The 144,179-nt window shown below is 35.5% G+C and overlaps 1 protein-coding gene across 1 annotated transcript; it reads right to left on the reverse strand.

Moving 5' to 3' along the window:
- Positions 1–2,997: 2,997 nt before the first annotated feature.
- Positions 2,998–104,712, reverse strand: SNX7 (sorting nexin 7). Its single transcript, XM_037826566.1, has 9 exons — positions 104,366–104,712; positions 85,774–85,956; positions 72,082–72,192; positions 71,571–71,735; positions 68,653–68,851; positions 64,450–64,649; positions 61,267–61,353; positions 29,978–30,130; positions 2,998–3,403 (listed from the first exon to the last, which is right to left on the reverse strand). Exons 1-9 carry the CDS (start codon positions 104,603–104,605, stop codon positions 3,326–3,328), a joined length of 1,416 nt encoding a protein of 471 aa, XP_037682494.1. The 5' UTR covers positions 104,606–104,712; the 3' UTR covers positions 2,998–3,325.
- Between the last annotated feature and the right edge of the window lie 39,467 nt (positions 104,713–144,179).

Below are 144,179 nucleotides of genomic sequence, written 5' to 3' on the forward strand. Positions count from 1 at the left end.
CTTTCTCTACCTGATAAAGGCCATCTATGAAAAAGCCACAGTTAACATCACACTAAGTGGTAAAAATCTGAATGCTAGATATAAAATAAATACATAAAAATCCATAGCTTTTCTCTATAATAGAAATTGGCAGGTAAAAATGAGAAAAACATTTCATTTCTAATAATAATAAAATATAAAATATTTAGGGATGAATTTTATAAGAAACAAGAACACTATGAAAAACATTAAAAACCTGCATGAAAATATAAAATCTTATCTGAAAAAAATGAAAGACACACCATGGTCTTGCATGGTAAGACTTAATGTAAACATGTAAATGAATTTTTTTTTTAAATGTGTTGCATTCCAGTTAGAAACCTAACAGAATATTTTGGGGAAAGTATTGGATAAAATGTCTAAAATTCTTATGGAAAAATAAGTACCTAAGAATAACTGAAAATTTTGAAAAAAAAATGGAATTGCAAAGTTGTCAGATGATGCAATAAACATACCATAAGCACACTGATTAGCAGTGTTCAAAGTATTAGACAAGCAAATTAATGGAACAGAATAGACACAGAAATAATTCTCAGTATTTATGAGGATATATTATATATAGCCATGTTATTAAAAAAAAAGGTGAGTAGGAAACAGATTCCATAACAAATAGGGCTTTTGCAGCTAGCTACTATTTGTAAGAAAATAAAGTTGGGCTTCATTTTAAATCACAAACAAAATTAACCACTGATGGTTTAAATTTTTAATTGTAAAACAAAAAACAAACAAACAAAAACCACAGAAGATATTCCAGGTGCCACCTGATGTCTGTAAATCAAAGATAGACATTTTTCCCTATATTTAAATTTAAAACTTTGTAATGGCAAAGATTTAATACACAAATGACACATTAGAAAAAATAGTTGCAAAGCAGATAACAAGGGTCAATATCCACAATAGCTAACCAATCTATTTTTTTTTTAAATTTAGATCTATTACCAAGTTTTCACATTCCCTCTACCCCTTATTGCCATATCCTGAGAATCTATCTCATAGAGAAAAAGCAACATTTTTTACACCTATAGGTATAAATGTATTTATTGCAGCAAGTTAGTAGTGCAAAATCATAACAAAAATTGGAAGCAAAATGAATAGCTATCAATTTAAAAATGGCTGAATAAATCACTTACAGTCCAGAACATGGGATACTGTACAGTCATTTAAAAAATGTATGAGTTATTTTTTAACTTTGAAAGATTTCCAGAAGATATTGTTGAGTGCGGAAAAGGAGAGGCAAAACAACATGTATAATATGACCTTATTTTAATAAAACAAAGACAAGTACACCTATGAGTGTATAGGTCTGTAGAGAATACTATGATTCTGTGGAAATGTAAGAATACATACTAGTTAACATGAGTTACTCATGTGGGTGTTGGTGGCATGTGTGTGGAATGGTAGCCACGTGACTGCGCATGAAGAGAAGAGAGGGGAAGGAAGGCATGCAAAGCCAAAAAGGAAAAAAGAAACTGCACTTAAAAATAAAATATGTTTGATACAATCCCCATTCAAGCATTTAATGATTTTGTGTGCCCCTTCTCTGCCAGACGCTCTAAATTTATATTATTTGACAAACAAGTTAGAGATTATTATTTCCATTTGACAAATGAGTTAGAGATTATTATTTCCATTTGGGGCAGAGATTATCATCTCCAGATGGGGAAACTGAAGTTCAGAATGATTCAATAGTTTGTAAAGTGTCCTTCAAAGGCAGAACTCAGATCTATAATACTGCTGTAGTCACCCTTCAAAAACAGGATGAACCCTCCCACCCAAAATTAGCTTTTTCAAAATTTGGACATCAAAATTTGCCACATGCACACCAAGAAGGTAATGAAAAGGTTTATTAGTTACATGAGGCTTTCTGGGGAGAGTAAGGCAATCCTCCCAGACAGGTCTGAAAATGACAAAGTAGGGCAATGAGACTGATTGGGTTTGTAAGGTGGTTAGGAAGTAGGGCCCTCACTCCCTCACACTGGCGTGAGGGTTCCTGCATGTGGGATGAGGTTGGCATGGTTTAGAGTTTGAACTTCCTACTGGTACCAGAAGTGGAAGGGAATACCTGGACTTTTTTTTATCAGCTTGCCCAGATGAGAGGCAGAAGAGGAAACAAGTGGAGGTGGGGGTTGGGGGGTGTGGAAGTGAGGCTTAAAGGTTTTCAGCAAACATACAAAAATGGAGTCAGACTCTTAATCACAAATGCTTTAAAAATTATACTTGTCAATATTTTAGGAAAATGTTCAGCTTTTTATTTACATGACTGTATATGTGTATGTCTTTTAGTTAGAACAATTTAAATGTCTAGTTTTTTATGATACTTAAGTGCTAATACTACAAACTATATACAAAGTCATATATGCAATGTATCATGCATGATCAAATATTCAAACTTACTCAAAGCTTTGGGAAATATCTATTTCCAAAAATAAGCAAAAATTAAAGAACCAACACAGTCAGATAGCTTCTATATAATCAATATTGCTAGAATGTAAGCTCCAAAAATGGAGTGTCTCCTTTTTTTCACTATGGACTGAAAGCACCCAAAACTATGATAAACATTGCATACCCTATGAAAATAAAAGCTTGATCTAAATTGTTAAGAGAATGTATAAAAATGCCAAAATATGAATAAATTTACTAGCAGGGAAATGATTCTGTAAGGATTTCTAACTAATAATTCAAATACCTATTAAATCTGTAATGGTAATTTTTTTTACTACAGAAAACAATTTAACTTTTAATAAACCAATTTTCAGTTATCATTAATGTTGCAGGTTACCTGTGCATATTTACATCAAATTTCTATCAAAGTGAATAATAGTTGAGTAAATTTTGATGACATAAAAGTGAGCACATGGTATAGTTGTTAACACATGTGAAATTCATATTAGAATATGCTTCAGTGGCTTGAGATACTGGTAGAAAAAGAACACACTACAGTCTGTTACTTCATATTAAACTTTTTATTAAAATTGAGTCTTTACAACATTTTTAAAATGTCATGTCCCACAGACATATATTTAAGAAAAAAAAATTCCATATGCAATTATTGGCACGCAAACTTAACATAATGAAAACTAAGCTATATATATATATATATATATATATATATATATATTTCCAAATTTACGTTATTGACCTGGAATACCTGAGTTATCAAGTTGTTGGTTTTCCAGATAGTCTGAAACATTTTTAATCCATTCTATAGAGGACACAGCCCATCCAGAAAAAATAACTTTGGTTGACAGATGCTCTCTCTCAAACATCACTCAAATCCTCAGCAGGATTAAGATTTATCTTCAGAGGCTTCTTCAAAGTGGAGGTCAGTCTGTGATGTAAGGAAGGACTCCCATGTAGCAAGGCACTGAAAAATGGAAATGCACCATGATGAAATAACAAGGACTAATAAATACTGACATCTGTTCCTATAGCAGTCAGCCCTACTCCTCTCTTCCATCAGTATGCAAAAATCCTTGTCATTTTCTATACATTTTAATTCTTAATGAGGGGTATTATTGCTAAGTGAGAGGAAAACATATTAACTGCTAAAAGATCAGCATGGATTAGTTTGCTGAAATAATCTATTAACCCACTATCAGGAGAGAAGACAGAGGTCTAAGCTATAGAGAAAAAGACGGATGTTTGATTTGAGATAGCTGGCATCAAGCATCTAGACAGATGAGTAGTGATACAAGTACAACCTCAACCAGATTTGAACCGCTCTCCATCAAGTGTGAGCCATGTGAATTTGTCCAAGTGGTATAACTGTTTTTTTTTTTTAATTACATCACAATTCTTTCGACTTATTTTTTTTAACGCAATTTTATTGACATATGTTCACACAATACAATTAATCCAAAGAATACAATCAGTGGCTCATGGTATCACACAGTGGTGCATTCATCACCACAATCAATTTTAGAACATTTTCATTACTCCAAAAAACAAACCAGAAACCAGAAACCAAAACACCCAAAATATCCCAAACCCTTTATTCCCCCCCCATTACTGACCCCTAGCATTGATGTGGTACATTTGTTACTGCTGATGAAAGAATATTAAAGTATTATGTTTACTATAGTCTGTATTTTTCAAAAGGTGTATTTCTCCCCACAGACAACTCTAATATTGCCTCCTTGTAACTGACATATTTATTCGAAGTCATGAAAGAACTTTTTAATATTTGTACTGTTAATCACAGTCATCACCCACCACAAGGTTCACTGTGTTATACAGTCCCATGTTTTAACGAGTAGCTTTCCTTCTAGTGACATGCATGACTCTAAACTTCCCCTTTCAAACACAATCACATGCATAATTCAGTGCTGTTAATTACACTCACCATAATGTGCTACCATCACCTCTATTCATTTCCAAACATTTAAATTAAATCTAGTTAAACATTCTGCACATATCAAGCATCCACTCCTCATTCTCTAGCTTCATTCTGTCTCCTAGTAACCTATATTCTAGATTTTATATCTAGGAGTTTACATATTTTAATTAGTTCACATTAATGAGATCATACAGTATCCTTTTGTGTCTGACATTTCACTCAAATAATGTCCTCAAGGTTCATCCATGTTGCCATGCACTTCAGGACTTCATTCCTTCTTACTATTGAATAATTCTCCATTGTATGTATATAACACATTTTGCTTATCCATTCATTAGTTGATGGACACCTGGGTTTCTATCTTTTGGCAATTGTGACTAATGCCTCTATGAACATGGGTGTGCAAATGTCTGTCCACATCCGTTTTCAAATATTCTGGGTACATCCCCAGTGGTGGGAATGCCAGATTATATGGCAGCTCTATACTTAGCTTTCTGAAAAACCATCAAACTGTCTTCCACAGCAGCTGTACCATTTTACATTCCCACCAGCAGTAAATAAGTGTTCCTATTTCTCCACATCCTCTCCAACACTTGTAGTTTCCTATTTGTTTAATAGTGGCCATTTTAGTAGAAGTGAAATGATATCTCACTGTGGATTTCATTGGCACTTCCCCAATTGCTGGTGAAGATGAACATATTTTCATGTGCTTTTTAACCATGTGTATTTCCTTTTTGGAAAAAAAGGTCTATTCATGTCTTTTGCCCATTTTTTAATTGGGTTGTTTATCTTTTTATTGAGTTGTAGGATTTCTTTATATATTCTGGACATCAAACCCTCATTAGAAATGTGGTTTCCAAATATTTTCTCCCATTCAGTTGGCTGCCAATTCACCATTCTGCCAAAGTCCTTTGAAGAACAGAAGTATTCAATTTTGTTTTAAATTCAATTTTATTAAGATATACTCACAAACCATACAGTCATCCACGGTGTACAATCAGTTGTTCACAGTACCATTATATAGTGGTGCATTCATCACCAGAATCAATTTTTGAACATTTTCATTACCACATACACAAAAAGAGTAAGAATAAAATTTAAAGTAAAAAAGAAGACTCAAAATATCCCATACTCCCCATCCCTCCCTATTATTCATTTACTTTTTGTCCTCATTTTTCTATTCATCTGTCCATACACTGTATAAAGGGAGTGGGAGCCATAACATGGTCACATAGTGTAAGCTATATTATTATACAATCATCTTCAAGAATAAAGGCTGCTGGGGTTGCAGCTCAACAGTTTCAGGTATTTCCTTCTAGCTATTCCAATACACTAAAAACTAAAAAGGGTTATCAATACAATGCATAAGAATAACCTCCAGAATGATCTCTCAATGCTACTTGAAATTTCTCAGTCACTGAAACTGTGTTTCATTTCTCTTCCCCCTTTTGGTCCAAGAAGGCTTTCTCAATCCCATGATACCAGGGCCAAGCTCATCCCCATGACTCATGTCCCACCTTGCCGGGGAGATTTACACCCCTGGGAGTAATGTCCCACACGTAGCGGGGAGGGCAGTGAGTTTACCTGCAGAGTTAGCTTAGAGAGAGAGGCCATATCTGAGAAACAAAAGAGGTTCTCTGGGGGTGACTCTTAGGAACAATTTTAAGAAGGCTTAGCCTCTCCTTTGCAGTATCACATTTCATAAGGGCAAGCCCCAAGATCAAGGGCTCAGCCTTCTAAACTGGTAGCCCCCAAATGCTTGAGAGAATATCATTAATTCCCCAGATGGGGAAATTTAATATTTCCACATTTCTCTCCAGTCCCTCAAGCTGGCTTTGCAAATACATTTTTATTCTCTGCCCAAATTACTCTGGGATATATCAGGGCTTCACACTAACCTGTACAAACCAACCAGATTTTACTCCCTATTCAAAGTTCCATGTAATTACGTTAAGTAAACTGACCATACAAGTTAAATTATATAGTGTTACAAAATATATAGATTTTGCACCTAATAAGCATCCCTTCCTTTGGTCTCACACAGAAGTTGGAGTTTTAAAAACGCTGTCAGTATTGTCCTTTACCCCTTAGTCTGATTTACCTTAGTCCTAACCAAGTCCATTTCATTCATATCTCTAATTGAAGTCTTATCTCTTTTTTCAGACTCCTTAACATTTGCTGTATGGGGTAATGCTGACATTCATAGCTGCCAGAGTCTGGCTCTGAGTCTCAAGTGTCACACAGACACCCAAAGGTCCAGGGACCAACCAGGTTATACATGAACAGCTCAGTATCTCAGAATTTAGAAATAACCATTACAACTCAGGAATAGATGTAACTGCTGTAATAGCTTACAATCAAGGAACTTTTACTACAAGCTTTCCCCTGACAACCTATGCTCTCAGACTCAATTCTCAGAGTTTGCGCATTATAGTTAGTCCATATTAGTGAGGCATTATAATGTTTTTCTTTTCATTTCTGGATTATTTCACTCAACATCCTGTCCTCAATGCTCAATGTCCATTCACCTCACAACTTCACTCCTTGTAGCAGCTCAGTATTCCACTGTATGTATACACCACAGTTTGCCATTCTGTTCATTCATCAATGTACGCTTAGGCCACCTCCATCCACTGCAAATCATGAATACTGACACCATAAACCACCCTACTGTGCAAATGTCCATTTGTGTCCCTCTTTTCAATTCTTCAAAGAATATACCCAGTAACCAAGTTGCAGGACTATATGGCAACCCCATGCTTAGCTTCCTGTGGAACCACCACACTGCCCTCCAGATGGGCTGCCATATCTACTTCCTCACCAATGGTGATTAGGTACATTCCTTCCTCCATGTTTTCTCCAGCACTTGTATCCCTCTCTTTATTTTTCAGACAGTTTTATTCACATACCATATATTCCATCCTAGGTAAACTATCAATGGTTCCCTGTGTAATCAATGGTTACGCATTTACCACCAGTCTATACAAGGACATATCCATTACTTCCACAAGGAAAGAGGAAGAGGCGAAAAAAGTAAAAAGAAAAAAGAAAAAGAAAAAGAAGGCAACTAAAAGCAATGGAAGAAAAAATAAAATTAAAATAGCATACAATAAAAAAGTGAGACAACACCACCAATGCCAACAATCCCATAACACTCCCTTATATCCCCCTTTTATAGACAATTAGCTTTGGTATATTGCCCTTGTTACAAGTAATGGAAGCATATTACAATGTTAGAGAATGTTAATTACAGTCTCTAGTTCGCATTGATTGTATTTTTTCCCCACTACCACTCCATTTTTAACACCTTGCAAAATTGACATTCATTTGTTCTCCCTCATGTAAAACATATTGGTACAGTAATCACAATCATTGACCGCTCTAGGTTTCACTGTTATACAGTCCCAATCTTAATCTTCTGTCTTTCCTTGTGGTGTCCTACATGCCCCTAACCTTCCTCTTTCAACCATACTCACAGTCATCTTTGTTTAGAGTACTTACATTACTGGGTTTCCATCACTGAATATTGTACTGCAAACCTCTCACTCCTGTCTTTTCCTATCTGTCTGTAGTGCCCCCTTTAGTATTTCCCGTAAAGCAGGTATCTTCTTCACAAACTCTCTCAGTGTCTGTTTTTCCGAGAATATTTTAAACTCCCCCTCATTTTTGAAGGACAGTTTTGCCAGACACAGAGTTCTTGGTTAGCAGCTTTTTTCTTTCAGTATTTTAAATATATCATACAACTGCCTTTTCACTTCCATGGTTTTCACTGAGAAATCCACACATAGTTTTATCAAGCTTCCCTTGTATGTGATGGATCACTTTTCTCTTGCTGCTTTCAGAATTCTCTCTTTGTCTTTGACATTTGATAATCTGATTATTAAGTGTCTTGACATAGGTCTATTAGGATCTACTCTGTTTGGGGAATGCTGCACTTCTTGGATCTGTAATTTTATGTACTTTATAAGAATTCAGAAATTTTCAGTGACTATTTCCTCATTGTTTCTACCACTTTTCTCTTCTCTTTTCCTTCTGGGACACCCATGACACATATATTCATGTGCTTGTATGTTGTCATTCAATTCCCTAAGATGCTGTTCATATTTTTTCATTTTTTTCCCTATCTGTTCTTTTGTGTGTAGGATTTCAGATGTCCTGTCCTCCAGTTCAGGAATCTTTATAACAATTTATACAAAGAATTATACATCATTACCAAATGGAGTTTATGCCAGAAAAGCAAGATTGGATTAACATTCAAATATCAATAAATGTAATTCACTATATTAAACAAAAAAAGGATAACTATATAGTCATCTTGATGGAAAAAGCATTTCTCATATTCCAGTATCCATTACTGATAAAAATTCTCAGCAAACTGGAAGAGAACTTCCATAATCTGAGCAAGAACATCTACCAAAAAACCTACAGCTAACATCATACTTAATGATTAAAGACTGAACCATCAGGAACAAGACAAGGATGTCCACTCCCAAAACTTCTATTAAATATTGTACTGGAGGTTCTAGCCAGAGCAATAAGGCAAGTAAAAAGAAATTAAAGGCATCCAGTTCAGAAAGGAAGAAGTAAAACTGTCTCTATGCACAGAAAACATGATTGTCTAAAATCTGAAGGAATCTATAAAAAAAACTTTTAGAACTATAATAAGTGCATTCAGTAAGTTTGCAGGATGTAAGATCAATATAAAAAATTTGTTGTTTTTATATACTAGCAACAAACAGTTGGAAACTGAAATTGAAGACATTATCACTCACGATAGCATCAGGAATATTAAATATTTAGGACAAATCTGTCAAAGGGTGTGTGATGTACACTGAAACTATAAAACACTGCTGAGAGATTAAAGAAGACCTAAATAAAGAGAGAGAGATCCTTTCACTGGTTGGAAGACTCAATACTGTTAAAACATTGTACTGTTACTCCCTAAAGTAACCTGTAGATTCAACATAATTCCTATCAAAATTCCAACAGGCTGTTTTTATATAATTTGACAAGCTATTTCTAAAATTCACATGGAAACACAAAGGACCTAGAATAGCTGAAATGACTGAAAAGAAGAGCAAAGTTGGAGGTTTAACACTGCCCAATTTCAATTATTATTACAAGCTACAGTAATCAAGATAGCATGGAATAGGAGAGTCAGAAATAAACCCACACATATATGGGCAACTGATTTTTGCTAAAAGTGCAAAGACAATTCAGTGGAGAAAGGATCATCTTTCCCCTTTTGTATATGATATCCGTATAGAAAAAAAAAAAAAGGAATTTCAATCCATAATTCACAAAATATACAACATTAACCCAAAATAGATCACAGATTTAAATGTAAAACCTAAAATAATATTTCTAGAAGAGAATATAGGAAAAACTCTCTGGCATTTAGGTTAAGCAAAGATGTTTTATTAGCTATGACATCCAAAGTATGATTTAGAAAAGAAAAAAACAATCAACACACTGAACAGCATCCAAATTAAAAAAAAAAGAAATCATCCCTCAAAAGACACTTTAAAAAGAATAAGACAAACCATAAATTAGGAGAAAATATTTGTAAAGTTTATATCTGATAAAGCAATTGTATCCTGACTATAAAAAAAAAACTTTCCAAGCTCAACAGTAAGAAAAAAAAGGACAAAAGATTTAAAGAGCCACTTTACCAAAATAGATATATGGAAGGCAAATAAGTATATGGAAAGATGCTTAACAGTAATAGTCATCAAGTGAATGCAAATATAAATGCCAATGAATAACATTACATACCTCCTAAGAAGGCTCAAGTTAGAAAGACTGACCAAATACCTGTCAAAGAGGTTGAGGAACTGGAACTCTCATACACTGCTGCTAGGAGTATAAACTGATATAACCACTTTTGAAAACAATCTGGCAGTATCTCTAAAAGTTAAAGCCCCACCATATGATATAACCATTCTACTACATACAAAGATTGTACACAAATGTTCATAGCAACTTTATTTGTAATAGCTAAAAACTGAATAACCCACCAAAAATTGACTAGATAAATAAATTGTGGTATATCCACAAAATGGAATACTAGTCAGCCATATAGAGAATGGATTTTTGATATACTCAACTGCCTGGATAAATCTTAGTGAAAGAAGACAGACCAAAAAAAGTACATACCGTATGAGTCCATTTATTCAAAACTCTAGAAAATGCCAACTAACACCTAGTGACAGAAAGCAGAACAGTGGCTGTCTGGGGGTGGGAGATAGAGTAGTTGGAAGCATTTACAGAAGGTGTCAAGAAAACTTTTGGAGGTGATGGATGTGTTCTCTTGATTGTGGTTATGGTCTTACGAGTGTAGACATATATCAAATCTTATCATATTGTACCTTAAATATATGCAATTTTTTATATGGCAATGATACCTCAATAAAAAAGTTGTTTCTAAAAATCAATTCTTCAGAAAGAACAGAGGCTCAAATTCCAGTTTCTTCCATAATAGTTATGGGACCAAGAGAGATTATTTAACCCCTCTGAACTAGGGTTCCCATAAGAAAATGGAACTAATAATATTTCCCATTGTTTTGGTTTGCTAAAGCTTCTCTGAGGAAAGGTCAGTGGCATCCAGGGTTCCTCTGCCACATGGGAAGGTGCATAGCTGACTCTGCTGATCCTTTTCTCCTGGGTTTAGCTTCTGGTTTCAGTGGCTTTCTCCAAAATGTCTCTGGGCTTCTGTCTTAGCTTCGCTGGGCTCTCTCCAAAATGTCTCTTCCTTTTATCCTCTCATAGAGGACTCCAGCAAGGGGATTAAGACCCACCTTGAATGGGTGGGGTCACATCTCCATGGAAACAACCTAATCTAAGGATCCCACCCACAATAGGTCTGCCCCCACAAGATTGGATTAAAAGAACATAGGCTTTTCTGGGGTACATGACAGATCCAAACCAGCAGACACATATATAGAATTATAAAGAGTTTATCATGTGCCAACAATTTAGTAAGCAGGCATGCAATAAATATTAGCCATTATTTAAATATTTTATTGGTTTTCAATGCCAAAAGAGAAAAGGAAAAGATATTAAAACCACTTTAAAAATACTCAAAATCTCTTTCAACAAATTTGAATATAAAAAGAAAATATAAAAATATCAAAATATAAATAACTTTAAAAACACTATCCACAGTACTTATAAAACAAAGAAAACTACTAATTGGGTTGAAAGGGCTGATAGCCAGGGAGCAGAACCATACTTTCTATTTGGAGAGAGACCTCTGTTTCCCTTGCAAACCTTGTTTCTACTAGAGTTCTCCAGCCTCTTCTCTGCAAATCCTCATACAGTTACTATGTGTTAACCCTGTAGAGCAGCCCAAAGCAATTACTTCTTTGCAGAAATATCATTCTTTTTGATAACTCTGCTGAACCATCATTTAAAGAAATTTCTGAATGCCCTCAAAGTAAAATTCAAAATGAAATTCCTGGCAATGTGCTCTATTTAGAATTCCAATCAAATAAGTGATACAAATTGCACCAAAGATGGCATTAGTCCTCAAGTGAACAAACTTCTATTATTGTCATATTCTGCTTCAACTATCCTAGTTTAAAATGTCTAAGTAGGAATTTAATAGCTATCCATGTTGATTAATATTAATTAAAATTTTCATTTCTAAAATAAGTCCTAATAAGGACAGTGAAACGTGGTAAAAGAGATAAATTCATTTGTAAAATATTTCCTTACCATCTTCCATGCTAGAAGCAGAAAAAATATTTATGTATTGTGAGATACAGAACATTATACATTATGAAATGTAGAACATTAAAATTCAATAACACTAGAAATAATAACAACTGCCATATATTGAATACTTGGAAAGGCATTATATTGGTTGCTTTGTATATAATCTTCTTTAAACTTCACAATGACTTTCATGAATCTCATTTTACAGATGAAAAAGCTGAGGCTCAAAGAATTTAAGTACATTTTTGATATTACAAATCTAGTAAGTGGTATAGCCAGAATTTATTCAGCAAGAAATGGAGAATAACTAATCTCTTGAAAGAGCAGTAGAGAACATTTAATATGTTTTCCTGGGTTATCAGGATGAGATGCTGTGGTGGTTTGAAGCTATATGTACCCCAGAAAAACACGTTCTTAAATCTAATCCATCTCTGTGGGTGTGAACTCATTGTAAACAGGACCTTCTGATGAGGTAACTTCAGTAAAGGCATGGCCCAGGATGGGTCTTAATCCTCTTACTAGAGTCCTTTATAAGCAGAATGAATTCAAATTTGAGGGAGAGAAAGCCATGGAAGCAAGAGGTTGAAATCAGTGAAACCTGGAAGAAAAGGGAGAGACCAGCAGATGCCTTGCCATGTGGCAAGGAGCCAAGGATCCTCAGCAGCCAGTCTTCAGAAAGAAAGCATCATCTTGATGATGCCTTGATTTGGACATTTTTCCAGCTTCAAAACTGTGAGTGAATAAATTCCCATTGTTTAAGTCAACCCATTTCATGGTATTTGCTTTGAACAGCCTAGGAAATGAAAACAGATGCCTTTCTTTTACACCATTTAAGGCCAATTTTGGAAGATGAGGTAGGTAAGTATCAGGCTGATCAAAATTTAGGAAAAAGAATGTATGCAATTGAGTGTCTGGAAATTAATTCCCTACACATCTTTTAAAAATTCTTTATGTACTTCCAGAAGCACATATACCCTTTGAAGATGGATGAGTTAACAAATGCCTGGCATATGGGAATTGCTCAATAAATGCAGATGGCTATAGAGAAAGAATGTACTGAAATACTGATTCAAATATGCTGGTTATCATAAAAACTGTGTTTTTCAATCTGAATTCTAATAAACTGACATACTGGTTTCTATTACTGTCCAAACTTTGTTAATGTTAAGTTTTTCTCTAAAAGCCTGATTCCCACTCAGGTTTCTCACCAATCAGGTGTCTGGGCATGCAAAGCTGAGGACTGGAACTTGATTTTCACCTAGCAGACCTCTTCTGGAATTCCACAGCACACTTCTTACTAAATAAACGTTTTAACTGCCCACATTTCTCACTAAATATTTGATATTAACCTGATTTACTTGAGATCTTGCACATATCTCAAGTTAGTGTAGATAAATCTATTTAAAAACAATAAAAAATTATCTCCAAATAACTCTCCTTAATTTCTTCACTGTGTTTTGTTTCCTTTTAAGTAAGAGGAACTAAGTAAAAATTTAAGAAATGGATTGTTTATATCACATAGTTAAACAATTTAGTTCAATGAATACTGTGCCAAGGACTGTGAAAATTGGAAGGATATAAAGAATCATCAAAACAAAACAAAACAAAAATCTCAAAAGCTGTGTGAAACTTGCTTATAATTGTAAATTATACAAAAAAGGTGTTTCTACTTGTTATTTGGCTTCACATTGCTTTATATCAAGCAGTTAGTTTTTTTCCACTTTAAATCCTTACAATTAATGAAGCAAGTTAATATCGGTCAAAATTAGTGTGATGACTAAAAATACCCAGCATCACTGGTGGCCTAACCTTTAATCACACCAATCAGCTCATCCTAGTTTTAGATTCTCATATTGTCATGGGAGAATCAACAACAGGAATTCCACTTTTCATTTGAATAATAGTCATAATTTTCCATAGATATTATCTGAGGAAATCAATTATAATTTAAGAAAACTGTGATTCTTAAGAGTCTAGTACTGTACTTTTTCCAGTACCCCATGTGAAAGATGGTGAAGCCATAAAATGGCTTATTCTCACTGTCATAAAAGATTACCAAAAATTTGGTGTGTAAGCTATGAACCAGGATGTTGGGGAACCAAGAAGCAAGTTTATTACAAATTATCATTAATTAACAATTCAGTGCATGTTTTCCCCAAGGTGGCTTCAAAAAAGGTCAAAAACTGCAGCTTCTCTTTGAAGGACAGAAGTTTGAGAAGGACAGCCATGGTCGTCAGGAAGGTGAGCTAAAGTAGGAGGAAATGGACCCAACAGGAAAACAAAAGTCCTTTTACCGTCCCACCTAAATGCTCAAAACTTCAAATACACAGACACAGAACACTTAGAAAAGGAAGTTTTAATTCCAAAACTAACTCTCTGGTTTGAAAGTATATCTTCTGCTATTTCAGCAAAGGTGGAGACAACACTGGCCAACAGGAAAGATAAATGTCTTTCCAGTTCTTCTGAGTAGGGTAGTAATCCCACAAGCATATGCGACCTAGTTTTCTGAAGTGTAAATAGTGACAAAAATGGCATTTCATAGAAACAATATAGCTCCCAATGGAAGCTTCCAAATTTAAGAATCAATAGTTTCTCGAGCTCATGGGACATGAGGAGGAGGTTCTGTCTCACAGTGTGACTTCAGGCAAATCTCTTCACTTCTCTGGGCCTGTTTACCCATTCACAGAATAGAGGCTTAGACTATACGTGTTCTTTTAAGTTTCATCCCAGAAATAAAATTGAAGGGTTCCAGAGGCTAATCATGGCCAAAAAGAAGTTGCCAAATGAGATCACATACAATTTATAAATATGTCTTATTTTGTTTGGCTTGACACAGTGTGGAAATGCAGTGCATATAAAATTTTACCTCTTTTCCCCTGATATTTTACTTATAATTGTCATTATAAATGATTTCCAAAGATAAAATTAATAAATAAATGAGAAATGTTTCCAACTATTACTACTACTGTTAGTACTAGTAGCCTACGTTTATTGAATGCTTATAGAATAGGCACTGAGTTAAGTGTTTTATATATTTTGTTTTTCTTTTCATTTATCTGAAGGTTGAAATTTATTTTCTATACTGGCAATTTCATGCCCAACTAAATTAAGTAGACGCTTAAGGGATATGCTGATTGAGACCTCCAGAAAGATAGGGGCATGAAAGCTTAAAAAACAATTTGTTTTTAATGACTCACGGGGAATATTAAACTTTGCTTTGAGGACTTCTCGTTCAACTTCATTTATCTCATTATATACAAACACACACATACACACACATACATATTTTAATACTCAAACAGTTCAAGTAGGTACTATTATTTTTAGCACTTAATAGAATTCAGGGCCACAAGTTATGCTTGTCACAAGTTATGCTTGTCAAAAGCCCACGCTCATAGCCACCATGTGATAATGCCAACATAAAACTTGATATCTTCCCAGTTAATGCTACCAACTTGTTCATGGAAATAGGTAAAAATTTATAAAATATCTTTGATGTATCTATGTGGTAAATAAAGTAAAATAACTAGAAGTTTGCCTGGAAGAATAACAGTGATATCTATTATTACAGAATGTGATAAAAGCCAAATCTTATCATTTATTTCTTTTAAAACCAGAAAGGTGCATATTATGCCAAAAACAGGTATGCTCCTACTTTTTCCTCCTAATCTAAAAGTAACTTTTTTAGAGTACCATGATAATCGCATGTCTCTTAAGGTAAAAAAGGGAAACATGATTGGGTGTACTCTAATTATTTTAATTGTATCTCAAATGATCTTGGACACAGACAGTATTATCTACATTTCAGGAAACACTGCAAAATTATTTACAATCTATAAAAATTGTAGGACATGCCTAAAATGAGGGCAATAGGGTGTGTAACAGTTTACTAATTGCTTTCTTATCACCAAAACACCTAAGATTAGAAACACCAATGAAAACTTCTGGGAGCTGCATATTGCATATTGCAAAATGTAATAAATACCAAAAGAAAAGTAAAGTTGACATTACAATGGGAAAGCAACTTCTCAAAAGTTATTCATTAAATTTCATTTTTGGAAAAGTCTAGCTCAGCTTCTGAAAATCATCTGCCAATTTATAATTTTAGAAATGTTAATAACTTTAAAATACCAGGATTTGCATATTACTTTCCCAAAAATTACTTTTGCTTATCTCTCAAGAATGTAAGTTTTGAATTTGTACTTGTAATACTGCAAATACTTAAATGACTGCAGCACAGATAGAGTTAATGCAAAAGGACTCAGCTGCAAACGCCATCTTGTGGTCCATATTTTTATTATTCTTGCAGTTATAAACTCTAACTCAAGATCTGTTAAAGAAAAAAGGAGCTTTAAAGAAAATTTATTCCATTTCTCTCAATTTTACACATGGGAAATTTGGACTTAAAAAGGTTTAATACATTGTAAATCTTTATGGGAGAAGTCAATACAGGGGCCAAAATTTGAATTAATATCCCTTCAATTCATACTTTTTTTTCTATGCCATATTGTCATTGCTTTTAACTTATCATAAGTCAATTACATGAGGTTTGTCCAGCTTAGTACTAGGCATTTCAAACGTCAAGCATCTTGGTTTTTGTTTAAGGATATGTTGCAAGTACAGTAAGCTATAAAGAAGAGGACATTTACCTTTGGATTACTGAAAAATGATCAAAGCACAATTATGATTTTTGAAGAACATTTTTAAAAACCAATTCACATGTTTTCTAATTTAATTCTCTTATGATATCCAACTGTAATTTTTTCATTAGTAAATTAACCTCCTCTCTTCTAGATATCATATCATGCAGTGTGTGTGTAAAAACCTCTTCCTTTTCTTTTCAAGATCTATTATATTGGACCATAGTATATAGTTTGTCATTTACAAAGCAATATAAGTAGAATGTCCTTGGTTCAGAAATTAAATATTTTTTGAAATTATTTTATTGTAATATGTAATTTCCTTCTTTTCAAATTCCTGACTGATTTAACTACAGAAAAATGTATCCAATCTAAAGGATAGTGTGAAGGTTAATTTCATGTGTCATCTTGGCTGGGTTATGATGTCCAATTGTTTGGTTAAAGCAAACACTAGCCTGCATTTTACCATGAGGTATTTTGTAGATGGATTTACATCTATAGTCAGTTAATTATATCTATAGCTAACTGCATCTACAATCAACAAAGGAAATTGCCCTAAGCAATGAAGGGCGCCTTCTCACACAATCATCTGGAAATCTTAAAACTAGAACTGAGGATTTCAGAAGTCAGAACAAAGACTTCTGGCCTCTACTTCAGCCAAGTAGGAGAAGCCAGCTTCTCCAGGGAATTCAACTTCACCTTCATTGGAGTTTCCAATTTGTGGAAAATTGTCCTACAGAGTTTGGACTTACCAATTTCCATGGTCACATGAGGCAATTCCTATTAAAAAACTCCAAAATATATATATATATATATATATATAATTTTCTGTTTCTCTGGAGAACCCTAATACAGATGGGAATAGGCACAGACTGTCTATCCTATGATATTGTCCATTTCACCTCTATGTTCAACTCCATTTGCATAGATAATTGAGAAATACTTATATTATAGAATTGGGGAGAATTTTTTATGGTGGTAAAATATATGACATCAAATTTACCACTTTAATGACTCAAGTGTACAATTCAGAGGTAAAAATTACACTCATGATATTGTGCTACCATTACCACTATCTATTGACAAAATTTTTATCATCATGAACAGAAGAAACTCAGTACCCATTAAGCAGTAACTCTCCATTCCCCTCTTCCCCCAGTCGCTAGTAACCTCCAGTCTACTTTTGTCTCTACAAATTTGTTTATATTAGTTATCTTGTAAGTGGAATCATGGAGAACATTTTTAATAATAGAAGATTTAAGAAAATAAAAAACTACAAAACAACAAAACAACAATAATCGTTCTTTAAGATTTAACTGAGACATAAAAAAATGTCCATAGTTATGTGGAAACATAAGCTGTAGCTATGGCTTTTAAATATTTAATTCAGAATAGAAAGCATTACTTAATTAAGCAAGAGAATAGTAAGTACCCAATATTTCAGAACTGTAAAAATGACAAACACTTCATTTTGTTTCTTTAAAAGTAAATAAAAATCACAACCCACTACACTTAAACTTAATCCTAGCATTGATTGTTTTATATACCTATACAATATTTACATAGTAGATAGATTTTAAGCCTTCAGACAAGTAAGGGCACTATATATGCTGGTGTAAGAGATGAACAGACCCTTAGAAAAAAAGAAGGAATTTTAGAGCAGTGCCTCTTAAACTATCTGTGGCAAAGAACAATTTTTTTTTTCCCTTCAATCTGCTAAGGATCATTAAGTGTCCTACTGAGTATAACTACTTTGAAGTTCATACCAAATGTGAATTACAACAAAAAGTGGACAATACCTGAATTGGGCTGTAACTTATTCCACAAGACAAGTCTACTACTCACCTACTTGGATGTAGTGGCAATGTCTAACTACTATAGAAAATTCTAATTGATTACTTCCAATATCTGAATGTACTTGTGGACCTGTAATAAACAACTTATGAACTGGTTAATGCAAAGTAGAATTACTCAAGTGACCAAAATAATCAAAGTTTCTCAAATTTTGTTCCTTAGAATGTGAATCCCGCAAGATAAAATGCTAAAGAAAAGATGCTCTAGTCAAGTGTGCCGGTTTGAATGTATTGTGTCCCCCAGATGCCATTATCTTTGTGGTCTTGTGGGGCAGATGTTTCGGTGCTGGTTAGATTTGCTTGGAATGTGCCCCACCCACCTGTGGGTGATGATTTTGATGAGATGTTCCCATGGAGGTGTGGCCCCGCCCATTTGGGGTGGGCCTTGATCAGTGGAGCCATATAAATGAGCTGACTCAGAGAGAGGGAACTCAGTGAGTGCAGCTGTGAGTGATGTGTTGAAGAGGAGCAAGCTTGCTAGAGAGGAACGTCCTAGGAGAAAGCCATTTTGAGGCCAGAGCTTTGGAGCAGACGCCAGCTGCCTTCCTAGCCAGCAGAGGTTTTCCGGACGCCATTGGCCATCCTCTGGTGAAGGTACCCGATTGCTGAGGTGTTACCTTGGATGCTTTGTGGCCTTGGGACTGTAACTATGTAGCCAAATAAACCTCCTTTTTATAAAAGCCAATCCATCTCTGGTGTTTTGTATTCTGCAGCACTGGCAAACTAGAACATCAAGGAAATTATGCATATTCTGTCTTTAGATTCACAAACCACAGAAGCACATAAAAGGATCTGAGAACTTCTTTATGAAATAAACCTACTTAGCTTTATTTAATCCAAACTTATTTGGCCACAGAATATTTTTTTTAAAGACTAAAATCCATGAACATTACAAAAAACTACTTTCCTACAGAATGCACTGGGAAACCCTATTTTAGATAGAATTGATTAATATTTTTCAACATTTGATCAAAAATTTCCAATGGCAGGGAATTTGTTTCTTTGCAAGGCAATTTATTATAATTTGGAAAAATTTTAATATATCAGAAATACTTTGTTATGAGTTCAAATCATACAATTTCCTGGAGTTGGTTCTAGAGATGTCCTCTGAAGCAACAATAAAATATGTACTCCTATTCTATGACTGTCTGCCCTCCAAATACCTGAAAAGGTTATCTTCTTTTCTCCAATTCTTTTGATGAAGATGTATTTCAAAGACCATTCTCTATCCTGATAAACCTATTTGACTATATTTTAGTTTGTTCATGTTACTCCCAAAATACATCATCAGGATTGATATTTCAGATTGCCAGTGAAGAAGAGAGATAATAATTTTGTTCCAATTTTTGTTTTATTGAGAAGTGCCTTCTAATATAACAGGACTTTAATATGATTTTTTTAAAATTTAAATTTTAAAAAAAGCAAATTCCAATGTGGCCACTTAAATCAAGACCTACTAAATTAAGTGAGTTGACCTACTAAAAGTTCATTATCAGTCAAACTGCTGAAGATCATCTTAGGCAAAATAACTTTGGTTTGACTATAAAGATTTCCTTAGAAAGAATTTAGTTAAAGGTATATTTATATGAGAGCAGGATCTTGTCATCAACATAGATCTTATGGATCAAACTGTCTTCCCTAAAAAGTCATGTTTAAGTATTAATCCCCATGAATATGAATTTATTTTTAAATAGGAGGTTTGAAGACATTACCAGTTAAAATGGAAAAACAGGGTTAGGGAAGACCCTAATCCAATATGACTGGTGCTCTTGTAAGAGAGGAAATTTGGACACAGAGACAGACGGCCATGTGATGCAGGCAGCGACTGAGTCACACCACAAGCCAAGGCACATTGTGGATGGCCACTGCCAGACTTTAGAGGAAGCACGCTCTTACTGACACCCTGGTTCAGTCCTAGCCTCCAGAATTGTGCCACATTAATTTCTGTTGTTTAAGCCAACTAGTTTGTGGTACTTTATTACAGCAGCCCTGGCAACCTAAGACAATAGAGGACAATTAGGGGAGTATATCACTGAAAAACTGTATCATATCAAGTGTAAATATAAAAGGTAGTTGGCTATAAAACAGAAGTCTTATCAGCTATGTGGAATTGAAATTTACTTTGTCGAGAGCTCATGGCTACTTTCAGGTAGTGTTACAGTAAAGGCTCTAGTGAGTCTTAGAAGGTTTACGTTTCTATCATTTTGCTAAGTATGTTCTAGAGAACATTTCAGATATTTAGTCCATAAATGGCTTCTGTGACCAAATCAATCTGAGACACAAGTGGTTAAACAAGGTTGTGCCGGTTTGAATCTATTATGTACCCCAGAAAAGCCATGTTCTTTTAATCTACTCTTGTGGGGGTAGACCTGTTGTGGGTGGGAGCTTTGATTAGGTTGTCTCCATGGAGAGGTGATCCTGCTCATTCAAGGTGGGTCTTAATCCTTTATTGGAGTTCTTTAAGAGAGCTCACAGAGAGAGAGAGAGAGAGAGCCCAGAGAAGCTGAGAGAGACATTTTGGAGAGAAGCTATGTAATCCAGAGTTTGTCTCCAGGAGAAACAGGGAAGGACCCACAGGAGCTAAGACAGAAGCCCAGAGACATTTTGAAGAAAGCCACAAAAACCAGAAGGTAAACCTGGGAGAGGAATAGGAGACTCCAGCCATGAGCCTTCCCATGTGACAGAGGAACCTTAGATGCCACAGGCCTGTCCTGTTGCTGCCCTAATTGGGACATTTTCATGGCCTCAGAACTAAAATTTTTAATAAACCCCCATTGTACAAGCCAATCCATTTCTAGCAGCTTTAGCAAACTGGAACAAAGGTGAAAAGGTCTCTTTCCTAAAAGAAATTCTTAGAAATTTTAATATGCTAAGATGAAATGGCAACCTTCTTCAACAGAGTGAAACAGTGTAATGCAGATAGATGTCACTTGGCTATCAAGTGCCATACTCAATGATAGTAAAAGTAAAATCAACAGGAAGTAAATGATTGTGAAATCAATTATGTCCCTGAATATACGATTAGACACCTAAAGAACTATGTCCTCTGACATTCACAGTAATCAATTTAAAAAATTAATTATAATTTTTTATAGGTAATAAACTTCCATGCAGATTCACTGAGTTCAGCTTATAATTCTGGCTTCTTTACTTATCCAAGATTCCTGGTGCAATCTGCCAAGAAGGCAGTTCCCTGGCCTCTGGGGTGGATCATCTCCAAAGATGCCCCACCCCACCCCAATCAACCAGTAACAGATAACCACAATAACCTCCCAGAAAAAGTCCAAGCAGGTTTCCACTGATGAATTTGGTCCACAATTTATGGTGAAGCCTCTCAGTAGACAGTGAGAATACAAAGTACAGGAATCATACAAGGTTATTCCATCTCTGTCTCCCTTGCTCTGACCATTGTTATTATAGGCCGTTTATGTTTGATTTGAAGTAGTAAGAAGTTGTACATAAAAAAATGATTTCCATGGTATAGATGACAATAAAGAAGGACACAGTTAATCATTAAATAATCAATAGTGCTGGTCTCTTGATTACAAATACCAGGGGCGAAGTTCCTACATATTCAATGGATTGTCACTTAACAGTATTAAGGAGTTGAAACTCAGTGTTTTCCTATTTGATGAAGATGACTGTATTAGTTTACCAGGGCTGCTATGACAAATACCACAAACTCGTTGGCTTAACCAAATGGAATGTATTATCTTTCACTTTTGGAGGCTAAAAGTCCTACACCAAAGTCTGGACAGGCCACGCTTTCTCCCGGAGTCTAGTGTTCTGCTGCTGTCTTGCCAGGAATCCTTGGGGTTCCCTAGCTTGCATCTCTGCCCCTGACACATGGAGGTCTGCCTAAATTCTCTGGCTTCTCCTAACTTCTGGTTTCTACTTCTATGTCCAATTTCCTTTGCTTGTAGCCATGTGGATTAAGACCCACCTTGATTCAGTTTCACCTCACCTAAATAGGACTTTTAAGATCATATTCACAAATGAGTTCTCCTCTTATAATAATAACAACATCTTCAAAGGTCCTATTTACAAACGGGTTTACATCTAAAGGACTAGGGTTTAGGACTTGAACATGTTTTTATGGGGGACGCAATTCAATCCCCTACAATTACCATCCCTAAATCAATGTAATGATGCATTTAAAAATGGTGCAATGTAGCCTGAAGTTCCTAATCTAGATATTTGGGCTTCTGGTGAGTGCCTACCAGTGAATAAGAAAGTAGATAGTGTAAGCACAGGGATGTAATGCATCAGAAAATTTAACTGGTGTTAAATGGTTAGCCTGAGTAAATTTCTAACCATCTTAAGCCTTCCATACTGGCATGTTTGCTTTGCAGGAAATGTAGCCTAGAAATAATAGCGATCTATTCAATTATAGATCAAATACTATGCCTTTGTCCCAACATTCTTAAAGAAAGCTCGAAAATTAACTGTCATTCTTTAGGTTCAAAATTATATTAAACTCTCACGGTAAATCCTCTACCACTTCCATCCTCTTCTCTTAAGACAGGCTGTTCACAAAGAGTTGAGCAGTATTAGGTGACTGCAAATGGTATCTGAAATTACAGAGATTAACTTTTTTGGAAACACTTATTATTCTTCCAGTATCCTGAAAAACCTTCCCTGGAGCTAATTTTAGTAATCACTTAGAAAAGAAACATGGGCTGCATTTCTCCTGGGTGAGAAGTCTGCCAATGTTCCATACATGAGTCAGTTTAAAATTAAGGGCTTCAACTGGTGGCTATGTAAGTGCTACTTAGGAATTGGTAAGGAAAGGGCTTTTGCATTGCTCATTGGGAAAAAAAAAAGAATACACACAACCTTTCCTTTTTGTCACAAAGTATATTTTATATCTTAAAATATACTGGATTTTAGTTACCTCTTATTTGCATTTGCCTAAACCTTTCAACTTATACTACCATTCTCCTTAATGGAGAAAACTGGTGTGACATAGAAGTGAGGTAGTTCTGTTTTCTTGGTATCCATTGCATGATTTTGATTGGGGATTTATTTTATTATGGCTTATTTATTCCTAACTTTTTTGCTTCCAAAAGAGCTTCTCATACCCACTTGCATTTGACTCTGGTACTATTTGGAAATCATTCACTTTTTTTCTATTCTTTTTTTTATTTCAAAAGACTTACTTCTTGACTTTCTGTCCTTCCTGTTTCTTCTACATTCAGCCTTGGCTATTTCCCTGTCTTTATATACCTTTGCCATGTATAGTCCATTGACCACTGGTGCAAGGATATCTGACTCTTTAGCTTATTCACTCTTTTAACTTTTTAGAATTGATCATTCCTTTCTAGTTATATTCTCTTTTAGAATCTGTGTCCTTGGTATTATATTAAATTCTAGGGAACATGACTGAGAAGGCTCAAAGTTTCTTTCCCTTTCTTTTACCTCCCCGTACTCTCTCCCTAAGTTTCTTTCATGTTACATAACCTAACATCTTCTTTGTTAGTAAGAATTAAATTTATGGAGGCTATACCTCTCTTTTCTCCTTTTACATTCATACAGATGAGCACAATGTCAATAACTTACCTGATTCTCGCCTTTTAAAATAATGAAATTTCTGACATATCTAAATGTCACCCTCAGATTTTCCTTGAGTGGAATTTTTATAATCATTATCAATATAGATTAACCTCTTACAGTCAGAATGTTTGGGAGCTGTCTTAGCTTGGACCAGAGTATTTTCTAGTAAATATTCAAAAAATTTACAAAATGTTCCAAAGTATGCAGCAAAACACTGAATGTAAAGCAAACAATCCTTTCATTAGGATCTATTTTACTTCTTTCCCCAGCATAACAAAGAATAAATTCCAAAATAACTGAAACTACATTTGAAGAATTTACTGGATACTCAATGCTCATCCATTATTTTGTTTGTGGAAATACTACTGTGATATCTTTAAAAAAAAAAATTGTATAGTTTTTAAATGGGCCATAAATAGCTGGATTTGGATTTTAAGAAAGTATTATCTGTGCTGTTCATTTGGCTAGGTGTACTCCCCTGTAAGGTTTTTTTTTCCTCATTTATCTTCCAGAAAATGTCTTTCAGTACAACTGTTTTTCTGCTTACTAGATTTCCATGTAAATACATGTTTTTTGTTATCCAGTGCTGATAGAAGTCTGTTCTATTAAGTGTGTTCATTTTAATTCAAGTAAATAAAACTATTTTAAATACTCTATTTTTTAAATTAATATGTTGTAAAGCTATATTATGTGAAAAGAAAACTATACATATTATTCTCTCCTAATGGACTGTAACTTCGTAATGGCAAGACTTAAGTTTGATTTTGGATCCCCCATAGTGCTTAGCACAGGGGTTTGATGATAATAGAAACTTAAATGAATGAATATTCCATGAGGCAATTGATATTCTTAAGTGAGACAGAACATTTGAAATGCAGTGACCTCTGAACTGGATGTTTCTTACAATTCTTATAAAGAAATTTTTTAAAAAGCTAGTGTTCATAATTATTTTTAGTGTTATTCCTTAAAAGAGAAAATTAACAAATAAAATAAATGCTCAATTATTAGCAATTATCTAAACTAATAAAAGTATATTAACAGGTTGTATTATCAAAAATTATCTCACTATATGGCAATGTATGTAAAACAAATTAAAAATCTGAAACTCAAAATAATATATATTCACTATAATCATGACACAAAATAAATATGTATCCACATATGATTTCATGTTGACACACAGTAAAAGCTGTGCCAAAATTAAATAATTAATATTCTGATCTTAAAATAGTAAGTTATTTTTCTGTAACTGTATTTAAATGTACCACTTTCTAAGGAGTGTTTCTACTGGTATTCTTTACTTCTTCTTTATACATTAGTGTACTTGGTTTTTGTTGTTGTTTTGTTTGTTTTCAGTGAATATGTATTAATTATAGAACCCAAAAATAAGGCTATGAAATAAGAGCTTGCATGCATCTACTAATAATTCTAAAATAAACGATGCAGAGTATTCCTGTAAGTACTATATGCACTTAACTTACATTTCTTTATATTCAATAACTACAAATTGCTTTATTTGGAGAAAATTAAGATTATGAGATTAACATTAAGCTTTTAAAAGAGAATACTCTTTCAATTCATAATACTTACTGCATTAGTTTCTAGGGCAACCCTAACAAAATCCCACAAACTGGTTGGCTTAAAACAATAGAAATGTACTGTCTCATAGCTCTGGAGGTTAGAAGTCTCAAATCCAGGTGTCAGCAGAGCCCTGAAGACTCTACGGAACGATCCTTTCTCATCTCTTCCAGTTTCTGGTGGTGGTTGTCAATTCTTGGTTCTCCTTGGTTTGCAGCTACAGCAATCCAATCTCTGCCTCTGTCATCACATGGCATTCTTCCCCTATATTTGTCTGTCTCTGTGTCCAAATTTCCCTCTTCTTTTAAGGACACCAGTCACATTGGGTTAGAGTCTACCCTAACCCAGTTTGGCTTCATCTTTGAAGACCTGATTTCTAAACAAGGTCACATTCATAGGGCCAGGGGTTAGGACTTGAACATATCTTTTGAATAGCTAAAATGATGTCATTCCCATTTCACGATGGGAGGGCCATCATCCAACCAACAACACCTGCCAAGAATCTTCTTTCTCTCAAGTCTTCCTCACTACCATCATTATCATCATCAACAACAACAATAAAAATAGATAGTGTTTTGTAGCTACTAGGGAATAATTAGAAAACATCTATGTGCTTAATCTGATGTGTAACATTTTATTGTCTTACCTTCCCTTAACATTAGCAAGAAATAATTTCCTTTGGTTAGTTGGGTACCAGTATACTTTGAAATTATTCATCCATGTTCAGTTGAATTTTTGGTTTCATCATTTTTAAAAGAATACTCAACAAATTTATTCTTAATTATTGCTCATGTAGGAAAAAATGGGAATAACATCATTTTAGCTATTCAAAATTTATTTTGAGGCATGAAAACTGTTTTATATGAGGAGTCAACTGTTTCCAAGTAAATTTCATACATCTAAATACAACATTTCAATATAACTATAATCGGAGACTAATACAGACCCATACCTCACTTATAATCTGATTTTCCTCTGTCACTTTGATATTTAAATTTTAAGTTATAAATAGGCTGTGACCATTTCACTTAGAGCAAGTAAATCCAAAGGCCAATGTTTATACCCATTTCATCTATCACACAAAGAACAGACCCCTTTGAGGATTTATCTATGCAAATATTGATGAAAAAAATATTTCCCTATGAATATGATTAAATTAAAAATGGAAGGGAATGACTGGGAAACATTTCAGTTCCCTGTATGTCAGAGATATTCTGAAGTTAATAGATAACAGAAGATGGTTGCTATTTCAGGCCTCACAGCCTGTGTGCTAATTAAGAAGCCTTGATTATTAAGGACTCCAACTTTCTGATTATGCTTTACTGGACTGATACACCAAATCAGTTAAAAGTTATTCACACAGGAAAAAAAAACAATAAATAACTGGAGCTGTAGGGGGTTTTTGAAGTTATAATAAAGAAACCCAATGATTTCTCCAAATTTACACATCCAAGATGCGGTGCATTTGATACATTTTTAGTAACATTTAGAAATATAATTCAATGGGGGAAAGAGTTAAAAACATGACAAATTTTATGCAAATTGCTGTGAAGAACAAAATTTGCAATGAGCAGAGTTCTGTTAATTTAACTTTTTAAGAAAACAGTATTTTTTGTAAACTGAATTCAATCTATGAAAATGACAAAACCCAAACATTTTAGTTAAGAGTTATGGAATTGCTATGAATATTTTCCCTTAAAAAATAAAAGTCTAATTTAAAAAAAAAATTCCCGATCTTGTAATTTAAAGGAAAATATATTAGATGTATTTTTCATGTGAGTTTTATGCCCTACACTTATGTTTTATAATCATATTCACTTATAAGTAATTGCATAATATAATTTTCAAGGCATTTTCTTATAAAATATCTCAGTTGATTGTCACAACAAACCTGTAATAAAAGTGTGGACAGATTTTTGTAAAGGAGAAGTAGTTACCTCTGTGGATTTAAACAAGTAAGTGGTTAACTTGGTTCTATTATCAATGTCTCCTTACTGCCCCACTTTTGTAATGGCTTAAGCAACTGCTATAATAAAGGCTTATGGCCATAAATGTGCCTTACTCAATAGATACATTTTAAATCATTTCAAAATATGTGATTTATGAGAAATTCCTTTTACATACTTGAATTTACTTAAGGCTGTTAATGCAGAATAAAAAATTTAAGGACAGAAATTGTCTTTGCTACTTCCACCCTCTAAAAAAATCACTTGAATCTGCCTACCAGTGAGTCAGTCCACTACCATAAAACCCCTAGGCCAGTCTACATCTCCACTTTTGTTGCTGTAACAGCCTCCTAACTAGTCTGGCCACCTCCAGTTTTGCTCCACTCTAACCCAGGTATAGCCAGAGTGCTCTTTCTGAAAGCCAAGCTTGACATTGTCACTTCCCTGCCTAAAACTCTTCAATGGCTCCCACTTCCCTTAAAATGAAAGACAAAATAATTGACTTATAAGGCCTTCCTCAGCCTCATCTTTCAACTTAACACTACTTTCACCCCTCCATCTTCCCAAATGAACCTCAGTTATTTGACCATGTCATGTTCTCTTTTGCCTCGAGGCTTCTGCATATGTGTTGTCTCTGTGTGGAACTCTCTTTCTCAAATCTTTCTGGCTACCTCCCGTTCACCATTCAGGTCTCAGTTTAAACACATACTCTGTGGAACTTTCTTCATTCCCTCCAGATTAGGTTAGATGCCCCTGCAATGTCTCCCTGTGATGGATCTTATGGTATTTAATTATGATCGTTTGTTTAAATTGGCTGTTTACCTCTCCAGACTGTAACTATGTGCGAAGGTGACTGTGTTTGCCTTGCATACAGAAGTCTCTACAGTACCTGTCACAGTCTTTAGCAGTGATAATAGGGGCTCAATTAACACTTATTGAATGAAAATATCAATATCAATTAGTTTATTTTTCAAAATATACAATATATTAGTTTAAAGTATCTTTAAACTGATAGGCACTTGTAGTGGTTTGGAGCTATGTTCTCCAGAAAAACATGTTCTTAAATTTACTCTATCTCTGTGAGTGTGAACCCATTGTAAACAAAATTTTGATGAGGTTGCTTCCAATCAGGATAGGTCTTAATCCTATTACTGGAGTCCTTTATAAGCAGAGAGAAATTCAGACAGAGAGAGAAAGTCTCAAGAACCAAGAAGGTGAACATCAGTGGAACCCGAGAAACAAGAGAGAGAACAGGAGATACCACCATGTGCCTTGCCATGTTACAAACTAAGGACCAAGGATCACCGCAGCCAGCTAGTTTTTGTCTTCAGGAAAAAAAGGCATCTCCTTGATGATGCCTTGATTTGAACTTTCAGCCTCAGAAACATTAGCAAATAAATTCCCATTGTTTAACCTGACCCATTTCATGGTATTTGCTTGAGCACCCTAGGAAGCTAAAACAGTGCTGTAGTCTATAAAGCAAAAAATCACTTTCTCTATGGACTAATTTCATATATTCATTAATTCAGAAAGAGACATGGTTAAAGATTTATGTTTAAAATATACCTGCTAGAAAAAGTATGGTTAGAAATATGCTGGGTAGAAAAAATGATAAAATATTATAAAATTCATTTTAAAAAGTTAACTTTTTGAGGAATTGTTAGTTGTAAAAAATGAAAAAATAATCATTTGAAAAGCAAAATGATGACCTGGCTCTTTTCTAAACTAAAAAAACATGTTGTCACTCTTTTGCTAATGGAATATCATGCTCCACTGCTGATGAGTTTTTGAATAGTTACAGAAGGCTGGGAGGACAGGGTGCAGGTCAGGAACTGGTTTTCTTCTCATTCAAACCTCTGTTCCTTTCCTCCCTTTGCAAACCTTACCATTAAAATATAAGGGAGAGGAATAAGAAGGAAGATGGGAGAATCATTAGGAAGCATTATAAAGTGCTTGCGAAGAATTAAAAGTACTACAAGAGAATTGCAAAGCCCTCCAAAATAGGAAACCTAACAGGGAAACAAATAAAGCTAAAGAAAACAAAATGGTACCATAATTCTTCCTAACATCAAGCTCGGCTCAAATTAGGCACATGGGGCATGTTGTGTAACAAGGAAAATCCATCATCCTTCCAGAAAAACACATTTGTTTCAGTTGGTGGGTTTAGGATTACTCCTGAGTGAAGGCACTGAGCTGCCAATGAAGCTTTCAAATGTGACACTTAGGTCCTTCATAGACTCATTCAACATAGGAGAGATAGAAAGTAAGAGAGAAAACAACTTTAAAAATGAAACACTATCAAATATCAGTAATTACCTGTTCATAATAGTGGATATTCTCCTCAGCCATATCTGTAAATGCTGATTTGATATCATTTTGCATATTTTGTTTCCATCTTTCCCAATCTGCTTTCAGGGCATTATTAGCACATTCCACTTTATCTTCAAGTTTTCCAATCTCTTCTGTAAGCTGAATTAGGACACAAAGAGAGATGAATTGCTCTATGTATTCTTGTCTCTAGGTAAATTCATAGACTCTAAGCTGAAAAACACAGCAAAACAGTTAATGAATAACTTTTTGTGAAAAGTCAGCTGTGTTAAGCATGTATACTAGTTAAAGTAAAAAGAACACTGGATTCAGTCAGGGATGGATATTGAACAGAGTTCCAAGGTCTGTCCCTGATTAGATCTTGAACTTGGTTAAGTCTCTCAAACCCTGGGTTTCAGTTTCACTATTTATAAAACAAAGAGAACTGAACCACAAGTTATCTCAAAATTCTTTTGCATTAACATTCTCATTTACATTACCATTTATGGTGATAACATTTATGTTGAAAGGTATGGTTTCATTCATCTTGACTTCCCATTCTTGGTCCTCATTTTTCAATTTTTATTCCAGCCTAAAGCTCAATTAACTGACACGTTATAACATCCATATAGATTTTGTAGTCCCACCTGAAGGCCCTGGGGATTAGCGTGCCAAATTTCACTAAGATAGCTGGTAATGGAGGCAGATTCATATCTTAAGGCACCAGAGGCCTCGACCAGGCTCCCTTAGACAAACTTAGTGTGATATTGATACCGCCTCCTCACCTTACCCTCCAACGTTTGAACATGCAATCCACTGATGGATTCTTTTATTCACATATTCAGCAAATATTTATTAAGTGTTTACTCTATACCAGGCCTCTAGGACCTGAAGATTCAGTAGCGAAGAAAACAGACAAAAATCCCTGTCTTTATCAGAACTGATACTATATTGATAAGAGAGACACCAAAAACAAGATTAATAAGTAAAATAAAAAGTATGTCAGTTGGTGTGATGGTTTGAAGCTGTTATGTACTCCCCCAAAAATCATGTTCTTTTATTCCATTGCTGTGGATGTAGACCTATGTGGGTGGGACTTTTAATTAGGTTATTTCAGTTGAGGTATGTGTTTTAATCCTCTTACTGGAGTCCTTTATAAGAGGATAAAAGACAGAGAGAAGACACAGAAAAATCCCCTGGAGAAGCTGAGAGATGACACACAGAAAGCACACAGGAAGCCACTGAAGCCAGAAGCTGGAAGCAACAAAACCCAGCAGAGAAGGGAGAGACCTGCGGACGTCACCGTGTGCCTTGCCATGTGACAGAGAAGCCGAGGATCGCTGGTAGCTGGTCAGCCTTTCAGAAGAGAGCAGTGCTGCTGATGCCTTAAGAATTAGGACATTTTCATAGGCTCAGAACTAAAACTTGTAAGGTAGTAAATTCCCATTGTTAAAAGCCAACCCGTTTCTGGTACACTGCCTTTCGTCAGCTTTAGCAAACTAAAACAGATGGTGATAAGTGCTAAGGAGAAGAATGAAGCAGAACGGTGGGCAGGGAGTGTTAAGATGCTGCAACTTCGGATAAGGTGACTAGGGAGAGCCTAAATGAGAAAGCCTCATTTGAATAATTATTGGGAAGAGACATGAGAGTGAGCCCTGGGATTTTCAATAGGAAAAGCATTTCTGACAGAGGAAACAGCAAGGGCAATGGCCTGGAGGTGGAAGCATGCCTGACTTATACAAATAAGAGCAAGACCAATATGGCTGTGCAGAGTGAAAAGGTGGGTAAATCCTGGGAGCTGAGGTCAGAGAAACAGTGAGTGAACAAATGTTACTGAGCCAAGGAGTCCATGCGTTTTACCGAATGAGAGCTGAAACTAGGAGGATCTGAGCAGAAATGTCACCATCTCTCTCATGTTTAAGAGGGGGCATTTTACATCACCCTTTTGCTTGACTGAAAGTATCTGTAAAACCACATCATTTAAGATTAATTTCTATTTCAGAGACACTGAAGTGTGAAAATATGTGTCTCAGAATCAACAAAATATTGTATTTTGCTTCCAATGTGCATTTGAATTATTACTTTTTTTTTTTTTTTCCTGTGGAATTTCACTTCTCTTTTCTTATTTCACTGTAGCTATATCTGCTTTTATTCCCTGGGAATAGATATTTGGTATTATATAAATCCTCTATTACCTGTGGAGACTTATTTTAGTGGTAAGGTTGACTTTCATGTTTTTTTCCACTACTTTCTTGATTATTTGTTTGATTTTTTTAGGGTAGAAATATCTCAGTGAGGCCATTTATTACTCTGTGGCTATATGCACTCTTTGGGGTAATTATTTTTCTAGGCCTTAGAGAACATGTCTAATGAGACATTACATAAGAACTATTAATGGCAGGCTGTGGATACTAGGGGATGAGCTGAGAGTAAGGTTGTTGAAAGGTCAAACTCAAGCAGGTTCTGGGCCTGCTGGAAAAGCTCAGGGGCCAACCAGAGATTCTCACTTTTCCCTGGGATAGAGTCATTCATTTGCATAGCCGGATGGAGAATATTAGCAAAATGTCTTTCCTGCATCTAGGACCAAGAGGTACATACGCCACTTGAAACCACACTGAGAACAGTGTGCATCTTCTTTTGTCGAGGCTTTAACAGCCTAAAACTTGTATGGACTTGAATGGGATTACTGACAGAGTGGCTCTCCTGAAACTGGTTTTAGGAAATACAGTATCTAAAATGTATGTTCTATCTTACTCACACTCTAGAGGAAGCCTAAATTGGTGTCACTGCCATAAGGAATTTACAAAAAGGCATTTTCCTTTCTCTATTTACAAATCTATTTCACAAAAGTCCTTGGAAGTGGTGATCAGATTGGTTGGTGGTTCTGCCCTGGCCCAAAGCTACTATGTTTCTGGAGAAGAGGTCTTGTGGTATGACCTCTTCTCTGTACTCAACTCTAACCTATAGAAAGGTTTGTAACTTATCAGTCTGGTATTATGATTAAGAAGACTGATATTGGTTTCTTTTTTTTTTCTTTTTCTTTTTCTGACATTATTTTGACTGACCTCAGTTTAAGTCCCACTTCCGTCATTTGCTATTACTATCTCATAGGGTTTTAATGAAAGTTGCATGCATGAGATAATGAACATTAATTGATTTGTACAATGCCTGGTAATTTGCCTTATAAATGTCATCTATTACCATCATCACTTCCACCACCACCACCACCACCACCACCACCACCATCACCATTATCCTAATCACTGTTAATATTATTAGTTGGTAAAATGGAAGCTGAATGGCTATCCCAGTATTTTGTCTTTGGAAATGTGTCATTCTTCTGCCAAGGTCCCTAGGTCTTAGGTTAATTTTAAGGGCTATATCTTAATCTGTTCAAATCATTGTAGAAGATGATACATATGCTTTAAATATGTATGATCAATTCTTGTCATTTTCCGTGGCTATAATGAAGTTGTTTCTTTTTTTTTTTTCCCTGATGATCTCATCAGCATTTTAGTTGGAAAAAGAAGAAAAGAGATATTAAGTATTTTCCTCTACCTGAATCACCTTCTCAGAATTTCAATTCTAAAAATCTCTAACTGTCTTTAAGCGCTAAATACCTAATTCAAATTAAGAATAATATGGACCATATCTCTTCTACTAATTTATAAAAATATAGTTTCATTAGATGTCCTTCTTAGTTGACTTCATGTTTGGGGATTGAACCAGGTCGCCCACAAAAGGCATGCTCAGGTCCCAACCTCTGGTCCTGAACCCATTTGTAAACAGGACCTTTGAAGATATTATTAGTTAAGGCGTGCCCAAACTGAATGAGAGTGGGCCTCAAACTAATCTGGCTGAAGTGCTTATAAGCAAGGAAACTGGACACAGGAAGCAGCCAAAAGCTGGAAGTCAGCAGAACCTGAAAGAGAAAGGAGAAGACAGTACCACATGCATTGTCATGTGACAGAAAAGCCAAGGAACCCCAAAGATTGCTGGCCAGTCAGAGGATACCCACCCTGAGAGGATGCAAGGCTTCTAGCCTCTGAAAGTGAGCCAACAAATTCCTGTTGTTAAACTAAACTATGGCACAGTATTTGTTTTAGCAGCTGGAAAACTAAAACACTTCAATTTTAGGAAAGTTCTTTGCTACAAGGATACGCTAATTTGAATGTATTATGTTCCCCAAAATACCATTATCTTTGATATAATCTTGTGTGGGAAGATATATCAGTGTTAATTAGACTGTAATTATTTGAGCGTTTCTGTGGAGATAAGACCCACCCAACTGTGGGTGATGACTCTGACTCCATAATTTCCATGGAGGTGTTACCCCACCCATTCAGGGTGGGTCTATATTAAATCACTGGAGCCATATAAATTAGCTGACAAACAGAAGGAACTCAGTATAGCTCTGAAGAGGAGCTACAGCCAAAAGGGACACTTTGAAGAACGCACTGGAACTGAGAGAGGAGCTTCAGCTTACAGAGACATTTTTGAGACGACCTTTGAAAGCAGACTTTTGCTTCAGAGAAGCTAAGAGAGGACAAACGCCCTAAGAGCAACTAAGAGTGACATTTTTGAGGAACCTGAAGCCTAGAGAGGAATGTCCTGGGAGAAAGCCATTTTGAAACCAGAACTTGGAGCAGACACCAGCCACGTGCCTTCCCAGCTAACAGAGGTTTTCTGGACGTCATTGGCCATCCTCCAGTGAAGGTACCCGATTGTTGATGACTTACCTTGGACGCTTTATGGCCTTAAGACTGTAACTGTGTAACCAAATAAACCCCCTTTTATAAAAGCCAATCCATTTCTGGTGTTTTGCATTCCAGCAACATTAACAAACTGGAACAAAGGAACTGTGCCTTCTGACCATGTTGTCTAGTCTGTATAGGAACATGTACACTCAACAAAACTTAATTCAAGTGGGAGAATAAGATAAGTTAGAAATGTACCAGGCCAAAGAAGTTCCTGTAGGGCTTTGGTTTCCCCTCCAACACCACATTGCAGGTTTTAATAACTTTAAAGGTAGGAAATTCAATTCATATTCTCTGTTACAAAATAGCATGGAAAGGACCAGCTTTAAAGGGATTTAAAGCTTTAGTGATTTCCCCCACAAATAGAACAGTTTGGCCCCTTGTTGGAGGAAAACTTTTTTGCAAAAAGCAGCAATACCAGAATAAGTAACAAGAGATTTTAAGTTGGTGAAAACAGAGCTTTACATTTAATAGCAAGGCTAAGGGTAATTTCTAGCTTCAGTTGTATTCAGCTAGAAATTAGCCACAAAATTAAATGAAAACCATTAATACTAAGAACTTAGGCAAAGAAAACAATATGCTTCTCCAACAGTGGGTACATATTCTAAGAACAGTAACAGCAGTAATAATGGTGACCATTTACTGCATTCCTACCATGGGCTGCTATATCAAGCAGTATACTTTACATACGTTATTTTATTTAACCTGCATATAAATCTTACAAAGTTGGTATCTTCCTTATACAGCCGGAAAAGATGTGGGAGAAAGAGATTAAGGAGGCCGCACAGCTATTTGTGGCATAGCAGGGATTCAAACCAAGGTCAGAGCACATGTTCTTTCCCTTCTGACTGAACAGCATCAGGCCCTGAGCTTGCTCACTGGTGCCTTTCAAAAGTGTAAGTGATTTGGCTCCTATCTTCAAGGAATTTGCAATCTATTAATATATAGATAAGCAAAAATAAAACAAAAAGCAATGCCTGTAATTCAAAACAGAATATGATATGTGTCATAACAGAGGAAAAAAATAAAGTGGTACAGAAAGGTGCAGAATGGCAGAGTAATTCTGATTGTGGGGTAGGAGTGGATTTGGGATGGACCATTAGTGGTAACTGTTAACTCACTAGGTAGTAATGGAGGCCAGGGAACACCTGCCTGAGGGTGTGGCATAAACAGAGATTCAATACTATAGAGTGTGACAAAAAGAATGGACACTGAGGGCTGTTTGAAGTCTGGAGTGAGAAAGGAGAAACATGGGAAATGCAGCTGGAAGGGCTGAATGAAGACTGTTCAAGGGAGGGTGTAAATGATAATGAGTATGCAATGGAATCTGCAGAAAATGGGGAGCCATTGAAGGTTTTTGACCAGGGCAGTATTGTCCTTTTGATAGATAACAGAGTCAGAGCTATGAAGAAACAGATAAGGGAAGGAGGAGGGGAAAGAAGCAAACCAGTTAACTTGAATTATGACTACCGCGATAATCATCAACAAAAATAAGGAGCACCTGGTTCCTTCACACTCACTCATCCAGCAGCATTCACTCAACATCCATCTAGCCTGTGTCAGGAACTTAAAATGGATAGTGAAGAAACAGACTTTGCCTTTAAGGATTCATGCCTAAGGGGGAAATAGAAAAACAATCAGATAAAGAAGAAAAAGTGAAAGGCATTTCATGTAGAGCAAACACCACCTTGAAAGTCACAGAAGCTTCACTTTGGAGTTTCTGGAGAATTGCAGGTGTTTCTTTATAGTTTGTATCTAGAGTGAGAACAGGGAAGTAGCAAAAGATGAAAATAGAAAGGCAGGTCATTGCCAGGTCCTAAAGGGATCTCCCTTGGTGTCTTTGGATTTACATAGAAGACAAGGTAGAGTCATTGAAGGAATCTAAGGCAGAGGATTTGGGATGAGGGGACAGGAGTTATAATCAGATTCCTGATGCTAGGGGAACTGAAACAAGGAGACCAGAATGCTGGGAGGCAAGAATCAGTAGGGTTTTGCAATTGACTAAGAGGTGGGCATTGGGAGAAAAGCCTATATTGCTGATAAAGTTATCTAGAATAACAGGTAGAGTGAAGTGAGATAGAAGACCATGCCTTGAAGGCAACGGTGATAATACAGATAGCAATTGTCCCAAACAGTCTTGCAGGGTGTGGGTATACTAATATGTGAACATCTGAAATGATTTAGTTACAATTTTTGGAAGCCAACAGGAGTCAAGACTACAGTTAAGTTTTGAAATATCCAGAGACCTCCTACACTTCCAAACATGCTTTTAGGCCTCAAGCTTTTTTCATTTTTATGTTTGTTAGTTTTTGTTTACTAGAGATCAAATTTTACACAACATATTAATTTTTTCTACAATTTGTTGAGCACTTATTATATGCAAAAGTACCCTTGTAGGCACTGTACCGCTATATAAATTGTTTTCCTTTCTCATTCAATTTTTGGCACACATTTTATGGAGGCAAACCTTTACTTAACATCATAAAGGCCCCCAATCCTGATATAGTTTCATGATGAGACCAACATAGAATGCTTTAAGGTGTGTTTTTCAAATTGGGATTTCTATATCCATGTCAATGCTCAACCATAGCCTCAAAGATAGCCAAAATTCATGAATAAACATGCATAATCTTGACATAAATATTTTACAAAGATTAGAGAAAATATTGTGGAATAGTCATAATTCATAAGATATTTAAAAATAGGAGAACTTAAAGAAATTTTGATTTTGCATTGGCCACTGATGGGTTTCTCTCAGACTACTAAGATATATGTTCAACTTTCCTATGCTATAGAAAGTTAACTCTTTGAGTAAAAATGTTTGACATATACACCACATTAAAATATGTCTCAGAAGCAAATCTGCTTAACTACTGAACTTTACATTTAATAACTGATCTATTTTGGCCTGATAATTCTAGGGGAGTTAACTGTTACGATTTGCAACAGTTTAGCCAATATAATTTATAAAAATTATGGACCGAGAAAGTAGCTTCCCTACAGTCTGTTTTTCCAGGAATAACTGCCAGATTATATAAGAAGATATCCAAATTTCCTTCAATCACTGTGAGCTATCATTGCTAGACAGCAGTCTAGGGGGAATCTCACTGGCCTCTCTGACAAAGGCACACCCTAGTTGCCTGTTTAACATTAGGCCTTCATCCATTATCCTTAGTTTTGTAATCTAAAACTAGTGGCAAGTGAGCATCCCCTAACCCCACCCTGTGATTGTCCCTATTTACAAGTATAAAAGCGAGGTCATGTGGGTACCACAATTAAAATGTATAGTCTCTCCAATAACATGACTGAGGCCCTAGCATATAAATAGCATATAAATAGCTAACATAATATTGGAAGGATAATTTCTTCACTAACAAAACACTAAGATTTTAGAAAGACTGAACAAATCTTGACTTACGCATGGTTGATAAATGAAGTGACTGATTATATATTTCATATTTTGATGAAGAATGCAGGAGTAATTTCTAAAAGACCCCTAGAAATACTGAAATAGCACCTTAAATAAAACCTAATTGAAGCCATATATATATCCAAATTCACATCTTTTAAATTATAAAACAATTTCACATAAATTGGATAATAGAGTTGAAGTTTTTGGACTAAACCTGTAGTTTAAATAAATGTAGATTTGGGAAAGGTTTTCGGTTTTTAGTGAGAGGAGTCACATAATCATACTCTGATTCCATTTAGTACTATGTGTAATGTATGGGTAAAACAAGGCCAGGTGTTTATAAATTGTAGAAAAGATAGAGATATAAACCAACAACTGTAATTCCAGGAAGACAGTAAATAAGCATTACAGATGAAGTGCATAGGGTTTTAGATATAACTTAGAGGCCCTTATTTAACCATAACTAAGTAAATAATAAGAATAGCTAATATTTATTTAGTGCCTTCTAGTATGCCCTGTGAGCTTTACATATATCATCACATTTAATCCCAACAACAACCCTTTGAGGGAAGATATTATTTCCATTTTACAGAAGAAAAAGAATAAGACTCAAAGAAGTTGAGAAATCTGTCTAGTTTCTGCTGTTAGAAAGCAGTAGAGCTGACCTATTCTGATCTGCTTTTCACCAATATCTGTTATTCCAATACAAGTTATTTCCATTACTTGTAAACCACAGGGTTTTAAAAAGGAATCAAAGTCATAAATAAGAAAAGTTTTCCAAATGAAGGGAATGTTATGAGAACAACAAATATTGCAGAATCATCAGTACAGCTGGAATATTATCTACATGCAGAACATAATGAGGCCTGAGGCCATAAAACATTTTTTTTTTTTTAATTTTGGTTTTGAGCAATAGGAACCATAGCCAACCCTCAAGATACACAAATCTAAAATTACTAAATAAAATCATTGAAATAAACTTTTTTAATGCATTCAGGATCTGAAAAGAAAATAAAGAATGCTGGTTTCACCTTGAGGACTTCATAAACCCTGATGACTTTAGGTTTTTAAACTCTAAGGTCTTATAGAACACCTTCCCTACAAAGAGCTGGAACCCAAAGGGTTATACATACAGGTAAGGGAGAACTAGAAATAAACTTGCTCCCCTTCCACCCCAAGGCACATCAAGTAAAACTGCCTATTTCTAACTTAGTATATGAAAAAAAAAAAAAAAAAAAAAGATATCTCTCCAGAGTACATAGGAGAAAATGGAATCACAAGCCTGTCCTCATATACCTTTACAATCCATATTCACACTGAAAATCCACAATGGGAGACTTAGAAATATCAAGCAAAGAATTTGTTTTAAACTGTTGCTGGACTGGCAATACTGAAGCCTATATTCCAGCCATGGAGGTCTAATGACTTTTCCCTCAAAGAAAAGACAAATGTGCTCTAGAGAAACAAAATATTCCAGGCCTAATCTAAGAATTCCTACAGATAAACTTCTGAGGAATATGAGTTCACAAATACACAAGGAAACAAGACACTATGAGCAACAGCTGGGATAAGAGACAGCAGAATCAAAAAGACTCCATTATTGGAATTAAGAGAAACCTTAATATAAAACAAATATATTAAATATATTTAAAGAAATAAAAGAAGGTACTAAAATCATGAGTAGGGACAAGAGACTATGAAGAATAACCAAGTACACTGGAGAATAACCAAATAGAACATCTAGAAATAAAATATTTGATGTAGAAGGAATATAATCTCCAAAAGAAAAGTAGATAACAATTGTTCAATAAATATTAAATAAATGAAGATACTGAAATTTAAAACTCAATGGACATATTTAATAGTAAATAAGACAGAACTGAAGACAGAATCAGGTAACTAGAAAATAGATATGAAAATCTTATCAATGTAGCTTAGAAAGAAACAAAGAATACACGAAAAAGAAGTGAAGACACATGAAGCACAGTGAGAACATCTAATAAGCCATATGTCGGAATTCCAGAATGCCAGAAATATTAGGTGACATGCAGAATCTGATGACATGATGACCAGAAATTTTGTAGAACTAATAAAACACATCAGTCCTCAAATTCAAGAAGCTTACTAAATCTCAAACCAGATTACAAAAAGAGAAACTCACATTTAAACATTACAGAGCAAAGATGCAGATATAGAGATCTTAAATGTAACCAGAGAAAAGAAGTTGTCAGACAACTTATATTTTCTGTCTACCATGCAATTTAGCTAGATTCAGTAATAAAACTAGAATCTGTAAAGAAAAAAAAAACACGTATATATAATTTGCAAAAACCCATAGCTTTGGGAAAGTCTAAAATTGCATGATAAAAATATCAAATACATTAAGTAGAAACATAGAGAGAAAGATATCTCTTAAATGCTTTTGTTTTAAAAAGGATGTAAGGTTTAAAATATGACTTAAGAAAGCAAAATAAGAATTTATGAAAAATATTATTGAATAAACCACATACAAAAGAGAAAGGAATTAATAAACAGCGTAAATTAATGAAAGAATTTGAAAGTTCTAATAAAATTGATACACCTCAAGAAGCATAGATCAAATAGAAAAAGAAGACAAAAATAAACAATATTAAGAATGAAAGATCATTATAAATGCATTAGAGAATCTAATGGAGTTTGCCCTGCGGGTTTTAGGAATTGTTTTGGTCCTGTGAACGATGTTTTCCTTTCAGTTTCTCCTTATGGCAATGGGAATGTTTATTCTACGACTGTCCCTCCTTTGTATACTGGAAGCAGATAACTAGTTCTAAGTTTCACAGGTCCACAGGTAGAGGAGAACTTTGCTTTAGGACTAGACCACACCTATAACTGATTTTGATGAGATCTTGTATTTACCTATTGTTACTGAAATGATTTCAGTTTTTGTGATATTGTGGTGGGATGAATGCATTTTGTATATTGAAAGATCATGTCATTCTGGGGTCCAGGGAGTGGAATGTGCTGGTTTGGATGTATTATGTTCCCCAAAATGCCATGTTCTTTGATGCAATCTTGTGGGGGCAGATATATTTAGTCTTGATTAGGTTGCAACTTTTGGATAGGGTAGTTTCCTTGGAGACGTGACTCAATCAACTGTGGGTGAGACCTCTGATTGGATAATTTCCATGGAGGGGTTACCTGTGCCACCCATTCAGGGTGGGTCTGAATTAAATCACTGGAGCCATATAGAGGAGCTGACAAACAGAAAGAACTCAGAGCAGCTGTGAGTGACATTTGGAGAGCAACTGAGAGAGACCTTTTGAAAGCAGCCATTGAAAGCTGACACAGACATTTTGCAGAATGCCATTTTGAAACACAACCTGGGAGCAAGCAGACACCAGCCACATGCCTTCCCTGCTAACAGAGGTGCTCCAGATGCCAATGGCCTTTCTCCAGTGAAGGTACCCTGCTGTTGATGCCTTACCTTGGACACTTTATGGCCTTAAGACTGTAACTCTGTAAACAAATAAACCCCCTTTATAAAAGCCAATTCACTTTTGTTGTTTTGTATAACGGCAGCATTAGCAAACAGGAACAGAGAACAATGACTTCCTATTTCTTTCCCTTGCATTTTTTTCTTCTTAGCCTTTATAATTATCATACATATCACATATTTTATTTTATTTTAATCTTTTTTACTGTACACCTCCCCAATTAGAATATAAGTCCCATGAAGGTATAGGTTTTTGGTTGTTTCATTCAGTGCTGAATCTGCAATGCTTTCAATAATGCTTAGCACATATTGGCACTAAGTAAATATTTGTACTTAGGTTTCAAGAACTTAATGGCAACACATTTGAATAATTAAGATAAAAAATGAGCAAATTCTGAGAAAAATATAACTTTGCACAATTAATTTAACAGGAAGCAGAAGACCTGAATTGTCCTATGTCTGTTAAAGAAATCAAATCATCAGTTACAAAACTTAGTAAAAAAAAAAATGTAGACCCAGATGATGCTACCAAACACTGAAGGTACAAATAATGACAATCTCACACAAATTCATCTACAGTATAGGAAAAGAGGAAATACTTCCTTATTAAAACATGGGGCTAGTATAACCTTGATTAAAAAACTGACATTTCTAGACACACAATGGTAATTACAAATCATTCTTATTCAGAAATGTAGATACAGAAGCCCTAAAAAAAATTCTTAAATCAAATTCAGCAATAGCCAGGTTGGTTTTACTCCAGGGATCTAAGGTTGGTTAAAATTAGAAAAACTGTTAGTGTAAATTACTGCATTAAGAGAATAAAAGAGAAAAATCATACGCTTATCTGAGTAGATATAAAAAAAATTCAGAACTTCAACACAAACTTATTCATCAAACTGTCATCAAATAAGAGTAGATAAGAACTGTCTTAAGCTGATTAAAAGTATATACATATAAACCATAACAAATATCATTACTAATGGAAAAAACTCTTGAAAGCATTTACTTTACAATCAGTAATGATACAAGGATGCTCCATCACCATGAAACATAATGCATTTTTCAGCCAACTGAATAAGAAATGGAAAAAGAAATAAAAGGTATAATAATTGAAAAAATGAGACAAAATTATCATTATGAACTCACGATAGGATTTTCTACATAGAAATCCCCAGAATCTACAAATCAGAAAAACTGAAAATAATTTAGAAGACTATTGGACATAAGATAAATATGAAAAAATGAATTACATTTCTACATTTTAGCAAAAAAAAAGAAAGTAAAAATTTTAAAATATACAATTTATAATAAAAACAAAAAAAGTAAGGTACTTAGGAATAAATTTAACAAAATATGTACAAGACCTTTTTGGAAAAAAAATTAAAAACCTTATTCAGAGATATCAAAGAAAACCTAAATAAATGGTGATATATCTGAAAAATTATTCTCCCTATCTTAAATTTTCCAGCTATTTGTCTTTCTTTTGATTTCAGCTTAAGTATCAATTCCTCAGATATTCCTTCCAAAACAGCATTTACTTAGGAAGTAGGTTCTTCTTTTTTTGCTATCTCAGCCCTATTTCAGCCCCTTGTCCATTTCCTTTTTAACATTATTAGAACAAGCAATTATTTTATTTATTTACCTAAGTACTTTCCTGTTGGAATGTAAGCTCTACCATGAGGAGTCATATTTGTCTTTCAACTATTGCAACCCCAATGCTTACATTGTGTGGGAATATGATAAATATTTGTAGATTGAATGAATGACTTTAGAAAAAAGAAATGTTAGTAAAGGATTATATTTATTTCTCTACAGTTTCCCAAGGACTATTTCTTCACACTTTTAAACACCACAACTTAAAATGTGCCTTACCTAACCCTAAAGGCCAACCTCACAAAATTTTGAGCAAAACAATCCAATCTGAGGTTGATAGCTATTCTTACTTTAAAAATACAGTTTTCTTACTTAAAAATATCATTACTGGTTTGCTTTTCTCTATTACTTCCTTTTATGGGAAAAAAAAAATCAACCATTCAATCAATTTATTCACATGCTAAAAAATTTCTCCTCACAATCAAGAAAGATGGGAAATTATCATTTTGAAAAGTTCTTGAAAATAATATACCTAAATAAAAAGATTAGATTGCCACTCCATCAGAAGACAATAGAAAATTCAAAAATTCAATTCGAATCTGACAGCTACATCTTCTTAACAAGTATTAATTAAATTGCAGGGGAGAGAAAAGAGGCGTTTTAACAATAAAATTATATTATTTTCTGAATTGCCAGAGAGGTAAGATGTGTCGGAAGAAATTAGAGGCTTGATTATACAATGCTGTTTGTGATTACTAAGTAGTACCTTTTTTATATACTTTACAATACATACTTTTCTTAAAAAGTAAAAACATCTTTCCTTGAAACCTATTGCTGATTTTGTTACTGAAATATAACTTATTCAGTAAAACACAATGTATTCGCTAAAAATCACAAATGGACTCATGAGACACCTACGCTTGAAGCCGACACATCATCTTTCAATTCAGCACCTCCAACATCAACTTCCCTGAAATAAAGGAGTAATCATGATTTCCTGTGACACTGTGGGCAACAGAAAGCCAGTTATTTAAAATGTAACTTTTTGGAAATGAGTGACCTCCTTTGAATCTTCTGCACAATAGAAGCACAGTAAATACACACTGGATTGAAAAGGATTCATTTCTTTTTAGGTGCTTCCACAAATCCCATGAAAAGAAAAATGATATGACTCTTTAAAAATAAAAAATAATATTAAGGTCTTTTAACCCTTTAGGTATAACAATTTCCTATATTTATTTCTCAAAAACACAATCTAGAAAAGTAATATACTATGTTACCATTAGGTTTTCTGAAGTTATAAAAATCATTGCAAAGCCAAAATCTCACAGACCTTACCAATTTCACAGACCTTAGCAGTGCATACATTTTTCTGTCATCGCATTATATTCCATTCACTACTTAATCAAATATCCCACATATTATCTCATTTAATTCTCACTATATTCCTATAAGTTAATATTATTTTCCTCAGTTTGTTGATAAGAAAAAATAGGGGTTGTAGAGGTTCAAGTATTTTAAACTCTGTCCAGTACCCAGTTCTTCAACTTGTGATCCAAATTCTACTATACTACAAAAATCCAAAATGGTTCCACAAACTTCAGGGCATATATGAGCCAGCTCACAGGACTGCATGAAAGATGCTCAATTTATATTTAACTTTTATTCGATCTTTTCAATGTCAACTTACATGCATAGCTTAAGATACAGATGAAATATATGAATATAATAGTGCAAGTAAATAATTTGTAAATTAAAAATGTACATTTATTTGGAAATATGCTAAAAAATAATAGGTGACGGAGTATATGATCAAAAAAGTCTAGTGACTACCATGCTATCTTTGCCACAGTACTGCATACATTGTACATTAACCAGGTGAATTTCCTTGATGCTTCTTTCAGACATTCATCTCTTTTTTTTTTGAAAACTCACCAAAGCTAAAACTTCCAGTAGAAATAACCTCTCCTCTCTGACTCAGTCAAGCAAACAACCATACACAAAGCAGCTCTTAAAATTGAAACACACTCTAACACAACAGTGGCAGCAGCAGCAACAACAGCTAATCCTTTTAATCCTTGCTATGTATTTGGCATGATTGTAAGCACTTTGTGTTAACTCATTTAACCCTATGAACTAGGCACTATTTTTAATCTCCTCTCTACATATTAAGAAACTGAGGCACACAGGAGTTAGCTAACTTGCCCAAGACCGCATAGTTAATAAAGAACTATCAAAATTTTATTCCCTCTGGTTCATCAGTTTTACTTCTAGATATTTATTCTACAGATATATACTGATACATTTACAAAATAAATTATGTACAAAGCTATTAACTGAAGCACTGTTTATAGTAGCCACAATTAGAAATAATGAACGTTCATCAGCATGAGCCAGGTAAAATAAATTCTGGTACATCCATACAAAGGCACATCATGTCACTGTAAAAGGGCAATAAATGGAATGTTTTCCAAGACACATTAGTATGTCAAACGAGCAAAGTACAGAAATGTTTATAGCATATTAATATTTTTACAAAAGAAGGAAAATCGGAATGTGAATTCATATTTGTGGTACGTCCATAAAGCAACCTGAAAAGCTAGAAAAACTAATAAAGTACTTACTTATTATATGTGGGTAGTAGGACCTAGGAAGATAGGATATGGTGGTGGAAAAGAGACATCACTGAATGTGTTTTCATAAATTTATGAATTTTGAACCATGTGAATGAATATATTAGCTATTCAAATAATCTCATTTTTTAAAGCAAAGTGCTAATTGGTTATATACTAGAGAACAAGATTATATATCTTATGAGACAAATGAAATGTCAAGGTTCCTAGATTATATATCTTATGGGAAAAACAAAAAGTTCCTAATGTTATATAAATAAGTACTGGTGGTTGTGGATATTTTTAGGGGCATATCACATAAGAATTCAAACAGTGACAGCAAAAGAACCCAGCATTCTGGGAAAAGCAGAATCTCTGGAGTTTTGTACATATTGAACATGCCCCTGTTGATCCTGAACTTTTCCCCTTTCCTTGGTCAACTGCTATTGAGAACCACTGATGTAAATTAAGGGAAGAAATTGTGCCTCCCTAATTCATTTCATGCCCTCTTTTTTACTGAAAGACAAGCAGGGCATGTTGATTTACTCTAAAATAAACACATTAAAACTTCCAGTTCACTATGACAGAATAATTCAAGTCACCAATAATGTTCTGAAACAGGGATGGCAAACAGAATTCATCATATATGCAAATTCCAATGGATTGGTATTAGTTGGCCAAAGGATGCTGGTATGTATTTTTGAGGATCTGGGTGGGCTCAAATATATAGTTTTACAATGGAATGGTGGTGTCTACAATGGGTAAAAGAGCAGAAATATCTTTAAAGTGGTTGCCTATGTTCGAGTACTGGAACATAGTTAATAGTACAGTTTCTGGAGTCCTGCTTAAAAAATTCCTGTAGGTGCAATATTGAGGCAGTAACTTTCTCTTTTCCTCAGTTTTCACATCTGTAAACTGAGCATAATAGTACCTACATCTCATTACTGTGTGTGACTTAAATGAGATAATACATATAGATCACTTAGAACACTACCTGGAACACAGTAAGTGTTTAATAAATGTTAGCTATTATTATCATCAACTAGTTTTAGCATAATTTATCGATCTCATTAAAATAAAATTCTATATAATAATCCCTTGAAAGAAGAAAAAAAGAGAATTTCTATTTTCTATGATCATCCTAACTCTACCTGTTCCAAAGTGTTTTTAAGTTGCATTTCCACTTTACTGTGAAATCTAAATATTATTTTTGGAGGGAAAAATGAAGAAAGCACTAAATTCAAAATTCCTATTTGTCTTGATCTTAGTAGGAGAGAATTGTTATTTGCCTTCACATTTCTCACTCTTTGATATTTCAGATTCACCAAACAGAAAATCAAAGAAACAAACAAAAGGATTAATAAAAGATCAGAGACTACAGTGTATAGGGCAGGGCTTATAGTTCTGGCTCAGCTACTTAACTAGTTGTAAAACTGTGAACAAATCACTTAATTTTTCTTTTCAAAATCTTTATTACTACCAACTTCATTTAATTCAATCACTTCCCTCCTAATTCAAGGGACTCCAAGCAGATCTTTAGGTTTTCCCAACAGGAAACAGAGTGAGCATTAGAAAGTGCCTATCAGCTGTTCCTTTTTCCTTTCCCCTCCTGAGCAATTTAGTCTAAAGCTATTCAGGTAGCTTGAAAAGCAAGCTTGGTGTCCATACTGGTGGAGGAAGGGGGGACAAAGCAAGGTGTCAGAGCATTAGCAAAGAGAAGAGGGAGTCTCTGCAAAAAGTGGTCTAGTGAAGGGAGTAACAGTCTGGGCAGACTGAAAACAGCCCCATGTAGGAAGGGAGCCTGGTCCAGGGATCAGAGCTCTGAAGTGATTGCTCTCACATGTGTGTGGCCCAGTGCAGGGTGTGAAGCCCAAGTGGGTGAGGAGGGCCTCCACGGAGGAGCACAGATGGCATGGCCAAAGTAGGATTGGTCATATACAGGAGGCTTGATAACTAAGTAAATATATAAAGGAGAATGGGAGCCAATCTTTCACTGTTAGAAAGGAGCTACAAATATGGAAAGGAAGAAAACTAGAAGGAACCCTTATAATAATGGATTAGAAATGGAGACACTGGTATGAACTCATTTTAAATATATATAAATGAATAAATATAGGTGTGTGTATGTGTGTGGGGGGGTGATTATAGATATGTACTCTAGCTCTGTCGCTTGGAATAGTGAAATGTCAATTGCAGTGACCACACCTAATGCCAAGATCTTGAATTCTGGATATGTTTTTCCACTAAAAAGAACAAGAGCTCCTTAAGAAATGGCTGATTCCAGGCCTAGGGCAGGGAAAATACAAGGGGAGCCTGGAACTTCTTGTTGTACAAGAAAGCAAAGACATTTAAAAGAATGTTGAGGACATTTCAAAAGGACACAGAAGCCTGCTTCAAGTGTCCAACTGTTCAAAGTCAGGGAAATGTGAGCAGCAAAGTAAAAAATAATAACAATAGACTAAAACCCACCAAATAAAATAGAAAATTACAAGTCTATGCAAATACAACATGCCTACAAACACATGCACACATTCACACATGAGAATAAATAGAAAGTTTGACTAGGAGAGGGAAAATCACTAGATTCAAAGTATCTACCAACAAAATGATTATTAATTACAAAAGGAAAGAGTGCTTTTACAATGGAGAAGTCCAAGTGATCAAAGTAAACGTCATCATTAACGGGAAAAATAAAACCATGTGCCCCTGAGAGGAAGCAATGAAAACTTCCTAAGTAAAGTGATATTCCTGCCAAAAATTCATAAATTAAATCTAATCATAAGAAAGTATCAGATGACTCCAACTGAAGTTATTCTGCAAAATAACTGACCTGTAATCTTCAAAAGTGTAAAAGCCATATATATGAAGGAAAGATCAAGGAATTGTTCCATACAAAAAGAGACAACTAAATGCTGTTGAACATTAAAGAAACAACTGCCAAAACAAGCAACAATTTGATAGACTCTGAGCATTAGATAATAGCAATGTATCAATGTTAATTTCCTGATACTGATGGTTGCATTGTGGTTTTGTAGAAGAATGTCCATGTTTATAAGAAATACACATTTTTCCAGGGATGAATATAAGATTTCCAACTTACTTTCCAACAGCTCAAGAGAAAAAAATGCTCTTTGAGCTGTACCTGCAACTTTTCTGTAAGTTTATCATTTCAAGACAAAAAGAATACCAAATTTAAAAGCACATAGCATATTAAATCATTATTCTTCCTTGCTTAAAACTATTCAGTAGTTCCCTACTGCAACCAGAATAAATCCAAGGCAAACATGTGCCCTTGCTTGCTCTCAGTTCCCATTTCTGTTATGTACTGATATGATATTAATGACCTTAAGTCCTAAAAATATTGTAAACATGTTGCCCACAAATAGAATGTAAAAATATTGAGAAAACATGGTTTTGTAACAAGTGATAACCAGGCATTTGTGTGAGGACAGGATATGAACTGGCTTGATACGTCTCTTGGGGCACTCCCTTGATAAAAATATCAACAACCAGACCTTTGAGGCGTAAAAACCCAGTGCAGATGCTGCTTTGGTGAACGTTAGGTGGCAGCAGGCTGATACCTGGGTGTTGGGACTCCCAGCTCCGATGCCCATGCTGTGCTCGAGGCTCACCGTCACCCCCACCACTGCACTGAGATCAGCGCCTCCAGCCATCCACTTTGGACCCTCCACTGACACCACATCAGACCCGGCTGCTGAGATCTCTCATTAAAGGTACTTCTGTTGGCCCTTGTGCTAATGGACTTTAGAGACGCGTATCTTCCCCCTTCACCTGGTTATTGTGTATTGATTGTATTGGCAGCTTGCAATTAAGCAAATTGCAACATACTTTCAAACTACTGTCCTGTGGAATGTGTGTATTAAGTGCTGAATTTACCATTTTCTTTCTATTTACTTTCTGTTTGTTAGGACAATTACATTTACACAAAAATTTCCCAGCCCTTACCCCTTTCTTCTCGACGTTCTAGTTAGCTACACTGAACAACCTGAGTTCATTCCCATTTCAAAGCTTCTCAAGGTTTCTTCTGCTTCCAAGAGCACTGGGTGCCCAGATCTGTAAACAATTGCCTCTTATTACTGTTTAGCATTCCTTTCAATACCAACTCCTCAGAAAGGTCTTCTCTCACCTCTTTAGCTAAAGTTCAGTTCCCCTACTGGCATTCTCTATCACGTTACCCTTTCTTATTTTCTTCATGGCACTCACCATTATGTAAAATTATCATAGTCACTCTTTTCTGCATTTTCATTTATTTTCATTCTCTTCCACTACACTGTAGCTCCTTAGACAAGGATTTTGTCCATCTTATTCATTGCAGTTTCTCCAATACCTAGTGCTTGGACATTGAAGGAATTAGTAACTATTTATTGATTGAATCTCTAGGCCTCAATTTTCTCATTTTAAAAACATAGGAATAAACTACCTACCTCACAGAATTACTCATTGGACAATATATGCAAATGATTAGCACAGTGCCAGGTATATAATAAGTACTGAACAGATATTAATTATGCTTACAGAAGAAAAACACTAGTATGGGCCTAGAACTTTATTGAAAGTTGAATGTTGATTTGATTGGGGCATTTTGCCCCTAAATTCACTTCCCTATTGAGCTAAGCTACCATGGAGAGAAAAAGCTTACTTGTCAAAACTTAGTCATAAAAATCAAAATATACTTAGTTTAGTGATATCCCACTGTGCTAGAAGAAAAACTATTGGTTCTACTCTTTATAGAAATATAACTTTTTATTTTTAAAACTATTATTTAAACTATTCATACTTCAAATAATATATTTAATGGTACCATTATGTATTCTGTAATATAGCATTCTTTCAGACTTTCTTACTTACCAGAAGTTTTACTGACACAAGTTCCTAACTTGACTTCAAATAGATTTATAAACATTAATTCATCTTCAATAAAAATTCTTCAAAGTAAGCATTATTTCTGCATGTTCATGGATAGAGAATAATGAATGTCTGATTACTGTCACAAGCTAAGTAAAAGTGAATCAAAGCCCTCTCCAGGCTTCTAACTTCCAGTATGTTATTGCACTATGCATAATCAAATATTTATTGATTGCCCAGGCAGGGTCAGGAGTAAAAAAGATATGTAAGGCAGACCCATAAGACATTTCTTATAAACAAGAAGTATAAATTAAAAAGAAATTAAATCTATTTTGAGTTTCTATATGGGACAGCTGTTTAAACTATCATATCTATTGGGGGCAAAACCCCACAAACCAAACCACAAATCCACCAAGACACCGTAAGTAGCATATCTTGATATCCTGAGAAGAAATGACTAGAATTTTAAACAACCCTTTTCACTTATCCATCTCTTACTTTTTCTGTTGCAGTTAAGACACTGGAAAAAAAAAAGCGTCCAGAGAAAGAGCTTACAATATTTCTTTAGAAAATTATCCACAACAATGTTACATTGCCTCTCTTTTCCACAGTCTTTCATTGTCTTTGTTCTTACTACCCCCATCCTCCACACAAAAAACAGAGAACTTATTTATCAAGACTGTAAATTTATGTTCTTTTCTCAAATTAGTAATCATAACATGCAGTAACTTCACTAAGAAAATGTCCCTGGTAAAATTTTTGCAAGTAGTACAATTTTTCTACTTTGTCCTCAAATATCTCCTGCCGAATTTTTCAGGTAATGGTTATGTGAGCCAGTTGGTATTCAGATTTGTGTTTACTACAGACATGCTGATGTTTGTAGATCCCAAAAGAAATAACTGAAACAAATTTTTCAGTTGTAAAAAACAAAAAAGTTACAGATCTTTGAGATGCTTCAGAATACTCTAGTTCTCATTAGTAATTTGTTTCACACTTGTTCCATATTAGATTTAAGATGGCTTACAAAATTATACTCTATGACTAGTTTAAAGATAGTAAGTAGATAAAGATGTCAGAGCAAAGAGAAAACAGAGTAGGGGAAAAAAAAACAAGATAAAGTCAGGGTTAGTATGATACAGAAAAGACACATTTGTCAAATAAAAGTGGATCGGAGCTCTCAGCCAACTAGTAATTAATGCAAAAAATGGGATAAATAATAAGATAGGATCAGATACCAAACCCATGATGTTTATATACTGAAAAGAAGCCAATAACTCAGGAGAAATGAAATGCTATTGCTGGTACTGAGACTTAAACGAAATTTTCTCATAAAGGAAAAAGACTCTACAATATAGTCAGTTCTCTTGATGTTTATCATAAAGAGGTTTTATGGTTCTCCATATTAAAATGTCTCTTATTATAGATCAATGTGCAATACCAAGTGCAGTTTCGTTAAAATAATTCTATGGGAGTCCAACAAGTAACATTTTAATAGTCTGTATAGATCAGATACATTTTAAAATAGCTATTCAATTGCCTAGTTGACTACGTGGAGCAAATGGGGCTGGTCGCTATTCAGCTCAAGCTAACTGCTGTCTCGTTGGGTTTTTTTTGTTTGTTTGTTTGTTTTTTAAAACAATGCAAGGTTCTAACAAGTAGGACTGCAACTAACACTTTGCAACTTTTATCTAGAAGAACTAAATATATACTTCAAAGAAAGTTCTTCTAACATTATTTACAAAAATATTTACAACCTACCACTGGTTAGGCACAGGGCTCGGGGTTTTAATATGGGCTGATTTAACAATACTCTATGGAAGATATTACCCATATTTTTAATAGCTGAGGAAACTAAAGCAAGGAAAATACAAGTAATTTGCCCAAGACTACAAAGGCAGTTAAATAGCTTCTGCCATAAATTCCCAAGGCTGAAATCACATGCAACTCTGCAATTGGGATTAAGACCTTCTATTAAATATTTTTTCACAGACTGTTCTACTTGAAAGTGCCTGAGGTATAAAAATAAATGACAGAGGGAAAAAGACAATATGGTAAAATTCCAAACGCAGATCCAGGCTCCAAAGACTCTTGTTCATAGGGTAGATACACTTTTTTGTTATTTAATCAAACACTGATTTGTATCCTTTACATTTATATAAATAGGATTCAAGTCAACCATGCCCTGAATGAGCGGCCTGCCAGAGTCGCTATGGAGGGCAAAGGAATTCTGGCACTACCTGATACTTTTCTTCTGGCAGGAGGAGGCTGCCGAGGGTCTTCTTGATTACAGCATCACTCATTCACCCATCCCAAATTCCCACCCAAGTGAGTATATGTTACTCCAACATGTTTCTGCACTATGTGTGTGTAGCAGACATTTGCTGGTTGTTTACACAAAATCCATCCCCTACTCACTGCCTAGAAGACAGTGTTTCTTTAGGTATCAGAAGCAGGAAGTATATTGTGACTGGTCTAAGTCAATCCTTATGGTCACTTCACTCCCAGTGACTGGTTTGACCACAATCTTTTCACAGTTCTGGCAAATGAGACACAAGGAGAAGCGTGCTAGAGGCTTTCTAGGACGAACTGTTAAAAGGCAATATAAAAGAAAAAAAAAAACCTTCTTCCACTGGATATTGTCATGTCCTTTACTGCTGTGTGAATGTGTACACGTGTATGTATCTGTATGTGCATGAGAGACACACACACATAGATACAAACAAAAGAAACAGAAGAAAATGGATCATGTTAGAAAATGAGGCATACAGAAAGAAATAAATTTGTAAAAAAGTCAGGGGAGAGGTGAACCAGCAAATTTCTGAGAAAAAGAAAGAGGCTAACAGCACCTCCCACTACAAATATGCTATATCAATATTATCCCTTTTTTAAAAACTTCCTAGAGTTAGAAGGCAATCTTGCTTTACACTATCGAGCATATTTGAAGATTAATAACCACTATTTGAGGATTAGAATAAAGCACTGCCTCAAAAATAGCAAATCATACAGAGCAGAGACCAGCTTGAATAAATCTAGTATCTGTCTGGATCTACTGAATGTGGCTATATGCAAATCCAGACTATAATAATCTTATGAAAATGCTTTTTTTTTTTTTTCCTTTTTGTGCTCACATAAATATACTCTTAAATAGCTATGGCATTATTTCCAGATCCAACTGTCAGAATCTATGCACATGTTGCTAAATGTCAAATGTGTTCATATTCATTTATATTTGAATGCTGCTTTGAGTGGAAAACTATAAATCATTCATTCAAAATAAAAATAAAAATAAAATGGATATGCAGTATTATTTAGCAGCACAGATGAACCTTATTTATCTTACAGTTAAGAGTGAAGCAAATAAGCATTTTCAAAGAGGAACTCTGACTCTGAAAACTTAAAACAAAACTGCAAAAAGTTCCTCCACATGTGTTTTCCTCTTAATCTCGGTTGTTACACATTTATCGCCACAGTCAGAAATTCTCTTACTTTGATACAACAATAAAGAATACTTTCTTTATTATAGCACACAATAATACAATTCTCAATTTCCCTTTAAATATTTTACTATCTAAATTTACCTTATTACTATTTTTTATCAAATTTTTATAAATGCCTCATGAAAGGAGAAGTGATTAAAAAAGTTAAATAACCCTAAATAGATCTGTTTAGGCCATCTTACTGATCCAATTATCTACCACCAGTCAAAGCTACATGAACTTCCTTTCCTTCCCCTCACTAGCCACTTCTCTCATTCCTCCATCCTCCCTACGTCTCAATAAATTCAAGGATCAGTCCTGGGACATATTTCTTCTCTTTTTTTCTCATCCTTTACTGTCCTCTAGAAATCTCATGGCTTTAAATATTATCTATTTGCTAACAATTTCCAAATACGTATCTCCAGCTGATCCCTCCCCTGAACTCTAGATTTTTATCTACCTGCCTAATCAGTGTCTCCACATCTGATAGGCTCATCAACTTTACATGTCTAAATCTGATTTCCTCATCTTCCTCATTAAACCTCTTCTCCCCAAAATCTTCCCCATCTCAGTTAATGCTAACTCATACCTTTCAGTTGCTCAGTCCAAAAACTTCAGTCATCCTTGACTCCTTTTGTTCTCACACAATCCACAGCCAATCCAATAGAAACAGCTCTACCTTCAAAATACACTGAGACTATAACCACTCTACACCACTTCCAACCTTGGCCAAGCTATCATGTGTCACTGGAAATGTATAAGTTAGTCTCCAGCTTTAGCCTTCCCCCATCCCATGCACGTACCACATATACATTATCCTCTGTCCCTCACAATCACAGTAATCATTTAATAACTTAAGTCTCATCAGTTACGCCTTTGTTTAATTGTTCTCTAGTGGCTTCCTCTCTCACTGAGACTGAAAGCTTAGAAGGCCCTATGTGATCTGACCCCTGGTTACCTTTCTGATCTCATTTCCCACAACTCTTCCCCTTGCTCACCCCAAAAGCCTCCTGGCTTTTCCTGGAACATGCAGACATACTTCCACTTTGCACTTAATGTCCCCTAGGCCTGGATTTCTTGTCTCCCAGAAATCTGAATGATTCAAGACCTTACCTTTTTCAGGTTTTACTTAAACATCACTTCTTGGAGGGACCTGTGACCTCTAATTTAAAATTGTTCCCTCCCCCAACACTCTTTCTCCTCAATGCTTATCACCTTATGATAATATATTCTAAATTTTAATTATTTATTTACTTATTCATGTTTGTATCTACCCATAAGGACAGGAACTGTTGCCTGTTTTCTTTACCAGTATTTCCCCAGTGTTTACAATACCATCTGTGATAGGGTAGGTACTCAAAATTTGTTGAAAGGTTTTTCTTGTGTATCTCAACCTAAGGTCATTTTTCATGACATAATTTTGGACCTGTCCAAATTTTCTTCTTCTTTTTCTATTCTATACGTCATTTTATAGAGCCACTATCTATTATCCTCACCAGTTAGAAATATAATCACTACCTTGAAACATTGACTGTCCGTCATCCTTTAAATGCAATAGATTCTATCCACCACCTAAGTTTCTGTCAAATTTACACCCCCTGTAATACCACTGCCAACTCATCAGTTCAGGCTTTCACTGGATTCACACTGCTGAGAGTCCTGTACTCCTCAATCTCACAAATACGGCCCTCTTCTCATCCAAATGCAGCCCACCTTTATAGCCACATCCCTTTAGTTCAGCCCTGTACCCTGCTCCCCATACAACAAGGTTTCCTCAGTTTAGTGTGCTCTTTGAGATTCTACTACTTTTCATATTATCCCCCATACCTGAAATATCCTCCCCATCTTCGATGAATAATTTCTTGGCCATTTTACAGGATATATGTCAAATAGCATTTCTTCTTATAAAGTCATCAAAATAACAACAGCTAAAACTACTGAGTGCTATTACAATCCAAACAATTTACTTACATCATGTCATTGAATCCTGAAAGAGATCTACTAGAAATATATGAACAATTTTCCCAAATTATACATGACAAAACAAAGCTAAAAGAAGTTAGGAAACTTGTTCAGGGTCACAGAGCTAATAAGCAGATGAGCTAGGATTTGATCCTCGGTCTACCTAATTCAAAAGCCTATGTGACAAATCTCTTAATGAAGAGCAGAAATGACCTTCAAATGAGTATTTCAAATGTCTTTACTGAGTTTTGGCCATTGTGAAACCATTAATTTTATTGTTATGAGATAAGAACTAGAAACCACAAATGCTAAGAAGCAGTCACTCTATAACTACCAAAATAATAAATCAAAGAACTCCTTTTTAAAATTTATTTCATAAATACCTGAAACTCTCAAACTATAACCCAATAGCCTTGACTCTTGAAAACAATTGTATAGCAATGCAGCTTATAAGGGGTGACAGTGTGATTGTGAAAGCCTTGTGGATCGCAGTCCCTTTATTCAGTGTATGGATGGATGAGTAGAAAAATGGGGACAAAAAAACTAAATGAAAAATAGGGTGGGAGGGGCGGGATGATTTAGGTTTTCTTTTTTACTTTTAATTTTTATCCTTATTTTCATTTTTTCTGGTATAAGGAAAATGTCCAAAAAATAGATTGGGGTGATGAATGAAGAACTGTATGATGGTACTGCGAACTGACTGTACACTCTGTATGACTGTATGGTATGTGAATATATCTCAATAAAATTTAATTAAAAAAACTTAAAAAATTTATTTCAGTTTGTAGAGAAACACAACTTTTGCAGGCGTATTCATGTGATGAGAAAAAGTAACTATGGTGCCATTATGGCCAATTTACAGCATAAACAAAGTTAGACCCAAGGTAGGAAGACCAGGGTCTTGTATTTGTAACCCACAAAGCCCACATAAGGGTAACCTGATAACGGTCAATGTAACCTCTGGAATGCTATATTACTGCTATACTTCTACCAATAATTATAACTTCCCCAGTCCTAGCCCTTCTTGGTAGAGCTCTATTGCACTGACACTTTGCTGGGTTTGCATATAGCATCTCACCCAAACGTGACTTTGATGGAGCTTCTGACGGCAACCCCATTAGGTCTCCATAGAAATGGCCCCAGGGGTGTTTCCAAAGTGACCCTGCCTGGTTGCCATGGTAAACAAAGGGGTTACACTGCTATATGAAGTTCTCTGTCAGGGTCACAATGGTGATTTCAAAGGACTGCTCCTTAGAAGGACCTCACAAGGGAGTGTTTCCATGGTAACCCTATCATGCCTATTTCTAAGCACTTCCCATCAGTTGTTCTTTGACCAATCATGGTAGGTACATTTTTAGAGTAACCCTGGAAAGTTTCTCCCAAGATACCATCACAACATATAAGGATTGGGAAGTAAGAAGCTCTGTAAACAAAGTAACTGTTGAAAAATACAAATGGTGCCATTCACAAATCATTAAATAAGTCCCTATTTATTTGGTCTCTTTTCATGGGAAGCAAAAAAATAATTATAACGTATCTGCTAAGTGTGTCAGTTTCAAATCTTAATTAATTAAAAGTATCTCACATAATAAAATATAGGTAATTAATTTCAAATTTCTCCCACCTTACAATTTAATGACTAGGTATTAAATACTTTATAGCTGACATGACACATAAAAAACAAAATCATAAATCCAGATTGACCATTAGGCTATAAGGACATATCAAATAAAGTTTTTATAGAGCAAAAGACAAAATATTTGCAAGCCAAATGAAAATTTGTTTTTAGTTGAGTTGGGCAAGTCTAACCATATTTGGTCTCAAGCTATTTCTTTCTGTGATTTTGTCATTGGAACAATATCAGCTAATCTTTCTTTCATTTTAAAATATAAATACAGGCCATTCTGAACAGATGCTTGGTTTGTAAGCCATCTTACTATTCTCCAAACTTTAAAATTCTGTACTATTTCTAGAATTTAGCCATGAGTAAAATTTTATCTAATTTTACCAATGTCAATATATTTAAAAATTAAACAAATAAAAAACAAATTCTAAAGTTCAAAAGATACAAAATATAATTCCTCTACAAGTGTCCACTCATTTTTGTTCCAAAAAAAAAAAACCAAATGTAAGTTCCTTATTGGATGGAAAATGTCAGTCTTGAGTTCACTCTTTTTTCTCATCATTTTGAGGTAAACATACAGGTGATTTTTCCCTCAAGCACTTGTTACACTAATTCTACATCTGTTTTCCTATTATTCTTTTTCATAGATTCCTTTCTCCTACTCTGTCCATAGCAGCCCACCACTCCCCACTCACATTCTATTCAGGAGAAAGAATGGAATTTCTGTTTGAAAAAAATACAGCCAAGAACATGACAAATAAAAACCATACTAATCATTTAATCCATAATCACATTTTAGTGAAGTCTCAGTGTTTTGCACAAAGCTTAATTTTGCAGAGATCTCTTGTTAAAAGACTTCAATGTGTTTTGATAAATCAGTGTTGTCATTGCAATTTTAATTCATTAGTTCATTCATTCACTAAATATTTCCCAGGTGACTGCCATGTACCAGGCACTATTCAAGGAATGCTTCAGTGAACAAATACAACATTTCCGCCCTCAAGGTACTTAAATTCTGGAGTGGAGGAAAGAGAAAGATAATCTAAAGAAAATCAATAAGGTAATCATATATGATATTAGGGGACAATTAAGGCTGTGGAAAAAAATAAAGCAGTATCCTTGGCCAGGTCCATATCGGGGGCTATAACACACTGATTAACAAAGAGCAAGGACTCAACTGATGTAAGTATACTAAATACTGTACTCAATATAAATCCTTAAATTAAAAAAAAATTAAGAGAGTACCTTTCCTAAAGTGTTCAATAGAAGTTAAGTAGAGCAATAACATTTCCACCTCAATACTTGTTCTCTGAGAGTACATTCTGAGGGGAGAAGGAGAAACCATCACCTCAATCCTGCATCTTTCTCTCAATAGCTATAAAAACTACGGCAAGTTACTCAGGCTTCCTCAATTTTAAATGCGTATTCTAATCTGATAAGATTATTGTGCACAATGTGGAAAGACATTAAAAAATACATACAATAACAATGAAAAGAATCAAATATCTAGGAATAAATCTAACCAACAAAGTAAAGGACTTGTACACAGAGAACTACAAAATGTTGCTAAGAGATATTAAAGAAGACCTTAGTAAATGGAAGGATATTCCATGTTCATGAACTGGAAGACTTAGTATCATTAAGATGTCAGTACTACCCAAAGCAAATTACAGATTTAATGCAACATCAATCAAAATTCTACCAACCTTCTTTGCAGAAATGGAAAAGCCAATCATCAAATTTATATGGAAGGGAAAGAGGCCCTGAATAGCTAAAGTTATCTTGAAAAAGAAGAATGAAGTTACAGGACTCACACTTCCTGAACTTAAAACTTACCACAAAGCCACAATAATGAAAACAGCATAGTACTGGACAGATATATAGAAGAAAGGAATCAAACTGAGAGTTCAGAAATCAACCTCACATTTATGGCCAACTGATTTTTAACAAGGGCTAAAGAACACTCAATTGGGAAAGAAAAGTCTCTTCAACAAATGGTGCTATTCGTTTAAAAAAAAAAAAAAAAAAAAAAATGGAGGACACCCTACCTCACACCATATGAAAAAACTCAACTCAAAACTTATCAAAGACCTACATACAAGAGCCAGAACTATCCAACTCCTAGAAGAAAATGTAAGGAGGCAACTTGAGGACCCTGTGTTGGCAATGGTTTCTTAGATTTTACATCCAAGGCAAAAATAACAAAAGAAAAACTAGATGAAGGGACCTCATCAAAATTAAAAACCTCAAAGGACTTCATCATGAAAGTAAAATGACAACCTACATGATGAGAGAAAATATTTGGAAATAACATATCTGATGGGGGTTTAATATCCAGAAAATATTTTTTTTAAATCCTTAAATGCAACAACAAAAAGACAAACAACCCAATTACAAAATCGGTATGGAAATCCTGTATTTTATGCATGATTGTTCTATAAATCCACAAGTTCTTAAATAAACTATACATATAAATACTAAGACATTTGGGGGTAATATAACATAAGTCTGGGATTTCTCTAGAATACTTCAGCAAAATAAATAAATAAATGGGGGAGAGACTGTGGTGGTTTGGAACTGTGTATACCCCCCAAAAAACAATGTCTTAAAGCTAATCCATTCCTGTGGGTGTAAACCTATTTTAAGCAGGACCTTTTGATAAAGTTACTTCAGTTAACGTGTGGCCTAGGGTGGTTCTTAATCATCCTACTGGAATCCTTTATAAATGGGATGAATACACAGAGAGAGGGAGAAAGCCATGGAAGCCAGAGGCTGAAAGCAATGAAACCCAGAAAGCAGAGAAGAGCAGACACCGTCATGTGCTGTGTGGAAGACCCAAGGATGGCCTCAGCCGGTCTTCGGGAAGAAAACATCACCTTGATGATGCCTTGATTTGAACATTCTCATGGCCTCATTCCTAGTGTTTAAAGCCAACCTATTTCATGGTATTTGCTGTGAGCAGCCTAGGAAACTAAAACAAGTACAGATGAAAAAAATTTGGCAAAATATTGATCAGGAGGAAAGTATATGAAAGTTCATTATATTATTAGATTTCTTTTTTGGTGAGTTTGAAAACCCCCATAATAAAGTATTTTAAGGAAGGCAGTAAAACCTGAAAACAAAGAATAACTTCCTTTATAAAGGTTTCAGAATAACTAGAAAAAAGAATATAGGAAAACCATGTTTTGTACAAATATCTTATGAAACTAGAAAAAGGTGGATTTACGTTTTGAGTACCTATTAGTCTTCTTGAACAGTGCTGGGTACTTTCCATGCCTTTTTCTAAGACACTTTGTCCTTCTTGAAAAGTAACTTCACACTTTCCTCAGAGGATGAGATGATATGTCAGAAAGGGAGAAAGACATCATTCAGCTTGCAGGCTCACTCAGTACTTTTTGGAAGAAATTTTAGTGTCATTTGCCGAATGTGCAGAAACAATCATATAATGGAGTTCCAAAAAGCTAATAAAAATTTCAGACAATGAATTCTATATGACAATATTAAGAAACTTAAAAACTTACCAGATCAGTATCTGCCTTTCTATAGTTCAAAGCTTCAACTTTGGAATCCAGTTCTGCTTGTATTTGGTCTCTTCTTTTCATAACACCCTTCATATTAAAATATGAGGATAAAATAGGTTGTACTTAGTTTCATTAAATTTCTCTATAATAACAAAATATACATTTTAGAATATAAATAGCTTCTGCTCCTCAAGTCACCACTAGTCATTTTGGAGTATAAAGCCTTAAAATTTTTTCTTAATTTTTAAAAGCTAAATTAAAAGCAATATTGAGATTTTTTTCATAGATCTTTTATTAGTTATCTCAATCCACAGTTTACCAGTTTAAGCAATATATGTACAATTTTTAACGGAGCACTTTAGACATACACAATTCTTCAAAAAGAGCAAAGAACAATACAAATAATCAAACAAAAAAACAACAGGAACACTAGATATATACTCTATAGTGTAAACTGGATGCAGCTGACAAGTTACCTTGGGATGCTCACCTGAAAATATCCACAATCAGTGGCAGCCCTCTTATCCAACTCCAAAGGGACATTAATCAAAACAGACAATTTTTTTGGGGAATCAGAAAATTCAAGTGTGTAGTCACATCTTCACCATTTTAGCTCAAATATAAATATTCATCAATTAGCCATGCTTCTGATGAGAAATCATGGCCTTTTCTTTGACTGATAGGAGTTCTATCTTGTTTTCTTGAATAAGCATGATTTCATGCTTCAGTGTCTTTAAACTTAAAACATACTCGTGAAGGAATGTGAGTGCAGAATCTATCTATATACTTTATAATTTCCACCCATCTTTTACAATGTCTTTCCCTTGGTGACTTACTTTTCTCTCAAGACCTTCTATTTTTTACTCCATAGACATAAGGACTCATTATATTTGTACTCACATTTCACTGATTTTCACAATATTAAGTAATGAAATTTGAATAACAAATACAAATTGCCAAAACAGGTTAAACAAACATTAAACAAGCAATTCAACTAGTGAAAGTGGAAATACAAGACATACAAGAGAAAAACATTACAAGACACAGGCCTCTTGGGTATTTGACAAAAGAAGGCAAGAGCACAGACACCATGTACATGAGGTCAGATAAGACAGCTCTACAGAATTTGAGTGAGAACTGAGAGACACTGATGATAAAAAGGATCCTGAGGACCACCAAGTCTAGTTTTATGTCTGGTGGAATCACTCTTTTTTTTTTTGTTTTATTTTGGAATCACTTTTTTTTTTTTTTTAATTAGAGAAGTTGTGGGTTTACATGGAATCACTTTTAAAACATTCAGAATAGATTAACACGTCTCCCATTTTCACAGAAAACAACAGAAAAATTCAACACAGTATCACAAATTCCTTTGTATAGTGATTTCAGTATTTAATAGTCATTAACATTAAGAAACCCCTTCCATCTCAATAAAACTGAATTAAAAAAAAAAATGTGACCAGGAGGTTGAAGAATCCACCCTAAGACATTGTTAGAGAATATGCTATCCAATGGGAAGTAAGATGTATCTTAACACAGTTGGAGGCAATGGTTGGAGAAAAATAGAACCATTCCAAGTCTGTATCCACTGAGTTGACAACGTTTAATAAAATGGTAACACAACAAAAAAAAAAAAAAAAAAAAAAAAAGAAACCCCTTCCTTTCTCTAACCCAAATGACTTATACTGTAACTTAGTCTCATTTATTTAAGGTCTGTTTCATAAATATGAACTCTGTTTCATATAGGTAGAAATATTTTTCGAGGTTGCTTTAGTACTAATGAAAAATGACACAAATTTAGTCATTTTGTCAAGGCATATATTTTTCATTCTTTTAGTTCGGCCTGAAGAAAATATTTCAATATAAATAGAACCAGAACACCAAAATATAAATACTACTGATTGTACCCTAGACATCCACAAAATAATGCAATCAAATGAGGACCTACACAATAATTCTTTCTGGTTGCTATTATAATTTTTCCACACTTTTAAAGATGCAGGATTTTAAAGGCTGAGATCAAAATTTCCATTTTGGCATAATAAAGGGCAAAACACCACCTAATTAAGGGGGGAAATCTATACAATTTTTATTAATACAAATCAGATTTTTTTTGAAGACCCTCACAAGGTGGAGATCAATAATGAAGTAAAACCACAGGATGCAGCCAAAGAAATTGATAGAGACAAGGAGGAGATTGCAGCAGTGAAACTTAAGAGGCCTTTGGGAAGCAAGAAAGGTTTGTTTACAGGAAAGTCCTAATAAAGTTAGGTAACAGCAGAAACCTGAAATATCCCACAAAATATTTAATGAATCTGTCAAAGAAGGACCTAAACATATGAGAGGTAGATCTATTATCTCAGCAACAAGTCAAAGGCATGTTAAAAAAAAAAAAAAAAAAAAATCCCTAGAGATCAAGAGTATAGGAAAACAGAAACCAGACATGGCTCTACTTATAAACAGCAGGAAGAGGCCATATCTGAATGTGAGCTGAATCCTTCCCCAACCTCCACCCTAAAACACCAGTGACCAAGGGTGTCAGTTTGACAGTGCAAGGGACTATAAGCAGAGGAGAATATCAGATGATAAATATTAGCTTTGCAGAAAACATTGCTCAATCTCAAGAATCTAGAAACTTGAACCAAAGGAGTTAAAATGAAGAAGTGAAAAGACTTTTCAAATAGTGAGGGGAAAATACTTTAACTTGAAGGATTTTTGGTTTAGAAGCAACTTTCAACAGGACCCAGAGGGCAGAATAAACATCGAGATCCTACTCGAGTACTTTCTACATAATGGTACTCATAAATTGATATACTTACTGGAAAAGAGAAAGCAACTCCTTCTTAAAAAGAAATCCCCAGCACTAAAAGATTTAAAAAGTAAAATTAAAAAAAGTTGAGGAAACTAATAATTTTCCCAAGAAAATTTTCCCTCTTGACTGAGGAGCCTTCAAATCTATGTGTAGTCTTACAAATTATTTTTTTTGCTGTTGAATATTCCAGTCTCATTAATGCATTCTTCCATTCATCTATTCACTCAATGAACAAATATTTAGCATCCGTCTACATGCAAAGCATCCAACTAAGATAGGAAGATAGTGGTGAACAAGACAGAAATAGAAACTGCCTTTATAGAGCTTGTAGGCAGGTAAAGGGCTAAAGGAAATGTATAAGTAGGTGTTCTTACCATTAACATTTCACTATAAAGAACATACTCATGTACAACAGGAAGTAGGGCTTCTGAGACTCCAGACATCTGCTTTTCAGTGGCCTTACAGCATCTGTCAATGCAGCTGGCAACACCTTTTAGGGTATCCACCAGATCCTCTTCTGATGCCGACCACAGAATATGAATTGGGCCATATTCTTTCATTTCATCAAAATATTCTAAAAGAAAAAATTTAATGGCTTCTTAATTTACAGAAACTTTCAAAATTCTTATACGATAGTAAGAAAGGGCCTTATTTCTCTCATTATGCATATGTTCTTGCACGTGAACTTAAGAAATGGGTATCAACTACGATTAAATTTGTCATACTGGTTTGTGTTTGAATGACTGCCATCCAGGTGTCATCAATGATAGTGTCCCTTTTCAAAAGCGTCCTGGTTTGGAAGACAAAATATATGATCACCATATCTATCATGGACTTCCATATGAGCACTACATGGTTTCAAAATTACAAGTCTGATTCCTGCTATGTCTCCAGGCTCAAAATTAATAGGATAAGAACTATGCTTGACCTTATACATAAAAATTTAATGAACATTATTACAGGCTCTCAGGTCAATTTTAAACATATCAGTTTTCTTAACTGAACTAAAAATTGTGAACTGTATTATATTCTTTTTTGTCTTTTTAATGTCAAAGTGTTTGAGCATTAACCAGGTATAGTTTTTTTTGTCTTTTTTATGTCAGCAAAGCATTTGAGAGTTAACCAGGTATTGGCAAACTACAATCCATGGGCCAAATGCTGTCACCACTAGCTTTTGGAAATAATTTTATTAGAACAGAGACATGCCCATTCACTTACTATAATCTATGACTGCTTTCCCAAGACAATGGCAGAGTCAAGCTGAACTATGTGAATGGATAAAGATTTCAGAACTTCTACCTAGATCCTGTTTTCCAAGGATGAAGTCCCAGGTTCCATTTGGATAAATGAGAAACAGAGGCTTGGACAGCTGGCATTTCCTGGCCTGAAAGCTGACAACCCCTTGATAGGCTGTGACCCAAAAGGCTATGTATTCATCTACCACACGCATGCACAACCTTACCAACAATGAAGCCAAAGAACCACACCTCTGTGAATCAGCATGTAGAGACCACTACAATCTCTTGAGCATGCATCTTGTAGTTCCTACTCATAGGGGTCATTTCTTTTTATTCAAGTTCAACTTGTTAAGAATATCTTTAGATTGAACTTCTTGTCCTGATCTGTAGAATCATATATGTAACTGCCTACCACATAACTACACCTGAATGTTCCACGGGCAAAACTTGTCTTCTTTCTCCCGCTTCTCTTCCACATCTGACTTAATGATAATTGTTATCCACCAAACTAAGCAAAAATTCTAGGGGTCATCCTAGACTCATTCCTGCCCAGAGCCAATCTCCAATTCCAGCATTTCAGGATATTAATCTATCTATCTTAATTTCCACTGCCATAAGCATCTCTGACCTGCACTACTGTAAGGGACTCAATTATTTCTCTGAGCTGGATTAGAAAGTCCTTTATGGTCAGCCCCCTACCTATCTCTCTAGATTCAATCACTGAGATTCTCTCCCATATATATTCTGATTCAAGCTAAAATACTTGCTCATTCATGAATATCCCATGATTTTTCATAGCTCAAACATTTGCACATGTCCCTTTGCCTTGCCCTATACCATTTCTATCACCCAACAAATTACTTCTTATTCTTTAAATCCCAGTTCAAATAATCCTGAGTTTGTTCCAAAGAAATCTTAGATGCATTGTCCATGATAAGCCTCCCATAATTTCATACTTCTATTAAAGCACTATCCCATTCTATTACAATTGCTTGCATAACTGACTTACTCCTTAGACCAAAGGGTCCTAAAAACACAGGCTGATCTTATTACTTTTGTATCCCAAAGCCTGATACACAATGTGTTAAGCATTTTCATATCACTGAAAGAATGATTAAATTAACAATTAATGAAAGACTATTCAATGCTTGATAAGGCATTAATTCAAAACTTTGGTATTCATTTTTAAATCCAAATATTTTTACATTTATAATTTGATACTACCAATTTCTAATGGTAGCTTTTTATGGCTACAGAATTTACAGGCAGTGGGCATATTTTATTCAATATTTATTAAAGTATAATGAAATCATCTTTAAACATCTTACTACTCATTATGTTTGACTGAAATCTTTCATATTGCTCTAAATGAAACTACTTTAATTTCAATAGTTTATATGTTCAAATAAACAGAAAAGGTTAAAAAAATAAAATTTAAAAATAGAAATATTAGATATCACCTAATGGAGATATTAGATTTAAAGACCTCTAGAGTCCTTCTGAACTCTACCCTCCTGAGTCTAGGCCTATCATTTATTTTAAATAATGGCACAACAAACTAATATTTCTAGAAAAGAAAATTTTCTGCTTTAGTTCATCTCTCAACCTGTGTATGTCAATGTGTATCATTGTATCAAAGCAATATTTATTTTTACATACAGAGCTTTCCTAAAATTCTAAACTGTACTTACATAGCACTCAGATCATATCTCAATGCAAAGACTGAATGAGCTGTGCCATAATTTATCTGTTAATATATCTGTTAATCCAACTAGACTCTGAGTTTAAGGACAGGTACCATCTTTTCCTCCTTTAATCCCCAGCCCAGAGAATTAATACTTTATCTGGTTAATATACTTTTACTGAATAAACTGGGACTCACAATACAAAATAAACTCAAAGAATAGAAATTATTAGAAAAAAATAAAATCAAAAGAGAAACCGTAGTTACTATCACCACATTCCTTGTTGATTGCATATGAATGAATTGCCCCATATAACTAAGATAGACTGTTCCCCAAAACTACCAAAGAAAATGTCTCATCATTCTGAATGGGATCTTGGCAAGTGGATTTCACATATTAAAGACTAAGAATTCCCTCAAGTTTGGGTCAGTGACATTCACACCCTGAAAATGACAGCTCACATTTATAAAGTCTATCACAAAATCTAGTCTTCCTTCTGAGAAGTTCATAAACATCAGAGTCTTATCAAAGATTTTAAAACTATTTCCTTGCACCAGCAAATATGGAGCATATTGATAATCTATAAATCTCTTAAGTGTCAAGAGTATCCAAATGCTTCTCTGAATTGCTATCCAACCTAACTATGCATCAAGAATCTACTTTAAAAGAATTGAATCACAGTACCAATATATAAACTCACCAAGTGGAAAAGGAAGGTGGAAAAGGTAAACTAGAGCCAGCTATCAATCACAATTCTTTGTACATCTCTTTTAATAACCAACTGGTTCTTAATAAAGCAAATTTTTCTACCAAATCTTGTGTTCATTTGTTTATCTTTTCAATCATTGAATACATTTTTAACTGAGCACTTTCTATGGGTTAGGTGTTATCTATATACTAGAAATAATCCTTTATCCTGCTTGTCCTCATGAACCCTACAGTTTAGTGGGAAAAGTACACAATCAAGTAAGCATCAGTGTGGGATTTTTGTTTGTCTTTAAGTAATTTCTCATCTCTAATGCCAACCAACATGTATTTGGAAATATTTGGTCAACCAGCTATCTATTTTTAATGTAAGTAAAAAATAAGACTTTTAAGGTAAATGCAAAATATATCTCCTTCTAATTAGAAAACATTTTCATCATGGAATAAAGTCTAACTTAAAAACTGGAAAAAAAAAAATAAATGGGAACAGGAAATGGTGATAGAAAATAGGAGAAGAAAACTATTTTCCAAAATATATGCACAGACAAATCTAATACAGAGTACCTGTCCCCCCCAAAAAAAATCCCTAGAAAATCTGGAAACTCTGTTTGAAACATCTCTTCTTTGATTTTTAGATATGGTCCATGTTGAATATGTGGTACCAATTTCATTGATACCAACTACATCCAAAACCTTAATAAGTTCAAGGCTTTTTTTTTTTTTTTACCATTATAATCTATTAATGGAAAGGAGAACATCTTGTGATTGATTAAAGCAATGGACTATCTTCATAATGGTTAAGGGATTAGAAATTTTCATAGCACAGCTTGGCATAAGCCATATTTTGAAGGTTAAATTCTAACTTAATGTTGCCATAATACACCTGTAAATGTGATGATCCATCAGAAACTGAAAAACTTTGAAATCACATTTCAATGATTCTACATACCCCTTTCTTCCTTGTAAATTCTCTGTGATATTTTATCTATCAAATTTATTTTCTGGCTAAATGTTTCAATAAAATTATTCATATCCATGAACTCCTCTGGGCGATTTTTAACTCCTCTCATTGAGGATGCAACAGCTCTGACTGTCTGCCCCATCCGACTTAGCAATCCAGGCCCATGCTTCTTGTGAGAAGAGAGTTCCTAGAAACAAAAAATGAAATTTTTGTGGTGAAGCAAGCAACAACATTACAAGATTCAATAATAAAAAGAACCTAATTAGAAGAATAAAATAAAGATAATAAAAATGTTTCATAGATGTCTTTTTTAATAGCATGGTATATAACAGTTTTAATGTTAGTTTGAAGGAGATGAGTTTATTAGGATATAGAACCTCTTCTAAGTCTCAGTATCCTTGATAACATTCCCTTCCAAAGTACTAGTATAAAACATGTATACAGTCTTTCTTCATAGCATAAATTTTTAAAAGAACAGGGTTTAACAGAGCGAATAGTGCTCAAGGAGATACTAGAGAAGATAAAGGGATGAAATGATACGCAATCTATATTTTACAACAAAATTTAACAGAAAAATGATTGAGATGTTTCTCAGTGCCTGAGTTGCTCCCTGAAAAAGAAAAAAAAGGGAAAAGTTTATTAATTCTTTAGTTATAATAATAGCTAACATATATTGAGAGCCTAATATGTTCTAGGCGTTATACTTGTATATATACCATATATCACAAAAATTCTATGAGGTAGGCTCTATTATTATCCTTATTTTACAGAAGAAAATAGAGGCATAGAAAGGTTAAGTAACTTGCTTAAGGTCTGAGAGGAATTAAGTGGTGGAACAAGGATTTCAAACCCTGGCAGTCTGCCACTAGAGGCTTCGCTGTTAAGCATTAACCCGTATTGCCTCCTTACAGTTACTAGGATAGATTGTAAATAGATACCACATGAGCACAGCTATTCAACCAACTGAAATCAGGTAAATTGTGACACCACTTCCACTGGTTGGCTGGCTGTAGAGAGAGTTTCAATATAATATGTCACTAGCTTCTTTATAGTCAACCTATGAGGTACAGCTAAAAACCTGCAAATAAGACGAAAAGCTATAAAAGGAAACACTGCACAAAAGCATCCCTTCAAAAGGCTGGCAGAGTTTGGGGGAAAAAAAACGATGACAAGGAGTTTGGATGACAGCTACAGCACTTGTAGGACATAAGTTTACGGTCAAATAGAAGTTGAAAATAACAGACAAGAAAAAAATCTATTAAAAACAATGCTAGAACTGGCTGTCAGGATATTAGATCCTGATTTCCTCTGTCCACTTTGAGCTTCACTGGTTGATCACAGCTTTGTACTTACTCAGGATTCCTCATTATCTGTTCTCCCTAGCTCCTGATATAAGAGGATTTTTCTTCAACCCATTTCTCAGTGTCACTTCACCTTTCTAATTTGGCATTTACCTTCTTAGAAAAGATACTAAAATTGAACATGTGATATTGGATTTCCTCTGATAAGGCAAAAATACCAGTAAATTCTCCAAACCATCAGCCAAATTTTTGAGTCAAAATTAAGCTATTATTTTGATAGTATCTCTTTGTCATTATTTGGAAACTTGCTTATATTTGTTCTGGGTGGCTCCATTTCATTTGTCATGATACAGTGAATTTTATCAAAGTCAATAATGCCAATATTAAAAATATCTCAGTGACATAATTAGAAGCAGGAAAGAATAACCCATTTCCTTAAAAATGAGGCCCTTGTTATTTTCTCAGAAGAAAAAAGCCAATAACTGAGTCTCCTGCAGTGGTTTAATAATTTAATGCAATCTAAAAATACATTTTAAAAACTGCAAAAAAAATGCTAACTACTAAATATACAGAGAATATTATGTATTACTAACCCAAATATTAAATAAAATATATTTCATCTTTCATCAGACTTCGTGAAGATAACACAGAAAAATAATATATATATAGTAAACATAACATATATAGTAAACATGTTTATTTCCAAGTCAGTATGATTTTGTGTGAAAATGACAGATGCCATCTTTGACCATACAACTCCTTCTAGGAGTGCTGTGGTACCAGTTGATAGAGTCAACATCATCAGAGACAGCCCAAGTCACAACCGGCAAGGTGTTACTACAACTGTTGACTATAGAGACTGTTTCTAACAGCTTCTAAGGTTCTGAAGTCAGGCCACAAATTTATTTCACATAAGCCACAAAGAGCTTGCAGACAGCAGTACTATCTGTCAAGACTGAGATGAACCACTCTTTAGCTTCTACCACTTTGGCAAAAACCGAGAGCTATATAACTCAATATCAGTCAGTAATTGTTTAATACTGACCCTCTGTCTTATCCATTATCTTTCTTACTGAGCTGTATCTTCATAGGAGAAAAGGGGGGGGGGGGAGGGGAGAAGAAAAGAAACATGTAAGTTTTCTGTATTAGAAATTAGACCCTCCACATTAGGTAGCTGAAGGAAAAGTAAGATTTATTATCTTTCTATTCATTTAATAAAGACAGTTATAACTTGAAAAGCCCTGACCCATTCTTACTCAAAACAGTATCAACAAGAGAACTATATTTGTGTATGTTCAGTATTTGCTATATATACATATACATACATACATATATATATATATACAGGGAGCATACTGACATTAAAAAAAATATTCATCAACCAAGAGAACCATGGGTATTTGCCTGTGGGGAAGATACAAGATTTCTGCAATGTCTACATGTAGAACTGACACAGGGCTATATATGAATGATCTTTCTCTGAAGTTTAAAAAAAAACATAAACCCATTGTAATTGAAAGACAGTTTGGCCTGAAGAGGAAGTATTCAATCAACTATACATATAAATACTAAAGAATGATATGAATATAAATCAAAATTCTTTACCCAAGCTTGTGCAGTAAGAAAAACTTTAAAGTCTTCATTAAATGTCAAAGTTGGATGATCAGCAATTCGGTTCAAAAACTTATGTAATGCTTTCCTACGTGTCTCAATGAAGTCATCATTAAAGCGTTCGACCATTCCTTTCACTATAAACTTTTCTGGCAATGGCTGAGGCAAAAAATAAAAAAAAATAAAAAAACCTGTCAGAATTATGTTCCACAGGTTTGCAAGCAATTCCACATCTGGTTTCCTTTTCGGAAAACTATTTGAACATCTGTTCATTTCTTATGAAAATAATTTTGTAAAAAATCACAGTGCTAGAACCAATCTTATAAATAATAATATATTACAATAGTTTTTTTTTTTAAGTCTGTACATAGATTGAAATGGTTAGAAACAAATGTTACTAAGATAAAGGAATTACACTGAATTGAGATCTGAAATTAGTTTTTAGGCATTCTGAAAATTCACAAGACAAAACGGCAGCTATTCTATGAAAAACTTATAAGCTTACTGGTATAATCAGAGTGGGATGCGCTTCTTCAAGTTTTCCCTTCAACCAAAGGAAATCTTGGTAACGTCTTCTAACTTCAAATTCACTGGAGTCAAATTCCCCACGAGTTGTCTGGAGAAAGCAGGGAAAAATAACAGCACATGCAATATAAGAAAGAAGACATTTGCCTAATGCTATTTTAGACATTCTAAAATAAATGGGTCTCCAAGAAAATTTAATAAACCCTAATTATTCAGTGTTTGTCAGCCTGTACATTTTTTTTACAGTCATCTACTCATGTAGCAGATGAAACAAAGCAAACTTTTCAGTATTTCCAGAAAGAAAGCAAAAAACCTACTCAAATTTAAAATCCAAACTGAAAAGTCTGTCTTACAACAACCATCTGCCTTCCACAAGATTTTAACTTCTATTATCTTTGGCATGACTTTCTCACTAACAAGGAAGTGTGTTCTGAATTTATGTTTCAAATATATTTCTTTTCTCAAGATGATTAGAATTCAGAATTTGAGGAAAGTTCTATTTTTACAATTTGGAAAATAACCTGAATGTAAGTGAGAAAAATATTTTCCTGGAATTTGTTCAAATGAATTGCTTTGCTAGAATTTTATTTTAGTATATGAATATTCCAACATTTTACACAGTGATTTTACCACAGTTTTTAAAATGTTATTAATGGGTATTTGTATGTGAAAAGAAAATCTTCCTATCATTTCTAAAGGAATTTTATTTAGAGTTGTATGCCTAAACTCCTAAAAATTAAGCAAAGACATTAAAATATATGTTCTCAACAAACCAAAAATCTATGCCAACATATATGGCAAAAAGAAAACATAGGGACAATTTCAACCTCACTTCTATTGCCTGAATCTCAAGCCAAATCCAAAAGCATAGATTATCAAATGCATACTAACTTCTCACAAGAAAACATAACTACTACTACCAATATCCTATTGAACTGGACATTTGCAAATTAAAAAATTACATACAATATTATAATGGATGAGATTTTCCTAGAGGAGTAAAAATGGAATACACATTGCATATATATTTCACACTCATCTAAAATAAAAATCATCTACACAGATGAACACAACTGTAAAATTAAGCAGTTCAAGTCATAAGATGCAATCTTTTTTAATGCAATTTTATTGAAAAATAATCACATAGCATACAATCATTCAAAGCATACAATCAGTTGTTCACAGTATCATCATATAGTTGTGCTTTCATCACCATAATCAAACTTTGAACATTTTCATTACTCCAAAAAATAAAATTAAAATTAAAAAGAATATCCAAAACATCCCATTCCCCTCCTCCCCCCATTGTTCATTTATTTTTTTGATACAGTTTAATTGAGATATATTCATACACCCTATAGTCATCCACAGGGTAAAATCAATTATTCACAGCACCATCATACAGTTGTGCGTTCATCACCAGAATCAATTTTTGAACCTTTTCCTTACTCCAAAATAAGAATAAAAGCAAAAAAGAACACCTAAATCTTTCCATTCCCTCCATCCCACTCTATTCTTCATCTAATTTTTGTCCCCAATTTTCCACTCACCTGTCCATATACTGGATAAAGGAGTATGAGCCACAAAGTTTACACAGTCACACAGTCACACTATGCAATCTACATAGTTATACAATCATCTTCAAGAATCAAGGTCACTGAACTGCAGTTTGACAGCTTCAGGTATTTCCCTCTAGCCATTCCAACACACTAAAGGCTAAAAGGTGATATCTATGTAGGGATAGGAATACCCTCCAGAGTGACCGCTCAACTCCATTTGAAATCTCTCAGCCACTGGAACCCTACTTTGCTTCATCTCTGTTCCCCCTTTTGGTTAAGAAGATCCTCTCAATCCCACAGTGCTGGGTCCAGGCTCATCTCCAGAAGTCATTTCCTGCATTGCCAGGGGGATTCACACCCCTGTGAGTCATGTTCCATGTTGGCAGGAGGGTAGTGAGTTCACTTGCCAAGCGGGCTTAGAGAGAGAGGCCAATCTGAGCAACAAAGAGGCTCTCTGGGGGGGACTCCTAGGCACAATTATAAGTGGGCTTAGCCTCTCCCTTGCAGCAACTAGCCTCAGAGGGGAAAGCCCCTAGATCGAGGGCTTGGCCCACTAAATTGGCAGTCCTCAATCTGCAGGAAAATCAGCAACAGCCCAGGTGGGGAAGTCCAACACTTCTGCATTTCTCCCCAGCTTCTGGGGGGGGGGGGGAGGGGGCCCAAATACACTTATACTCTCTGCCCATATCAACTCTGGGATGTGTTGGGATTTCACCCTAGCCTGTACAAAGTCACCAAATCCCACTTCCCATTCACCGCTCCCTGCACCTGTAGTGTTCAAACAAACTGATCGTACAAGTTAGATTATCTAGTGAACTACAGAAAATATAGACCCTGCACCAGATAAACATCTCCTCCCTTGGTCTCACACATAAGTTGTAATTTTAAAACCCAGACAGTATCATCCTTTACCCTTGGGCCTGATTTGCCTTAGTCCTAACCAGATCGTCTTCGTTCACATCTCTATTTAAAGTCTGAATTCTTTTTCAGCATAAGATGCCATATTAATTGTCATGAAATAAGGCTCATGAAAACCATACTTTCCCAAGTTGATTCTTTTATAATGAATGTTTAGAATAACATAAAACATATCTTGGCAAAACGTTTCCTTTTTAGTGGGAAAAAAAATGGGGGGAGAATGACATGCAGAAGTCCAAGAAACTAAAATGTTCACAAAACACTATTATGCAAAATGGTACAAGTTGTAGAAATGGCAAAAATAGGAAAACTAAATCTAGCAGAGACACAGTTTATCAATATTTATAACTAGTTGGTGTATGTGAATATATAAGCAAATACACACATGCATATATACATAGAGATGCACACAAAATATGGTTTTAGAGTCTCTCATTAAAAAATACTTATCAGGCTCCTCCTTGTGTCATGCACATATGTACATGGTTACCACCAATTTCCAAGAAAATAAACTGGCATACTAACAATAAAAGCACACAGAAAGTGGGCAGTTAAAATAAGACTCAGCTGTACATGTTCTCAAGAATTTCCCACCCTTTAAATAAACATTAAAAAATCTGATATATAAATCCCAGAAAGATGGGAGGTATAAAATAAAGTAAAATATTTTGTTGATTCTGTCCTGATCACTTTGTCATTGACTTAAAAGAGTTCTCCAATATACTACGATAAGTACAAGTCTCATGGAGGATGTGCTCTTTCTTCTTACTGTAAGACTATTCTTTCCCAGAAAAGGATAAATAAGAGATACATACATGGGAATATGAAAAGGAGAACAGGTATTATCAGCTAGATTCAGATAATGGCTGATTTCTTTACAGCAAAGACTAGTATCATTCTTCCATCAAAAGTGGCCAAATTTGGTCTTAGGGATAAGTTTCCAAATCAGAGTAATCCTTGGATTTGATGAGGACATCTCTAACTGAGAAAAAACATATGTTCCAAAGTTCATTTGGAATACAAATAATGTTCCTAATACAGAATACAGTTTTCCATGGAAGCAATATTGTAAATGGTTGTTTATTTTTCATGTACAATGATAAATCTTGGGTACCTACAGTTTAGGACTAAGGGACTTATGTGATCTATGCCCCAAAACACATTCATTCAACAAACACAAATTTTTGACCAAGTGCAAGCAGTTATTCTAAGTTCTGAGGATGCAGAAAACTGTTTTTGAGACAAAATGAATCCCAGAAGTCAATTAAGCCAATCAAGAGCATACTTTAATCCCTACTTGCACCGTAGCAGGCACTTACGGATATGCCTTCATGATGAGGATGTGGGAGGAAAGTCACTTGCTAAACCTCTAAGTTCTTGCTTCTATGTGTATTAAGGGAAGGTGCATCTCTACTCTCCAAAAGAGAAAGAACTTCTCTAGAGCAGTCTCCTCAGAAATTCTAACTTGGCAATAAAGGGTAATTTCCCAAAAAGGGAACAGATACCAGGACCATGACTTCCCTGATACAATTATTTATAGCTGGGTCATTCTTAAGTATTCCTGAATAGGAGACTGTCAGTGTACATTTGTGTGTTTGTGTGTATAAATGCATACATATATATATATATATATACATATATATATATATATATACACACATACATATATATATATATATACACACACACACATTTACTCTCATAATCTTGGTGCCCATGGATACAAATATTTATAAAACTAGAGCTTTCTCTGGGAAGCCATATCTGAATATCCGAATGACATGAGGTCCCCCTGCTATAAATGCTCATAGTATCTGTATTTTTCCTTCATAGCATTTATGAATGTAATTAAATAACTAAGCATGTAATTAACTGTGTAATATCCAAACTCCGCCTAGATTGAAGCTCCATGAAGGCAGAAGGTATGTCCATCTCAATCAGTGATGCATTCTCAATATACAAGCATGGTACCTGGGACATGAATGATGCTCAATAAACTTTTTGGAATAAATGATTAAATGAATAAATGATGATAAATGAATAAGAAAAGACTGCATTTTGATAACAATGTTTATCTACTAAATGTTTTTATATTTGTATCTGTAAGGCATATTTCAATATATATTGGTATAGTCTATAGACGAGGATGTAGTAAAAGTAGTTGGAAGTAGAACAAGGGGATTTAGTTTGTAACATTTTAACTGAAATATAGTTTGTTATAATCATATATAGAAAATATAATAGCAAAATTGTCCAGTATGAAAGTAAACTATCTGGGTCTAAATCTCAGCTCAACCAATTACTAGGTTGTGTAACCTTTGGCAAGTTACTGAGTTTCAGTATCCTCATTCATAAAATGGGGAAGGGAGAGGTAACCATAATAACTATCCCATAAGATTGCTGAGCTTAAATGAGGTAATACGCACAAAGGGTTAGAATAGTGCCTGGCTTGCAATAAATGTTAGATAGTTGTATGCATTGTATTATTATTATTACATAATTTAGAGCAGTCCATTTAAAGTATGATGTACATACGAATAACTAAGAATTGTATGTTTATGATCAGAATAAAATCTATTGGGTAGCTTCAAATGAGTATCTTTCTGAAAGAAGCAAATGATGGGAAAATAATTCAGTTTCACAAATTCTTTGCTATGAAGGATGATAATGGAGGATTATAATTATAACAGCAATTAGGACAAAGCAAGCTCTGTTTTTACCTGTATGCCTGTACAAACACTTTCAATTTTCACCAAGACCCTATGAGGGTACTTCTGTTACAAATGAGGAAGCTAAGGCATCGAGAAGTTAATTAAAGTGCCAGGATACATTGCAGAGAAGGGGAAGAATAAAGATTCAATCCCCCGCTGTCTTGTTTTACCACCTTTTGAAATGACTATATTATAAATTCCTACACTGATTTATTCACCAAAACTTAAATTGTTTAGTTACTATATCCTAAGCATTGTGTTTGGAAATATGATTCCAACAATAAGATACAGTTACCTTTCCCAAGAAGCCAACAGACTCACAGGAAGTAAATAAAAATAAACATATAGTTATTTATTCACATTCAGGTAAATGGCGATTACTGAACTCTTACCATGTTCAGTGTACTTTCCTAAGTGCTTTATGTAAGTTACCTGTTCTAAATCAATTCTTCCAGAAAATCTATAGAACTAGGTCTTATTTTCATTTCAGTTTTATACGTGAAAATAACTGCAGCTTAGAGGGATTAAATATATGCTTTCAATTTATTTTCTATACTGACTCCAATGCTTTACATTCTATAAGCGTTTATTTAGAACACTGAGAAAACAGGAAAGAGGACTATTTCAGCTGGGGCCAGGGAACAAGGGCAGAAGTCTTCACAGGGAGCTAACATTTTGCATTATGTCTTGAAAAAATAAACAGAAGTTCTGTTTGAAACGATGAGGAACAAACCAAGAAGAAAGGAAAAGCATGTGCAAAATCATGAGAGCCAGAAATACCCTAGAATATTCAGAGAATTGAAGTAGTATTAAATGTGGGAGGGAACTGAATGTGCACTAGACTAAGGAGCTCTGTATATGTCATACAAAAGAGTCTGCACTTTGTTCAGTAGGAAATGAGTAGCCAAGGAAGAAGTTTAAGCATTTGAATAAAAAGATAAGAAAAAAGAAAAAAATATCTAAAATACAGGATTCCTATATTCCACCCTGCCATCAACACCTTGCACTGGGATCGAACATTTGTTACAATTTATGATAGACTAGCTTTATAATTGTACTATTAATTAAAGTCCATGGTTTAACTTAAGGTTCACTGTTCGTGTGGTGTAGTTCCATGGATTTTTAATTTTTTTTTTATTGTTACCATATATAAAATCTAATATTTCACCTTTACCACCATCCATTACCAAAACATCTCTATCATTCCAAATGAGAACCTTCTACATTTTAAGCTTTAACTTCCCATCCCCTACCCCGAACCTGTCCCCCGGTAACCTATATTCTAGATTCTGATGCTATGAATTTGCTTATTCTAATTGCTTCAAATCAGTGTGATCATACAATATGTGTCCTTTTGTGTCTGGCTTATTTCAGTCAACATGATGTATTCAGGATTCATTCACGTTGTTGTGTATACCAGGACTTCATTCATTTTAACAACTAATATTCCATTTTCTGTATATACCAAACTTCATATATCCTTTCACTGGTTGATGGACATTTGGGTTGCTTCCATCTTTTGGCAATTGTGAATAATGCTGCTATGAACACTGGTGTGCAAATATCTGTTTGAGCCCCTTCTTTCAATTCTTTTGGATACATAGATAGTAGTGGGATTGCTGGGTCAAATGGTAGCTCTACACTTAGCTTGCTGGGGAACCACCAAACTGTCTTCCACAGCAGCTGCACCATTTTACATTGCCATCAGCAATGAATGAGTGTTTCTATTTCTCTGCATCCCCTCCAACACTCATTAATTCCGTTTTTTAATAGCAGCCATTCTAATGGGTACAAAATGGTACCTCATTGTGGTTTTGATTTACATTTCCCTGATGGCTAATGATGTTGACCATCATTTCATGTGCTTTTTGGCCATTTGTATAACTTCTCTGGAGAGATGTCTGTTCAAGTCTCCTGCCAATTTTTAATTTGGATTGTCTTCTTGTTGTAAAGCTGAAAGATTTCTTTTTATATTCTTGATATTAATCCTTTATCAGACACATGATTTTCAAAGATTTTCTCCCATTGTGTAGATTGTCATTTTCCTTTCATGATAAAGTCCTTTGAGGCAAAAAGTTTTTAATTTTGATGAGGTTCCATTTATCTACGTTTTCTTTTGTGGCTTGTGCTTTGGGTAGAAAGTCTAAGAAATCATTGCCTAACATAAGGTACTGAAGATGCTTCCCTACGTTTTATTCTAGGAGCGTGATAGTTCTAGTTGTTATATGTAGGTCTTTGAACTGTTTTGAGTTGTTGAAGAGAATATTCTTTTCCAATTGGGTGGTCTTTGCCCCTTGTCAAAAATAAGTTGGCCAAAAATATGAGGGTTGATTTCTGAGCTCTCAATTTAATTCCATTGGTCTATGTCTGCCCTTGTGCCTGTACAATGCTATTTCGATTACTGTAGGTTTGTAGTAAGTTTTAAAATGGGGATGTGTGAGTACTCCAAATTCATTCTTCTTTTACAAGATGGCTTCACATTTGATATTCTAAACAATATGTGACAAAGCGAATTTTATTCTTGTTTATCCCTTTTGGTGTTCTCTGACCTTCTTGGATGTGAGTATACACATCTTTTGCTAAGTTTGAGATATTCTCCGTTATTCTTTCTTTGACTACTCGTTCTGCCCCTTTCTCTCTTCCTTCTCCTTCTGGGTCTCCCATAATGCATGTAATAATGCACTTGATGGTGTCCCAAAGCTGTCTTAGGCTATTTTCACTTCTAACATTTCTTTCTACTCCTTCGCCTGACTCATTTCAAGTGTCTTGTCTTCAAGTTTGCTGTTTCTTTCTCTGACAGTCTAATTTGCTCTTAAAACTCTCCTGGGCATTCTCCATTTCAGTTGTCATGGTCCTAAGCCCCAGTAGTTGCATTTAGCTCCTTTTTAAAATTTCCATCTCTTTACTTAGACTCTCATATTGCTCATTCATTGTTTTCCTAAAATCTTTTAGTTCTTTCTCTGTACTTTCCTTCATTCCTTGAGAATTTTTAAGAACATTTTTTAAAGGCTTTGTTCGGTATGTCCACATTCTTGCCTTCTTTGTTGTTTTCTTATGTATTTTTATCATTTTCCTTTGAATAGGCCATCATTTCCTGTTTGTTTGCCTTGTATTCTTTTGTTGCACACTATACATTTTAATATTTTAAATGTTAACTCTGAGATTTATTCCCTGGGATGTCTGCTTCCTGGTTTTGTAACCAGCTGGTTATAAGACAGAGATTTTCTTGAGCTTCAGCCATCCTATCAGGAAGGCCTGCTCAGGGCAAACGCACTGTGCAGGGTTTTCCGTGTCTTTCTATACCTCTGCCAGAACTGGGCTTTTGCTTGTTATTTGTTTCAGAATTTCTCTATTTATAAGAGTTTGGTTGTCCCCTCTGTTTCCCAAGAAACAGACCTCCCTCTCCCAGGTATTTGTTGCTTGCAGGACTTTGTCCTCAACAAGGCCTCTACAGCTTTTTAAACTCCTTTCATTGTCTCATGCTGCTTTTGCTTGGAGGGAAAATTCTGGTTGGAGGGTTGCCCTGAAGAGGACTTTCCCAAGTCAGTCTTTCCCAGCCAAAACAGGGCCAAAGACCCACAAAGGGGAAGAGACTGGCTCCAAAGTACCCTACAGAGGGGATCAGGAAGGGTACCAACATCTTCTCCAGTGGCTCCCCAAATCTGAGCTTTCCTGGACTGCACACTAAATCCGGCACTTTTGCTAACTGTTCCCTGCAACCCTGAGGAAGTGCTGCATCTTTAAATCTCCACCATTTCTACCCCTGTCCAGGGAGAGCTGAAACAATGGCTGCCCTCAGAGCCAGGAACAGTGGTCAGAATTTGCTAATCAAAAGCCATGATCAGCATAGCTGTGCCCACCCCTGTTCTTGGGGAAGAGATTTTTACATCCCTTTCTGTCACCAGCAGCTAATGAGGGACTGGATTCCATCATGGCCTGCCGTGAGAGTGGGTAATGGGCTACAGTGGTAACCACACGGAGAGAGCAATGTACAATTCCTTACTTTTTCTGCTGCTCTTCCCTGGATGCTGTACATTGTTCTTCTGGCCTCTGGAGTTTCAAGATAGTTGTTTCTTGTTTAATAGTATTTTCTGGTGAAAGGACTGAGTCCTGGAGCTCCCTAGTCCACCATCTTCCTTGAGACTCCAGCTTAATACATTTTAAGAAACATTACTAGCAAGAGTTTGGAGACTGCATTAGAAAAACTGATTATAGGAAGACAGTCTAGAATCTTTTCAACTACAAGTTAAGTGTACTTTTATATTTATGAACCACACAAAGCTAGGGTGAGGCTTCAAGTACAATTTTAAAAGGCTGCTATTACATAAAGTCTTTTTAAATAAACACAGGTTATACTATTTAGTTGCTTTATTTTGTGGGAGGTAAACTGCCTTTCTGCAGAGCTTTGCCTAGGATTAAGGAGACTTGGGTTCTAAATTTACCTCTGCTCTTAAATCACTAGACAAGTAACAGCATATCATATTTAAGTTAAACTGACCCACTTGCTCCTATCTGAAAAACAAATAAAATTAATTTTTGTAATCTTCATAAGAAATATGAATATAAATATTGTCATATTTAATTAGTTGCATTCCTTATTAACAACCTGAAGCTCTTCTTTTCCAATGGTATTTATTTATAACTTTTTTTATAATAAATTTTATTTTGAAATAAGTTCAATCTTACAGGAACATTTGCAAAAACAGTACAAGCACCATACATAGAACTGCATCATACCCCGACCCTCCTCCCCATCACCTTTAAGATCCTGTCACACCACCATCTCTTTCTTTCCCTCCCTCTCCCTCCCTCCTTCCCTCCCTAACATCCATCATCTATTGCTCTGTCCTCTGAACATATGAGAGCTAGCTGCACATATCTTTGAACAAACAATATAATCCACATATACCTTTCCCATGGACAAGAACATTATTTTATGCAATGTCATTAAGCACAGCTAAGAAGTTCAAGAAATTCAACATTGATATAAAGCTTACATTCTATATTTACTTTTTTTTTTCTTGTGTACCATCTGTGTCCCTTTGAGCCTCCTCTCCTCCAACCTCAGATCCCATCCAGGATCATCCTTGGCATTTAATTGTCATCTATTTAGGCTGTCTTATTTTTTTTTTTTTTTCAATTGTGGAAAGACACATATAGCCTAAATCTTCCTATTCCACCCCTCCTTAGCATTCCATTAGTGGGATTAATCACATTTAGAATGTTGCAATGCTATCACCTTCTGACCATCCATTTCTAGAAGTTTCCCTTCACCCCAAACAAAAACCCTACTCTCATTTCTTAACTCCCCATTGCCCCTTCCCCCACTTCTTGGAACCCCTACTCTACTTTTCATCTCTTTGGTCATATTCTCTGATACTTTCTTTGTATTTACCTTGGGGCTTAAATTTAACATCTTAAATCTATAACAATCTTGTTTTTCTCTGATACCAACTTAACTTCAATAGGACACATAAACTATGTTCCTATACTCCTCCATTCCCCCACCTTTATGTAGTTGTCAAAAATTACATATTTTACATTGAGTCCAAAACCACTGATTCATCCTTACAGTTTATGTATTTTAGATCCTGTAGGAAGTAAATAGTGGAGTTATAAATCAACAATACAGTAGTATTGGTATTTATATTTACCATGTGATCTTTACTGGAAATCTTTATTTCTTTGTGTGGTTTCAGTCAATTGTTTAGCATCCCTTCCTTTCAGCCTGCTTAGGACTGATCTACTGGTGATGAAGTCCCTCAGCTTTTGATTATCCGGGAATGTTTTCATCTCCCCCTCATTTTTATCCTTCAGGTGTTTGTGAATTATCCAAGTCTCTGATGGTTATTGACTTCTATTTGTAGTCCACTGTGGTCAGAGAACGTGCTTTGAACAAATACTTTTTTTTATTTTTTATTTTACTGAGGCTTGTTTCTATGTCCCCGCATACAGTCCATTCTGGAGAAAGATCCGTGATCACTAGTGAAGAACGTGTGTCCCGGTGACCTGGGATGTAATATTCTATATACGTCTGTTAAAATTCTCTGTATCTCTCTCTCCTTTCTTTGTTTCTCTGTCAGTAGGGCTTCTTTAGTATCTGAAGTAGGGCAGGTCTTTTATTAGCAAAATCTCTCAGCATTTGTTTGTCTGTGAAAAATTTAAGCTCTCCCTCAAATTTGAAGGAGAGTTTTGCTGGATAAAGTATTCTTGGTTGGAAATTTTTCTCTCTCAGAATTTTAAATATGTCATGCCACTGCCTTCTCGCCTCCATGGTGGCCGCTGAGTAGTCATTACTTAGTCTTATGTTGTTTCCTTTGTATGTGGTGAATTGCTTTTCTCTTGCTGCTTTCAGAACTTGCTCCTTCTCTTCAGTATTTGACAGTCTGATCAGAATATGTCTTGGAGTGGGTTTATTTGGATTTATTCTATTTGGAGTTTGCTGGGCATTTCTGCTTTGTGTATTTATATTGTGTAGAAGGTTTGGGAAGTTTTCCCCAACAATTTCTTTGAATACTCTTTCTAGACCTTTACCCTTCTCTTACCCTTCTGGGACACCAATGAGTCTTAAATTTGGATGTTTTATTTTATCTATCATATCCTTGAGATCCATTTTGATTTTTTCAATTTTTTCCCCATTCTTTCTTTTGTTCTTTGATTTTCTGTTCTGTGGTCCTTGAGGAGGCTGAGTTGTTGTTCAACTTCCTCTAATCTCGTATTATGAGTATCCAGAGGCTTTTTAATTTGGCCTACAGTTTCTTTAATTTCCATAAGATCTTCTATTTTTTTATTTACTCTTGCAATATCTTCTTTATGCTCTTCTAGGGTCTTCTTTATGTCTTTTATATTCTGTGCCATGCTCTTCTTCATGTCCTTTATATCCCGTGCCATGCTCTCATTGCCTGTCTATAGTTCTTTGATTAATTCAGCCAAGTACTGTGTGTCTTCTGATCTTCTGATTTGAGTGTTTGGGTTCGGGTTCTCCATGTCATCTGGTTTTATTGTATGCTTTAAGATTTTCTGTTGTTTTTGACCTCTTGGCATTTGCTTTACTTGATCTTTAATTTGTCAGAATTGCAGCTTGGTGACATACACTTTCTCTAAACAACCAGCAGATGGCGGCCGTGAGTCACTTATTCCCCTCAAGTCAGTTCTCCCCAACTTTGTGGTGTGTGGGGGTCTGATTCTTGTGGGGTGCAACTGGTGCACTTAATTTAGGTGTGTTGTCGGTGCTGCCCGCCCTGAATGAGGAGCGTGTGCCTGAGTGGTTAGGGAGGAAGGGCAGCTCCAACAATCAAACCTTCCAGGTGTTCCCGGAGATCCAAGGCTGTTCTCTGCCACTGACCCAAAAGTCCTTGGTATTGGCATAGGTTCCCTGGGATTTCCGAGCAGTTCCCCCCTCCCTGCTGTGCTTTTCCAGGACCTCTGTTGAGGGGGGGAGGGCCGTGCCACGTCACAAGTGAGCACCGGCCTCCAGGGAAGCTCTGGGCCGCCGGGCTGTGCAGGGGCGTTCCCAGCCCACTTCAAAGATGGTTGAATGGGACGCGTTAACTTTCCCCTTTCCGCACAGCTCCACCTTCCACACAGCTCCACCCTCCCAGCTCCAGGACAATCAGCCGTGGGTGTATTCAAGGCCACTGTCCACGGCCAATATTGTGGCGTGTGAGCGGTGCTGCGGGAAAGACTCCCTGTCAGGCTGGGTTTCTTGGCTCGGCTCTGTGCTGTGTGTTTGGCTCCGGGCAGGAGTAGCCCCGCCCACTGGGGAGATGGCTGCAAGTCGTGCATTTTTTTTTTTTTTTCTCCTTTCGGCTCCCCTTTGCTCCCCTGGACCTGAGACAATCAGCAGTGGGTGTGGGAAGAGGTATCCTCCACACCAGACACTGAGCCGTTAGTCCAGACCGCTCCTGTCTTATCTGCAGCTGCTCCCGGGCTTCTTTTTTTTTTTTTTAAAGAACTATTCTGTCTCCAAATGCCAACCCACTGTTTCCCCACACTGCAGCATGGCCGAGGGACTCAGCTGACTCACTCACTCGTTTCAGAATGCAGACTCCTCGTTTCACCAAACGCACGTTCCCTATGGCTTTAGCAGACCTTGTGCTACTCTGGAAGTGGTGTTCTGGGTCACCCTCTGATTTCCATCCAGTGTTTTTCACGGAGGTGTTCTTTTGCTCTGTCTCACCTAGCCGCCATCTTAGGTTCTCTCTATTTATAACTTTTTAAAACTAGAAATCTAAATGTTCTTATTCTAAAATGCAGAATTGCTATAAAATGGGTCACTGTTTCCCAAATTAATTTGAATTTCACTGACTGCCTAGAAAACAAGTGAATGACAGATAAGATGCAATGTCGCACACAAAATGGTTGGAAAAATAACGGTCAATTCAGCTAAGATTCTATAATGTTGAGAATTATAATGAGCAAGAAACACTTCTAAAAGTTCAATAGAGCAGCTATATTCAAGAAAATTGTTCATTAAATGTTTACCTTAGTAATAATCCTATAAGTAATGAATGTTTCAATTGTAGTAACATGGCTTTCAGGTTCATCAACTGTAATGAAGAGATCCTTCAAATCTGGCTCATCTTCAAACTTGACTTGGTTTATCATTGATAAAGGGGATGTTGGCATCACAGGGCTGAAAGAATTCATGTCCATCAATGAGGCATCCTAATGAAAAAAAAAGCACAAAAATCAATATCAACAGAAAAACGGTAATAGTCAGGGTTTCCTTAGGCACCACCAATATTAGTGAAATATGCCAAAAATAAAAGAGATAATTGGAATTCTGATTATATATGGTATACTGAACACATATTTTTATCTCTGCTTCCCCTTAATACCTACCCCAAAAATGACAGTAATGAAAGAAACAAACAAATAAAAGGCATAAACCCTCAAAGTTATAAAGAAGAGACGATATAGCAAATGAGGAATGTCTACTTTTTAGAACCTGGAAATCTGATTGTCAAGTGATAACTGAAAGAGCAGTGCAGAGAAAGCTGAAAACTGAACCTACAAGAGAATAGTAAACTAGGAGGAATCAAGCACTTATGATAGAGAATCCCATAGGGGCTTAGGAGTTGGAAGTACTAGGAACCTTTGGACATAGAGGTGCTGGTAAAGCTAAACCAGAAGGATTGGTTGATAATCTAATAATACTATAAAGACTCAGAAATTTAGAGTCCTCACCTGCCTCATGCAATCAGGTGACTTCCCATTCCACATTTGGCAGAAAACTGGGAAATGACTTTCTAAGGGGTTTCTGGATTCAAGGACACCAGATATGATGGGGAGAGGAGCTCTATGAAAATATCAATTGAAAGTCCCACTTACCAGATGGAAAGACATGTGACCACTAAGCCCCAAGAATACTGGCAGCAAGGTGCAAATCCCCACAGTAGTTAGAGGTTCCCTCCTTTACCCAAACAGGCAAAGAGAAAACTGAGAGGAGGACTCTCCTGATGAATTAATAACCAGGTCTCTACATAATCACTCCACAAAGAAGCCCCTACCATGCATGCAGAATGTCTACTCAGCTTTTTCGTATCAGGTGTAGGAAACACCAAACATGAGCGTGGGGACCCAGGGCCCGGGCCGCTTCCCCTCCTTAGTGATTTCCCATAGCTGCCTGCTTGACCAGGACAGATGTTAAAACTCATCAGACCTCCCCCGGGGAGGAAAAAATGTATTGTAAACAAAGCACTGAAACTCCCCTCCCCTGATCACTGTTGATAACAAATCTCTACACCCTTGTGTCACAAGATCCTGCTGAAACTCTGTTGTCACACCCCCCTTGTCCTAACCCTTATAAACCACCGCCTGGCACCTCCTGCTTTTACGGAGCACTAACTTCCATCTTTCCTGGCCTGCCGCCACCGTGGAACCATAACTCCTATAAGTAAGTCCTGTCAAATTCATGTCTAACTCCGTACCTGGCATGTCCTTTGGGTTGGAACAATGAGGAAAACCTCTAAAATAAAAGAAAGGGTCACAAACAAACAAAAATAAGAAAATGAAAGGAAAGAGATGGAATAAACAGAGCAGAATACCAAAAAGTAAACAAAACCAAAACAAAAATCACCAGAGAGATAAGAGAGGATTTAAACCCATGAATGACAATATAGTATTATAAAAAAGAACATTCAGAAAGCATCAGCAACAACAAAAATATGGGATTCCTAGAAATTAAAATATTTTAGCAGGACAAAAAAATTCAACAGAAGTTTTAAAAGATAAAATGCAAGAACTCTCCCACTAAGTTGAACCAAAAGAATAAGAAATGGTAAATGAGAGAGAAAGGATTTTTAAAAATTAAAGGATCTAGGCAGACAGTGCCTGAGTAAAATGAATTCCAGAAAATGGAGAAGAGGGAAATAATTAAAGCAATAATATGGGGAAATGTCCTTGAACTGAATCATTTCCGGATTGACAGAGCTTGTCACTCTCCCAAAAATGAAAGGAACAATGGTGGTGTGGGTAGCACTCCTACAACATCCATCATCAAGTCATTTCAAATAGTAACAATTTAAATAAAAATCCTAAAAGCTTCCAGAGAGAATATAAACAGATAAAATAAAATAAAAATCTTAAGAATCAGAATGACATCACATTTCTCAATAGCAATACAAGAAACTAAATGACAATAAAGTAATACCTTCATAATTTTGAGAGGAAAGTATTTTCCACTTAAAACTCAGTAGCTAGGTTAACTGTTAATCCAAGTTAAACAGGCAGAATAAAGCCATTTCAGGCACACGTAATTTAAAATCTTAACTCCCACGTACCTGTTCTTTAGATACTCCTTTACTTCTCCAAAAGAAGGGCATACACCAAAAAAAGAAGAAGAAATATGATTTAACAACAGAAGATCCAGCAGATGGGAGAAGTAAAGGATATTCACTGGATGACCATAAAAGAAAGTACCAGTTAAAGGCTTTGCAGAAGACCTAAAGAACAACCATACAGACTGTACCAGGGAGACGGAGTCTTCAGGGAGGGAGGGGAATGAAGAGGGAAAAAGAATAAAAAGAGAGAGAAAGAAAGGAAGGAGGGAGGGAGGGAAAGAGAAAGAGCAAGGAAAGTGAGGGAAGGTGGAAAGGAATGAAGAGAGGAAGGAAGGAAGGAAAGAAGGGAGAGAGACAGAAGGAGACAGGAGGGAAACTGATGGACTATCTGATGTTAAACACAATGAGAGAAAGCAAACTTCTATTATACTATGGGGAAGAACTGTAATTGGTACAAAGAAAACAAAGAGGGAAGGAGAAAGCAAGAGAGGGAGAAAGGGAGGGTGGGGAAAGACAGAGAGGGTGAGTGAATGAATGAAGAATTATGAAGTCTTAGGAAAACAAAAGAGAAAAGAAGGGAAGGAAAATAGACATTAAATATCCTGAATTCAGACTGATACCTCCAATTCTAATACGAAACCACGTGGCTTATTCTGGTCTTTCCCCTTTCCATATATGTAACCACTTTCTCCAATAGGGAAAAGGCTGGCTTCCATTATCCTGAAAACATTTGCTGATTTGCTCAGTCCCCCTGTATGTCACCAATCTCCTCACCATTCGAGCTGCCTCCTCAGCCCAGACCACCTCAGCCAATGCAGATTCACCTCTGCTGCTCCACAACCTCTGTCCCAATCCCACCAGCTGCTCCCTTGGCCACAATGGTTGTCTCCTCAGCTACCTTTAATAGATTTTTGTTTTTAAATAAAGGAAAAGGAAGAACGGGAAGGGCCACATGTTATTTTTTTAATAAAAATAAAAAGGAAACAAAAGGATAATATACAATAAATTGCAAGTACAAATAATGTGTCACTCAAATGCAAAGATAAAACTAATAATACCAATAGAACATTTGAGTTATTTCTGCAGTAGTAGTAATGAATTATTCTCCAAATCTAAACTTTCTCTGTATTTCCAAAAATAAGGATAAGGATGTTAGAATCAAAAGTTTTGCCTGTTGTTATGAAAATGACTCAAGTTAACTGACAAGCTTGGAGAGTCAATCTACAACAAAGCCCATCTTAGTTTAGCAAGAGAGTTGGTCATCCCTGTGTAGAAAAATCATTATAAAGGAGATTTAAAAAGTGGGTTCTAGTCCTGTCTCTGCCATTAAGTAAACCGGTAACCTTGAACAATTAATTTAGCCTGTCTAGGTGAAATTAAGAGTTGAATTTGATAGTCTCCAAAGTCTCTCTTAGCTCAAAGGCTAAAATAATACAACTTCCAAATGCATTACTCTAGTAAAAGGATGAAATGATAATATAGACTTGTTTGACCCTCAAAACACATCAATGGAAATGCTTTTAAAACATTAATAACATATAGGCACTACTCTAAAGGCTCTTGCCTCAAAAAAAAATTAGTTTTCTGAACTATAATAAAGCATTTAAGCAGCATTTCAATGCAATAATAGATGAAATACTTTGGTAGTACACAATAATTGACAAGACAAGAACAATGGTTATTTATATTAAGAAATTCCAGGTTATTGTGACCACAAAAAGATTTATGAAAAGAAAAGCTCCATTTAGGTATGATTTGAACCATGGATTAGAAGAAAAATTCCAGTTGGGTTAACCAGACATATGAAAATGCAGAAGCAACAAACGTCTCAAAACAAAAGTTTAGTGAAATAAATTATAGTTTATCCCTCTGTTAGAATGCAATAAGGCTATCCACATGATAAAAAAAAACAAAGTGATTAAAAGTAATGTTTTAGAAAAATGTGTAGTAACTTGGGAAAAGTTTCACTGTATGTTATTAAGAGAAAATAACAGGTATAAATTTTATGTCTAACCCAGATTCCAATGTATAGCTGTATAAAAATACATAGTAACCTGTGAAAAGTTTCATGTTAAGTTATTAAGAGAAAACAGCAGGTACAAATTTTGTATACAACCCAAATTTTAACGTGTGTATGTATGAGAAAGGAAGAGAGAATGAAAGAACTTAGAAACTATACAAGAAAATGTTAACAGACATTTTTCCAGGCATTGGAATTACCATTAAGTGTAATGTATCTAAATGAGTTTCTGTATTTTCCAATATTCTAAATAAACATATTATTTTGTATTCAGAAAAAAACATTAAAATTGATAGTGTCGACAATGTATATGATGTGTTCAGACCATAGTAAGCGACACTGTAATAAGTCAAAAGAGTTGTCAGGCCACACTGATAAAAGATCTTTTTTTTAAAACTCACCAAAGTTGTACAGTTAAATAAGAAATTGAAAAATATGTATGAAATCCCACGAAAATGAGGTTTTCAAAATAAATTATGGACTGCTGACACAATGGAATACTAAACAGATATGAAAAATCAGATTTCAGAGCTTCCAAATAAGTGTGCAATCTGCATCTACAAAAATCTCTCAATAAATACTTCATATTAATAGTTTTCCATATCTGAAAACATATTTAAAATTAACAAATTTTAATTTGATTGGCAAACATACTTTAAATTTGACTGATATTGCATACAACCATGTGCTTTGGGGCTCTTTATATTCACCCTCCTAACTTACCACAGCCCACTTCTTTTACCTACTACATAATTTAGCATTCTATTTCTTCTGCTTAAAATGCATCCTTTTGTAGACTGGGAAAGATCTGCATGAATTTACAAAGGCTTTCAATTCCAACGAGTATAATGTGGTATCATAAAAATATGCTTCAATATCTAGCAAAGGAAGAAAATTACAGGCTGAAATTTAGCAACATACAAGATTTCAGTCAAAGGATTTAAATTACTATGAATCACTCAAAAACATTCTTAAAACCTCAATAAAACTGACTATTCCAAGTGTTTTATATTCACTTCAAAAAAAGGAAAGAGAATATACTGACATTACTTAAAAGATCTATACTTGGACATGAATGACTGAAGAAAATAAGTGTTTGAGAAGATCCAAAAAAGCAATTAACCAAAAAGAACTCCATTTAACCTTGTGTGGTTGATGTGTTTCAGGAAAGGGATCATTAAAACTTGTTCTTTCCAACCAAAGGTCTAGCCTCCACAATAATATACACTCCCTTTCTCTCTCTCTCTTCCTTCCTTCCTTTTTTCTTTCTTTCTCTTCTTTCTTTTCTTTCCTTCTTCCTTTATTCATTGGCATTTAGATACATGCCCAATATCTTATGGTCTTTTAAACACTGAAAATACATCTTTTCATTTTTTTTCTTCAAGAGATTAAAACAGAAGGGAAGTTTTCTTTCTGTATAGCAAATCCCTACTTCTTAAATAACATTTAATACCTTTCTATAGCTTGTAAGTATAGTGAGACACAAACACACAAACAACCAAAAACAAACAAGCAAGCAAAGCCTTAGGAGGGTTTCACCTGAGATCTGAATAAGTGTAACAGAGAAATAAGCCCAGTTTGTGGCTGGAAATCATTGTCTTTTGTCCTTAATACAAACAACCACATCTATTCTAAGGGAATTATTTAATAACTTTACTGAAATAAGCAGACATTAGAACTGAAATTTATTCACCAAGTCACTTGCGAATTAAGAGTAAGCATTCCTTGTAGTTATTCTTGGTTTATTATAAGCAAGAGTACTCTGATAATACTATTATAACCCTTTCTATATTCAACAAAATTTTGTTACTAGTTAACAATCAACTCTAATAATTTCTGGGAAATTTCCATGCCTCCCTCCTTTAAAGCTATTGGATGGCTGCAAAGTTCCACTGTTGAGGTAAATAAAATACATGACTGAAATTTAAACAAGTTGGCCAGTATTTGAGCACTCATGAGATAAACAGCAGGAGAAACAGGTTAAAAGATGGTATATGACCACCCTTTGATGAGTCCTTCCTTAAAGTCCCTCACTAAAATGCTAGTCAGGAATATATCATAAATATAACATGAATTACTGTGATAATAGTAAATAGCAACCACCATCTGCACACAGCTATTTTCTTTTTTACAAGTAGAGGAGAAAAAAAATGAATGTGAGAAGTGTGATAAATCAGAATACTGGCATGAAAAGGCCATGTAAATAAAATTGCTAATGTACAAGACACACACACACCAAGAGACATCTGGTAAAAAAAAGTAACTTAAAGTGGAAGGAGTTTGAGAAACCATGTTGTTAAGAGGGACACTCATCTTGATAAGCCTAAATTTATACATAGCAGCTGTGTTTTCATTTACAAACCCTCCAATCTGCCTGTTTATAATAATAATAAAAAATGAGAAAGGCCTTCTGTGGATCACAGTTGAAAATGGGAGTGTGGGGAGAAAGACATTCTCTGTCGCGTTCTATAGAGGGGCGTACAACATTTAATCTTGTTTGACATAATTTTCTGTCAGAAGAAAAAGTATATATGCAAATGGTATATTAAAAGAAAAAGTCTCTGTAGTCAGGCAGAGCTAAATTTAATCCAAGTTTACACATATACTAGCTGTGTGAACTTGGTCAAGTCACTTGACTTTTCTGAGTTTCAGTTTTCTCACTTGTACTCTATTAGGGAGGTCATATCTCACCTTGGGTCATGGAGGACAATGGAAAGGATAAAACAAATAACAAATGCAATGCACAAAGGTTGCTTGATATGTTCCAAGAAATGTGCTAAAGGCTTTTGTGCTGGATTGTATATATTATATCCCCCAGAAAAGCCGTATTCTTTAATGCAATCTTGTGGGGGCAGACGTATTAGTGTGGATTAGGTTGGAACCTACTGGTTCAGTACTTCCACGGAGGTGTGGCCATGCCTATTCAGCGTGGGCCTTGATTGGTTAACTGGAGATTATATAAACTCAGACATAAGGAGCTCACTGCTGGAGCTGAGACAGACATTTTGAAGACAGCCATTGGAAGCTCATGCAGACATTTTGGAGAGCGCCATTCTGAAATGCAACCTGGGAGCAAGCAGACGTCAGCCACGTGCCTTCCCAGGTAACAGAGGTTTTCCAAATGCCAATGGCCTTTCTCCAGTGAAAGTATCCTGCTGTTGATGCCTTATCTTGGACACTTTTTGGCCTTAAGATTGTAACTTTGTAACCAAATAAACCCCCTTTGTAAAGCCAATCTATTTCTGGTGTTTTGCATTCTGGCAGCATTAGCAAACTGGAACAGATTTATATGAATTATCTTAGGTAAACCATACCACAACCTGTAGAGTATGTGTTATACTTTCCCTGTTTTTACCAGACAGCAGTACTATTGAATAGGTGTTCTTTTATCCTTTGTTTCCATATGAGAAGCTAAGTTAAATCACCGTTCAAATTATAACAGCTATTATAGTGGAGGAAACAAGATTTGACCTCCTAACTGCCAGTATGTGAAACTTAACATTGGTATATGCAACCAATCCCTGCTTGTCACTGAACTCACTTTTTCAGTTTCCCAGGAAATTAATCAGAAATTTAAAGCAAGAATAAAATCAATTTCTGTGGTTATATAAGGCCATGTAGTACAGAAAACTTGAGGAAGTACAAGTACATTCAAGGCAACTCTTTTGGATATTAGAGAATACTAGAGACAGAAGAATGGAAAAATAAATTGTAATATATGTATACATGGGTATACATACTACATAGCCATAAATATCAACTCCAACTTCATGCAACAACATGGATAAATCTCACAAACCAAATGGTAAAAGAAAAAAAATCATGGAAGAATTCATACAGGATGGTATCATTTTAAAGAGTCCTAAAACATACAAGGTCCATGTGGTGGTTCGAAACTGTTACGTTCTTTTAATCCATTCCTGTGGGTACAGAACTATTGTAGGTGGGAAGTTTTGATTAGGTTATTTCGGTTGAGATGTAATCTGCCTCACTGAGGGTGGGTCTTGATCCTCTTGCTGGAGTCCTTTATAAAAGAAAAAAACACATGAGGAAGCTAAGAGATAAATTCAGAGAAGCTCATGGAAAAGGTCCCAGAGAAGCTGACAGACGAGGACACACCCACAGAAGCTGAGAGAGGAAGCCACTGAAGCCAGAAGCTGAAAGCAAGGAACCAGGGAGAGAAGGACCAGCAAACACTGGCTATGTGCCTTCCTGTGTGATAAAGGGTCCCAGATGCCGGCAGCCTGTCTTCAGAGTCCAGGTATCATCCTGTTGATGCTTTGAGTTGGACACTTTCATGGCCTAAGAACTGTAAATTGTAAGTTAATAAATCCCCATTGTAAAATCCAACCCATTTCCGCATACTGCATTTCGTTAGCTTTACCAACCGAAACAGTCTAAATACACATAAATCCTTAAAAGATACGTTTAGAGATGTGTATGTTAGGTAGACTTTTATGAAAAGCAAATGAATGATGAAAACAAAACTCAGATTATCAGTTGCTTTTAAGCAGGAGAGAGAGAGATAACCTTGGGGAGAGGCACACAAAGGATATCAAAACTTTTGGTTGTGTTTTACTTGTTAGGCCAAGTGGTGGATATATAGATAACATTTTATTATTCTTTGTAACAGTAGTTTGCTTACTTTTTCTGCAAACAGCCAGATAGCAAATATTTTTGGCTTTATGGGCCATAAAGTCTCTGTCACAACTACTCAACTCTGCCATTGTAGTGTGAAAGCAGCCATAGGCCATCTATAAATGAATATCTGTGGCTGTGTGTCAATACAACTTTATTTACAAAATCAGGTGGCAGGCAAGATTTGCCCCATGGACCATAGTGTGCCCCTGCTTTATACTATAGATATTATATAGACATATAATATAGATATATACATGTATATTTATATAGCTTTGTATACATGAAAATGTTCTATAATTAAAAAAAATTTCAGAAGTTTAAAAAGATATGTTCAAGTAGGATAAGAACATATTTTTGATTAATGAAAATTGCCCATTACTTTTCAGTTTTCTCATAAAACCTAGTAGAAGTAAAAATAAAGTCTTTGTGACCACTGTAGGCAGGAAGAAGGTAAATTCCAGATTTTTAGCATTTATGTTCCTTTTAGAGGCCTTTTCTTCTACTCTCAACCACATACACTCACAAAGCACTGTTTTTAATCACCTCAGTAAAGATTACTGCATATGCAAGCAAGGACAAGAAAAGAACAACTATAATGCTAAGGTTGAAAGGCAAGCCTCCCTCCTTAGTTTAGCATGTTCTCCAATACACAGCTATAGTTCATATGTATACCTCAGCAATAAGCCATATTACAACATGTTGAAGATATTTAAAGCCAAGAATGCTAAAATCCACCAATGATAAAGGCCTACTTTGACATTGCCTTAAAACCAGCTTGACATACGGAATACACATAAAACACAGTATCAGCCAACTACCCAATTGTCAATTCAGTGATGACTAATTGGAAGCAGAACAAGCTGGGAAAAATAATTACTGAAACCAGAACTTCTGAAGAGGCTGAATATATGTCTTACAGACAGATAACACTGCAGACCCAACTCAGAAATAAAATCTGTAACAGTTTCTACGGAGCTCAACCAGCTGACCGTGTGTGCTTAAGAGGCATGACTAAAATGGATCCTGGGCTACATGAATTAAAACTAATCCCCCCATCTTCACAGATATTCTCCAGGGAAAGGGTTGAGTTGCCTTGTTATCTAGGCATATTGTTCTAGTTTGCTAATGCTGCAGAATGCAAAACACCAGAGATGGATTGGCTTTTATAAAAAGGGGGTTTATCTGGCTACACAGTTACAGTCTTAAGGCCATAAAGTGTCCAAGGTAACACATCAGTAATCGGGTACCTTCACTGGAGGATGGCCAATGGCATCCGGAAAACCTCTGTTAGCTGGGAAGGCACGTGGCTGGCGTCTGCTCCAAAGTTCTAGTTTCAAAATGGCATTCTCCCAGGACGTTCCTCTCTAGCAAGCTTGCTCCTCTTCAAAAGGTCACTCACAGCTGCACTGAGTTCCCTCTCTTTGAGTCAGCTCATTTATATGGCTCCACTGATCAAGGCCCACCCTGAATGGGTGGGGCCACACCTCCATGGAAATATCCCATCAGCCATCATCCACAGTTGGGTGGGGCAAATCTCCATGCAAACAACCTAATCCAAACGTTCCAACTTAATCCCCACTGTTATGTCTGCCCCACAAGATTGCATCAAAGAACATGGCTTCTTCTGGGGGACACAATACATTCAAACCGGCACACATATTGACAAGTTTAAAGAGAATTTCTTAAGAGACTGAATGTATGCATATAAATATATTAGGAAAAACAGTAGGTGATAATTCCAGATATGAATAAATTTTGATAAATAATGGAGGAAGTTCCAGAGAAACTGGAGGGAGTTGCTGGAATGAGAAGCTAAGGCAGTGAGGAGAAAGGAATGCTTTTGATAGAGTAGTAAAGGATAGCATCTTTAAGGAGATAATGTGAGAAGGATTCAGTCATGTAAAACACTGGGAAGAGGATTCCAGGGAGAGAAACCAATAAGACCCAAGGCAGGAAAATACTTAGGGTGTTGGAGGACCAGAGGTGAGGCAAATGGCTAGAACATAGACTTTGATGAAGGAATAAACAACAAAATTCATTTTGTTATTTACTGTGACAGAATTTCAAGTATTTACATTTTTATCTTGTAGGTCTGAAAAAAAGGAAGAAGAGAGCTCCATTACAAATGAATTTTGCAGCTAAAAATCCAAAAGTGAGAGATTTGTTGCTCAGCCAGAGATTTTTAAGGATCTGTGTGGTCTTACTCTGACTATTCATGAGCATCAGCCAATTGGAGATTATTAATCATGACTAATGCATTTCAATTTATCTGTTATGCTTGGGTAATCTCTTACACAGTAGAAAAATTTCCTATTTGTATTTAATTCTCAATAGAAAAAGAAATCATTTTCTTTATTCAGAAAGGTTCAATGCACCACTTGTTTATAACTTTCCCACAAAACCAATATGGTAGATGGTGTGATTATCCCAATGATCCCTTGTCTCCCTAGGAAAGGATTATACATACTTGTCCGTTGCAAGGTGATCTTTAGTGCCTCGCAAGAAAAAGGGCTCCCATCCCAATGGGTTTGACCAGTATGATTTGCTTTGGACAACAGCATGTGTCTGAACAGAAGTATCTGGAACCATTGCCTGTTTCCACCAATGCTCATGTCCTTTTCTCTTGGCCACAGGAAAGATATATCCCACGTAGCGGTTATTCCTTTAGTCTCAATTCCAAAATGAAGAAGAGGTGGAACAGACTCACAGCCTGGAGCAGAACTGCAGCTCAGTCACAGAGAACAGGTACATGAGCAAGAAATAAATCTTTGTTGTAGGTAAGTCACTGAGATCTTGAGGTTGTTAGTACTACAGCATAACCTAGCAAAAGCTGATGAAGATATCATTGGGATGTTCATTTACACTTAAAAATATATATGCATGTACACACACACACAACTTTCTCAGGGTTAGCAGAGGGGAACAAATTAGGGACTTTTTTTTTTCCAATTCTGAAGATTCATATATGAAATTTGCCATTTGTTTTTGGTCATAAATAATAAGGCTTTCATCTTAATTCTAAATAAAATTTCTACTCTTAATATTTCATTTTAAATGCTTAAGCTCTGTTTTCCATTTTAAAATAAAAACTTATTTCAAAAAGTTTTCCCATGATTAAAAAATCACAAAATCACAACAAAAATGAACCTCAAAACATCATGCAAAATGAAAGAAACCAGACACAAAAGGCTACCTATTGTATGATTCCATTTATATGAAATGTAATGAAAAGGCAAATCTGCAGAGACATTAGTAGAGTAGTGGTTACCTATGGCTAGGAGTGGGAATGAGGACTAATTGTAAATGGGCATGGGGGATCTTATTGGAGTATGAAAATGTTCTAAATCTTGATTGCAGTGTTGGCTGTACAACTTGGTAAATTTACTTTAACAAATCATTGAATAATTCATCTGAAATGGGTGAATTTTATGATATGTAAATTATACCTTAAAAAGTTTTTTTTAAAAAGAGCATTTCATATAAAAGCAAATCTGGAAGTTAAAAAAAATAATAAAATTGAATTTGAACTCTAAAAACTATCTGTTTATCCTTCTGTTTTGCCCTGCATGTGTTGACTGACCTATTTTACCTCAGTATTTACCTAATAATTTTGATTGTCTGACTATATCGTTTTTTATTAAAATTGAAGCTGACAGTTATCCAGCATGACTAATATAGGCAGTGTCCAAATTAGTCAAATCAAACAAACAAAATATTTTAAGCACATAACTTTCAACTGTTTATTGAGAAAGCTTTAAAATGCATCCTTAAAGTAAGTAACTGAATGTTTACTTTAACTTCTAGTGTTATATCCTCTTTGGAAAGTACAGGATATAAACAAATACGTACATAAATAAAATAAAGTTTAAATACTGTAAAAGCATTACTCCTGAAACTGTGCTTCCTTTTATCACACTAGTCACTTGTAAAACTGTTGTAAGCTGTCAGTTTTAGAGTTGGGCTAGACATTCCTATCCAGAACTGTAAGGATACAAAGATGAAACTCTACCTGTAAAACTCAATGGAAGAAAGTATGCTTTTCAGCATACGTTAATTCAAATCTGGAGACTTTGGCATCATATTTCCCAAATATTTACAAAATATTTGTCATTATTTTCTCCATTGCCCTTGACCAATGAATACATAAAGTACCATTGTCTCTGAATAATGGAACTACATTTCTTTTTCCTATAGGTTCCCATGGGAATTTTTTTCTTTTGTCTATGTAATATTTACCCCCTTTCCAAACATAATGTTAGCTACAGTTCTTGCTAGTATCTGTCCCTTTCTGCATCCGCCTTTCCAGCCTTGCAATGTATGCTTGCATTCCTTTTTAGCCAGAGTTGGTTTCCATTGCTTGCAACCAAGGTCTCTGACTGAGACAGGTGCTAATAGCCTAAAGAGATTTATTTTTCCAATTAAAAAAAGATTCCTAAATGACTCCCTTGGGTTTTTTGGTGTTTTGTATTTATTCCTTTTAATGCAATCTAAATGGGTTTTGCCCAGGATTGAGGCTAAACACAGCTCTGTGTCATCCCAGCAATAACATTTATTCACCAATCGATTAAAACCGTTTCGTTTTAATTCTATTTGGTTTAGTATCCTCATAGGAAAGACCAATATAATACAAACTGATTATAATAAAAATACCATTGGCAAATTACTGTCTTAATTGGGTCTACACATATGAAAACAGCCACAGTCCATGTCATTCATTACTGTATTTATTCCATAAATATTTAGAGTTCCTACTCTCTCTACCTTCAAAGAATTTAATCTATTGGAGATAAACCAGCAATAAAGGTTTTAGAAAAGAGAAAGGAATAACTATAAGGCAAAATGTATAAAGTATTATAAGAATCTAAACACTACATGGGGAGCACAGATTAGGAACAAGTTAATTCCAGTTAGGGAATGAAAAAGCTCTTAGAGAAGAGGTAGATTTACATTGGGTGATTATTAATGAATGGTTTTTTGTTTTGTTAACCCAGCAATAACTACACAGAAGTAGAAAAATATAGAATAATTTCAAATAGTTGCAGGTAGACCAACCTAGATCAGAGCTTTTCAAATTGCAAGGTGCATACAAATCACTGGCGAATCCTGTTAAAATACAGATTCTGATGCATTGAGTTTGGAGTGGGGTCTAAGAAGCTGCAATTCTAACAAGCTTACAGGCAATGCAATTGATTCATAGACACATTTTGAGTAGTAAGGCTTCAGAGGAGAAAGATAATGAGGGAGAAGACAGGAGAGCCACAATGCACCTAATCACCAAGAACCTTGAACGGCAAAATGTGACAAGATCCCAGGCTCCATTTCAACACAGCATCCAATGAATAACAAAGCAATGGCATCCACAGGTGAGATAACATCCCTTTGCCATTTTCTGACAAATATTATCAATTCTCCTTTAAAGTACAGAGTGTGGAATGGAACTACAGAAGTGGTATGAACAATTCAGATTATAGTGAATACTTTATATGACCTTGAAAATATGGTTATTTGTTTAGATTCAATATCATGTTACTTGCATCTATTGACACTTAAGTAAACCAAAAACCACAAGGAATATTTGTACATAAAATGCTCCTGTATCAGGTCTCCCCACACTTACTGTACCATGTACTATGCTGGTGGTTATTCTTCATTTTCATATCCCCAACTCTCACCTACCTATGCTCTGTGCCCTATGAGGCTGACCCTTGTGGATGACATCACTAGAGCAGGTCGTCCTGTGAGAGGCATGGGCAGGAGGAGAGGAAAAGAGGAACTGCACTTCCTGCTGCCTCTCTGGTTTGGCACCTTATTTCTGGCAGTAGCTACGTCCTTTTATAAATACAACTCCTGTGGAAGTGGCCCCTTCTCCACAGTTCCAGCTCTCACTGGGTCCCAGCAACACTATTTGCTTCCCTTGTTCCTTTAGAGTCAGGGGTGGAAATGGCTTTTTGCTATTGCAAATCTCTGAGTGCCTCAATATCCCTTGTTTGTTTCTTAACTACGCTCACATTTCTGTAAATAGTCCTGGTATTAAACCCTCCTCATTTAAACCACCGGAGAGAATTCTGATTCTTATCAGGGCCATAACTGATACTGGCACACAATAGGAATGAAACAGAAACAGTTCAGAGAATGAATCTGAAAAATTAATAAACAGACCTCCAATGTCTTCCTCTAAATAGTTGATAAAATTGTTGAATAATTCAATTATGTCCCTCCATCACTATGTTGAATTTCCAGATTGACAGCAATCCAATATGCATAGGACCTGGATGTCTAAACAATCGCAACATATTACTCATTCAACAATAACCTTTCCCACAAAAATACAAGTGATTCGTTCAAAATCCTGCTCAAATAAACATGTTCTTTGTTATACTTCTATAACATAAAAACAATCTTAGTCCTCCATCATTACAGAACATGTTAGCTTCTATTGATATCTCTTTTCAAAGTGTTGATAAAATAGTAAATAATTTTCATTCCATGGTTTTGCTGGAGACTGAAATTAAGGTAACTTCCAGAACTTCCTTTTCACATTATTCTCAAAAAGAAAATTTACCTGCCCCTAGTTGTTTGGGTACCATACCTACATTCCACGATTTCTCAAAGATCACTAGTGGTGTTAAGGACCATTACATTTGCAAGTTCCCTACTTATCCTAGATGATATATATCTCATTGTAAGGTCCTGAATACTTTTAAAAGGGACACTAAAAAGAGCTATCATTAAGTGAGTACTTGATAAACATCTCAATGCTTTCTTGTGTGATCTCTTCCCATATGCTATGTTGCAATTGCTATGTTTCTTCTACACATTACAGTATGTAATAAAAATAAAAGCAATTTATTTTATTTTTAATATATTATTCTTCCCCCAAAAGGTTTTTTTTCCTTTAAATGTAGAGAAATTGGCCCTTTTTCTCTAGTCAAATTATTTACATACCTTTTCATTTTGGCCTAGCTGTCCTAATACTATTCTTACAATTTATATCTTTTCTCCTTGTTCCTTTTTTTTTTTTTGTATCATTGATTATGTTCTCCTATCTTCCAACATTTAGACCTGTTTTTTAAATTAACTCAAAAGAGTATCTTCTGCCTTCCCAGTGATGTCTTTAGATTTGACATCATTTTCTCCTCAGTGGATTATTTAAAAACTCAGAACAATACTTTTGTTTGTTTTACTTTCCAACCCTCTTGATTTATATTACCATTTACAGTTTCAGTCACATCTTCCCACCTAGCATGTAAGATTGTGATAGCAAGAACTGAACCTCATATTTCTTTCTTTCCAAAGAACACTTAGCATTGTGCCTTACACAAAATTATTGTATGTATTTGCATGTACTTGTATTGTGGGAAGAAAAGGAATAATAATAATAAGTCAAAATTCCTAGTCTTAAAAGCTTATCATTAGGAAAGACAAGCATATATACACAAATAATATAAGGAAATAAAGGGACTACAAATGTGTATGTAAACTAAATATGATAGCATCCAATTTCAAAGTACTAAAGGATAACAATGGTATAATTCATAAGTAATTGTTATATACCATCCTATGGTAGGCTGAGTGGAAGAATTCCATAGGAACAGACTAGAAAGGGAGCAGTGCAAACAGAAGGCCAAATGGAGGGGACATTTTAAAATTTGGCTGTCAAACTGTGGATAATGCTAGAAAATTTCAACTTACTGAAATGTAAGCATGTAGCTAATCTGAAAATATTCCAAATATTCTTTTCAGACTTTAACCAACATTTTATCTTTACTTTAATCTATGTACCCAATTTCTACAGAAGTGGTTCTGAACTTTTTTCTAAGTATCCTACACGTATAGTCATATAACACTAACTAACAAGAAGGTGGGCCAGGTCGTATGGGCCTGAAGTCTACACAATTTGAAGGGCCCCTTTTAAAAAAAATACAAAATTAGGTGAAAAAGCAATTTTTTGTTTAATTTAGAATGAGAAAATAAATATTGCTGACTGGAGTCATGAAGATCTAGATTCTTTTCTTCTGAGATAGCTTTAGGCAATTTACCAGAAAAGCTTACTTAGAAATATTTGATTGCAACCTATCATTCCCTTCCCACCTAAAACATCTACGACTCCCAGCAACTCCCAACACTTTCAGAGGGGTAAGCAAATGAACAGCTCTAAAGTTTAAATCTGATTAGCTTCACATTAGATCCAGCCTTGAAAACAGAGATCAGTAGAACAGTGATTCTTACAAAGACACCAGGACACGTAGAATCTGGGTAAAGAGAAACACATGACAACTTTAAACAGTCCCAGATGAGTGTGAAAATAATTGCCCCTCCTTCCCCAATGTTGGAACTTTGACAATGCATATCCATAACCCAATATTCATAGGCTAATAATGTCTTAGAAGGCAATGTAAAGAAAGAAATGATAGTAAATAATCAACCAGCCAATCGCTCTTGATCTGAACATAAAGTATGTATAAAGCACGTGGAGAAAAAAAAATTTTTTTTTTTACAACTGAATATAAAGTAAATTGAAAGGTCAAATAACTTTACCAAGAACACAAAACTTTGACACTCTTTCTGAATATCTAGAATACAACTGGTCCTACCATTTCATTTAAGCCTAAGAAAAAGGATTTTCACATATTCTTCTGTGGGGTCAGAGTATGCTTCACTTTCTAAGCTTAGTTCACTCTCCCAGAATAAAACAGTAGTTGGTTTACCTAACACTTCAAAGTGACATTTAACCATTGCACAGGGTTCTTGGTAATTAACACAACGTTTTGATCTCAACTCAAGTCATTCACCAGCAGAAACTTGAGAAACTGGAGTAGCATTCAACCATCCGGTAAGAAAGGTATTTTGCTTTTCCAAAACCTTTCCGGAAATTACAACCATCAGACTACAAACACCAAAAGTCGATGACTAACCCCGCGGGAGTCAATTCCCCTCCAACTATAACATCAAGCTAAGAGAGGCCTTTAGTCCGTGATTCCCGGTGAAAGGGAAAAAACGAAAGCAGATGACTGTGGGTTGGGTGGCACAAGCCACCATCTGAAAAAAATCCCTAGCTCTGCAGTGACGGGGCTTCCTGATGGATACAGGGACAGTTTTCTCCCGTTGAGAGGATTTCTTTCACTTATTCCTACTGGACTTGATTCTCACCTGGGATGCTACCCAAGTCTCAAATCCACAACTAACAACACTAAATCGAGAGCAATTTCCCTAAACTCAGATTCTCTGTCCCCAGAGTTCGGGGCTGGCCGCACCCGAAATGAAGCTGGCTGGGGCGGGGACAGTTTCGAGCCACCCGCCTCCCGGGTCCTAAGGAGATGTCAGCGTAGGAGGAGAAGGGGGAAAAATCACAACTTTGCAAACTGCACGAAGCAGTGGCCCAGCAGAGGGGAAGGTCAAAGTGCGGAAAAGGGAACAGCTGAGATTTCAGGGCCGCTCCGGGACGCAGTACCGGGTGCTCCGAGAGCTCGCAGGCGGGTTACGGGCAGGAGCGGGAGACCCCACCCACCTCCAGCTCAGAGCCTCGGTTAAGAGAGGGCGAACCGGCGGAAGGCACTGGAGGAGCGGTGGCAACTCCCAGAGTTGACTTGGGAACTTTCCCGGGACGCGTGGTCGCCGCCGCCACCCTCACCTTACTGAACACCTCCAGGTCGTCCTCGTCTTCGTCCAGATCCAGCACCTCAGCCTGCAGCAGGGCTGACGAGCCGCTGCTGCCCGAGAGGGGGGCGGTGCCCCCCGGACTTTCCCCGCCGGCGCCCCCAGCCGGGAGACCCGAAGAGTGCGGCAGAGATGCCCGGCGCTCGCCCTCCATCCCGAGAGTGCGCGCCGGGCCGGCCGCCGCCGCCAGCCCGGCTCCCCCGAGCGTGCCCATTGGCTCCCGCGCATCCCGCGCCTCCCCGGCCGGCCCCGCTCCAGCCCCTCGCCCGCTGCGCAGACGCGGAACTGTCGGGACCCGCGCCGACCCGGGTAGGGCCGCCGTGAGGCCTGGGGACGTCCCAGTCTGGCCGAGGGCCTGCTGCCGGCGGAGTGGGCGGGTTTTCGCACTGCGGCCGGGGTGGGGAAGGGGACGGTCCGCCTTGGAGGAAAGGGGATCTTGAAGGTAGGAGGTGAGCGTCCTTGCATTGACCTGGCACAGGGACCGCGGAGCCAGGGTTTCCGCTTGGGGCGGAAATCTAGGAAAAAGCGACGGAGCGAACAATTTTGGGGGAGCCATAGCGGGCTTGGAAGGCAGCCCACTCATCACCAAGAGAAAAAACGAGTCCTGTATTTCCTGTATTTAATGGTTGCCTTTCCTCGTGGTTGTGATTATTTGAGTCCTTCTTTACCAAATCTAATGCAAAAATAAAAAACCGAAAAGCTTATCTGTTTCGTAATCGATTTTTGACCCAGTGACCAGATTGTGTGGTCATTTCACTGTCGATCCATGGAAGTTGAGATGTAAAAGCTATTTTCAGCCACTTTACTCCTGGAAGTCTTCCTGAAGTTAATGAGCAAGAATGTCACTAAGAGTCAAAGACAGCCCTCAATATTTCTACCAAGAAATAGTGCAATGCTGTAATTATTTAGCTGTTCACTTCCTATTATATATTTTTAAAAAGCAAATTCCAAATTAATTGAATGCAAATTAATGGAAATTGAATGCAAGTTGATATATTTTTAACTTATTTACTCCCCTCAAGCCCCACTTTTCCCATTGTCCCCCACCCTAGAAAGAATATGTAAGAAGTTTGGACATAGCCAGGGAGGAGGGCAGGTCAGATCTGATTTCTGAAATTTCTCTTGCCAAGATATTCAGCCTAATATTTAAAGATTTTAACTTTTAAAAATAGTGAAAGAAATATGTGGAATGTTCTATTTGGGGAAGGAGTTTCTCTATTTCTGATTAGAGGACAAGGCCACAATAATATGTTCCTCTTAACCATTCAAATGTACCTCACATTGGTTTCAGTGCATCTACCCACCTCTCCAGTCAGACTGCTTTTGCTGCCCCATGAACATTGAAAGTTCTATATTTTATGGTTCCTGTACCCAAAATGCCATCTCCTGCAGTCCTTCGTGAATTAGCTATATATGGTCCCATCTCTTTCAGAAAGATTTTCCAAATTGCACAATCTGTACCACCCACTTGAACATTTAACTTTATTCCATCTCATAGATTGTATTTGTTTCATTTATGTCTTATTATCCTTAGTAACCTAACACTATTAGGTCAGGGATCACATTATGTATTAATAAAGCACAGTGTCACCTGTAATCACATCAAAGGTTCTGCTAAGATCTGTAAGGAATAAAGTTATTAAAAGGCTTTATTTTTTCCTCTAAGCTCTTCTGACTAGTGAGGGAAGTTCAAGGTTTTTAAATTTCAAGATGAACCAAGAAATTAAGGATATGGAGTAAATCACAAAATTGCCAAGAAACATAGAGAGCAGGATCAGAAAATTGGCAGTATGAACCAGGGTTACTCAGCTTGTATCACAGCCAAACCATGCCACAGGACCCACAGTGTGGACACTACTACCACCACTGCTGCATACTGGATGCCACGCCTCTTCCACAGACTGCCATTGGGACTAACATCCCTGCATTCGAGGCTGCCACTCATATTGCCAGAGCTGCCTCTGAGAACTGCCACTGCTATTGCTGCCATAAAAATCCCCCACAGTCCTACTTCTCTGTGTTAATAGTTCTAGTTTCAAAACCCTCGATGGGTATGTCTGCTTGGCCCACTTGGCCAAGTCCCACTACAATTCCTAAGGCAAAGAATTTTCTAAACATAGAAAGGAGGTCAGCCAAAAAAAAAAAAAGAAGGAAAGAAGGAGGGCGGAAGGGAGGAAGAGAGGGAGGAAGTCGTAATTTGCAGGCTTCTAGGACAAAAATACCACCCAATGGATTGGCTTAAACAACAGGAATTTATGGGTTCATAGTTTCACAGGCCAGAAGTCCAAATCAAGGCATTGGCTAGATGGTTTGCTTCGTCCCAGGGTTGGTAGAATTCTAGCTGACTGGGATTCTTTGCTTTGTGGGCACATGATAACATCCTCCCCTTTCTCTTCTGGGTTCTGCTGACTTCTGGCTTCCAGCTCCTACCTGTGATTTTCTCTATGTCTGAATTCCTTATAAAGGACTCCAGTAATCCAGATTAAAGCCCACCCTCATTTGGGCCACACCTTAACTAAAATAACGTCTTCAAGAGATATTTAAAATGGGTTCACACCTATAGGAATGTGGATTAAGAATAAGAACATGTCTAAATTGTATTCATAATTCAATTAACCACAGAAGGGAAGAAAGAAAAATTCCCTACTATAATACACCCTTTTAGCTGCCCAACATCAGCATTGCCTTTCTTTACAAACCTACTGTTTCCCCCCACTCCTGCTGAATACAGCTCAGATATGCCTCAAGTGCCAGGGAAAATAGTCCCCAGATCTCCAAAGGAAGAAAACTCCAGACCTGCTCATTACTGAAGAGAGCTCCAGGTCTAATATGACTATTCCCCCTTAGTCCTGCTGCAATCTTGTCTTGATATTTTGCAACTTTTGACTAAATTTGTTAAGTTAATCACCAATGACTTGCAGTGCATGCTTGCTCAGCAGCATGAGAAACCCTAAATTGCCAAATAGCAGTCTGAATTGCCCTTTAAATGGAATTATCTCTGGATTCTTTGGTGGAAGAATTCTTCCCTGCCTGGGTACTAAAGCATAATCCAAAACCTTAGGTACAGGTATATAGTGAGAAACACTCCACCCTGTCTGTCTCTGTTTCCTTGGCTACTGATTAGAGAAGAAATAGTATCATATATTAGTTTTCATTCATGTGTATTAGCATATACATCATGTCAAAAAGCTCCCCCTCCCCAAAAATTTACAGGTGGAATCTCCTGAGACCATAAATGTCTTTTATGTAAACATTTTTATTATGAAATATATAAACAGAAAATTGACAACTTTCAAAATATTATTTAACAAGTAGTTATAGAGCAATTTCAAAAAATGTTACGGGTTACAGAACCACCGTTTCAGTTATTTCCTTCTAGCTGGTCTAATACTCTAGAGACTGAAAAATATATATCTTTATTTATATAAAGATTCAGTATTCATAATCCTTTGTTAAATCCTATCTTACCTGTTGCTACCCCCTCTCTCATTTGATCACTTTCTCAATCTTCAGGGATACGTGGGCAGTGACCACCCTAACTTGTTCATATTGAAAAGGGGTGTCAACTTTATGGGGAAGGGGGCTTCAATTGGTTAATATTCTTAAAGAGGTTGTTGCCTCTGGGTTTTAGGACTTGTCTGGTATAGGAACACTCTGGAGGATTTAAGTTTCTGAGAAATAAACTTAGTGGTGAAACTTTTACAGAGTCTTGGATAGGTACCTGGGTATTTTTTAGGATTCTCGGGACTACTGTTGATTTGGGCTTGGCATACTGTGGCCATGTGGAATATCTAGCTGACATTTTGCAGAAAAGTAACATCCAGGATAGCCTCTCAACTCTTTTTGAAATCTATTAGCCACTGAAACCTTATTTCATTATCCTTCTTTTCCCCCTTTTGGTCAAGAAGGCACTCCAGTCCCTTGATGCCAGGGCCAGGCTCATTCCTGAGAGTCATGTCCACATCACCAGGGACACTCACTCCTCTGGAAGTCATGACCCATGTGGCAGGGGGTGGGGTGGGGGAAGGAATTTATTTACAGACTTGGGCTTAGAGAGAGAGGCCACATCTGAGCAACAAAAGAGGATCTCTGGAAGTGACTCAGGCTTAGCCTCCCATTTACAGCCATAAGTTTCACAAGAGAAGCCTCAAGATTGAGGGCCTGACTTATTAAGTAGGGAGTTCCTAATCTGACATAGCACATATTCTGTCCAAAATAAACAATTAATGTCTCACATTATCTTCACTTAGTTGTACAATCATCATCACTCTCAATTTTAAACAATTTCATAAGCCAAAATACCCCAAAACTCTTATTGTCCCCTAATTATTTATCCCTAGTATTAGTGTAGTATTAGAAAGGTATTCCTATTAAATATTGTCCATAGTATGCAATAGGTATTTTCTCCCATACACCACTCTGTCGTTAACTCTTTGTACCAGTGTCATACCTTAGAAGTAAATCACGCAAGCACTTATTTATATTTGTAGTGCTAATATGTTGGATATGTGCCTTTAAACAACCCCTTTCAATCATGTTTGCCTTCAATACAGCACTGATACTTATAATCCTATCTCTAGGTCCCCTATATTCTACATTTTAAGACACTGATTTTGCATTATTCCACAAATGAGTCTTTAATATGCTACTCAACCATCCATAAAATCAACTCTTTCTGGTAAAAGAATTCATGATAAGACAATAGCTCCAAGAGGAGCTAGCCAATACCTCTACTTCTTTTGCTGGCATATGGTTTAATTGGTTAGAAAAAATGTTATGTGTGAAATGTTATAGGAAAGAGAGTAGTCAATAAACCCATGGATAACAGTGTGAGGAGAAAATTTCTTTGCAGGAAAAGCAAGCCCAATGTGTCTCTTCCAGTGAGGACAAACCATAAGATCCTCCAAATTTTGTAACGGGGCAGGCCATTGAGTAGTTGCTACTCTTGCAAGTAGAACGCTTAGCAATGGAAGTAGCCAATTCTTTAGTGAGGGGATATCCATGTTGCTGAGATAGTGCATAGCATCTTTCCCTGCCACCATGGCCACTTGGTATATAAGGCCTGAGGCCATAGAACAAGCACTAAGAGACCTGGGAAAGCAGTAGTATTAGCATTTACAGAATAAGAATTATTTTCCAATTCATTATTAAGTCTTTTTCAAAAAGGGGATTTTATTCTGGGACCATTTCAAGAGGTCTAATCACTTACATTTTCCAAACCTCCTTGACACCAAAATAGACAACCTTGCTCTTTCCAAAGTCCTATACAGTCGAAGTGTTAGTCCTTATTCTTATAATGACATGGAATCCTCACCCTAGACTCTCCCTGCTTTGAAGCATAGTCGGTTTTATGTACCACTGGAAGGATTTCCTTTTTCCCCTGTCCTTTAAACCCACAGAAGGACACTTCTAAATGAATTTAGCATTTGATGAAGAACGATCTGTAAGCCAGATTTGAATTTTTTACTCCTTAGTTAACTGTTGAGATGGACCTCCCTGGAGATCCTAGGAGTAGGCATGCTGGGAAGGAGAAGCAAAGGCTTAAGCAACTTATGCTTTTGGGACCACTCTCATATATACCATTTCCACCCAAGTAGAGTGTGCCAAAGGTTCATCTAATTTTGTGATTTTATAGATATTATGTTAGCCAATTCATGATGAGCTGCTCAGGGCAATGATCACTAGATATCCCAGGCTCAGAGTTAGTGCTTGCCACAACCCAATAGCAAGCCAAGGGCTGGTTTCTTAAGTGGAGGAAAAAAAGGCATGTTTTGCCTACAAAAGGTGCATAGTTAATTTGATTCACTCACAGAACTTGTCACAGGTTCCAAAGAGCATCCTTGTTTTCTACAAGCCCATCTATATTATTATTAGTAAGCTAATTTTTGCCTACTATGAATAAAACACTCTGATAAATACTTTACATATGTTAATTTAATTAATTTTCACAACCACCATGTGATGTAGGTACTATTATAATCACCTCCTTTTTTTACAGACAAGGAAACTGACAAACAGAAAAGTTTACTAACTTCATTAAGGTCATAATTTACTCAGCTAGAAAACGGCAGTGCTGGAATTTGAACCCAAGTAATGTGAATGCAGAGTCCATGTGCTCAAATATACTGTTAGTTGCCTTTTAGGTCTGAGTTGCTTGTATTGCGGCATGGTTGAGCCACAGAGCTTTTATTTACTCAGTTCTCCACTCATATCTGGCACACTTTCAAGTCACCTAGTAAATGAAGTAGAGCACTACAACAAGTTTTATATATATATATATTGTCTTCAAATAAAAAGAAAAAAGGATTTATAAGGACATTGGGGATTCTCAGTTCTAGGAACATAGCAGAACAGAGAACTCTGAAATCTTCCCACTACAAATCCTGACAAACCATAACAGGAATCTTTTAAATGCTTGGCTGAGCTTGCAAGAAAGTAATTGACATCCCAGGGCAAGAAACAAAATAACTGCGAGTGAGAGAATGAGACTGGTAAACATTTGAGCTGTTATTCTGGCTGTTCCCACGGTGAGGTGGGCGGCGTTGACCTCATAACCTAAAGGTTTGAGTTTGAATTATCGTGCAGGAATAATGAAAGTGTTATTTTGTAAAATAGTCACTCAATAAAGAAACTCTTCTAGATAGGCATGGGCCGCATGCGGGAAAGATATCACAATCCCACCCCCTCAAAAAAAAAATCATAACTATGGTTCAGGAAGCCACAATTCCTGTTTGTGACAATTACTGTTATGTTCTTGGATTATTGATATACTTGGGATCTCTGACAGAAACAAACAAAATCTCTCTCAGCCCACCTTTAACAGAGTTTCTGTAGATAAAGCCATATTGCAGATGAGATCACAATACAAAATTAAAAACATTTAAGGGAATAATCTACCATGAGTCAGAATCACTACATGAAACTATTAGAAGGATTAGAGCCTCAGATAATTTTAAATAATCAAACCCCAAAAAGTATAAATTATTAAATAAAAACAAATAACTATAAAAAAACTATAAAAAGATACAAAAAGGCTAGAAATGAAAAATATGTTCATTGTATTGCTTGTTAATTTATTGCCCCTCAGCTCCAAATTCACTCTTTGTGTTTGCCTTGTAATGATCTAGCTGAGCCTTGTAAATATTTCTTCTTTGCCAGCCGACATGACATTAAACCTTGTCAGTGGAGGGCCTGGAGGGACACTATAGGAAAAAGTGTTTTTTCTCTTCCTGTATTTGGTGTGCAATCTTTCTAGGCTCCTGCAGAGAGCTCTTTTTTTCCATTGTTCAGCCCCTGCACAGTACTAGTGTAAGATTCCTGAAGGGCACAGATTTTTACAATATGTAACCCACTGTCAAATTTGGGCAGCTGTAGTGGCATATTTGAGAGACTCAGATATTGTGGCCTGGCCCCACAGCCCACGTTCTAATACCCCAGAGCCTTTCCTCAGTTCCGGGCATGTACTTGCACACCAGGGCCACTGCAGACAAGCCATCCACCAACTTTTATCCTGTACAGCCAGCCCAGAGCTGTTCTAGCCTGAGCTGCACATGGATGTACACTGGACTCCTAAAGAAGGTCTAGTGGCCTCTCAAGCTCCTGGTTCTAGCAGTACCCAGCAGCCAGCAGCTTCCCCTGGCATCTAGCAAGTTCTGAGGCTTGGCACCCCCCAGAGAATAGATTTCCATCAAGTCCCACCAAAGGGGTACTTCACTGACTTTGCCAGCCAGGGAGCCAAAGTTGTACTCTTTCCAGTGAGGTCTGGATCTCAGCCTTAGCAGGGAGAAGGATTTCCCTTGGGAACTTATCTCAGCCCTAAGGGTAGTGGCTACTTCTAATATATGCCCTATCTCTTGTAGCCTGGGGAGCAAGATCACAAGACCCAAGACTTGACTCTTCTGTTTGGAAAGAATGGCTTGTGGCTATTTTCTTCGAAATAAAACTTTAGGTGGTGCATGCACTTATGATTTCATGAAATATTTAGTACTAAGCCTAAGAACAATGTCTTGCTGATATTAAAATTAGGAAATACATCGGTATAAAAAATTCAGTCACTGCTAATGTTCATAGTAAATTTTCATTATATTTTCAAATATAAAAAATAAAATAAAAATTACTTCTCAATTAATTTAATTTTCAACAAATATGTAGGTAGCATGTAATACTTGACAGACTGAAGTCTTAATGTGAGGGTTACCACAGCAAACCAAGCAAAGGTAAAAAGTCCCTGTTTTCATGCAACTTCCATTTAGTGGGAGGAATCAGACAATTAAAAAGAATAAATATAGAATATATCAGGATGTGGTAAGGGTAAGACAAAAAATGTAGCTGGGCTAGGGATGGGGAAGTTGCTGGTTTATATAGGCTGGTTGGGGATGACCTCCCTGATAAGGTGGCTTTTCAGCAAAGACCTAAAAGAAGGAAGAACGTGACACACATGGAGAAAATCATTCCAGGCAGGAGGGAAATTTCAAAGACCCTGAGGCAGCCCAAGGCCTGGCTTATTCATGGAGGTCAGCAAGGAGAAGAGTGATAAGGATAAGGTCAGAGAGCTGACTGGGATCAGATCACCTGGGCCTTTGAGTAATTGCAAGGATTTGGCTTCTAGTCTGAGGAGGAGGGAAAACCATTGGGAAACCCATCAGAACAGAAAAATCTCTCATAACTTTTAGATTTATCACTCTGGTTTAGTATAGAGAGCAGACTTTAGAAGGGCAAAGGTGGATGCAGAGACACCAGTAAGGAGGCTATTGAAATAATCCAGGCAACAGATGATTGTGGCTTGGACCAGAGAAGAAGGAGAGGGAAGATTGGATAAATTCTGAAGGTAGAACCAATGGGATTTCCCATCCAATTAGATGTTAGGCACTCTGTCATGTGGCCTTGCTGCCTGGGACACAATTGCTCCAAGGGTTCACACACAAGACAATGAAGGAAGAATAAGGTTGACATGAGAAAGACCAATCTCTTTTAATTTAGTTATCAAGAGACCGAAATGGAGGAACCAAGGATGACTCCAATATGTTTGGCATAAGCCGTTAGAAAAATGCCACTGCCAACTACTGAAATGAGAAAACTTGCATAATGAGTAGGTTTGAGGAAGGGTAGACATCAGGAGCTCAATTTGGGGATATGTTAAATTTGAAAGATATCCAGGTGTCTATTGGGACTGGAGTTTTAGGCAAGATCTAGGAAGGAGGTAAAAATGTAAAGTGATCAGGGCATAGATGATATTCAAAACTATGAGATTTAATGAGCTCACATAATGTGTAAAGGACAGTGAAGGAATCTGAAGATTGAGCTTCTGGTACTCCATGTTTAGAGACTGGAGAGATGAGGGAAAACTAGAAAAAGAGGTACGAAAAAGCAACCAGTAAGTTAGAAGATAATAAATTACTTGAAACATTTACAATTTTCAAACATGGATATATACTGTGAGGATAACTAATCACTATACTAAAATTATACAATATTTAATATGTTAATTATTCAAAAAACAAGTATTTTAGTTTCATAAAAAGAAGAAATTTATTCTATGCCTACATCTTTGCTTCTATAGAAGAAAAAGCATGCTGATTGTTTTGGAAAAGCTAATAAAAGTGTGCTAAGTAGTTTTAAAACAAATTTTAATAAGTCTTTCAAATAAACTAATATTAAAATGAAAAATTAACAAGAGCTTCCAAATTCCCCTCTCTTGAGAGAATTTGAGTTTCTCAAACTCTTCTGTTTAAGATGTCCACTGAGGAGACATAATGAGCAGTTTGAGGTCCTCAGGTTTTTAAATTCTGATTTTATCTAGAAGTTTTATTATAATGATAGAGGAAACAACAAAGAAATTATAATTACAGTCTCAAATTGCAATTTGGTTTGGATTGTCACTTACAAAGATGTCTGTATGTCTTTCATTTAAAGATAAAACATTAGAAATATTTCATCCCAGAAAATGAAAGTAGAATTGGGATGCATTTTGATGTCAGAGCTAAAAGGTTTTTATGAGTACTGGGCAACAGTGAGCGGCATTTTCATCTTTTATGTTTCAGAGCTAATATAATACATAACCAGAGATGAATACACTACCAACCACTGTACTCATTCTCTTTTATTCCCTTCTTTTCAGGTTCAGAGCTAATATATACACCCAAATATATACACACCAGATTGGGATATTCTAGGAGGCTTTATTGAACTGAATTAACCCGTGTTTGCCTTTGAAGAAAATCTGTTTGAGTCACTACCAATTGTGTAAATGCATTCTGTGACTCATTTAGATATAAAAATAAATAAATTATAGAACCTCAAATAAATCACTCTTTATTGGGAAAGACATATGGATCTTTAGTATGATGTAAAACATATGATATTAGTAATATAAGCATAGTGTTTTAAATTCTATGGGGCAGGAACTTTTCTAATATCTATATCTCCTAGCATATTGCCTGGCACTCAATACATTTTTTGTTGAATGTGTTAATAAATAGTCCTGCATGATGGCAATAGAAGATGTTCTAGCTAGTTCGTGAAACAGAATGGTATTTTCAAAAAGTTGAGACGAGAAGAACATGGCATCCAGGAAGAGATAAAAGTATGAACAAGGACAGAGATTTGAAAGTGCAAAGCCTCTGGAGGGCTGTAAGTAATAGATTATAGTGAGTACAATAGATTACAGTGAGTATAGGTTCAGGTACGTGGGAAGAGAAAGGGAAGGGGCTATGATCAGATTGTCAAGGACCTGGTATGCCTCCATTCTAAGAAGTTTTGAAAATACACTACAGGCAGTGTGGAGGTATCAATGGATTTTTTAATAACATAGAAATTTTATTTATCTTAACCATCTTAACCAAAATGTTTTAAAACTGTATCATAATTTCTGGTTCCAAGATAGTTGGTTTGACGTAGCACACCTATTTGCATGCCAAAGTGTACTTGAAAGAGGGATATAATGGAAAGTGTGTCCATTGATCTAACTATCCTGGTTGGCTTCCCACAATTCCTTCTTCCTTTCCTCCCCTTTTCACTCACATCTTTGAAGAGTGAGCCTGGAAGCCCAGCAATTAACCATAGGCAAAAATTGAGATCTCTTCTTAAAAATAAGGAACTGTTAGGAAGAAATATATGTGCTAGGGTGAATGCCAATGTCTTGGTATATAATACCACCTCCATTTCATGTGTATCCACCTTCCCTGATCTTAAGACCAGCTCAGCCCCCTAGCTACTGAACCTAATGTGAATGTTATGCTTGGAAAGGGCTGATTAGGAGGTTGGCCCTTGGCTGGATTCTGGGAACTTGGCTCTCAGAGTGTTTCCAGTCAATGCTTAATGGATAAGGGTAATTCACTGTGCTTAGACTGTTTGTGCAAGCAACTTGATTTATTTTGTATACCTGCTTTCCTTTTGGGACTCTGGAATTTTGGTCTATCCTAGGTACAGACTGCTTATGTGACCAGTGCCCATTAAAAATCTTGGGTACTAAGTCTCTATTGAACTTCCCTGGTAGACAGCACTTCACACATGTTGTCGGGACTCGTTGCTGGAAAAATTAAGTGTGTCTGTGTGACTCCAGAAGTCTCTTGGGCCTGATTTCTTCCAGGCTTTTCTCCATATACCTTTTGCCTTTGACAATTTTGATTTGAATCCATTTACTGTAATGAAACATAACTGCAAGTACAATTATATGCTAAATCTTGTCAATCTTTCTAATGAATCACCAAACCAGGACATGGTCTTGGGGGCCCTCACCACAGGGAACTAGCAGAAAAGAACAGGCCTACAAATATAATCTGCATCAGTTACTTAGAAAAACCAATAGAGCCATCCATTTTTTTAAATAAATTCACCCAAATGAGTGAAGAAAACTAATAGCATGAAAGGTAAGTAGAAGACATAGCAACAGAACAAATCACTCAAGAAAAAATTACTCTAGCTAATAATAGAGAAAGATTTGAGAAGATATTTTACCAGCAAAACTGTGAAATGGGTAAATCAGAGAAAAAGAAAAAGCTCATGGAAATTAAACATATAATTGAATAATTTAAAAAATACTTTTAAAGTGTTATCTCTTAACACAGAGTCTAGAAAAAAGGGTGTAAATTTTGAGAGAAAGAGTCAGATATAGATGATGAATCCAGGTAGTTTGAAATCTTATGAGTTCCCTAATGAGAGAAAGAGAAATTGGGGATAAATTATCAAAGAAATAATGGAAGTTCTGGGGTTAAAAAGAGACACTGTACTTCAACTTGCAGTGTTCATTCAGTTCTGGGAAGAATAAATGAAGACAGCTACACAGCTAGACATATAATCATGAAATTTGAAAACACCAAGGATAAAGAAATAGTCTTAAAAACTTATACAAGGAGTGAATGTCATCTACAAAGAAGTGTAATTTAGACTGGCATCTTATACCTCATCAGCAAAATTAAATTATAGAAGACAAAGGAGCAATTCTTCTAAACTTCTAATTAAAATTCTTTTCAACCTTGAATTCTATACCCAAACTGCCGATCAAATATGTGGGCAAATTAAGTCTTTTCTGAAATGTAATGGCTCAGATCACTTAAGTACTTGGGGATTACCCCAGCAGTAAGAGGAACAAAAACAAGAAAAAGAAGATACATACCAAAAGAAATGATGAAACTAGCCCAAAAATCCAGTAAAAAGGATTTGGGAGATGGCTGTTTTGCAAGAGCACCTCATCCTAATTAGATTAGAAAATCACTGGATTCCAAGAAAAAATACATGTGATCAATTAGAATAATGAAGTGGATTGCAAGGAACATATAGGAAAACCAAAACATTGGATATAGGTGACATGAAGAGTAAAGTGTATGTTTCTTCTCACAATAAGAAAAAAAGTAAGGCATATAGAAACACAAGAAAAAAGTATAGAACTTTGTAAGGTACTTGTCATTCAGATAGACGACAAACTAAATGTGGTGAAGCATTTGATAAATCAATGATGTACTGAAAAGAAAATCCATTTGATCTGGAGCATTCTTTGTTTATTAGAACAATTATTGCTGTTTTAGTACACTACATTGCTGTGAGGTAACATTTTTGCAGTTATAGTACCATAAATGTTATTTATTGTTCTTCAACTTTCAGAATCAACCTAGAGCTAAAGCCTGGGGGACTTCAAGATGATTACAGGATAAACAACATGGGGGATTGCATGGTAATTCTGTTCACTGAGTTATTCCAGGCACTGTGAATAGTTCTGGGAACATAGTAGGGCCTCTGTATTTATTCACTGAATGAATAAAACTAAACATAAATACAAAAGAGATATCCAGAAAACATAACTTCACGGAAATTGAAATACACTTCAAAACATTTTGATAGAAGACAAAAAAAAAAAAAAAAAAAAAAAAGGAAGAAAATAGCAATGAAAGAAGAGCATATCACACCAAAACCTATGGACCAGTGAAATCTATACCCAGAAGCAAATGTTTGGCTTTCTTTACCTCCATCAGTGAGGAAGTAAGAGGAACAATAAAACAAAACAACTAAATGTGTATGTTAGGAAATTAGAAAAACACCAAAATAAAAAGGAAAATAGAAAATAGAAGGGATTATATTATAAAATATGAAATAACAGAAAAAATGGGGAAAAGGAAATACCTTTGTAAATAAAAAATAATTATGAAAGAATACTGCATATTCTCTATGGACATGCCTTTGAAAAAGTGCAAGGAGTTGATAGTTTCTAACAAAATACAAATGATATAAATTGAAAAGAGATTACCAAAGAACACCTCAGAGAAATGAAAAAACAAGAGTGGAAAAATTGCATACTTTTTCACCTCTGAATAAAAAGGGTATACACCTGCAAGGACAACCAGATAGGAAAAGACCAGACAGGAAAGCAGGTAACATTGAAACTGAAATGGGTGAGTAGTACAATACACCAAAGAAAGCTGAAAAGTCAGTCTCCTGGAGTTGGGGGAAATGGGAGGAGCCAAACATAAGTAAACTAATTTCTACTTCAAAAACCCAGAAAAGTTCAGGATTGAAAGCCCCAAGTCTTTTGACCATGAAATTGTGAGGTGAGGAATGATTAGATCTTCAGATTCGTTTCCTCATGCCCTGGTAAGTACCAGACGACTAACCTCCCCAATCCCAGAAGAAGATTGATAAATAATTATACCTGCTGCTGTGGTGGATGAGGAAAAAACTACCCCTCTAAATACACTGGCTGGGTAAATTATTGTGGCACTTTTGGAAAGCAATGTCTTCATAGCTATTAAAATTTTAAAATTGATTGCTATTCCTTAAGGATAAAAGAAACACCATGGAACAACTTTTATTGTAGTAGCATATATGGTGGCTAAAACTGGAAAGGAAGCGAACACCTTTCTACAGACAAATAGATAAATAAATATAAAATACTCATACCACAGAGTATTATCAGCCAGTGCAAGTACTAAATTCCAGATACACATTGACTTGGCGGGGTTTTCCAAAATATGGTCACATGTTAGGCAAAAAATGGCTATAGGCAAAAATATATTTTATAAAACAATGATTTGTAAAACCTACATTTGTATATACGTATGTATTTATATTTACTCTTATAAGTATTCGAATATGATCATATGATCATGGAAGAACTTAAGGAAGCTTGTGAACTTTTTAGCTTGAGTTGTCTAAAGGGTGGGTATGGCATAGGGTTGGTAAAGATGTAGGGTAGTGAGAAGAAGAAATAAAAAGAAAACTATCAAACTAAAAGAACCACAGCATATATGTTATTGTTGCCTTTATACATACATATGCGTTTATCATGTGTATAGAAATAAAATGAAAAAATTTTAAATAAAGGAAGATGAAAAGAATTTAGGTAAGGTTATCTGACTGGGAAAGGTATAGGAACGTTTTTTCCCTCCATAAGACAGAGGGGAGACAGTAAGTATAGTTAAAGCTATAAGGTAATTTGTGAAATGAGATAATGTTCGGTTGTGGGAAGAGAATCAAATTTGAGAGACTGGGTGTTCAAAGCTTTATTTTCACAGTGAGGTCATCTATGAAAATAAGCAAATTTGAGGTGGATGATCAAAATGGCCTCTTAGTTTGATTCCAGTGGTTCACCTGGTCAATGGTGTGAATAAGGGCTGAAAGTCAACTTGTGCACACTGACCAGGCCCTGTTCTCTGAAATGCATCACTTTCTAATTTATGCAAAAATGCCATTAAGCCATGCCTCCTGAAGGAGACACCCTTCTTCTAATTCACCCAAAGGTGTTAAAAAAACTACATCTGTCTGTCATCAAATTTGGATTGACTGTCAGAGTCATAGGACACAACAGATTTAATTCAGCACCATAATTTTTTAGCTTTATGAAAGAATACAGGTCAAGAAGTACACCATGTACAGAAACATCATCTGAGGCCCCACGAGAAACAGACTCAACTTCCATTCCCCCCACCACCACTTGGGATTGCAGGAGATGAGTCTCCCATGTGTATAGACCACCTAAGCACCCTTTAAGCACCTTAGTTCTCAGAGTCTTTCAGCCCCCAAAGGAGTTCCCTAACTAGTTCCTATTCTTTGATAGAGCTGAAGCCCATAATAAAGATCACACTAAATCCCAATCACCAGGTATAGGTGGTTCAGGGCATCATGAGAATATTATAAAGAATGGAGAAACCCTACCAACATTTCTCAGTATATTCTTTAAGCAAGAATTTCATTCCTGGTTCAACCCCCAGTTTAGTTCTCAGGGTTGGTTTCCAGAAGAGAGCTAGACCATTTTTCCCATCGGTAGTGTCCACCCAAAGAACAAAGGAAGGGAAGTTAGCAGCAAGTAGTAGAGACTAGGAAAATGGGGCAGAACAGAAACCTCATCCGTGTTTGGGGTGGCAGTTGGAAGTGGGGAGAGGGGAAGTAGTCGATCAGCATTGTTTGAGGCTGGGAGCAAAGGGCCAAACTGATCTGGGGAGAAATGATGGGGCAGTGGGTGGCAATGGAGCATAGCTATATAAGTTCTGAATAGAGATTGTGTGTCAGTTAGAGGGCTGAGGTGTCATTTGATAAATTCTGTCCAGATGGATGACTGAGGAGAAAAGAAGCAAGACTTAGTTCATAGGAAATGGAACAACTGGCTGGCAGGGTGAAGGAGAGTTTTTCATTTAGGCTTTGTTGTCCTGAGAGAGATGACAAACAGGCATCTAAAAGACCTGGGCAAAAGAATCCAGTCAGATGTTCTAGTTGTTCCATAGGAGTTCTAAGGAGTGCTGCCTAATTTAGTACCTTAAAAGCTTTAAACCCTAGAACGGGAATAGCCATGACAATTTCCAAACCTTACTGGTTTGCAGGGCAAACCCTATTAATAAAGTTGAGCAACTGCAATGTCACTGGCTGCAGCAGGAGGAAAGTTAACTAAAAAGCATTTGATACGGTTTGATCTGAAGGTCAACAAACTGGACAAATAAAATGACCAAATTTTATTTTCACACCAGCATTTTATTATTCTCATAAGGCTGATTTTTAAAAGTTTTTCATAACATATTTGAATGTAACAATTTCCATTGTGATTATTAGAAAAACTTTATAAAAAAACATTTTCGTGACTTGCATTGTTATTTGATGCAATTACTAGGCCTTTGTGTTTCAAAATGAAATTTCCTATAAACATTTGCTTTATTAGTTTTTAAAAATCGATTTAGACTACAAAAGCAGTGATTCATGTTTTATGCTTGATGTTATTTGTCAGCTCAATTGCAACTGAGTAGCTTTTAAAAAGAAATTGACGCTAGTAACTTTAGGAATTGAAGTATTGTGGGTAGATAGTGTAAGAGGAAGTGAAGTGGTTTTTACCTTTCCTTAGTATCTATAAATGTGAAAAAAAAAACAAAACAGAATATAAGGGTGGTACAAACTAGTATAGAATATAATACATTGTCAAAATGTTTGGAAAAATAATAGCTGTCTTTTCAATAGAATTAGTTTTTGAACATGGCATCACATTTTAAATTCACAGAAGTAATCACTCAGAATGATTATGAAAGTTTATGTATCCATTTTAGTAATTAACATATGGGTAAAGTGTTAATAAAGTTTTGGTAGCCACTTCAGTAAAATTAAGGTAAATCCAGCTCAGTGTTAGAATTTAAAGGTTTCTACCAACTTTAAAACATTCTATTGTAACAAATTCATTTTGTTTCAAACTTAGTGGTATGCAAATATATCCGATTTTAATTTATAACCCCCAAATTTTATTTATTCATTCAGCTATTTGGGATGAAAATATTGCTTTCTGCAATACTGTTAAAGAAATGTCCATATGGGAGACATTAGAATGCATTGATTAAGAGTGTAAGCTCTAATTCAGAATTTCTGATATAAAATTCTGGCTTTCCCCCTTACCAACTAAGTGATATTGAACAAATTACTTAACATCTCCACATCCTAATTTTCTCTTATCCAAAGTAGAGAAAATAGTTGTGAGAATTAAATGAAATAATCCTTGAAAAACACAGAAAAAGGTCTTGCAAATAAGTAACTATCAAGTAAGGATTAAGTTATTACTATAAAAAAGAATGTTGTCTCTGTGTTAGGCTCCTATGAGCATGCTATTACTTGACAGACCTACAAATCCTCTCTGCCTCAAAATAGCTTAGATTTGCAATGAGAGGCAATATGGTATAATAGTAAACAATATGTTGATCTTGCATTAGAAAATCCTGATTTTAATGGAATTGTCTCTTACAAACATGACCTTGGGCAACTTAATTAAAACCTTAGTTTCCTTCAACTGTAAATTATGAAAATAATATTTACATAGATAATTTAATAGCGTTACAAAAAGATCAAAGCAGATTCTGTATGTGAACCACAAAGAATTTTACCATTAGTAGGACTGAATATAATTGTCATTGATATTCCCCCTATTAGATTAATATCTTTGGGTTATAGCATTACTTCTCAAACTTTTTTTTAAGCTGAAGGAAGGCCTTTCAATTGAAATCTTATGAAACTCCAGTTGTAAGTACAGCCAATCTAAGCTATAGGTCACTAGATTAAAAATGGGCTGGTTTAGCTGATTTTGTTTTTTAGGTTCATGATGTTATTCTCCAACTTTCTTACATATCCTTCAAAATTTACTTCCAATACCACTTCTGCAAGTTCTTTGCATACCATCTCCAGGCAGACTGTAATAGCCAGGGGCCAGTTGATAAACAAAATCCACTCTAAACCATCAAAGGCGTTTCACAAGGGGAATTTAATTGAAACACTTGGTTACATAGGTGTCAGAGGGCTGACAAATGAAAAAACGCTTAACCAAAAGATAGTTTCAGGGAGAAACTATCACACAAAGTTTAGCAGCTTACATCTGCTGGTCCTCTGCTCCCAGATTCTGATTTCAAAATGGCTTTCTACAAAATGTCTCTTGGCTTCTGTCTCTCTTAGCTTCTCTTTCTCAGCTCCTGTGCATTCTTGCTTGTTCTCCCAGGGCATTTCTCTAACCATCTGGCGGTCCTCTCCTTCTCCGGGGCAATCTCTGGGCTTCATTTCTTGAAAGGCTTAGCATCTCCACTCATGTGAGTCTGTGTTGGCCCCTAAGCTCTTTTAAGGACTCCAGTAAGCTAATCAAGACCCACCTTGAATGGGCAGGTCACCTCCATGGAAATAATATAATCAAAATTTCTCACCCACAATTGGGCAGGTCACATCTCCATGGAAACAACCTAATCAAAAGATCTCACCCACGATAGGTCTGCCCCCCACAAGATTGCATTAAAGAGCATGGCTTTTTATGGGGTACATAACAGAGTCAAACCAGCACACACAGTAAGCATTCAATAAATACTTGATGAACAAGTGGAATTAATGAGGGATCATTCAGAACACCATATAATATAGATACATTGTGCCCAAAGAAGAGAATCATGGTGATAATCTGTGAGATCACAGAATTTCAGTTAACATAAAATATCTAGGGAAGCAGACAGCAGAAGAAATACTTGTGGAATCCCAGACCTAAACTTCCTGATCTCAAGTACCAAGTGCTCGTCTCACAACGAAGTCACTTAAGAAATATCTATAACTAATTTCCAGACAGTTACCTCACATTTCGGTGGTGATCTGACCCTAGATTAAAGTGTTCAGGATAGGAAGAATAAACAAGAGAGAGAAATGCAGGAGAATGTGAGAGAATGTTTTCTTGACCCAGGCTCCGCTTTTGTTTGAGGCTGCTGGTGGAGCACAGGAGAAATTTCTGTTACACAGACAGCCCGCCACGGGGTGCCTGTGCCTAAGGAGATGAGAGAACAGAGAAGAAACTGACGTACTGCCCCATGAAGTCCTGATATCTGCCTGTATTTGGCTATTTTACATGTAGTTCCCATGAAATAAAAATGAAAACAATTTTAGCAATGGCTCCTTTAACAATTAAGTGCATTTTAATTGCCTGACCAACTATTTGTAGAATTTAAATAGACAAAGTAGACAAAGACTGAGAAAAGATGAGAATGTAGTACAATGCCTCACACCTCATAGGAGCTCGGTTAAGATTTTTATCTTGAATGAATACGTATGGATAGTACTGTGAATTCAAATTCTATTTTAGCAACATCTTTTTTTTTTTTAGCGCCAAAGAATTTCCTTGTTAATTAAAGTTTTTACCTCCTGATGAAGTTGGAAACCTTGTTAGCTGATCACAGGGAATTACATTTCTTTAATGACGAAACAGAATGCTGAAATATACAGGACATACTCAGGCTTAGAGTGAATTCAATGTATGAATGTGAGAAAATGTAATTGCTTGTTTTGAAGGCTCAAACAAAAAATAGAATTAAAATTTGCTGGTATCTTACTAGGAAGTACATGGATATTTTTAAAGTAGTTTTAATTCAAAGTGAATTGAACCTTCAAAGATAATAATTTTAATAGAAGTTAAATATAGAGTTGTTTTTATCAAGAATTGCTCTAATGCTTATTCTCTCTCACTTAACAAAAAAGACAAAAATGTTGGGGAAAGAGAAGAGAAGTGTCTAGTTGTTAAAGAGAAAATGTTATAACATCCAAAGTAAAGAAGATTTGAGCTGATTGCCCTTTTTAAAAAATTATTAAATTAAAACAAAAAACACTTCCTTTTTTATATTAATATTAGCTCATTTTCTGCCAGATGAATTGCAAGTGTTTTCCCAGAATGCAGTTGATTTTTCATGTTTATGTTTGCTGTTCTCTGATGTGATATTTTTTAATGTATATGAAGCAAATCTTTTTTAAGTCCCAATGAATGAGACTGCTTCTACTGTTTCACCATAATAATTAAGAGGCTTCCTATCTTAGCTTCTCCATTTGCTATGTGTATGGCTTTGAATTGGTCTCTTCTACATTCTTGAATAACTCTCTTCTATTGACCTTCACTATTCCACATTCTCTTGGTTTTACTTCTGCTCTTCTATCTGTTCATCTAGTTTTTCTGGTCTTCTGAAAAAGTGTTCCACCTGTATCTAACCTCTAAATGCACTTCCAATAATAGACACAAATAATAGACACATGTAAAAGAAATTGAGTTGATCATTCTTTTCTGATTACACCACCAATAAAAAGTTATTCAAAACTTCACCTTCTCATAAATATCTAATGTAGACTTCCACTTTGGGTTATAGGAATTACCGTGTTTCAGACTGATATTCCCAAGAAGAGCAACCAAAAAACTTCACAGATTAAAAAAATAAAAACCATTTGTAAACATTAGGGAAATATCAAGGAATTCAAGATTTGAAAGGCCAGAATCCCTGAGAGAAGATTAACATTTAGCCTAACATTTAGTGTCACTATTACCTTGAAATATTTATTGATTATAAGTTGTAGCCAAGAATGTGAGAAGCCAAGTAAAAAGCAGTAGCTAAAAAACTGAGAAACCCAGCATAACTTTCAAAATTCTTATGGTGCAAAGGAGAAAAACTTTGGCTTAAGATGAAGGTTCTGGAAGTTACCCAAGACATTCCATTGGGATCCCTGAAGGGTTACATTCTAGGACTAAGGACAAGTAGAAAATAGATTAGCTCTCACAAAAGTTGAAATCCAGATTGGCAACTGCATTAAGGTGATCCACATTCCATTCTAACTGATAGCCAGAAACAAAAATAAATCTTCTCTGGAGGTTGATCCCACCATCCAGAGCCTTAAATTAACTCTAAATGTGTATGTACACATTGTCTCCAATTAAAACAAATAAACAGACAAAAACAAAACAAACAACAACAACAACAACAAAAAACATGGGGCAGGATACACAGTTAAAAAATTGAAAATTAAATAAAATAGGCAGTATAAACAGACCCACAGGTGACCCATATAATGAGGTTATCAGACTTGGACTTTAAAATAGTCCTGAGTTATTTTTAAAGACAGACAACGAAACCGAGAATTTCAGAAGATAACTGGAATCCATACAAAAGAACAAAATGGAAATTGTGGAACTGACAAGTAAAATAATTGAAATCAAGACTTCAGTAGATTGGTTTAATAGCAGATTAAATACAACTGAAGAGAACCTTAATGAACTGGAATAAATGTCAATAGAAATATCCAAATTGAAACATGGAAAGGACAAATGAAATAGCAAATTCAGGTAAGAGCCTGATATATATGAAAATAATGAAAATAACTTAAAATATTTGTACTTGGAGTTTTGTGGGAGAGAAGAGCGTGAGAATGAGGCAATATTGTAAGAGATCATGGCTGAGAATTTTACAAATTGAAAACTGGAATCATCATGTGATAGATTCAAGAAAGGCTCCAAGCTCCAAGCAAGAGGAATGTAAGGAAACCACATCAAGGCAAATTAGCAAAGTTGCTATCAAAAGCCATCAAAAAGAGACTCATCACTTTAAAACAGGAAAATAAGATCTTCAGCTGGCTTTTAAAGGCAAACATTGTATGCCCAAATCCAACGAAAATGGTTTTAAAGTGCTGACACTGGTTGCCAGTTAATGAAATTATTCTGCAAAGAATTGAATAACAGATACTAACTGAACAACACTATAATATTCTCTATGGGGTTAAAATATGCATAGAATCAAAACACATGTCAACAGCAAATAAAAATGGAGAGGATTAAATGGACTTATGGTGATATAAGGCCCTTGCCTAGTTTGAGAAATGGCAAAATAACACTAGCTTCAAAGAAATCAAGCTTGCATGTTCCAGTATCTACAGTACCCAATAAAATAATAATAATAAAATAATATTTACCTAACAATCTAATAAGGTGGTGGATTATAAACATACTTGATTAATCCATCTCCAGGAGAGATAAAGGAATATAGAACAGATAGGACGAATAAAAGGCAAATACTAAGATTTGCAATCAGATGGCTCAATAGTTACCTTAAATATAAAACTTAAACACATTAACTAAAGATAAACATTTTCATACTACACGAAAATATGAAATACAAATCTGCACTTCTTACAAAAGGCACGCATTGAAATAGGATGTAAAAATGTTTTAAAAAGATGAAAAAAATAACAAGCAATTATTAACCAAAGAAAGTAGTTTAAATTATTGTCATATCAGGAAAAGTAGATTTTAAAGTACAAAGCAATACTAGAAATAATGGGAAAATATTCATAAGGATAGAAGAGACAATATGCACTAGGAAGGTACAACAATTGTAAATTTGTAGAACCAAATATCATGGTCTTGAACTGTAGAAAGCAATAGTCAATAAAAGGAAAATGAGACAAAACTGCATGCATACCATTTTAAAAGCAATTCACTTTGAAAAATTATAAGGAAATACAAAGTAGAAAAAATAGTATAAATCCATCATATTCATCATTCAGTTTCAAAAATTAGCAACTCATAGACAATAAATTTCATCTCTATCCCCCTGCCCATCCTGGATTTTTTATTTTACTGGAGAAAATCCTAGCTAGCATGTCCTTTTATCTTGATATATTTCATTATATATCCCTTTAAAAAATCTATAATTGCCCCTAAATAATTTAACAATAATTTCTCAATATCAAATATTTTTTCTCAAATTAAATTTTTACAGTTTGTTTCAAATGGAATCTAATAAGCTTCAAACATAATCTATAACTTCAATCACTATTTCTTCCTTTTTGTTTTTACTCTTTTAATGGTTTTTTAAAGTCTTGATAAAATTCATTTGACATTTTTTCATAATGCTCCTTTGTAACTTGTAGTGTGTACTTCAGTCAGAAGGTCCACAATATCTAATTGTCTCTTTTTATTGTAACTCCCCACCCACCCACCTTTTTAATGCTTCTATATTCATCAGTTCATTAGGGATTGCAAAATATAAGCTCCCTTTCACTTTTAGTTTGGATACATCTGCAAAGAGTAATTTTTTTCTTATAAACAATTAGCTATCCCAAGGTAAAACAGTATAAATGCTGGATTCTTTTCCATTTACTTACTAGTTTTCGAAGTAATAAATTAGTTTACTGTCATTGCTGAAAAATGAAAAAAAAAAAAACATGCATTTTTAAAACTTTTGGCTTATTTGTTTTTGTTTATTATCATGATGATTGTGTGAATTTATTTGATATGCTCTCATTATGGTCATTATCCTAATTAATCTTCAAATCTCCCCATCTCTGGCTAGTAGAAGCCTATGCAAGTTGTCTTTTAAGTAGGGTATATTCTAGGAATTCAAATTTGGTTTAACATTTAAAAAATTAAACAAAGTAAGTTTCCACATAAACAAACCAAAGGGGAAAAAGTATGTAATTACCTGAATGGATAAATAAAAACATTTTCTTAAATTCAACACTAATTCATGATAGAAATTCTTACCAGATTAGCAGTCAAAGCACTTTTCATCTCTATAGGAAGCTATGGAAGACAGCTTAGTTTGAGGTGAAATATCAAAAGACTTCTTAGCTCAGAATTAAAAAAAGATGCCTACTATCACCATTTATACTTAACATTTTACTAAAGATTCTAGATTGAGATAAGTTGAGTGTATTAGTCAGGGTTCTCTAGGGAAACAGAACTGACAGGAGATATCTGTAAATATTATGAGATTTTATAAAATTGTCTCATGCAACTGTGGAGATGCATGAGTACAAATTCCATAGTGCAGATTGCAAGTTGGGAACTCCAATGAAGGTTTTTGACAAATTCCCCAGAAGAACCTGGCTGGCTGAGGTAGAGATGAAAATTCTCTCTTCTGACTGCTGAAGTCATCACTTCTCCTTTTTAAGCCTTCAACTGATTGGATTAAATGTCTCTTATTGCCAAAGGCAATCTTCTCAGTGGATTGTAGATGTAATCAGCCATGGATATAATCAACTTACTGATAATTTAAGTTCACAAAATGTCCCCACAGCAACAGTTAGGCTAGGCTTTATTTGATCAAACAACCAGGCACCATTACCTGTCCAAGATGACACATAAGCCTAACCATAACAACAAGTAAAAGAAATGAACTAAAACTTCCATTATTTGCAGATGGCATTATCATTATGTTATATATTGCATATTATATATTGTACTATATATTTATATATTATATTATATCATATATATTGTATATCCAAAATAGTTTAATTTAGTTTGTAAGCCCACTAGATAGATCAATATATAAAAATTAATTGAATTTCTAAATATCAGCAAAAAACAATTAGAAATTATATTTGAACTATGATATTTATTACAATAATACACAATACATTAAATCTCTAGAACTAAATACAATGAAAGATGTACAAGTATTTTACATAGAAAACTACAAGAACTATTGAGGAAATTTAAGAAAAGTGTTTAAAAATAGAGAAATACATCAAATTTATAGGTTTGAAGTATCAAAATTTTAAAGTTGACAGTACTCCTCAAATTCATCCAGCAATTCAATGGTGTCACAACCCAAATCACAGCAGCACTTGTATGTGTATATGTGTAAATTAAAATGCTGATTTATAAGGAAGTACAAATGATTTATACGGAAGTTCAAGAGGCTCAGACTAGTCAAGATTATCTCGAAGTGATACAAAGTTAGAGGACTTAAACTACCAGTTATTAAGACTGGGGCAAAGACAGGTAAATATACTAATGAGAATAGAATAAAGATTTCTGATAAAGGTATTACTCTAGAGCAATGGGAAGATGATGTACTTTAAATAAGTGGTGTTGGGTCAATTGTTATATACATGAAAAAAACAAATCTTAACCACAATATTCCATTTCATATGTGAAAATATATTTTAGGCATATTGCAACTCTAAATTTTCAACATAAGACAATATATTCATAACCTTTGTGTAGGTAATATTTTCTAAAATAGAGTACAACACACTAACAAAATAACAATAAATTTTGCTAAATTAAAATTAAGAATTTCTATTCAGCTAAAAAGCCATGAAGAGAATTAAAAAAGCTAGCCAAAGATTGGGAGAAGACATTTATAGTTCATGTAAGAACAAAAGAATTGCTTTCAGAATATATTAAGTTTTTTGAATCAATTAAAAAGGTGGCCAAATCAATAGAAAGACTGTGAGGGATTGAAAAGGGTACTCAAGAGAATATCCATATGGCCAATAAAGATAGGAAAACATGCCCAACCTCATTAGCCATCAGAGAAATGGCTAAAATTTAGAAGGCTGACAATAACAAATGCTGACAAAGATGTGGAACAACTGAAACCCTCTTATATTGCTACAGGGAGTGAAAAATGGTTCCAGTCCTTCTGAAATACTACTTGGCAGTATCTACAAAAGCTGATATGTGGACTCCAGAACTCTGCAATTCTCTTCCGAGGCATAAGCCTGACAAAATTCTTACACATACGCACCTCAAAATATTTTACATCTAATCATGTACAATAGTTTTCTCATCAGCAGTATTGACAGTAAAAACCCAGAAATAGCCCAGTTATCCATCAGTGGTGGTTAGCGCAGGTGAAAATTGGCATATTAATACAATGAAATATTTTATAGCAGCCATAATAATTAACTATTGCTTCTCTAACAACAGGGATGAATTTGATAATGCTAAGTGAAAGGTGCCTATTCCGGTTTGCTAATGCTGCCATTATGCAGAATACTAGAAATGGATTGGCTTTTATAAAGGGGGTTTATTTGGTTACAATTTTACAGTTCTACAGCCATAAAAGTGTCCCAACTAAGGTATCAACAAGAAGGTACCTTCACGGAAGAATGGCTGATGGCATCCAGAACACCTCTGTCAGCTGGGAAGGCACATGGCTGGCTTCTGCTGGTCCTGGGTTGTGTTTCAGCTCCTCTCTCAGCTCCTGTGGATCTTTAGCTTAGCATCTCCAAATGTCCTTCTGTCCACAGCTCCAAGCATCTCTGGGCATCCCTGTCAGCTCTCAAGCATCTCTCCAAAAGTCTTTCTCAGCTGCTCTTGGGGAGTTTTGCCCTCTGTTAGCTTCTCTGGAGCAAACTCTGAGCTAGCATCTCAAAGCATCAGCAATTGTCTGGGTCTGGGCTGGCTCTTTTAGAGGACTCCAGTAAAGTAATCAAGACCCATGCTGAATGGGTGGGGCCATGCCTCCATGGAAATAATCTAATCAAAAGTATCACCTAGAGTTGGGTGAGTCACATCTCCATGGAAACGACCTAATCCAAATATCCCACAAGACAGAATTAAAACATGGCTTTTGTGGGGACATAATATATCCAAACTGGCACAGTGCCAAACACAAGAGTATCTATTGTGAGATTTCATTATAAGTTCAAAATTGGACAGAACTGCCCTAGTGTGCTAGACAAGACAGCAGTTGTCAAAAGAATTCTGAAGTGGTGATAATGTATTATTTCTTGATTTGGAGCTGCATTTATACTGGTGTATTCACTTTGTAAAAGGTCACTGTCTTGTGAATTTCTCTGTATGCAGACTATACTTCATTAGTTTATTAAGAAGAAAAAACATTATGTAGAAAGTAAACTTTGCTTATTATTGCTCTGGGTATTTCTACAGTCTGGTTTGTATTCCTACAACTTAAAAACAAGATCAATCACCACAGATCAAAAATATTCCAAACATAATTTCCTCATCTCATGTTACTCCTATTTATTTATGTATTTAAATTAGTTGGTTCTATATTTTAGAAAAGTTTAATACTTACAGAAAATTTGAGCAGATAGTACAGAGTTCCATATACCCCTGTATACTACTATTAACATTTTACATGATTAGGGTAATTTAATTATAATTAATTAAGCAATATAGATACATTGTTATTAATTAAAAAAAACATAACTTATTCAATTTCCTTAGTTTTTAACTGAAATCATTTTTCTTTTCCTGGATCCATACAGAATACCACATTACATTTAATTTTCATGTGCCTTAAGCTTTTTAGCTATAATATTTTCAGACACTCCATGTTGTGGAGACCTGGAATGTTTTGAGCACTATTGGTTAGTTATATTGCAGGATACCTTACATTGGAATTTGATGTTTTTCACATTATGATACTGGGTTTATCAGTTTGGAGGAGGAAGATCACAGAGCTAAAGTGCCATTTTCATCACCTGCTATTAAGGGTACATATGATCAATATGATCTATGACTGGTGATGTTGATCTTGATCACCTGTCTGAAGTGCTGTTTGTTAGGTTTTTCCACTGTAAAGTTACTCTTTTTTTCCCCTTTCCATAATGAACTTTTTGGAACAAAGTTGCTATGCACAGATCACATTTAAGAAATAGAGAGTTTTTCTCCTTCTCTTTTAGGATATAATAGCTACATAATTTATTTGGAGTTCTTTTGAATGTAAGATTTGTTTTTTCCTTCCTATTTATTTATTTATTTATTCAATTATTAATTTTTGTATCAGTATGAACTCATGGATATTTGTTTCATACTTTGAGTTATAGCTCAATATTACTTATTATGTTGCTGAACTTGTTACAGCTTTGGCCATTGGGAGCTCTTTAAGTTTGATATAGTCCCAAACATTTTTTTTTAGTACTTCCTTAAGTTTTTGGCACTACAAGAAGCTCTAGGCTCACCTTGTGTTTTGATTGGCCCTGTCCTGGAATCAGGCATTTCACCAGAGACTCCTGATTTCTTTTATTGGAGAGTAGTATGAGAAACCAGGATTTGGGTCCAGTTGCACTCATTGCTACTGGAGTGTCAGTTCATCTCTTTTAGACCCTCTCAGATGGTAGACCAAGTAAATATATGTTTATTTACTAACCCAAATGTATACACATATCTATAAGTATCTACATTGATTTTAAAATGAGTTCTTTTTGATATCCCCAGCTCTAGTCCATTATCATATGGATCATTCTAGCTTCTTCCCCTTGCTTATCTGTAAATTCTCACTCATGAAGTGAGAAATCTGGTTCTCATTATCTGCAATCCATTTATTTTAATTGTTCAATTTATATATGTATGTGTGTGTGTGTCTATATAGATATATAGATATAGATATACAGATATTTAGCAGTATCAGAATTGTTGACCTGAAACTCCATGGGAGACAACTGAATGCTACATGCAGTTTCTCTTACCTTTAGTCTTACAGAATCCATTGATGTGGCCAATCTACTCACGAGCCCATCAAAAGCATTATTCATTCCTTTTATAGTGATTTTATGTCTACCATTTCCTTTTGCATATGTTTATGAAGGATCTGTGGAAAATCCTTTTGTTCAATGGTTTGGACACCCTTGAACTACATGCAAAACCAGTGAGGTTTTTTTCAGGATTGTGTATGAGCATAAGCATTTCCAGCCTGGACTAAAAGGGACAGAGACAAGATGCAGTGGAGGGAAAGTGACTTCATGGACAGAACCACAGAAGCCGAGATCCGTATCAAAGAGATCTCCTTTGTTAAAAAAGAGAAGGGCTTCCACCAGTGCCTTTAAATAGGATGGGATCTCCTCCCTGGCACTGAGAGGAGGTGGGCCTTCTTCCCAGATGTTCAGGGAGAGTTGCCCTACTTCCTCAATCTGTGAACAGCATGGGGCCTACATCCCAGTTTTCTGGCAGAGCAGGGCCACTTGGAAAAGATGGTCCTACCACTCTAGCTGGCCCAGAGGGCAAAGCATCAATCCACAGATGACTCTCACACCTTGGAATCTAATAGATATGTCCTTTTTAGTTTTGGACTACAGTGGGACCTGTGACTATTATTTTTCATCTGATTTATCCCTTCTGCAATGGAAATGTCTATCCTATGTCTGTCCCATTACTGTATTTTGGAAGCAGATAAGGGTGGGCCACACCTATAACTGATTTTGAAGAGACTTTATACTTAGAGTTAATACCGAAGTGATTGAAGGCTTTTGGGATATTAGGGTGACGTGAATGTACTTTTTATGTGGGAAGACCATGTCTTTTGGGGTCCAAAGGAAGACTGTGGTAAATTGGATTTTATACCCTAACAAAGGAATGTTCTTGATCTTAAATTGCTCCCTATGCGTGTGAACTCATTTATTAATAGGACCATTGAAAATGATTCAAAACTTAAGTTGCAGACTCATTTGGATTTAGGATCTTCTAAGATCCAATTACCAAACTAAATGACAGTAGGCCTTGATTTGCATGTCTAGAGACCTTATTAAGAGAAGAAATTCAGAAGCAGCCAGACTAACTAGAAGCCAAAAGTCAGTGGAAACCAGAAGAGCAGACAGAGAAGATCGAGTACATCACCATGTGATGGGAAGCAGAGTTTCAAGCCAAGAAACCCAAGGATTGTGGCAAGCGAGCACCAGAGCCCTACAGATTTCTGAGAGAAAGCATGGCCTTGCCAATGCCTTGATTTTGGATTTCTAACCTCTGCAATTGTGAGCTAAGAAATGCTTATTTTTTTAAGCCAACTCACTGTATAGTTTTTGCCATAGAAGTTGGCAAACTAAGACAGTTGGTAAATGTAAAAGTAATCTGCTTAAATTTTGTCACTTTTTATTTAATTCTCTTATAAACCTTCTCTTAGATTTCAAAATGTGGTTATTATTATTAATTTAGAGATACAGCTCTCTAAGAAGCTCAGGGAAGATCTCGGGCCTCAAGGAGTCACATCTTAGCAATTCCAATTCATTTTTGTTTCTTATCTTATTTTTATAACAAAGCTGTGTTGGGTGCTGCAACTGATATAGTTAGGCCCACTTCATAGTGCTGGAGTAGCCTGACATCTTTATTCTAGTATTTACTAGACCTATTTTCTTCAAAATGTCGAGTATAACCCATTAATAACTTATGAAATCAATTCTGTAATTTGCAACTATCATTAAAAAATACAAACAGAACAGTTGTATCAAAGTGTCAGTAAAAGGTCATATTGTTTTGTGAAATGTTTGCTTTAATCGTGGGTATATTGTGAATATAATGCATTTCTTACTGAGGTTCATGGTTTATAAATTTGAAAAACACTGTACCTGGAAAATATTACATTAAAATGAACTGCATTGGCTTGGGAATCTGCTGCTTCCAAGCTACTGCTGCTGCAATGACTTTGACTGTACACTTGTAACTATTGGAATCCAAGGTAGCTATTTTTGAATTCTACCAGTCAGAAATGACTGAATGACCTGAAATCAAAGCTTTTTTTCTAGGTGTCTTCACTTGTCCATGTTTCTAGCCCCTATCCATCTGTATTCATGGAGTTGGGGTGTTCTTTATTTACTTCCTACAAGACCATGTCACTCTGGTAGGAGCAGAGCTAAACATTGGGCACCATTCTTACCCTTATTCAGCTGCACAATGCCTAGCAGTAATTCCTCAATTTTTTTTTTTTTTTTTTTGGCATTTTTATGGCTTTCTTACTGGTTTTCAGTACTAATTCTGGTTTTTTTTTGTTTGTTTGTTTCCATTTTTGTATCTCCCTTTCTGTTAGATTTGGAGAGAGAGAATCAAACATGAACTCAAGCTGTCATAGATACCCTTTATATCAAATATCTTTGGTTAATTGCATAATGTGTGATTTATTCTTATCTTTACTATTTTTCTGAATAGTTTTTAAATATGTTTTATTTTCTTTCACTGATTCAATCTGTAAGGATAGTTTATTAAACTCCAAGTGATTTTTAAACTATAGGCTTTTATCATTCCCTTCAAGTTTCAAGGTTGTATTAATGGCGAGTCATTGCATTAATATTTTATTACTGATAGAATATAAAGTGGGTTATGTGAAGGGCCAAGAATGTCTTGTTTAAAAACTAAAGGCATTTTGGATAAGAAGAGTCATGACAAAGAAACTGAGGAACCACAGAATAAAAGGTATGTAAATAAATAATGACACCAAGCATGGGTCACATAAAATGCCAACCTGGATTCGTGCTGTTTTCTGGTGTTTTTCCAGGATAGTGGAATAGTTAAAATGTTAAAAGAACTACATTGCTCAAGAGCATATTGTGGGTTGTGTGGTGTTACAGATATAATTTTTTTTTTTTTTTAAAGAGGAGAATTTAGACAGTCTTAAGGAAAGGGGATACAGAACATAAAAGAACCCATGTATGGTCTGAGAAATTCCATACCACAGCCTTGTAGGGCCAAGTAGTAAAAAAAACCGACACAACTCTTCAAATATTTCAATCTCTACACTATTCCCAGGACCTCAGGGAAGCCCATATTCAGACAGGATATCTTTGCCTGTTTTTATTGCAAGTAGTCAGAGAAAAAAACTGTTCTTTTGGAATTTAGTTTCTTTTATCCTATGCGAGAGACTATTTTTTTTAGAAGTAGTTCCATGAATGCTCTTGAGAAAAGGGCATATTCTATGCTCACAGTGTACAAACTTATCTCTGTATATTGGTTTAATTCAACCATTTTATTTATGAATCTTCCCTCTTCATTTCTTTTTTTTCTACTCAGATGGTCAGAGATTGGTATTACAGTGTTAAATATCCCAATAAAATTGTGTTTCTTTCAATTCCAACTATTTATAATTGAAATAGTTTGATGAAAACTTATTTGGTACATAATGAAGAATGATTAATATATCTTTATTGGTGGATTTTGGACAAAGATTTTGATAATATTTTTTTCTCTCTCTTTTTTTTTGCTTGTTACTGCTTGTTATACATGTGCATAAATACAAACATATTCTACCATCTTTAATTTTTTTTTATTTTTCAATGTAAATAGATCTAGCAAACATTTGATCAGTACGAACAGCTACATAGTGAGAATTTAGTCTTTCTTCTCTCCATGCTCCAGTCCCTTAGATCACTGTCACAGTGATAATGACCCTGGCCAGTTTGTGGTATCCTTCCAGAAATGTCTATACCAATAAAAGCATTAATTAATATAGCCACACTTTATTACCCCCATGTATAAAATATCCACTCTGCTTTGCATCTTGTTTTTTACTTAATACATTTATTTTTAAAGTATTCCATATCAACACAAAAAATTATTCTTTTTCATTATTCTTTTTCTTTATTACAAACTGTATCATTCTATAGGTGAATCATAATTAATTTAACCATTTATGGATATTTATATAATCCAGTCTTTTGCATTAAAAATAATGCTGCAATAAATAAGCTTATAAATATGACATTTTTACCTATGCAATTTTACTACTATACTTGCCGGTATTCCTTGAAGTTGAACTACTAAGTAAAAGTGTGCACATTTCTAATTTCGATAGACATTCTCATACTGTTCTTCAGAGGGTTTTATGCTGATTTAAACTTATACTGACAATATCTGAGGGTCTTTTCTCTCATATCCTCTCAACAGTGAGAAGTTTTAACTGTTTTGTCATTTCTTACAAACATAGGTTAAGAAATGATATCCACATTTTTATTTTGCACATCTTAATAAGTAAAGTAAACATTTTAAAAATATTTAAATGCCTACTATTTTTTATTTTCTGACAACTGCCTTTGCCCATTTTGTTATTGATGGTATTTTTATTGATTTGAAATAATTACACATAGATGAAAGAAACAGGCATTTATCAAATGTATTGTATTTTCCCTACATTTCGTCTTTAACTTTAGTTTTTTTATGCACATATCTTAATTTTCAGGCAGTCACATCCATCAGTCTTTTCCTTAGGTTACTAGATTTTGTGTCTTACTTACAAAGACATTCCTAATTTTAAAATTATTAGAAAAAATATTCTTCCTATTTTTCATTTTAGAACTTTTATAGTTTTACTAAATCCTTGGTGTTTCAAACTTAATTTGATAAAATATATGTGGTAATGGTTCATTTTTTTATTATAGAAGTTGTAGGTTTACATAAAAATCATGTAGAAAAAAGAAGTGCCCATATACCACCTTCAATTAATAAAATCTTGTATTAGTGTGATATATTTGTTACAATTAATGAAAGAATATTATAATTCTATTATTAACTACAGTTCATGGTTTACACTAAGAGTCAATGTTTGTGTTATACCATCATATGTTGTTTTTAACTTTATCCTAATAACATATATACAACCTAAAATTTCCCCTTTTAACCACATTGAAATATATAATTCAGTGCTATTAATTACATACCTGATGTTGTGTTACCATCACCACTATCCATTAGCAAAGCATTTCCATCATCCCAAATGGAAATTTTGTACAATTTAAGCTTTAACTCACCATTTTCTACCTCTACTCTGGCTCCTGGTAACCTATATTCTAGACTCTGACTATAAGTTTGCCTTTTCTTATGATTTCACATCAGTGAGATGACACAGTATTGATCCATTTGTGTCTGGCTTTTTCATTCAACATTATGTCTTCAAGGTTAATCTGTGTTGTGTGTATCAGATATCCATTCTACTTTTACAGTGAATAATATTCCACTGCATGTATATAGAACATATTTTTTATTCATTCATCAGTTGATGGACACTTGGGTTGCTTCCATCTTTGGCAATTGTGAATAATATCACTATGAATATCAGCAGGAAAATATCTATTCTAGTCTTTGCTTTCAATTCTTTTAAGTATATACCTAGGAGTGGGATTGCCAGGTCATATGGTTATTCTATACTAAGCTTTCTGAGGAGCCACCAAACTGTCTTCCACATCGGCTGCACCATTTTACATTCAATCAACAATAAATGAGTGTTTGTATTTCTCCACATCCTCTCCAACACTTGTAATTTTCTATTTCCTTAATAGTAACCATTCTAGTGGGTGTGAAATGGTATCTTGTTGTGGTTTTGTTTTGCATTTCCCTGGTGGCTAGTGATGTTGAGTATATTTTCATGTGTTTTTTTGGCAACTTGTATATCTTTGGAGAAGTGGCCATTTGTCTTCTACCTACTTTTTAAAATTGGGTTGTTTGTCTTTGTTGTTGAGTTATAGAATTTCTTTATATATTCTGGATGTTAAATACTTATTGGATATATAATCTCCAAATATTTTCTCTTGCAGTATAGGTTGTCTTTATGTCCATGTTAAAGTCCTTTGATGCAAAACAAAATTTTAATTTTGATAAGGTCTCATTTATCTATTATAATCCTTTTTATTTCTGTGGGGTTGGTAGTAATGTCACCCCTTTCATTTCTGATTTTACCTATTTGTGTCCTCTCTTCTTTATCCTTAGATAGTCTGTCTAAAGTTTTGTCAATTTTATCGATCTTTTCAAAGAATCAAATTTTGGTTTTGTTGATGCTCTCCTTTTTTTTTTCTATTTCATTCATTTCCACTCTAATTTTTAAGTTAGCTTCCTTTTGCTTGCTTTGGGTTTCATTTGCACTGCTTTCTCTAGATACTCCAGTTTTGAAATTAGTTCTTTGATTTGAGGTCTTCTTTTTTAATGTAAGCCTTTGAAGCTATAAATTTCCCTCAGCACTGTCCTTCCTACATACTGTAAGTTCTGGTAGGCTGTGTTTTCATTTTCATTTGCCTCAATGTATTTCCTAATTTCCCTTGTGATTTCTTCTTTGGCTCACTGGTTCTTTAAGAGTACATTGTTTTTTTTTTTTACTTCAATTGCTCTTTTTCACTCTAATTATTATTCTTGTTAGTTTTGTGTGTGTGCTAATGAAGGTGTCAGGGATTGATTTAGGTGATGAATGTACAACTATGTAATGGTACTGTAAACAATCGAAAGTACGATTTGTTTTGTATGACTGCGTGGTATGTGAATATATCTTAATAAAATGAAGATTAAAAAAAAAAGAGTACATTGTTTAATTTCCACATATTTGTGAATTTTACATTTCTTCCTCTGTTATTGATTTGATTTCTACTTTCATTCCATTGTGGTCATGATTTCAATATTTTGAATTTTTGAGATTTATTTTGTTACCTAACATATGATCTGTGTGCACTAGATAAGATCTGTGTGCACTAGATAAGAATGTTGGGTGAAGTGTCATATATCAGTTAGGGCTCGTTGGTTTATAGTATCACTCAAGTCTTCTGTTTCTTTATTGACCTTCTGCCTAGATGTTTTATTCATTATTGAAAGTAGTGTATTGATCGGTTTCTGGATTTTATCTTGCTCCTTTGGCTGTCCATCAATTACTGTTTCTTTGTTTGTCTTGTACACATTGAACATTTTAATATTTTAAACTATTAACTTTAGCATTTAGTCCCTGAGCTGTCTCCTTCTTAAGTTTGTTTCCAACTAGTGACATGACAGAGATTTCATTGAGTGCCTGGAGCTAACAAAAACACACAAGCCAAAGCCAAATGCACCTTTCACAGGCATTGAAAATTGTCTCTGCTATGGCCAGTAGTTTCCTTCAGAGTTTAGTTCTCAAATCAAGATCAGCTGAGGCTTTTGTGAAGTGCAGGGTCCTCTGTCATATCTGAGCCTAAGTGGAAGCTTGCTTTTCCTGGATTTGTGCTTTCTAATAGCTTTAGGGATTCCCTCATTTAGAAGTTTTAGGGGTTTGAATACCCCCTCTACTGCCTTTGAAATGTACTTTCACCTCCTCCTGGGTGTTCTATTGAATGACTTGGTGCAGGTAGTCCTTTATCCCAAACTTCTTTGACTTAATTGTTTTTACACTGCTTTCACTGTCTGCAAGCTGCTTCTCTGTCTTTAGGAAAAATTCTGCAAGGTCTAGCTAAAGAAACATTTCCTGGTTCAGTATTTAGGCTTTTACCAGATAGATTGACAGTACATGCATGTACTCTAGTATGCCCATAGGGGTAACTCTGCTCCCTCTGGAAATGGCCAGGGATCCACCATGGGTGTACAGGATGGCTCTACACTGCACTGCAGTTTTTGCTAGTTGTTCTAAGATTCTGAGAACAGAACCCTGGAATGTCTTACACTGCCACTTTGGTTAACTGGAAGGCAGTGTTTAGTTTTCAGTTTCAGTATGGGGTTGTTTTTTTTCCAGAGAACTGACCAGTTTCCAGTTACCATTTATTGATTAATCTTTCTGTGCAGGTTTGAATGCCAAATTCCATTACCTTTGATGTAGTCTTGTGTGTGCAGGCATATCAGTGTTGATTAGATTGTAATTCTTTAAGTGTTTCCATGGAGATGTGCCCAGCTGACTGTGGGTGATGACTCTGATTGGATAATTTCCACGGAAGTGCTACCCCATCCATTCAGGGTGAGTCTAAATTAAATCACTGGATTTAAATAAGCTAAATTAAATAAGCTGACAAACAGAAGGAACTCTGTGCAGCTGTGAATGACATTTTGAAGAGCAACTGAGAGTGACATTTTGAAGAGGAGCTACAGCCAAAAGGGACGCTTTGAAGAACGCACTGGAACTGAGAGAGGAGCATCAGTTTACAGAGACATTTTGGAGATGGCCTTTGAAAGCAGACTTTTGCTCCAGAGAAGCTAAGACAGGACAAACGGCCCAACAGCAACTAAGAGTGACATTTTTGAGGAGCTGACACCTAGAAAGGAACATCCTGGGAGAAAGTCATTTTGAAACCAGAACTTGGAGCAGATGCCAGTCACATGACTTTCTAGCTAACACAGGTTTTCTGGACACCATTGGCCATCCTCCAGTGAAGGTACCTGATTGCTGATGTGTTACCTTGGACACTTTATGGCCTTAAGGCTGTAACTGTGTAACCAAATAAACCCCGTTTATAAAAGCCAATCCATTTCTGGTGTTTTGCATTCCAGCAGCATTAGCAAACCAGAACACCTTCCTTTCCTCATTGGTTTGAAATGCAATCCTTGTCATAAGTATATTTCTATCAGTAGAGTCTTAATTGTTGTGACTTTATACTATTTGGTAGAGTTAGCCTTTTCTTATTTCCATTTTTAAAATTGTCTGGTATTCTCCCTAACTTATTCTTTTTCCATATAAACTTAAATTGGTTTGTCTAGCTCAAAATTTGAGAGGACTTTGATCTTTATAGTATTGACTCTTCTTATCCAAGAATATGATAGATCTTAGCATTTATTCAGGTCTTTTTAAAATACCTCTCAGTACATTTTTAAAACTCTCATTATGTAAATATACTACCTCTATCTGTAAATTTTTTCTTTGGTGTTTAAGTATGTAAGGTTAACTTTGTAAATGTGACTTTTATTTCCATTATACTTTCTATTTGTATATAGAACTGCAATTTGTTTTTATATATTCACCACACTCACTGCATTCGCTCATTGTGTCTAATAGCTGGATAATTTATCCTCTTAAATTCTGCAGATACACAAAAGTAGTATCCGCAACTGATGACAATGCATTCTCCTTTTAAAGTGTTTATTGCTCTTCTTTCTTTCTTTTGTCATTTACCTTGATTAGTTCTGCCAGACAAACTAATGTTAATAGCAATAAAGATCATTTTTCTTCTTTTTCATTTTAATACAAATATTTCTATTGTTGCAACATTCAGATGTTTAATTTTGTTAGCTTTTGGATTGATATATCCACATACACACATTAATGTTAAGGCTTTACATATTATGTACAAATACATATGCACGTTTACCTATTTATCATAACAAAGAGACATCAATAACACCCTAATAATTAATAATCATAATAACAAGGTTCCTGTTTTAATAGTTTTTTTATGAACATTTTGAATTTTATTTAATGGTTTTTAGTTTATGAAGAAAATTATCCCCTCACCCCACCCCAGACATATTAAGATGGTGGATCTTAGCTTGATCCAAGAAATCTATCATTAATAAACTTAGCAAGTCTTCTAATTTTGTATAAATAGCTAAAGTACTTCTTTTAATCTTCAACTTCACATATCCTTCCAATTAAATGGAAATGGAAATACAGGGCTAGATCATTGGCAAGTGATGAATCAAAATTTAGAAATAATTGTGTAGCACCTTAAGTAGATAACTTTACCTAAATGCTATGAGAAGCTGAAAACAATGCATAACTCATAAAGGGACTAGGGCTTATACTTCCATTAAAAGTCATGTTCCTCTTTGAATAGGAAGTGAGATATGGTAGGTTTGTATAGGTTAGAGTGAAACAGCAACACATCCCAAAGTAATTTGGGCAGAGAATAAAAATACATATGCAGGGTCCCCCTGAGGAGATGAGGGAAAATGCAGAAGTGTTGAACTTCCTCACCTGGATTGCTGCTGATGTTCTCACAAACATTAAAGACTGATGGTTTGGTATGCCAAGCTCTCTATCTTGGGGCTTACCCTTATGAAGCTCATCACTGCAAAGTAGAGGCTAAATCTGCTTATAATTGTGCCTAAGGGTCTCCCCGAGTGCCTCTTTGTTGCTCAGATGTGGCCCTCTCTCTCTAACTAACCCACCTCAGCAGGTGATCTCATGCCCTTCCCCCATACATGGGACCTGACTCCCAGGGGTGTAAATCTCCCTGGCAATGCAGGATATGACTCCCTGGGATGAATCTGGACTCAGCAGCATGGGATTGAGAACATCATCTTGACCAAAAGAGGGATGCGAAATGAAGCAAAATAAAGCTTCAGTGGCTGAGAGATTTCAAATGGAGTTGAGAGGTCACTCTGGTGGACATTCTTACAAACTATATAGATAACACTTTTTAGGTTTTAATATACTGGAATAGCTAAAAGTAAGTATCTGAAACTATCAAACTCCAACCCAGTAGCCAGTAGCCTTGAATCTTGAATATGATCACATAACAATGTAGCTTACAAGGGGTGACAGTGTAATTGTGAAAACCTTGAGGATCATACTCCCTTTATCCAGTGTATGGATGGATGAGTAGAAAAATGGGGACAAAAGCTAAATGAAAAGTAGGGTGGGATGGGGGCCGGGGGATGGTTTGGGTTCTTTTTAACTTTTATTTTTTATTCTTATTCTGATTCTTTCTGGTGTAAGGAAAATGTTCAAAAATAGATTGGGGTGATGAATGCATAACCGTATGATGGTACTGTGAACAGCTGATTGTACATCATAGATGATTGCATGGTATGTGGCTATATCTCAATAAAAAGGAATTTAACTTAAAAAATTGCATTAAAAAAGCAAAACCAGCAATTAATCTTAGGCAATCTAATACTCTTCTGATACATGTATTTGTTCAGCTTCTTTCACTTAATGAAAGTTAATTACCACATTAATTAGCTGGATAAAATGGTACAATAATAATTTGAGTCATTATCTTCTTAAGAACTTCTTAGGAAAAATGTATGAGAGAAATTTGCTAGCAAATTTCCTTTTATATCAAGTATGGAATGCATCCTGATTTCAGAGATTTTAAAATACATTTTAAAAGTGAGCATATATAAAAGGCAGAAACCATTCTTATGTGTCAGGTTTCTTAGTTGCAAATGTGCAATAAACTGTGCTATGCTTGTTAAAAAAAAAAAGTCATGTTCCCTCAAGCCTTGAATATTCCTTGCACAATTCTATTAATCTTTTTTTCTGTAACAGACACAATATAAATCACCGGTGATGTGTTGTACATAAAGGACATCATAAAATGAGATTTTAAAAATTATCCAAATTTTAATTCACCATTTCATTTTCAAAAAAGCAATGGTAAGTGCA

The sequence above is a fragment of the Choloepus didactylus genome, chromosome 2, assembly GCF_015220235.1.
Source record: "Choloepus didactylus isolate mChoDid1 chromosome 2, mChoDid1.pri, whole genome shotgun sequence".
Taxonomy (NCBI): domain Eukaryota; kingdom Metazoa; phylum Chordata; class Mammalia; order Pilosa; family Megalonychidae; genus Choloepus; species Choloepus didactylus.

Coding starts and splice junctions, on each gene's coding strand:
- SNX7 (XM_037826566.1), bottom strand. CDS start 104,605: ATGGGCACGCTCGGGGGAGCCGGGCTGGCGGCGGCGGCCGGCCCGGCG. Junction 72,193..85,773: donor CTTATAGGATTATTACTAAG/GTAAACATTTAA, acceptor TGCTTTCTCCAG/ACAACTCGTGGGGAATTTGA. Junction 3,404..29,977: donor ATATCCACTATTATGAACAG/GTAATTACTGAT, acceptor TCCATTTTTCAG/TGCCTTGCTACATGGGAGTC.